The sequence below is a fragment of the Rhineura floridana genome, chromosome 3 (genome assembly GCF_030035675.1).
Source record: "Rhineura floridana isolate rRhiFlo1 chromosome 3, rRhiFlo1.hap2, whole genome shotgun sequence".
Lineage (NCBI taxonomy): Eukaryota > Metazoa > Chordata > Lepidosauria > Squamata > Rhineuridae > Rhineura > Rhineura floridana.
Window position 1 is genome coordinate 20,473,074 of NC_084482.1, and position 103,855 is coordinate 20,576,928.

General features: G+C 44.0%; 3 protein-coding genes across 14 annotated transcripts; 1 reads left to right on the forward strand and 2 right to left on the reverse strand.

Moving 5' to 3' along the window:
* The first annotated feature begins 355 nt into the window (after positions 1–355).
* Positions 356–13,603, forward strand: LOC133379489 (17-beta-hydroxysteroid dehydrogenase type 6-like). 2 transcript variants are annotated; one of them, XM_061614882.1, is made up of 5 exons: positions 356–639; positions 4,625–4,936; positions 6,853–7,111; positions 7,714–7,877; positions 10,632–13,603. In XM_061614882.1, the coding sequence occupies exons 2-5, from the start codon at positions 4,630–4,632 to the stop codon at positions 10,850–10,852; spliced, it is 951 nt and encodes a 316-aa protein (XP_061470866.1). In that variant the 5' UTR covers positions 356–639; positions 4,625–4,629; the 3' UTR covers positions 10,853–13,603. The 2 variants fall into 2 exon arrangements, with proteins under 2 accessions (XP_061470866.1, XP_061470867.1); XM_061614883.1 differs by lacking the exon at positions 356–639 and adding an exon at positions 1,747–1,827.
* Positions 8,566–34,778, reverse strand: LOC133379488 (17-beta-hydroxysteroid dehydrogenase type 6-like). Of its 7 annotated transcripts, none has more exons than XM_061614880.1 (5): positions 33,293–33,793; positions 29,799–30,120; positions 29,274–29,532; positions 22,206–22,377; positions 8,566–10,456 (listed from the first exon to the last, which is right to left on the reverse strand). In XM_061614880.1, exons 1-5 carry the CDS (start codon positions 33,329–33,331, stop codon positions 10,400–10,402), a joined length of 849 nt encoding a protein of 282 aa, XP_061470864.1. In that variant the 5' UTR covers positions 33,332–33,793; the 3' UTR covers positions 8,566–10,399. The 7 variants fall into 7 exon arrangements, with proteins under 7 accessions (XP_061470864.1, XP_061470865.1, XP_061470862.1 ...); XM_061614881.1 differs by having other exon boundaries at positions 10,370–10,456; positions 22,220–22,377; XM_061614878.1 differs by lacking the exons at positions 8,566–10,456; positions 33,293–33,793 and adding exons at positions 20,477–21,945; positions 34,760–34,778 and having other exon boundaries at positions 22,220–22,377.
* Positions 34,779–39,246: 4,468 nt separating this feature from the next.
* On the reverse strand, positions 39,247–58,835 carry LOC133379490 (retinol dehydrogenase 7-like). 5 transcript variants are annotated; one of them, XM_061614884.1, is made up of 6 exons: positions 58,660–58,835; positions 54,428–54,749; positions 53,783–54,041; positions 51,854–52,011; positions 42,232–42,339; positions 39,247–41,286 (listed from the first exon to the last, which is right to left on the reverse strand). In XM_061614884.1, the coding sequence occupies exons 2-6, from the start codon at positions 54,738–54,740 to the stop codon at positions 41,069–41,071; spliced, it is 1,056 nt and encodes a 351-aa protein (XP_061470868.1). In that variant the 5' UTR covers positions 54,741–54,749; positions 58,660–58,835; the 3' UTR covers positions 39,247–41,068. The 5 variants fall into 5 exon arrangements, with proteins under 5 accessions (XP_061470868.1, XP_061470871.1, XP_061470869.1 ...); XM_061614887.1 differs by having other exon boundaries at positions 42,232–42,306; positions 58,660–58,832; XM_061614885.1 differs by lacking the exon at positions 58,660–58,835 and adding an exon at positions 56,699–57,269.
* Positions 58,836–103,855: the final 45,020 nt, after the last annotated feature.

Sequence of the window (103,855 nt, forward strand, 5' to 3'; positions counted from 1 at the left end):
TGGTCGGAAGCCCCAGTAAATTTCTCTGGGAGAGTCACAGGGCACTTGGCTCTCCCTGTAGGGAGAGGGGGTGGGGCTGCTGCTAGCTGGTTTGCAAGCCTTGGACGGCCAACAACAGTTGGTCTACTTGTGAGCACAGGAGCAAGTTTTCCTGCTGGAGTTGCTCCATGGTCAGCACTTCCCCCACTCCCTCGTTTGCCTGCTTTGTTTGGGCTGACTGCAAACTGTCAGCTCTACACTGCGTCAGCAGTGCCAGGGGGGGGGGCTGGAAATTCCTGGGTCATTGGCAGGGAAGCAAAGTCCTTAGCCGGCAGTCTGGTCATAAATCTGCCAGGTCTAGGAGGAGGGGAGCTGATAAGGGCCAGGCTTGTCTGAAGCGTACTTGCCAAGTCAGGAGTCCAGATGTGAGGTCAGTAGAGGTCCGGGATCAAGTGCCAAGGGGTCAGTCCGAAAGAGGGTGCCAGGAAACTAGGAACACACAAGCCATGCCTGACGTTGCAGTCAGCAACAAGCTGCAGCCAAGCAGGTGTGCCTTATAAAGAGCAAGGTTGACAGCAGGTGTGAGTCCTCAGCGTTTGGGCCTTAAGGAGACAGGCCTGCCTCTCTTCTGCCTGACCTTCTGCTGTCTACGTTCTGCAGGTGAGGGGGGGAGTATCCTGTTCACTGTCTGTGTCTGGCTGCAGGGACTCTGCTGTATCTGGGGTGCTCTGCAGCTGAGGGGGAGAAGGAGCTGGATTCTCAGGAGGCTCCTCCATGTCTCCTTCTGAGTCTGCTGCTCCTGGGTCTGCTGCTGTTACTCCCGAGTTGTCCTCATCTGAGGAGTCCTCTGACGGGGCCATGACACCGAGCTAGACAGACTAACAATCTGATTCAGTCTAAGGCAGCTTCCTATGTTCTCTTATGAAATCTGCAAATGGAATGCACATTATAGAGTGTGCCATTTTGGGAACTTCCTCATTTTGGTTTTCCTAATATATGGGAAAAATGCATGATTGGGAAAAATGGGAATTATTTTTATGTTCCGTTGATCTATAGCACTTTCCGCAAAGTTATGTGATCTTTTTTGCTTACTTCCTCTCTAGACTATATTCTTCTCGTTATAAATGTTGGTATACACATACACATGTGTTTAAATGCCATTATGCTAAATGTGCCACCTGAAGTGCCATGGCTGAATTTTAATTTTTTTAAATAACTTTTGTGTGGTTAATCCCTCTGCCCTGCTAATGCGGTCTGATCAAAAAACAGTTAAAAACCCCTCTGGTGGCTATTAAAAATAAATAAAAACCCAGAACCTTTTTTTATTACCATCATGACTACTTCAGTTCTAAATATACGTAAAACCTTGCACAAAGTCAGGACAGTGATGTTCTGAAATATTAGAGGGCAAAACTGGAGGAAGAAAGCAGACCAAGTCTTTTCCTTGAAAGATTTGCCGATAACATTTACAGGGACATTTTGATCATCAGCTCCATCCCATGCACGGTGACACTGATATGGTGCCATTTAGCCTTGTGGAGTAAATGGGAATAATTGCCCCAGGGGAGCGGATATGCCTTGGAGGAGATGCCAGCCAGCCAACTACACGTCTCTGGTGTTTCCCTGGCAAGTGATTCCAGAGGACTGAAGTAGGGAGGGAAATTGTTAGACTAAGTCCCAGGTGGTTATCTATGAAACCCAATACTTTGGACTTTCAGTTTGGTAAAGAACTTGGTGGCAGCTTTCCAGAGCCTCTGTATACATTCTGGGGTGGGGTGAGGGAAGAGTTTTCTGTTCATTAATAGATCTACTCTTCTGGTTGCAGACTGACAAGAGTTGAGTTCTGAGGTAAGCAAAGCCTTGCTTTCTGCTTGGAAAATGGGAGTGCTTCTAGATGCAGGTTTAAGATTGCAAATGGGTTGCTCAGATTAACAGAGCTTGGAAAAGTTACTTTTTTGAACTACAACTCCCATCAGCCCAATCCAGTTGCCATGCTGGCTGGGGCTGATGGGAGTTGTAGTTCAAAAAAGTAACTTTGCCAAGCTCTGCTCAGATATTGCTAATGGGTCATTGGTAACAGGTTTATTTTAATATAGGATTTTTCATGGAAAGGGTACATCTGGATTAAATGGGGGGGGGAATACAGAATGGTATTATGATGCCAGCAATGATCTGTGGATGCTACAAAAAAACTTGCATGCGTGAGCAAGACCAATCCCACAATAAACACCCGTCCTGCAGTATCCAGGGTATCTTTAAAAGAAGGTAGTGGCTTGAATTCTAGCTAACCCTTTTCAAGGGAAGTGTTAAGTTTTATGTGTGCGCATGTATTGCAGTGAAGTGCAGAAATAACTGGTCTGTTCAGACTGGTGGTTGAAAGAATAAATAAAGTTTATTGCTACAAAGAGGTAAAGTCATACATGCTGAAGCATGTAGTTGTCCAGGGTTTCAGATCAGGAATCTTTCCCAGCCCTACCTGGAGACGCCAGGGATTGAACCTGGGACCTTCTCTATGCCAAGTAGATGCTGGACCAATGAGCTACGACCCTTCCCATAGGGCCTTGTACTGCCTGGAAAAGCTCTGCTGGATGGCAGAGTGAGAATGCAGTGGAAGCAGGAAAGTATTTTGTTGTCTTCACTGCCACTGAGTAAGTCTGATAATAAGTCCTTGTGACGATCCCACCTTTGGCTCCACCGGTCAGGTTCCCACCTGCTTATGGCTACCGCCTTTCGCTAGGCACCACCTCAGGACACCACCAGTCAGGATCGTCGTTTTAATTTTTTTCTCACTCTGCTCTAGCACAGATCTCTCAAGATTCCACTGCTAGGCAGCACCACCAGCCACTCACTGTAAACAATATTGCTAGAGACTTCACCTTAGTCTCCCTATGGCTTGTTACTTTGTGTCTGGGTGCCCTTGCTGTCCACAACCCTTGTGTATATTTGTCTATAAAGCATACAGTCCTGGGTTGCTCTGGATACTTGATGATGCTACAATTTCTTCCTTCACCGCTGCCACCGTTAGATACAGTTTCCCTTCAGCCTTGGTAATTACCCTGCCCTCCCTTCTGGTCTGTATATCCCCAGGCAAGGATCAGGCTTTTGGTAAACCAATAAAAGTATTTATTTGATAACACCAGGAAATAACAAGATTACTTTAGGAATGTTTAACAAGCGTATGGTTTCATATAGTGTCACTCTTATGTTTCCAGTTATATATATTCTGTCCAAATATCAGCCTAATAGAATCCAAACCTCCCTCAGAACTCTGTCAACTCAATCCCAACTGCCTCCCACTTCAACTCCTTTCCAATCACTCTCCTCTCAACTCCCCCAACCAACCTCCTCACCTCAACTGTCATCCTCTCATTTATACCTTCAGCCATTCAAACCCTCAGCCAATAATCATCCAACATTCTCCCGCATTCTAGCCCATGTACTCCCCCCTCTTACTCAATTAACTTACCATATATCCCTGTATAAACCTGCACTTACCATATTTACAGTTTTTAACATATAAGGACATCACAGCCCTCACTCGTGTTTGGTTGCATTCATCTGGAGTTTTTCTCCACTTGTGTTCAAGCTGTCTCCCTGCTTGTTCCATTGCCCTAAGCTCCAGTGTACAAATCAGAATGAATGCTCTGCCAATCAACTGCCAACGTTGTGTAACCTCCCTGCAAACTTTGTGCAGACAAATTGGGATGAATGCTCAGTAAACAAATTGCCTAAAGGTAACCCAGGAGAAAGTGTTTCAAAGTTCTTTTATCATTAAACATTGACTTCTAGATGTCACCATGAAAAATTCATTAGCTCTGCCAAAGAAAGGAAGAGAATGGAAGAAGGGGAAGAGCAACGCCTGCAAGAAGCAACAAACTTTAGAGGAGGAATCAGCAGAGGGAAGAATAGCTTGCCTTTCTGTCTGTCCCCCCTCCACCTGTTCAGGCCACTTGTAACATGTGTTGGTGCTTTCCTCTCAATACTATTTTCATTGCAGGCGCGCGTGGGGGGGGGGACTCCACTGGAGTGGATGGGAGTTTTTCCCCCTGTACAAATTGGAGTAGGGAACTTGCGTGTGAAAGAGGATGAATGGCTGATGGATACATGGATTGGATTGCACTTGTATGTAAGTGTGAATGGGTGGCTGGGATGGTGGGTGTATGTGCAAGAGAGTGGAGTAGTCACACCCACTATGCCTTTAGCCCTATCCACACTGGTATGCGACCTTCTGCCTTTGAACAGATGTAGATCTAGATGGGGGATGGTCCCCCCACGCCTGATCTATTGTATGTCCTTTCTGAAACCTACCTTATCTTTTATAATGTTGCAATACTAAGCTTAATAAAGTACCTTTGTTAATTTCAACAGAGCAGTGCTGGTTTATTCTAGTCCATATTACAAGCAGAGAGGTAAACTCAGGAAAAATTGCAATGAACTGCAGGGCAGGCATGATAAGCATGGCTTCATGAGCCATTGCCCTTACATTGTTTCTTAACCCTTTGGGTGCTGCAAACCACTTTCCCAAGAGTACATTGCTGCCTGATAATGTCAGACTGAGAATAAGTGAAGGAAATTAAACCTGGAATGCAGAAAAACAAAACAAAATTCCTGCATTTTGCTTTGTCTTTTTTTTTTTAATACACAGCAAGCATGTGTCTCTATCTGGTAGTCCTGCTGTACTTTGTGATCCGATGGTACCGGGAGAGACAGATGGTGGAGAATGTCAGAGAGAAGTACGTCTTCATCACTGGCTGTGACTCTGGCTTTGGGAACCAGCTTGCCAGGCAGTTGGATGCCCGGGGCCTGAGGGTGCTGGCGGCTTGCCTCACGCAGAAGGGGGCAGAGCAGCTGGAGAAGGCCACATCGGAGCGGTTGCAAACCACTATTTTGGATGTCACCAGCGTGGAGAGCGTTGTAGCAGCAACCACGTGGGTGAAAGGGTGTGTGAGAGATAAAGGTAAAGTGCCCAGCTTTCTCCAGTTTTTTCAAGGGCTTGCAACTCTGGGCTTGAAGATGGGGCATGTTGCAAAGGGCAGTATTTCTTCAGCTATATAAAAAGAGTCATCCTTCTAAATGTACTAGGCCCTCTGAAATCCCCACTCCACACCCCTGCAATACAAGAACACTCTTTCTTTCCCTCTGGCCTGGTTCCTAGGGTTGCCATCTGGCTGGAAAATCCAGCTTGATCCACTCGTGTGTTTAAACACATTTTGGTATGCTGGAAGGGGCAGGTGAAGTTTTTCGCAGCATGGGAATTATTGTCAGCAAATACCGCATGTCAAGGTGCTATTAAAGATACAGGAAAGAAACTGTGTGTATTTTTTTTAAAAGCAACCCTACTTGCTCCTATACTTTCCCTCTACCATTTCATTGCCAGCTTTAGTAGAATTATCATGTTTGCCTAACTAAGGCTCTGTGTCTTTCGTAGAATGACATGCAGAAATGAAAAAGGTGCAGCTTTCCCACCATGAACAAGCATTCATGGGGGAAGATGCCTGAATTTCTGCTTGCCATGCTGTTGATAAAGGACAGGGCGGGGAGGTGGGGGCTCGTAACCATAAACCTGAGGAAGCTGAGTCCATAGCAGTCAGGGATTTTTGTACCTACTTTTTCCCTTCAGGAATTTCAAGATGGTCATGATGACTAGGGTGACCAGAAGCCAAAGAGGACAAGACGCCAATTCTTTACTTTCAATTAGGTGTCATCCCAAAATCTGTCCTGAAATTTCTTGAAAGTTTTCTTCCCCTGTGAAAGAGGTTTCCTTTTTTTTATCCCCTCGTCAGTCTCTGGACCCTTTAGAGTTTCTGTGGGTTTTGAGCCTGTCTTATCATTGCGTGGTGGCCAAGGTGTTGGTGTCGTGTTTTTCTTTCCAGTAAACCCTGGGTGGGGAACCTCTTTCAGGCTAAGGGCCGCTTTCCCTTCTAGGCAACCTTCCAAGGGCCACATGTCAGTGGTGTGTGGGGCAAAAGTGGGCAGTGCAATTAACGTAAATGTTACCATTTTATAATAGGCTTGTTTCTACACACGCTCACAAACCCCTCTGTATCCTCCATCCAGACAAGGAGGAGGTATTATCAGAGTTCAGATCCATATTCCAGCCAGGCAGAAATGGGGTACAAAGCAGGGCCAGCGAGGATTGTAGCCTTGTGGGGGAGTGGCCTGTGGAGAGTTCTGAGAGCCAGATAGAAAGGTTTGGAGGGCCGCATTTGGCCTCCAGGCCTGAGATTCCCCACCCTGCAGTAAACATTTCTCTAGCACTCTGCACCTTCCCTGGCTGTCCCCACTTCCTGATATGAAGAAGACCAAAAGGAGAAGGCTGCAGAGTGCAGGTCACTGGGGAGATGATTTGCAGAACAAAAGAAAGGACATTCACAAACACCTCTCAGCCACTTCAAAAAAGGAAGGTAAGTTCAGCGAAAACCCTGCACCCCACCCATGAGAATTTCACCAAGCTTTCCCCTCCCCTTTGATAATGTCCTCTTTTCTAGAGTTATTAATGGCACAGGAATCACCAGGCAAGCCGTGGCCTAGGCCTAATCTTCTGGAAAAGCCCTGAAGGCTTATTACCAATAAGCCAGGGTTGGGGAACTTCCAGAGGTTGTTATACTCCCATCACCCTTGACCACTGGACATGATGGCTGGAGTTGATGGGAGTTGATATGCAACCTCCTCCTTCATCCCTGACCTGCAAAGTCTTGCTAATGCAAACTTTTCGGAACTCCCAGCTCAACACACTATTTTGTTGTAAGAATAAAATTATTCCTTCTCGTACTTTACTAGTTTTTCCCATATCTGCTCAGTCTGGGCTGGTGTTCAGTATCACTCAGTTTTATATACTTACTCATATGCTTACTTGCTGCCTCTTCTCCACAGGGCTCTGGGGCTTGGTAAACAACGCAGGTGTTGTGGAATCTGTAGTCCCCAATGAGTGGCTGACCAAAGATGACTTCATAAAAGTGCTAAATGTCAACCTGATTGGACTGATTGATGTGACGCTGCACATGTTGCCCCTGGTAAAAAAGGCCAGGGGAAGGATAGTTAACGTGGCCAGCATCCTGGGTCGATTGTCTTTTTTAGGTGGAGGCTACTGTCCATCTAAGTATGGGGTGGAGGCTTTTTCTGACTCTCTCAGGTAAATTATCACTTCCAACATCAGAGTCATCAAAATGCAAAGAATTACTAAATGTCTCAGGTCCAGATCAAGGGGGGAAAGTAGTAATCAGTTTTGAGCTTTGCTGGCTATGATCCCCCCTCCCTCCGCACACACATATAGTTAGGACAGGAAAGTTGAACATTTTTTCTTTTCTTTAAAATTAGTAAAAAAAATAGGTTTTTTTTTGCTAAGCAGTGTAATTTCTTTTGCAGTATATTTGGATGGAAATTATGTGTACCTCTCTTCATTGAGTTAACCTCATCACTGGAATGTGAGAGAGTTTTCTATGGACCTTGCCACAGGTCCTTGACTATCCAAGTAGGCTGCAGTTCTGAAGCCAAAGGGCTGCCCAGTGCTCACTAGTATCTGGGTTGTGATGTCCCATGCTGTTCATAATCACCCACCCTCACTACCAAATTCATCCTTATCCACTATTCTCTTTAATTGCCAGATCCAGATTCAAACTAAATTAAATATCCTATCTAATATAACTGTAGTCTACTAGTGGACAGGCACCTCTTTTGCAATAGCAACTTGTGTGAACTTCTTACACTGACCAGTCATCCATTGCTTCTTTCTAGGCGTGAGCTCCGCCCCTTTGGGGTGAAAATAGCCATAGTGGAGCCGGGCTATTTCCGAACGAATATGACTTGTATCCAGACCAGCCTGGAAAGCCTGGAGAGGCAATGGGTCAACACTCCACAGAAAGTCAAAGATAGCTATGGCCAGACCTATTTTGACAGCTGTGAGTCCTTTATATAGTCTGATAGGGGGAGAATGAAGATAGTGGGGGGATTTACTGATTGGCAGGAGCTAGGAGGATCTGCCCATTTGTTTTGCCTTTGAGATAAGACACTGATGGGGAACCCAGCCCTCCTGATGTTGGTGGACTCCACTGTATGTGGATTGAAATCTCCGCCCTGCTTGCAAAAGAGGGTGCAAATTTGCATACACTTTGTGTCATCTGCAAATCTGCATCCATTTTGGTAGGTGGGGTAGAGGGCCGCAAAATAAATCAGGGGCCACATGCGAGCAATAAGACAGAATGTCAACACATGAAGCTTCTCCCATAATTGTATTTCCATACTAGAAAAGGCTTAATGTGTTGAATTTCTGGCAGCCACACAGTTGTTAAAGGCACAAGAGCCTTGCTTTCCCTCAGTGCCAGCCATGGAAAAGTTCAAGTTTCATGAGTTCAGTCAGAGGTTTCTTGAGGTGCAAACCAGTTATGTTACTGTTGCTTATGTTACTATTAGTCTTTCATCAGTATATTTCAAGTTGGTTATACTACATTCAGTGCAAGGCATGGTAGTTTTGAGGGTCAAGGTGTGTTGGGTCAACAGCAAACAAGGTTCAGATGCCATGCTTGGATAAATTAAGAATTAAATTGTTAAAAAGCAAGCAGTTTGTTCCAAGAACATTTGTTGTAGTTATTTATTATACATACCTCATAATAACTATAGCAACGTTATCAGAACAGGTTAAACAGCCACGCTTTTCACTTTGTTTTTGAGCAAAAAAGGATTTGAGCCTTCTACATGAATATACCCATATTACCAGCAGCAACAACTCATCCCCAGGAGACCTTCTATTTCACCCCCTGGGAAGCATTAATCCCCCCACCCTTCATGTTGCTGCCACAATCCAATTAACAGCCCCTCTTACTACATTTTCCAAAAAAACCACAAAACCGCCCCCCCCCAAGCTAGCGGACAACAACACTAGACTCTACTGTAGCGTTGTCACACACTACCCCAGTGGTGAGGAACCTTTGGCCCAAGGGTCTAATTCGGCCTCTGCATTTGGCCCATGAGGCCCATTGTTGGCAAACCATGCCCACCTGTTTATGCCAGGCACCATATTATTTCATGTGCAGAGATCTATTATCTCCAGTGTATGCACCCTTATGTTCAATCTCTGCACTAAGCACCATAGTGTTAAGATCAGAGATAAGCCTCTGATGGCTCTTTTACAATAAACTATCAAAAATCAGGCAGATTTCTCTTATCTCTGACCACCACAGCACTAAGATCGGAGATAAGCCACTGGTTCATTCAGAAGGTAGAGAGGCCTCTGTGTGCTCTTTGATGGTTAAAGGCATCAGCAGGACCACAGCCAAGATCAGAGATAAGCCTCGGCCTGCTCCTGTGGCTTAAACTTTGAGTCACCTGATGTCATATGATGTCATGTGAAGGACAGTTAGGTGGTGTCACCCACCTTCAAAAATTCCCGGAAGGGTGAGCCAGTTCTCATTCTGGCCTTCTGGCTGAGAAATGTTCCCCATCCCTACACTACTGCCTTGCAGTCCCCCCAACTCTTAGTGTAGCAACACTGAGATACTTTATAGGGCTAATGTAACCCACTCTCTCTCAGCCAAAATATCTACTCCCCTGCAATATAAATACATTAATGATGGATTTTATTTTCATTTGCAGGGCAATTTTTAAAAAAAATCATTTACATATCCAGAAATTTTTGCATAAAATTAAACCAAGTTAGAAAAAACATGAATTTCTGTCTTTGCTGCTTACTTTTGTGGGAATGTGTTATTTCACAATCACAGCTACACTAAAATCTTGCATTTCTCAGTTATTTTCTGTGAGCAACAATCACTTTTCTAAGACAATAAAAGCTTCAAAATAAAGTTGGACTCTCCTCCAAAGTGAATCTGATTGTCCTTCGCCATTGTCTGAATCTTAAGAGAATGCTCTAGTGTGACTCATGCACCAAGAACCCCAAAATTACTTCTTGGGTCATCTTGAAGCCATTTATTGGGTCTTCTGTTGGGCTTGCACTACTCTAAAATTTTTCGCTAGTAGTCATCAATCACAGCTCTGACTTCACTCATTGGCTAAAATTTCTGAAAGGTGGGGGGAGGCTAATACCTCGCAAAGCAATAGTGTTGAATAATACTTGCACATTTTACTTCAAAGCATTAGTTCTAAAGGGGGTAGATATTTTTCAAAAATGAAAATGCAGAGTCTGGGTTCCCTGCTGGCTCTGGGCCCAGTAAAGTCGTACCCCTCTCCCCTCGTTGGCCCTGATCACTTGTAAGAATTGCCTCTAAGCATAGGAGAGGTAGACAGGCCTTATTCTGCCACAGCCAGGTGTACTGGCCCTTGACAAATTCCTGTTGCCTGTCTCTACGACTTATGGCAAAGGTTGGCCACTCACCGTTTCCATCTTCCAGTTTCAAAAACTACTTATCACTTTAAAAAAAAAAAAGTGTTCTGCTTTCTCCCTTGGATTTGGAAAAGTCCCAGCTGCTTATTCATTCTTTGGTTTCTTGAATAAAATGGACTTTTCCGAATTCAGAATGTTCTCCTGAAAAAAAAAAGACATTTGAGTGATAAGCACCAGTTGTTACTGTTGATGCAAAAACTGTTAATACACTACCCTTGGTTATACCATGATCTGTTTTATTTCCTGTTATTTATTTGTGTTTGGACAACAAATCTCCTCTTAGAACTCTCCCTTTTTTCCCTTTTCTTTTTTTCAGTTTACAAAATGATGAAAGAGAACCTCACCACTCGGTGCAGCACTAACCTCTACCTGGTCACAGACTGCATGGAGCACGCCTTGACATCCCAGCACCCCCGTACACGTTATTCTGGTGGCTGGGATGCCCAGTTCTTCTACATTCCTCTCTCTTACTTGCCCACGGCATTAGCGGATTTGGTGCTGACCTGGTCTTGGCCCAAACCTGCTCAGGCTGTGTAAAGAAGGTGAAATGGAAAAGGTCATGTTTGGGGGAAGGAGGTTGTGTATAGGGGGGAAGAGAGAAAGAAGGGACAGGGTGGCGAGGTGAAAAACACGACAGATGAGGCTCCTGCACTTCTAATAGTTGTGTAGAAGAGGGGACTTTAGCTGGTGTGGTGCGCATGATAAGCTGCACATGCTACAATGCCCTCTCCTACATAACTATTAGAGGCGAAGGAGCCCTGTCCTCTTTTGCTTCTGGCCACAGGGATACAGTTGCCACATCTCACACCAGACACAGCAAGCTTTTACCTTTTCAAGATGCTGATGCAGGGGTACCTGCTCAGTGTGAGAGTTTCCTGTTGGTTACCCCAAGCAGGGATATCATGTCAGGCTTTAGTGGATGGGAAAGATTCACAGCAAGGTTCAAAGGCTTGCTCTTAAAGTTTAAAGTTACAATCCTGTACCCACTTATCTGGGAGTAAAGCCTCATTGGGACTTAACGTTTGAGTAGACATACACAGACTTGCAGTGTAACTTTGCAAAAGGACCACCACAGCATATTTTAAAAGACTACTTTTCCATTTTATGTTCTGTTGTAAGCAGGGGCACAGATTCTCTTGCAGAATGATCACATGAGATTTAAAATGCAGGTGTGAGGGATAGGTAACTGTTCCCCACCTTCCTCTTTAAATAGGGCTCCAAAAAATTCTGAGGAAATATGAGTGAACAAAAGCTCCACTTTTCTCAGTTTTAACTCCAGTACTTGAACGATAGGCTCCATGGAGAAATGAAGTTTGGTTCACATTTAAACTCCCTAATCTGCATTTGCTAAAACAATATGCAAACTGAAATACAGCTATTCTTTGAGATTTTCTCATTTCTGAATGTTGCGATGCAGTTCTCCAGCCACTTAAATTTCAAAAAAATGTGTACGTTAGAGGAAAGTATGCATCAAAATGCATGTTAGTGAAAATAACATACACAAATTCATTATATTAGAGACATTTGTTTGTAAAAATGTTTATCTGGAGAAATTCACACTAATTGATGAATTTTGATGAGATTTTTTATTTAAAAGATCAAAAACAAATTGTTGCAGAATTGTGAAGGACTGAACTTAAAGATTAGATAAATGAGAAACTGAGAGCAACATCAATTGATATTTGTCCATCCCTATCTCTAGGCATGACATTTCCCCCCTTCTGAAACACACTCTACCTTACTAGCTAAATTTCAGGTAGAAATTCAACAGGTGTGACTCTCCCCTAGCCTGGAAATGCACTGAACATGGCACCTATTAATGTTCCATCTGCTGTGTTAAAGACACATGGCCTCTTTTCTTCTATAAGCAGTGCTTGAAAGTGTGTTTTGGGGAGGGGGGGAGCCTCAGGTGTATCCTTCAACTTCTCAGTTGTGTCTTTTGAGTTCTGTGAGACAAGGCTATCTGTCATCGTTGAGCTCAGTGGCGTCAGTTACGAAAGAGATGCTGCTTTCTAGTTCAGTTGTTTATAATAGGCAAATAAAATTAGGTCTTAGTCTGCACATTTTTCTATCCTTCGAATTTCTAATAATAAATAATTATTGTTTTCTGGTCAGCTGGCAACTCTGTCTTCTCCTGGCAATGTTTGCTGGCTACACCCACAGCATACATACAGTGCTGTGATGTGGCACCTGTGGCCCTTCAGAGATTGCTGGGCTTCAGCTCCCATCATCCCTGACCATTGGCCATGCTGGCTAGGGCTGATGGAAGATGGGAATCCAACAACATCTGGAGGGCCGCAGGTACCCCATCGCTGTTAACATAATCAGCTAAGCGAGTTGGTCACCTTTGTTCCCATGCTTTCTTTCATCTACTTGATCGTTGCCACAACACTGTCCATGCTGGTGATATCTAGGAGGGTCATTTTCAACTGCTCCAGTGTGTTTTTCTCTAGCTGCTCTGCCCCCATCTGAATGAGACAGGTTGCCAACACCAGCCCTGGGTATCCAGCTGCCTGGCAAGCTGGTTCCTAAAGCCAAAGTCTCAGCTAGTGATGAAGACATATTTCTCCATCAGGTTCTCCTCCATCTGTCTCTTCCGGTACCATTGGTGAAGGAGGTAAAGCCTCAACATGGCAGCCAAATAGAGCCATATGGCTAAAAGCTACAAGAAAATAGCCTGTTGCCTTCCTTCTCTGATAATGGGTCTTAAGTAGGGATGGAATCCTCTCCTTTTTTATTTTCCATTTTTAAGTGTGACTTTTCAAGTGCATTGCAGAGCAGATTAAGGTAGATGATCAAGTCAGTGTCTTCCCACCTGCTGCTGAAAATCAACACCCCATTCCCCCCCTTCTGCTTTCTGTCAGTTACAATCTATACTTCACTGACATCAGTGAAAGGGAATACACATTTGAAGAGCTGACCTACAAAGTTGATCAATAAAAGTATCACACTGTTGATGATTTCAAAACAAATTAATACTGATATGTAATAACACTGTTCCCTTTGGTTCAGTCCTTTTTATATTTATTAGGATACACCTCTAAAACATCAATATTAAGAATGATAATTTTATCAATATTTCATTGTAATTTTCAATATTTCCTTTGACATTTCCTTTCAAAATATTGATATTAATATTTTTGGGAGGAAAAAATGTATTGGTATAAGCAGCGGATAGTGGACAAAGAATGAACTTGAAACGATACCGGCCTCGTAGAACATTGCTATTTTGCATGTAGGATTCAACTGCATACTTGGCAAATTCAGGTTGTGTAATTAAAACAGATTTTGTGCTCTTGTGCAACAAACCTTATCCTCTCCTTTCCATTAGAATTTTTGTTAAGGAAACTGAGTTATGGCTGGGTCCATACATATATATTTTTCTGTGTTCTGTTACTGTGACTAGAGGTAGGTTAAGGGAACTGTGGAACTGGGCGAGGGACAGGGACATCAAAGATCTTGCCCCCTTTGCTATTTATTTATTTATTTATTTATTTTTAAAACTTATATACCGCCCGACTAGCAATAGCTCTCTGGGCGGTGAACATAAATACAATAAAATACAGGAAAATACAAAAGCATCACAATCTAAAATCAAATTTCACAATCTAAAAACTGCATAACTAAGATCAAATTACAAACATTACCATCATTAAACAAAAAAATAAAATGCCTCGGAGAAGAGAAAGGTTTTAACTTGGCACCGAAAGGATGATAGGGTCGGCGCCAAGCGCACCTCCTCAGGGAGACTATCCCATAGTTCGGGAGCCACCACTGAGAAGGCCCTTGATCTTGTCACCACCCTCCGGGCCTCCCTAAGGGTCGGGACCCGGAGGAGGGCCTTCGTAGCAGACCGTAGTGTACGAGCCGGTTCATAACGGGAGAGGCGTTCTGACAGATATCGTGGTCCCGCGCCGTATAAGGCTTTGTAGGTTAATACCAACACTTTGAATCTGGCCTGGAAGCGTACTGGAAGCCAGTGCAAGCGGGCCAGAACAGGTGTTATATGGTTCGATCGCTTCGTTGTTGTTAGCAGTCTGGCCGCCGCATTTTGCACCAGCTGTAGCTTCCGAACCGTCTTCAGAGGTAGCCCTACGTAGAGCGCATTACAGTAATCCAAATGTGAGGTTACCAGAGCATGTACTACTGATGTAAGATCCTCCTTAGTCAGGTAGGGACGTAGCTGGGCTACCAACCGAAGTTGGTAGAACGCATTCCGTGCCACTGAGGCTACATGAGCCTCAAGTGATAGGGAAGAGTCTAGAACGACTCCCAGACTACGAACCTGTTCCTTTAGGGGGAGTGTAACCCTGTCCAGGACAGGATATGTATCCACCATCTGATTGGAGAAACCATCCACCAACAGCATCTCAGTCTTATCAGGATTGAGTCTCAGTTTGTTAGTTCTCATCCAGTCCATTGTCGCGTCCAGGCAACGGTTCAGCACATTGACTGCCTCACCTGAAGAGGATGAAAAGGAGAAGTAGAGCTGCGTGTCATCAGTGTACTGGTGACAACGCACTCCAAAGCTCCTGATGACCGCACCCAACGGCTTCATATAGATGTTAAAAAGCATGGGAGACAAAACCGAACCCTGCGGGACCCCACATTGGAGTGCCCATGGTGTCGAGCAATGTTCCCCAAGCACTATCTTCTGGAGACGGCCCGCCAAGTAGGAGCGGAACCACTGCCACGCAGTGCCTCCAACTCCCAACTCCACAAGCCTCTCCAGAAGGATACCATGGTCGATGGTATCAAAAGCCGCTGAGAGATCAAGGAGAATCAACAGAGTTACACTCCCTCTGTCTCTTTCCCGGCATAGGTCATCAAACAGGGCGACCAAGGCCGTCTCAGTGCCAAAACCAGGCCTGAAACCCGATTGAAATGGATCTAGATAATCGGTTTCATCCAATAGTGCCTGGAGCTGGTCAGCAACCACTCGTTCCAAGATCTTGCCCAGGAATGGAACGTTCGCCACTGGTCTGTAGCTGCTGAAATCCTCTGGGTCCAGGGAAGGCTTTTTCAGGAGTGGTCTCACTGCTGCCTCTTTCAGACAACCGGGGACCACTCCCTCTCGCAAGGAGGCATTTATCACTTCCTTGGCCCAGCCAACTGTTCCCTCCTTGCTAGTTTTTATTAGCCAAGAGGGGCAAGGATTTAGTACCGAAGTGGTTGCACGTACCTGTCCAAGCACTTTGTCCACGTCCTCGAACTGAACCGACTGAAACTCATCCAACAAAACATGATAAGACTGTGCTCCAGACACCTCACTAGGGTTAACTGCTATAAAATGAGAGTCTAGGTCCCGACGGATGCGTAAGATCTTATGCTATATTTCTGAGGATATCGGTAGCTGACTGCCTGGTCTGGTGTTGTTAAATGCCAGGTTTGTCCAGAACACGAAGCATCTATCATCCACAATTTGATATTGGATGAGGGGACTGTCCTAGCATGCATACCTGAGACTTGAGTGGATGAGCTTACTGGCACTATGCAACCTGACTGTCTCTGCCTGGGAACTCGATGCACCATTCCAGGACAGAGGGGCAGGGAGTGGGGGTCATGACTGTCCATAAAAATTCCATATCGTTCACCAGGAAAATGATCCACACTATGTCTGGGTTTGAGGGATTGTTTGTGGCGTTGGGCCAGATAGACAGAACAGGGATGTTGTTGAGTACTCTCCACCCCAATGCACTTCAGCCTCCCTAAATGAGCTGGTGGATGTAGTCTCAGATATGGTGTTGGAGAACCCCTTCATTGTAACATTGGGATAATTCAGTATCTATGCCAAGACTGCCTCCAATGGGCTGGCTGTGAACGTCATCACCTCTAGGACAACCATTAGGCTGTCTCAGTATACCTCTCGTCCAATACATGTGGCCAGATATATCCTGGACTTTGACTTTGCCACAGAGTGGATTAGTAATATTCCATTGTGAATTAATTGTCATGGATAGATCATTCTGTGGTGAGGCTTGGACTGAATGTGGCTACTCCACTCTGTAGAGGTGGGGGACCCATTGAGATGGTCCGCCCTCAGAGACTTGTGGAATCCTCTGGGGGGATTTTCCAACTGACATGGCTGGTGCTCCTAATGAGGCTCTTGTCACACTGTGGAATGGTGGCATGTATAGAACCATCGACACGATTGCTCCTGAGTGCCCTCGCCATTGTTGTGGAGCATGTAGGTTGCTTTGGTACTTTAGTGACCTGCGTGCAATGAAATAGAGTCAGCAGCTCGAGTTCAGATGGCGTAAATCTTGGTCAGAACCTAACTGAACATGGGTGAGATTGTGTTGCCATATCTTCACCTGCATTGCATCTACGAGTAGTCATCTAGTACAGCTTTCTTGAGAGATAAATGGACTTTGTCATCTGGCCAAGAGAGCATTGCCCTAACACCTTTGGCAACCTGCTGTGACAATGTTGCAAGTCGCTTTAAGGACAAAATCCCTCGGATTCAGACAGAGCTGGACACCACAGTTAGAGTAAGCCTGTCGTATCCCACTGCAATCTCTCTGCCTTAAGCAAGAAGAGATACATTCCTCCTCACACACTACAGCTACGAAATACCTCTGCTTATCATGTTCAGGCAACGGGTATCCACAACCCCTCTGGTTCTTTTTGCCCTGAAAGACCCCAGCTATCGATTGCTTCCCTAAAACCTGTTGCTGCTTCTCTCCCTTGGGTACGTTCTGCTGCCACCATAAATTACTGTTTCAACCTTTGTTTATCTTTTGCCAACATATCAGTTCTTTGTAATGGCTAGCGAAGAACCAGGCATGTGTTTAAACCAAACATCTATTCAACAGAAGTAATAAATGTGAACAAGAACACTTAAAACTCAGATTTTCTAAGTGTGTGGTTACAGATTAAAATTCCTTACCTTCCTATAAATTAACACTCACTGAAATTTTCCTCCAATACTGTATAGGTAAACCGTGCCTCTCTGCCCTCTACTATCCTCCCAAATCAACCCACCTGAGAGTAGGCCAAGGCCCACTGGTTGGTCCTGGTCTACAGTTTGAGAAATGCTGTGTGATGTTCCACACTTTTATGTTAAAAAATTGTATGCATTTGTATTATGTTATTTATGGTAAGTGGGTTTTATTAGAATGTTTAAGGTAAGTGGTGAGTGTTGGGAGGGGAGACTGACTGAGATGAACTGTTGGTGCAGGGCAGGCTGGTTTTTGATTGGCTGAGTGAATGGGGCTTGAGAGTTTTGTGTTTGAGTGTTTGGCAGTTGAATGACAGGGTTTTGACTTGGAAGGAAGAGGATGCTGGGAAGAGTGGTTGTAGTGTGGGTAGTTAGGCAGGGCGTTATTATTGGTGTTAATAGAGCAATTTAATGAGTGTACTTCATCCAGAAGTAAAGAACGATTATTTGTAACCACATGCTTAAAAACCTGAGCACAAAATAATCTTATTCATATTCAAAATTGTTAATTAATTAAATCCCTTGGTTCAAAACACGCCTGGTTGTTTGGCCAGCTGCTCTAATACATATATTGATATAAACATAAACAAGGGTTGTGAAACAGTATCAAATAGTGGCAGTGAAAATAACCTCAGAGAACAATAGCAGGTTAAGGAACCAAACCCATAGCTGTGATCTTAAGAAAGGATACAAAGAGGCACGGGGTGGGTGGGGGTGACGCCTGCCTATAAATTTGGTGGATGTAGCCAGGGCTGAGGAAATAAAGCAGTATTGGTATATAAAAGTATATTTGGGGAGAAATAAATAACGTGCCCCCTCATCTGCTACTACAGAAAAGGAGGAGGTTGTGGTGGGTGAAGAGAAAGGTGAAGGCATGGCACGCTGCTCTAAAGAACGAGAAGCACCTGATAACCTAGATTAGCACTGCAGTCATGAGAGAGCCCATGATTTCTCTTTTCTAATGTCTAAAACTGCTCAGCGTCTGTAGGCACCAACTGACCCAAATTTACCATTGGGGCCACTTGAAGTTTGCAAAGTTACATCCTCTAGAACCTGGCAGGAATGGGAGGGAAGAATTCCTCCAGGATCCAATAACGAACACTTTGCTTCCCCCCCCCCATGTACTCCCTCACGTCAGAATTCAAAAGCCAGAATTTGACTGGGGGTTTAGCAGCTGTGTAAAGTCATCATTTTCATTTCAAAATCAACACCACCATCCCACCCCAAGTGAACCCCATTCTTGTAAAGGCCTTTGCCCAGAACACGGCCTGAATGCATAGACATTTGTAGTATTGAGCCGGCTGGAGGTTACTATTACTAGCCTAACGTTGACATAAAGGAAGATCTCCTAGTTTCAGTTGGTGCAAGACAGAGCAAAGGCTTCCTCTCCTTTTTCCAATTGTTCCCTTCTCTGCCGCTGCAGTTTGTGAAGGAGAAGCTGCTGAACTTCATAACACTTGCAGTGGTAGCGGTTTCAGCGAGTCTCCGCCTCTATTTTCTGAAACTGAGGGCGCAGAGGTGAGTCATACTCCATCCCTTTTTACTCCCAAACCTGGGAAATTGAAGATCTAGTGCATTTTACCATGAAGTCAGCTTCACACAGACTTTGAAACCGATTGGCCATCAACCCTGTTGCAGCTCCAGGTGTGTCCAATGGAAATGATTTGCTGTAGGCTCAGGAAGAGACAGTGATTGGCCCAATGCTTTGCTGTGGGCGGTCCTAAAAGATCTGACAACAGCAGTGGGAAAGGGAGATGTGTCCAGCCATAGGCAAGTACGTTTCAGATCACAGCCAGACAAAACGGTCTCGCTGCTTTTAAAACCATTAGTGTGTATGTAGCCTTAATCATATATCTGGCCGCAGGCACCTCCTTCCATCTGGCCAGGGTTGACCCACCCCAATAAGCAAGAGTGGTGGCTCAAAAGGCAGAGAAATGAGCACTGCACAGTGCCACCAACCCATTCAGGACTCATACCGGCAAATTCAGCCTGTGCAATTTAAATTGATTTGCTCTTGTTTAAGAAACTCATTTTCCTCAAAGATCAGACTTTTTGCAAAACGGAAAGTGAAGAGAAATGCAACTGGAAAGGTGGGCTTATATTTCTTTTGATGAAATGTTGTCTAGCCTCCCTGCAAACAAATCAGAGTGGATGTTCATGTGAAGAGCTCCAAAAGGACCTCTTCAAACTGAGTGAATGGGCAGTAAAATGGAAATACAATTCAGTGTAAACAAATGTAAAGTGATGCATGTCAGGACAAAAAAAATCTTAATTTCACATATACTCTCACGGGGTCTGGACTGGCGGAGGTGACCGAGGACAAAACCTTGGTGTCATAGTGGATAGCTCAATGAAGATGCTGACTCAGTGTGTGGCAGCTGTGAATAAGGCAAATTCCATGCTAGTGATCATTAAGAAAGGAATTGAAAATAAAACTGCCGATATTGTAATGCCAGTATACATATCTATGGTGCGGCTGCATTTGGAATACGGTGTACAGTTCTGATTGTCTTACCTCTACAAAAGATACTGTAGAGTTCCAAATGGTTCTGAAAAGGCCAACCAAAATGATCAAGGGGTTGGAGCGACTCCCCTATGAGGAAAGGTTTCAGCATTTGCGGCTTTTTAGTTTAGAGAAAATGTTGATATTATAGAAGTGTATAAAATTATGCATGCCATGGAGAAAGTGGGTGAAGAAAAGTTTTTCTCCCTCTCTCATAACACTAGAACTCATGGACATCCAATGAACGTGAATGTTGGAAGATTCAGGACAGACAAAAGAAAGTGATTCTTCATGCAGCACATAGTTAAACTATGGAATTTGCTCCCATGGGAGGCAGTGATGGCCACCAACTTGGATGGATTGAAAAGAGGATTAGACAAATACATGGAGGATCAGGCTATCAATGGCTACTAGCCATGATGGCTATGTTCTGCCTCCATAGATGGAGGCAGAATGCTTCCAAATACCAGTTACTAGAAACCACAAGAGAGTGCTCTTGTGTTCAGGCCCTGCTTGCAGACTTCTCATGGGCATCTGGTTGGCCACTGTGAGAATAGGATGCTGGACTAGATGGGCTATTGACCTGATGCAGCAGGGTTCATCTTATCTTCTAATTATTTGAACCCCAATTAACATTAAACTATTTATGTATTGACTGGATTGATTTTCCCTATAAAAATGATCAAGACGTATGCCATAGGTAGTTTAAATGCTTTCGTTTTATTGCGTTTTAAAAGAATTTATATGTAACTGACAATTGTATTATCCCAAAGTATGAATTAAGAAAAGAAAAAAGCCACCTGCAGCAATATAATTAAACAGTTAACGTTTCATCGGCAAATGTCAAACCTGTGGAAAGAAGGTTTTCTTGGCAAATGACCTGTTGCCAACATAACATGACCAACATAACATGTGACAATTCATTGACAGACACATACAAATAAATCCCTCTAGAGCAAGACACTGTGCATACGACACTTTACTATTCATTTATAAGTTAGAGGACAGTGCCAGGTCCATATTGCAAGTTGTAATGTCCAAAGAAATTCTGGCAATACCCTAAAGACTTGTTTTTTTCCAACCTAACATTTAACAGCATTTACAGGGAAGACAAATGTCAAAAAAGGGAAAAAATTTTTTTTTACAAAGAGGGTTTCATATTCATGATTATCATATTGCTTTGCCTGGCCAACAACTTTTCAGTTTCTCTGTACTGAACAATAACGAAGTTGCCAACTGATACCTGTAAATCAGTGGCAGTTTCTGCTTCTGCACTTTCTTTCAGGATAATCACATTTCCCACAAGGAAATCCAGAAGACACCCCTGCCATCTATCATAGTCACCCCCTTCACTGCAAAAGCTGAGAAATCAACAAAGCAAAAGGACTCATAGCTGATCAATTTACACTTATTAATAAACACAATGTTGCAAAAGGCTGCTTACATGGAAAAAGACTCTGTAAACACTGTCCTGAACTTCTCATCACTCTGGGAAGGGAAAGCATAAAGCAAGAAAGTACCTCAAGAGGAAGGAGTATCAACATCACTGAGTCTTTCCAAAAAAATTCTGGTTTGATTTTCAGATTTACCACTGATCATAAAATGTGATTAATTATATTTATTATGATCTCACCTTTCCTCAAAGAAGCTATGTCAGTGTGTATGATTATTCCCTTTCCATTTTATCCTAACAACAACCCTGTGAGGCAGGATAGGCTTGAGGGATAGTGACTGGATGAAGGTGACACTGTCTGATTCATGGCTAAGCAGAGGATTTGAACCCAGGTCTCCCCACTCACAGTCTAGCATGCTGACAACTATACCTCAATTTCTTGAAGGGTAGATGCATTGATCACTTATAGCAAAAACAACATCTTGTGGTACCTTACAGTTATATGATTACTGAGAGTGCATCACATTAGGATATTAAAGTTGTGTCCCTTCTACAAGCTGTTTTCAGGTATTAATCTTCCATGGCCTGTGCTGGCTTTGGCCAAGAGCGGATCAATATGTGGTCTGCTATGGAGGTTGGGAAATAAGAGAGAGGAATAAAGAAGAGCTTCGCAAACCAGCCTGCAGAGTAGCGAGTGCAAGGGTAGCAGGATGTCAGGGCATGTTCTACGCAGTCAGTGACCAGGTGGAGATTTCTGTTGCCAGTTTTAATGATATCTTGGAATAATTTGCAAACTGCATACAATAAATATAAAAGTTAGTCCTGCAACTACATTGCAAAGCAACCTGAAATTTTTGGTAGTTAAAGGGACAGAATAGCTCTCTAAATGGCTTCAACCGAAAGGAGAGACATCTGGAAATATCCAGGATGCTTCAAAAGTGAAATTCCCATAGGCAGGTTGGAAATTGTTTTCCCTTGTGGCTTTGGCCTTTTTTGTTTCTGGATGAACTTCATGCATACACAGTTGCCAGTGCAATTTCCAGAAGTAGCTTACCCCTTGATACTCACAGGCCTCAAAGTATTTTTGTCCGTAGGATTCTTTGATGTTTGAAGGCACCCGGCTCCACACATTCTGGAAGGACTCTTCCATGCAACTGACAATGGGTGTGATGAAACCACCAGGTTCAATAAGGCTGACTAGTACCCCAAAAGGCTGGAGCTCTCGCCTGAATTGGAACAAAAAGATCACCTTCTAATACCAATCTATAAGAATGTTGTTCCCTTCAGTTCAATCCTTTTTATATTTACTAGGATACACCTCTAATATATCAAGAATGATAATTTTAGCAATGTTTCATTGTATTTATCAATATTTCCTTTTAAAATATTGACATTTCCTTTCAAAATACTGATATTTCCTTTCATACTATCGATATTGATATATTTATTTATTTATTTATTTAATTTAATTTATATACCGCCCTAAGCCCAAGGGCTCTCTGGGCGGTGTACATAAAATAAAGCAATCAGGAATATATAAATACAATAAAACAATAGAATCAAACCAACAAAGGTAAACAAAAATAATCAAACAGTAGCAAAATACAACAATACATATAATAATACGCATTAAAATGCCTGGGAATATAAAAAGGTTTTCACCTGGCGCCAAAAAGATAGCAGTGTCGGCGCCAGGCGCACCTCATCGATAAGACCATTCCATAGTTCGGGAGCCACAACCGAAAAGGCCCTATTTCTAGTCACCACCCTCCGAGCTTCTCGATGGGATGGTACTCGGAGGAGGGCCTTAGATGTTGAGCGCAGTGTACGGGTAGTTTCATATTGGGAGAGGCGCTCCACCAGGTATTGCGGTCCCATGCCGTGTAAGGCTTTATAGGTCAAAACCAGCACTTTGAATTTAGCCCAGAAACAAATAGGAAGCCAGTGCAGATGAGCCAGAACGGGTGTAATATGAGCGGACCTTCTTGTCCGCGTCAACAATCTGGCCGCTGCATTCTGGACTAACTGTAGTTTCCGAACTGTCTTCAAGGGCAGCCCAACGTAGAGCACATTGCAGTAGTCCAATCTAGAAGTTACCAGAGCATGAACGACTGAGGCGAGGTCGTCACTGTCCAGATAGGGACGTAGCTGGGCTACCAATCGGAGATGGTAGAAAGCATTCCCTGCCACTGAGGCTACCTGAGCCTCAAGAGAAAAGGAAGAGTCGATAAGAACTCCCAAGCTACGAACCTGTTCTTTCAAGGGGAGTGTAACCCCGTCCAGAACAGGGTGAACATCCACCATCTGGGCAGAGAAGGCACTCACTAACAGCGTCTCGGTCTTGTCTGGATTAAGCTTCAGTCTGTTAGCTCCCATCCAATCCATTATCGCGGCCAGGCAACGGTTTAGTACGTTAACAGCCTCACCTGAGGAAGATGAAAAGGAGAAATAGAGTTGCGTGTCATCAGCGTACTGGTGACAACGCACTCCAAAACTCCTGATGACTGCACCCAGCGGCTTCATATAGATGTTGAAAAGCATGGGGGACAGTACCGATCCCTGTGGGACTCCACAATGGAGAGTCCAGGGTATCAAACAGTGTTCCCCAAGCACTACCTTCTGTTGACGACCCACCAAGTAGGAGCGGAGCCACTGCCAAGCATTACCCCCAACTCCCAACTCCGTGAGCCTTCCCAGAAGGATACCATGGTCGATGGTATCAAAAGCAGCTGAGAGATCAAGGAGAATCAACAGGGTCACACTCCCCCTGTCCCTCTCCCGACAAAGGTCATCATACAGGGCGACCAAGGCTGTTTCGGTACCAAACCCAGGCCTAAAACCGGATTGAAACGGATCAAGATAATCAGCGTCATCCAAGAGCCCCTGGAGCTGGTCGGCCACCGCCCGCTCCAGAACCTTGCCCAGGAACGGAACATTCGCCACAGGTCTATAGTTGTTCAAGTTATCTGGGTCCAAGGAGGGTTTCTTCAGGAGTGGTCTCACTACCGCCGCTTTTAGGCAGTCAGGGACCACTCCCTCTTGCAAAGAGGCATTGATTACCTCCTTGGCCCAGTCGGCGGTTCCGGTCCTACCAGCTTTCACCAGCCAAGAGGGGCAAGGATCCAGCACCGACGTGGTCGCCCACACCAGTCCAAGGATCTTGTCAACATCCTCAAGCTGCACAGACTGAAACTCATCCAATAAATAAGGACAAGACCGTGTTCTGGATGCTTCATTGAATCCAACTGCTATAATATTGGAGTCTAAGTCCCGACGAATGCTAGCGATCTTGTCCTGGAAGTGTCCAGCGAACTCATCACAGCGGGCTACAGATGACTCTATAGTATCCCGAGGGCCAAGATGTAAAAGCCCTCGTACTGGGCTCCTCTCACATGAAGTTGGAAAGACGCACAGGGTTGTTGGAAAGACTCCACACACACACACACACACACACACACACACACACACACACACACACACTTGTAAAAATACACCCCACATAATAGTTTATTGTCAAACCAGTTGGTCATTGCAGAACTGCCTAATTGTTTTAAAAATAGGATTGGAGAAGAAGGGAAAGATTTACAACACAAACACAATTCTTTGTTATGTTTACTCAGAAGTCCCATTAATTTACAGCACAATCCTAACCATGTCTACTCAAAAGTAAGTCCTAATGAATTCAATGGGGTTTACTCCAGGTACATGGGATCAGCATTCCTTTACTCCCAGAAAAGCAAGTATTGGATTAAAGTTTTCATATTGGAAAGGTTTTCAAAGCACCGCCCTCTCCAACAGCCCAGGGTCTGACTGCTACACACAAGAGGAAAAAAACTTTAACCCATATTATTACTTACTTACCCAATTTCGAACCTACCATTTTTGGGCAAGGTCATTGAGCGAGTGGTGGCCAACCAGTTGTCAGCACACTTGGATGAAACGGATTACTTGGATCCATACCAATCGGGTTTCAGGACTGGTCACGGAACTGAAACAGCCTTGGTCGCTCTGGTAGATGATTTGAGGAGGGCATTAGATAGGGGAGAATTCACCTTTCTTGTCCTCCTCGATCTCTCAGCGGCTTTTGATACTGTCGACCACAGTATCCTCTTACGTCGCCTGGAGGGATTGGGAATTGGAGGCACTGTATTACAGTGGTTCCATTCCTTTCTCTCCGATAGGTACCAACAGGTAGCACTGGGGGAGGAGGTTTCAGACCCTTGGCCTCTCAATTGTGGTGTGCCACAGGGTTCTATCCTCTCTCCCATGCTATTTAACATTTATATGAAGCCGCTGGGGACAATCATTAGGAGATTTGGGCTGCAGTGTCACCAATATGCAGATGACACTCAGCTCTATCTCTCATTTAAATCTTCGCCAGAGTTGGCTGTGGAGACCTTGTCCAAGTGCCTGGAATCCGTGAGTGGATGGATGGGAAGGAACAGGCTGAAGCTGAACCCCAACAAGACCGAGGTGCTGCTCGTGGGGGACAAAGGAAGGTTGGGAGATGTTGACTTGAAGTTCAATGGGGTAACTCTACCCCTGAAGGACCAGGTCCGCAGCCTTGGGGTTGTACTTGATTCCAGGCTGTCCATGGAGGCTAAGATTTCGGCAGTGAGCCGGGCAGCCTGGTATCAACTACACCTCATACGAAGGCTGCAACCCTACCTTCCTGCTTATCAGCTCCCACTGGTAGTACACGCCCTGGTCACCTCTCGTTTGGATTACTATAATGCGCTCTACGTGGGGTTACCCTTGAAAACGGTCCGGAAATTACAACTTATACAAAATGCAGCGGCTCGACTACTTACGAACAGTCGCCGCCGAGATCACATCATACCAGTGTTGTTCGATCTACACTGGCTTCCAGTTGTTTTCCGAGCCCAATTCAAGGTGTTGGTATTAACCTTTAAATCCCTATACGGTTTCGGCCCAGTTTATCTTACGGAGCGCCTTCAACGCCACCAATTATGCCGCCCGACAAGATCAGCCACACAGGGCCTTAACTCAATCCCGCCGACAAAAACAGGTAGATTGGTGGGTACTAGAGAGAGGGCATTCTCAGTGGCGGCCCCCACCCTCTGGAACTCCCTCCCACAAGATCTCCGGCACGTCTCTTCCCTAAATGTATTTCGGAAAGCCTTAAAGACCTGGCTCTTTCAACAGGCCGTTGGGATCTCCGGGGAGGGTTAATTGTCATGACTGAAATGCCTCCTGCCCTGTTTTAATATTGTTGTCGCAGCTGTATTGCTTTTATACTGTTTTTATATTGTATTATTGTATTTTATTATATTGTGTTTTAATGATTTTGTACGTCGCCTAGAGTGGTCATTGGCCAGATAGGCAACACAGAAATTAAATTTATTATTATTATTATTACTCAAAGTGAAGACCTCAAAACCACCATTTTGATGTTGTAATGAAGCCTAAGCACTGCCTGGGTCAACAGATCACAAGCCTGGCTCCCCTTATTGGCTACAATCCTGAAAGGGCGGGATTAGAGGCCAGAGCTTGGAAAAGTTATTTTTTGGAACTATAACTCCCATCAGCCCAATCCAGTGGCCATGCTGGCTGGGGCTGATGGGAGCTGTAGTTTAAAAAAGTAACTTTTCCAAGCTCTGGCTAAAAGCTGTTATACAGATCGGTTAAAAAACAGATTAAACAGTCGCAGGGGGGCTGACGTTTTGGTGTATATGTCGGGAACCAGACGACCTAGAAACTTAGTTGTTGTTTTTAATTGAAGCTCAGCTCAGTTAGGGAATTTGTTGGGCAGCAGGGCGGGCGGTACACCAACAGAATTCCCAGCCTGTCTCTCTGGCCCAGCGCAAGGTGGAGACACTCCAATCCAGTCATCACCTGTACAGGGTGCTCGGTGAGTGAGAAAGAACTCCTATAGACTACGGCGACCCCGCCTCCCCGACCTTCGGCTGTACCATGATGCTGAACTGTATACCCAGGTGGGCAAAGCTGGGAAAGAGCAACTCCTCCTGTATCACCCACCCAGGTCTCGGTTATGCATGCCAGGTCAGCCGCCTCATCCACAATTAAATCATGAACAAGGGAGATCTTATGCTGTACCGACCTGGCGTTTAACAACAGCATATGGAGATCCGAAGGCTGACTGATAGGACAACCAGCAGTCCTGGGGATATGAGGAGAACCGGAACGGGTCACAGACACTACTTGTCTGGGACGGGTTCCCCTTACCTGGCATGTTCTCCTCACAACACCATACCTCCCATTACCCGTCACTACGCTAATTGGGGCCCCCGAAGGTCTCCCTGGTTGGTGTATAATACATTCTCCCAGGCACATATTAAAACAGATAAAAGCACCAGTACACACACACCGAATCACATTCACACAAATAATAAAACACACACACACACACACACACACACACACACACGATCAATAATATAATACAATAAACATACACAAAATACACTCAAATAATATTAAATCATTCCAACACATTCCAACTAAAGACGCATAAACACTAACAGCTCAATCATTCACAAAAAAACATAATACACATTCAGCATATTTATTACATCCAGGTGGCAGCAATGAGTTAAAATGTTGCAATCTCAGAGTCGCAACTAGGTTCCTCTTTGGGAGGAAAAATGTATTGGTACAAGCAGCGGACAGTGGACAAAGAATAAACGTGATTCAACACTGGCCTCTTAGGTTGACGGAATGGTTTTGAAGTGGCACCAGCTAAGGGATCCTATCCCTATGTTATGAGGTATCAAATATTGGGAATTTTTAATCTTTGAATTCATCTCAGTGAACCAGAGTTTGAAAAGGCCTGCAACAGCAAAGATTCCTGGGAGACAGCCCCTCTGTGACCTCTGAGTACATATCTTGCAATGCCTGAAGGTATAGACTTCCTGACTCATGGAAATTTGGGATTTGTCACCCAGTAAGAATAGGTGCTCCTTTCAAACAAAGGAAATGTTTATGATAATCTAGGCCATCACGAGGAAACAGAATAGCTCCTTTCAAACTACGAGGTATTGTGCATTTCTAAGCCTCTGGAGAAGACAGGATAAACTCCTGTCAAACAAAGAAACTGTTTTAAAGATTATGATAATCTTAACCTTGAGGAATCATCAGGAATCTACAGCAGGAGATCACACCTATTATCTGGGAACTTATCAGGAAATGAGTGGGTCCACATTCTCCTGGAGACATTTACTTTGGGTTTACTTTGGGGTCAGTTTAGTTAGGAAAAGATATAAAACATGAGGAGTGAGAAGGGGAAGTCAGTTCATCTTCTAGGGGGCTGTAACAACTGCTTTTCTTATCAACGCACGCTAGCATCTTTGGGACAATTTCAGAGCTATGGATTTGGGTGAGAACTTTCAGATCTGGCGCTGGTTACAAAGGGTGGAGCTTTTGCTCATTGGGCTAGATACGAAAGTCTCTCTCAGCTTTAGGCTTGCAGCAACTCTCCAGGAAAGATATATGCAACTATCTGGGCCTTTTTCTTTCCTTTTTTCTTTCTTTCTGTGTGGGTGAGCTTAATGTGAAAGTGTTTATAGGGCTAGTCTCTTTGCTTTAGTCTATCCAGTGTTGCTGAATGAATGAATGAATGAATAATAGTTAGAAAACTACTCATTGTTAACTGCAATGGTAAACTGCAATATTTTTCCTTGTTCCTTCTCTTAATAAAACCACTCTTTATTTTACTTGCAGTGCATGTGTTATTGAGTTAAGGGTAAAATTATACATGTTCTGGGGGTGACGTGCGGGTAACTCCAGCAAAAGATCCTGCTGCTCTCTTTTGGGGAATTTGGATTTCTAGTGAGCTATGCTCATGAGGAAGTTCAAGGTCCCTTCGTAACACCTAATCCAGACTACAGTAGTTTAACTTAATTCCCATTGAACTGAATTGAATAAGTTAGTTCTCCTGAATAAATTCCCACTGATTTCAAATTCAATGTAAACTAAATAGCTTATTTTGGATCCAACTCACAGATAATGAGCAGCAGTGGATAAAACCTCAATGTAATGCCTACTAAGTGGTGCTAAAAGAATGTATGGTTTCTTCAGATTTAGCTGGGGAAATACCCTTGCCACTTAACTAAATAAAACAGCTACAGAACTTGTACATTACCTAAGGCTGTCGGAGAAGGCTTCTATGCCATACTTGGATGGGGAGTAACCCCCTCCACATAATGCCAGCCTTCCCATCAAACTGGACATGTTGACCACCCTCCCTCTGGCTCTTCTCACCAGGGGCAGCATGTGCAGTGTCACGTCAATCATCCCAAGAAGGTTGACATTTATCACCTTGGCAAAGTCATCTTTGGTCAGCCATTCATTGGGAGCTGTTGGAATAGCTATGCCCGCATTGTTTACCAAACCCCACAGTCCTGTGGGAATAAAGAATGTATGTGACAGTAGTGATTGGAACTAAACATTTTCCAGTTGCTGGAGCTCCCTCTTTATGCTGATTACATATAACATTCAAGAGTTTCAGATATGAAACATAATATGACTGAAGAGAGATTAGCTTGTATCTACTGTTTTCTAGCTTTACATTAAGCTCTATTACAGCAGTGATTGAAGAGCCATCATATTATGGCTTCACTCATGCTGCTCATGGCTTAGTTGCAGATTGATGAAAGTAGACAGCTACCTTTGCTTCTCACGCATCCTTTCACCCACTTGGTCACTGCTGCAATGCTCTCTGTGCTGGTGACATCCAGAATGGTGGTTTTCAACCCCTCTGATGTGGCCTTCTCCAGCTGCTCTGCCCCCTTCTGCGTGAGGCAGGCCGCCAGCACCCTCAGGCCCTGGGCATCCAACTGCCTGGTGAGCTGGTTCCCAAAGCCAGAGTCGCAGCCAGTGATGAAGACATGCTTCTCTGTGAGGTTCTCCACTGTCTGTCTCTCCCGATACCATCGGCGAAGGAAGTAAAGCCCCACCAGGGCAGCCAGGTACAGCCACATAGCTGAAACCTGCAGGGAAGAAGAGAGTATGAGCTGGGCTGCTGTGAATCCATCAGGCAGTGACATTATTAGAGGGTGGCTCAGGGGACTCATGCTTTGGGGACTTTGCTGTGGGCCTTAGATCCCTTACCCCTGTGTGTTCCATGAATCATAGAATAGAATCATAGAACAGTAGAGTTGGAAGGGGCCTATAAGGCCATCAGGTCCAGCCCCCTGTTCAATGCAGGAATCCAAATCAAAGCATTCCTGACAGATGGCGGTCCAGCTGCCTCTTGAATGCCTCCAGTGTCGGAGAGCCCACAACTTCTCTAGGTAATGTTTCTATTGTCATATGGCTCTAAAAGTTAGGAAGTTTTTCCTTTTTTTTTTTTTTTTTTTTTTTCAATAATTTTTATTCAGATTTTCATAAAACATACAAGACAAAATCATAAAACATTCAAAGACAAAAAACAAAATCAAAAATAGTTAAACAAAAAGAAAAAAAGAAAAAAAAACAAAAATAAAAAATAAAGAGTAAAATATTGACTTCCCATTTGTCAAAGATCAAATCAGTTATAAGTCTATAATATATAACAATCCTGTCTCTTAAGTCATATTATAAAATCACTTTCCTCCAGTAGTTATCTTACTTAATCATCAAATCTCATAAACATTACTTTATTCTTTCCACAAAAAGTCAAAGAGAGGTTTCAATTCTTTAGGAAATATATCTATCAATTTTTTTTTCCAGATAAGCATATCGATTAATCCATCTCATTACTAATTATGATAATCTTATTGTCATAACCATAGTCAAAATAAACATTTCAATTAATCCATCACATCAGAATCTGTTAGGTTCAATAATTTCAGTAGCCATTGTTCTATTATCTCTATTAGTTCCATTTTCCATCTTCCATCTTCAGTAGTCTTGTTAAGTCCAGTAATTTCAATATCCAATCTTCCATTATCAGTATTCCATAATAATCTTGCTGTCAAAGCCATAGTCATATAGTAAGAGTCTGATGGGGATTACCTCTATCCCAAATATTTTCTTGCCATCCATTCTGAATAGGTTGCTGAAATACTGCTGTAAAATCATATCTCTGTTCTTTTTTTCAAAATACACTGGGTCATCTCTTAAAAGTTTTTCCATTGTCACATGGCTGCAGTTAATTCCATAGATTTTCTCTATATTGGGCTCCATCACATCATTCCAGTCCAGAAGATTATCCATGCCATTGATAACTTTATCTCTAGAATCTTCATTCATTTCTTCAGAGATAACATTGAGTTCCAAACAATAGATTTTATTTCTAAAGTCCATAGACTCCAAATCTTGTTCCTGTTCCACGTTGGTTCCAATCTCCGGGATCTCCTCTCTCACAGGGACCCCTATTCCAGTCTCCAGGGTCACCTCTCTCACAGGGACCCCTGTTCCAATCTCCGGGGTCTCCTCTCTCACAGGGACCCCTTCCAGGGTCACCTCTCTCACAGGGACCCTTATATCTTTAATCTCCTGCTTCATTTTACTCAATTCAATTTTCATTATCTCAATCTCATCCATTATTTTCTGAAACATAGTTATTTCCAGATTTTCAGCCACTTTCTTAATTGCCATTTTAAAAGAAAAATATAGGAAAACCACTTCTTATTTCAGCAACAATTGGGTTAATACTCCAAACTTGGTGACATCACAGTATAAACAGAGCAGACAGCCTTATCTCTCCAATAGTTAAGTAAACAAAATGCAGTTCCCAGGATCGAAACAATTAATGGCAATCGTCAAGAAACAGATTCGTCAAAATAAAATAGACCAAAAAGAGAGTAGTCTCAAAACAGTATAATATTTTTCAAAATAAAAATCTGGAATAGAAATCCCTCTTCTGTGTATATCTTTAGAATGCAAATCCAGGACAGCTTTTTGCAACAAAAACAGAGATAAGCTATTAATTAGTGCGTAGCAGAGAGAAGTTATGGCTCCCCAGTGAGATGTCAAAAACTGATCAATCTGGCAAATCTCTTTTAAACAGCAACAATTTAAGTCAAGTAAAAGAAAAATATAGAAAGAAGGGTGCTTGCCTGTTAGTGCGTTCTCTCTTAGAAGATAAGGTGAACGTTCGCTTTATCAGATAGAGCTTGCTGTTAAAAATCCGTCCCACCTTCGTCGGCTGGACCTCGTCCCATAAATTAATGAGATCTGGTCGTCCCAACAAAAATAGGCTTTGAGGTTAATCTCTTCGTTTCTCCCTACCCGGGAGAAGTTTAATCAGTCAAAAAAAAAGAAAAAACTGACTGATATATCTGAATAAGCTTCTTTTGAGGCAGGAGCCCGTCTCAAAAGCAGGCACAGGCTAAGTCACCCTTCCCGGAAGTCTAAAAGTTAGGAAGTTTTTCCTGATGTCCAGTCGAAATCTGGCTTCCTGCAACTTGAGCCCATTATTCTGTGTCCTGCACACTGGGACAACTGAGAAGAGATCCCGGCCCTCCTCTGTGTGACAACCTTTCATGTACTTGAAGAATGCTATCATATCTCCCCTCAGTCTTCTCTTCTCCAGGCTAAACATCCCCAGTTCTTTCAGTCTCTCCTCACAGGGCTTTGTTTCCAGTCCCCTGATCATCCTTGTTGCTCTCCTCTAAACCTGTTCCAGTTTGTCTGACTCCTTCTTGAAGTGCGGAGACCAGAACTGGACGCAGTACTCAAGATGAGGCCTAACCAGTGCTGAATAGAGGGGAACTAATACTTTACGCGATTTGGAAACTATACTTCTGTTAATGCAGCCTAATATAGCATTTGCCTTTTTTGCAGCCACATCACACTGTTGGCTCATATTCAGCTTGTGATCAACGACAATTCCAAGATCCTTCTCACATGTCGTATTGCTGAGCCAAGTATCCCCCATCTTATAACTGTTCATTTGGTTTCTTTTTCCTAAGTGTAGAACTTTGCATTTATCCCTGTTCTCCATTCTGTTTTGTTCAGCCCAATGCTCCAGCCTATCAAGGTCCCTTTGAATTTTGTTTCTGTCTTCCACGGTATTAGCTGTGCCCCCCAATTTTGTATTATCTGCAAATTTGATAAGCATGCTCTGTACCTCCTCATCCAAGTCATTGAAATATGAAATAGTAGAGACAGCAGCTCGAGTTCAGGTGGTGTAAATCGTGGTCAGAACCTAACTGAACATGGGTGAGATTGTGTTACCATATCTTCTCCAACTCCACTGCATCCACAAGTAGTCATCTGGCACAGCTTTCTTGAGTGGTGAATGGACTTTTGTCATCTGGCCAAGAGCGTACTGTATTGCCCTAACACCCTTGGCAGCCTGCCGTGACAATGTTGCAAGGCGCTTTAAGGACAAAATCACGTGGATTCAGACAGAGCCTGTCACATTGCACTGCAGTCTCTCTGCCTTAACAGGAAGAGATAAATTTCCCCTCACACACTACAGCTAATAAACACCTCTGCTTATCATGTTAGGCAATGGGGTAGCCACAACTCCTCTGGTTCTTTTTGCATGAAAAAGAAAAAGCTATCATTTGCTTCCCTGAAACCTGTTGCTGCTTCTCTCCCTTGGGTAAATTCTGCTGCCACCATAAGTTACTGTTTCAGCCTTTGTTTACCTTGGCAAGAACCAGGCATGTGTTTAAACCAAACAGATTTATTCAACAGAAGTCATAAATGTGAACAAGAACACTTAGAACTCAGCTTCTCAAAGCATGTGTTATAGATTAAAGTTCCTTAGTTTCCTATAAGTTACACTCACTGAAGTTTTCCTCAAATACTGTAAACTTTGCCTCTCTGACCTTCCTAATCTCCCTTCCAAACCAACTCTTTCTTCCCAAGATCAAGTCCTACAACAGTCAGCTGTCCTAAACACAGATATCCCCCATTCTCTCAGCCAATCAACACATAGCATTCATAAACATTTCAAATCACACACTCCCCCTCCCTTTACTCTCTACTTACCATATTTACGCTAATACAAACCTATACCAGCATATATGATCATATACAACACTGAAACATCACAGAGTCCAATGGAAGCATCTAGAGTACTGTCTGTTCCATCTGTGCTGAATCACTTCCAACTGCTTCTCCCTTCTGGCCAAGTACTGCCATTCCCACCCTTCCTAAGCTTACGAACAATAACTACTCCCAGGCAGTAGCCAAGGAGCAACAGAGCTGCCCGGCTCTTTAGAAAGCGGAGTCTGAAACTGGCAAGGCTCCTCCTCTCCGGGAAGGACATAACGGTTTTTCTGGGATTGGTCTTGCCTTTTTCCTTTGCTCCCTAGTCGACTACTGTGCTGACTGAGAACAGCAAACATTATATAATTTCCTCAGAAGCCTTTTGAAAACAGATCAAGATAAATAAACAAGTTGTCTGGAAACACCCTAGCTCTAAAGCAGGGGTTCTCAAACTTTCTACTTGCAGGAGATGGCAGAGCAGAGACTGGCATAATCAGTTGGTAATTACTGACATCACTTTCTATGGATATCTTACCCATCTTTGAAAACTGCTAATTTTTTTGCCACAGCATTTTCCTTGACTCAGCCTCACCACTTTGGACAGAATTTGCTGATCCAGAGGCTCCAGAAATGGAGAAGGCTTTTTCTTAAAAATATTTCCCCCTTCCCAGCCCCCAGCCCTCAAAGTATTTTTTTACCCACCTCCTATAATTTCTTATGCCATTCTCCTTTCACACTCAACTTGAACCTTATCCGCTGTCCCCCTCCCAAAAAACATCCTGCCAGTTTTTTCCATCCCTCCTCTCTGGTCCTTTGACAATCACTTCTTCCTGAAACAGCTTTTCTCTCTTAGCTAGCCCCTTCCTTTGTATTTCCACTTTATTTATTGATAATAAATAGGGATGGGTGAGAAATTCAGTTCCTTTCACATTTAAAGCCGAATCTGTCAAATTCACACTTTCCAAAGGGGATTGGAAGGGGATGGGATTGGGGATGGAGGGGCAAAGGAAGGAGGAGGGAAGGGGCAAAAGGGAGGGGATAGGAGGGAGGAGGAGGACAGGTTTGATCACTTGCATGCTTTTTGAATTCAGTGGGATTTACTCCTGTACAATGATGCTTAGGATCAGTGAAACTGACCTGGGGGGGGGAAGGAGGGTAGAGGTAGGGAGGAAGGAGGAGGGGAGGAATGGAGATTGGGTGGGTAGGCACTGGACAGAGGGAAAGCCCTTTTCCTTTCCTTTCCAAAAGGAAAGCATTGTTTTTCAGGGTTTCGCCACCGTTTTATTCTACAGCAGGCTGTCCTGCTCAGGGTGAGAGCCACGAGTCGGAGACGAAGGTGAATGCAATTCTTGTTTTATTAAAGTAATGGATACATCAAGGGCAGTTCGCTTCATAGAAGTTCCTATGCTAACTCACTACAATCCCCTAACTAAACTCTACACATGCTCTGCAGTGTATGGAGTAAGTTGATTCAGCACCCAAACCTGAGAGCTGCAGTCTTAAGTAGGAAAAGTCTGCCCGGTCCGTTTCTCACGGCGTCGAGAGCGAGGTGAAGGGGGGGCGTGCTTCCAATGGCTCATCCGAAAGAACCGGCTCCTTAGCAACAGGCTCAAGGTCAGGGAGCAGAGATGCGTTTGAAGCATCCCGAGAGCCACTTGGTAAAGGGGGAGTCAATGCATGCTCCGAAACGTCACCTAACTGATCTTCTGGCATGTCTGGGGGCTGCGCACTGTCCTCTTCGGAGGCAGTGCCGTCCATGGGAATTGGCACAAAGTCAAACTCACTTCCTTCCCCAAGGTCTTGAGGAGACTCAACAACTACTGGATCCTCTGCGCCTTCTGACTGCTGGGGAACCTGAAACTCATGCCTTCCCCCTTGCGGGGCCTCGTGAGACAGCTGGGGCTCAACACAGGCGAATGTATTTTCACACCCAAATTTAAACCAAAGCTCTCCCTGGCCACATCCACACCAGACCTTTATGTCACTTTGGACAGTCATGGTTTGCCCCAAAGAATCCTGAGAAGTGTAGTTTGTGAAGAGCGCTGAGAGTTGCTAGGAGACACCCTATTCCCCTCACAGAGCTACAATCCCCAGAAGAGGGGCTGACTGGCAAACCCGTCTGGCCACTGGTGCTCTGTCACGGGAATGGGAGTCTCCTCTCAGTACTCTTCACAAACTACACTTCCCAGGATCCTTTGGGGGAAGCCATGACTGTCTAAAGTGAAATAAATGTCTGGAGTGGGTGTGGCCACCTGATTAGCCAAGCCTGGTTCATGCTTCTCACATTCCATGTTCCTATTGTGTATGTTAAGAACATAAGAACATAAGAAGAGCCTACTGGATGAGGCCAGTGGCCCATCTAGTCCAGCATCCTGTTCTCACAGTGGCCTACCAGGTGCCTGGGGGAAGCCCGCAAGCAGGACCCGAGTGCAAGAACACTCTCCCCTCCTGAGGCTTCCGGCAACTGGTTTTCAGAAGCATGCTGCCTCTGATTAGGGTGGCAGAGCACAGCCATCATGGCTAGTAGCCATTGATAGCCCTGTCCTCCATGAATTTGTCTAATCTTCTTTTAAAGCCATCCAAGCTGGTGGCCATTACTGCATTTTGTGGGAGCAAATTCCATAGTTTAACTATGCGCTGAGTAAAGAAGTACTTCCTTTTGTCTGTCCTGAATCTTCCAACATTCAGCTTCTTTGAATGTCCACGAGTTCTAGTATTATGAGAGAGGGAGAAGAACTTTTCTCTATCCACTTTCTCAATGCCATGCATAATTTTATACACTTCTATCATGTCTCCTCTGACCCGCCTTTTCTCTAAACTAAAAAGCCCCAAATGCTGCAACCTTTCCTCGTAAGGGAGTCGCTCCATCCCCTTGATCATTCTGGTTGCCCTCTTCTGAACCTTTTCCAACTCTATAATATCCTTTCTGAGATGAGGCGACCAGAACTGTACACAGTATTCCAAATGCGGCCGCACTTGCAGCCAAACAGCTGTGAGTCTGGCTTTTAGAACACTGATGTTCTTACTCTTACTGAGCATGCCCGATGCTATAAGACTTCAATGTTAAATTTTTAAAATGAATTAAAAATCAGCCATGTCTTTTTTAAACTTTTAAACTGCAGAAGATGAAGGTCAGAGTATGGGGCAAGGTCGGTAACAGGATTACAGGTACTGTGTGAGCTTTGAGGATGGAATGCTCAGAGGGGCTTCATTTGCAGAAGCTAAGTGATGTTTGTATTGTCCCCCAGGTTCAGGCCATGTGGTGTCAATGTGTCCAGAGAGTATATCCAAAAGTTCTCCCTTTTAGTCAGTGCTGCTGGATCTGTTGGCAACTCTATATCTATTACAGAAAAGTCTAACAGGCTGTGACCCTCAATGTTGAAATGTTTTGCAACTGGTTGCTCCACTTTTTTTGTTAAGATTGCCGATTTGTGGTTTCTGAAGCATGTGTGTAGGTCGGTTGTGGTTTTTCCTACGTATTGGATATGACATCCTAGTCTTTTGCATTCGATGACATAAATCATATTGCAGGACTTGCAGGTGATGTTCTGTTTGGTGTAATATGTCCTGCCTGTCCTAGTGCTAGTGAAAGTAGCTGTCTCCCTGAGGAAGATACATGTCAGAACACTGTATCACCTGTGTGTGTTGCTTTAAATGTAGAGTGTGGATGTCAATTAATGAACAATGGAACTGGTGCCTTCCTATCTAAGCCTTGAAAAGCATACAGAACTGGAAGGACTGGGAAACAGCATTGTCCTTTTAGCTTACATCAGGTGAATGTACTTTTAAAGAGGGGGAAGGCTAACCATTCTCACCACTTCATGATGAAGGGAGCAGCGAAGGGGGGCTGCTGAAAATGGGTACCAGGTAGGGTTGCCAGGTTCAGGGCCTGAGACTGATCCTGTATCTTTAGGAGAAGAGAAAGTCAGCCAAGTGCAGGTGTTCTTGCAATGCTGTAATGGGAAAAACCACAAGGTGGAATTCTCCCTTCCCCCTGCACAACTTTTAAAGATACAGAAGACCTCTTGGTTGCCCGGCCCGGCCTCCTGGTGGAAGCAGCTCCAGTGTGGTTTTTTTAAAAAAAAATAGCTTCAAAGAGATTTCACAGCTGATCAGCAGTTCAACCTTTTCCCCATCCAGGAGTGGACAATGGAAATGCTTTGTTGTAGGCAACTAATCTGTACTGCAGACACGATTAGCCAAATAGTGCACCAGTGGAATGTTTGGACTGGTTGACTACAAAGTTTTGCAAGGGAGAATTATTACCTGTTTTTCTTTAGACTACAGGGGACTATTATTCTTGTACTAAAGAGAACATTAGAGCTCCTCCAGATGACCTATTTATTATTCATCCAGCTGTGCTTGCACAAAGCTTTCCTGGATATTAGATTATGGGTAGAAACACACTCACTGTTCTGCCGGTTCCAGTGTGTCTCCACCTCTCTTTTCTTAAAATGAAGGCACACAATGCTAGTCAAACCCTGCCCCTTTTTACTGTAAAACCTGGTAGGAGCAGCTTGAGTGCAATTTTTAAAACATTCACTTCAAAGTGATTTCACAACTAACCAGCAGATCAACCGGTTCCCCATCCAGGTGTGGCCATTGGAAAAGCTTTGCTGTAGGCAACAAGTGTAGGAATGGAATTCTCTCCTTTTTTATGTTCTGTTTTTAAGTGTAGCCCCCTAGTGGTTATTAATGATCCAATTTCTCTTTCCTCCACTCTCTTTTCATTTTTCCAATCTCCTTCGATCATTTTTTGTTTTGCTTTGCAGAGAATTATAGATATTAAATGTAAATGTACTGCCTTCAAGTCGATTCTGACTTATGGCGACCCTATGAATGGGGTTTACATGAGGCTGAGAGGCAGTGACTGGCCCAAGGTCACCCAGTGAGCGTCATGGTTGTGTGGGGATTCGAACCCTGGTCTCCCAGGTCATAGTCCAACACTTTAACCACTACACTATGCTGGCTCTTATAATTGCTACTTATTCACAAGTCCCCACTAGTGTCTGTCTTTATTCTGAACTCTGTAATTATTGCCTGTTTACATTCCTTTTCAAGTGCATTGCAGAGCAGATTAAAGCAAAGATTAAAGATGATCAGGGGACTGGAAACAAAGCCCTATGAGGACAGACTGAAAGAACTGGGCATGTTTAGGCTGGAGAAGAGAAGACTGAGGGGAGATATGATTTAGTTATTTAGTTATTATATTTATATCCGGCTTTTCAGCCTAGATGGGCTCCCAAAGCAGTTTACAATACATATGCATACAAAAATTACAAGTATTACAGAGATTAAAGGTACGTTTGGCATAAACATCCAGTCCCCTGGCAGTTGATTATACTGTCCAGATTCCAAGTAGTTCCCTCCAAATGGAACAGGCAAAAGGAGCTGCCAATAGACTCAGAGTCTGGCTGATAGTGAAGATGCCAGGCTGCATAAACAGGCCTTCCATCGATCTTCAGAGACCTCTGGTCCTTGGCAGTTGTTGATTACATCGCCCAGGTTCCAGGCTTTTCCTTGTGTTGATTGCATGCTCTCTGTCTAGCAAGGTCACACACATAAAAATACTAAACAAAGCAAAGCAAAGCACTCTTCAAGTACATGAAAAGTTGTCACACAGAGGAGAGCCGGGATCTCTTCTTGATCGTCCCAGAGTACAGGACACGGAATAATGGGCTCAAGTTGCAGGAAGCCAGATTTCGACTGAACATCAGGAAAAACTTCCTAACTGTTAGAGCTATATGACAATGGAACCAATTACCTAGAGAGGTAGTGGGCTCTCTGACACTGGAGGCATTCAAGAGGCAGCTGGACGGCCACCTGTCAGGAATGCTTTGATTTGGATTCCTGCATTGAGCAGGGGGATAGACTTGATGACCTTATAGGCCCCTTCCAACTCTACTGTTCTATGATTCTAAGCAGATAATCAAGTCAGTGTCTTCCCCCCTGCTGCTTACAATCAACACCTCATTCCCCTCTCCTGCTTTCTGTCTGTCAGTTACAATCAACACTTCATTTACATCAGTGCAAGGGATTACACATTTGAAGAGCTCACATAGAAAGTAGGGTGATAAGAGTATCACTCACACTATTAATGATTTCAAAGCGAATTTTTAAAAAATCAGAAAAGAATGAATTGGAAATCAGGTGCGGAGAGATGCTATTTCAAAATTCTGTCTGCAAAGATAGGGAATATCAGAAATAATAATCTAATAACAAATCCGGTTATTGTAGAAATGGAGCCCATCGCTAGTTCACAGCCAATATCTGGTCTTTATTAAGCATTCATTCTGATTTGTTAGCAGGGAGGTTATACAACAAGAAGCATTCAGTCTGATTTGCTTATGTAATGGTTATACGTCTTCCTGTTAATCATTAATGCATCCCACCCTTTTCAGTGCATTTCCCTGTCATTTTTCTAACTACAAAAAAAGCATATGTTTTTTAAAAGTGGATTTGTTGCATAAGAGTGACAGAGCACTTTAATTTGCTTTAACTGCATGAATTTGCATTTCTTAGAATGCACTTGAATCCCTCCCACAAAATCTTGAGGGTCCTAGAGGTACTCTGTGTCTAAGTGGGTATTTCTTGTATTGTCCTGTGTGGTTCTAACACAATAATTTTTTCTCAGTTCATACCTTTGCAAATCCGATTCCAGATAAGCCTCGTTAGACCCAGATAAGCTGTAGTTATAAAGGGACATATGTTGTCTTGTTACATCACTTATGACCTCTTCTAGACCACATAACTGTAAAGCAGAGCAAAAGCATGACTGACAGTGCTTGTCCGCTCAGAGGTTTCCCAGATAAATGGGTAGAACAGAATTACAGCTTCAGCTGTATCAGTCAAAGCTGTTATCAGCCAATAGTTCAAAATTAAAAAACAACGAAACCACTTTTCTTTACAGCTATTGATTACTAAGTCTGCATCTCATTAGGACACTAAAAGATGCAATTAGGGCTGTGTTCCATCACTAGCACAACTGTAATGTTGTTTCTTCAAAATAATCTACGCTGCATGTGCTGGTTTGGCCCCGGAGCGTGTCAACACGTAGTCTCCAATGAAGGTTGGCAAGTAAGAGAGAGGAAGATAGAAGAGCTTTGCATCCCAGCCTGAAGAGTAGCGGGTGCGAGGATAGCATGATGTCAGGGCATGTTCTATACAGTCAGTGACAAGGTGAAGGTTGTTGCTGCCACTATTAATCAGATTCTGGAGTAAATTGCAATCTGCATGTGAGAAATATAAAACAAAGGAAAAGTTAGTCCTGCAACAAGATAGGAGGCAACCTGAATCTTTTGAGAGCTGAAGGGATAGATTAGATTCTGGATACCTCTGCCTAGAAGACTAAATCAAAGGAGGGGGATCTGCAGTGGTGCTGGGGGGGGGGAACTGGGCAACTGCCTGGGGCCCTACACTTTAGAGGGGCTCAAAATCTTGTACAAAATCCTGCCTGCCTGCCTCTAGTCTCAGTCTGCCTTCTCACTCAGCAGCATTGCAGGCAATCAAGTTCCTCCCCACAAAAACTTAGACTGAGGGCCTTTTCCCCCTTAAGCCAGTCCATCCACATCAATACTGCACTAGTTTCTTGGCCAGGAGGTGACTAATGCTTTTTTTTCTGCACATGCCCAATTGCCTAATTCACTTAGGACCATCAGATGGAGGCAGCACATACCAGAAAGCTGACTCTTATATAGGATTAATAACTATACCGTTATTTAACAATGAACTGGCTATCACCCATTCACTATATGTCCCTCTTACCATATAATACAATATGTGTGGGTTTTCCTTTGACTGTTTCTGTCTATGTAAGAGCATAACATATGGAGCAAACAGCTTGTTTCTTTTTGTTTATTCTTTGCATTCATATATTTACAGAGCTGATATAATGTATTAAGTAACATTCTCCACCCCAACGGCAATAAAAATTGACCACAAGGAATGTCCTACAAGGATACATTTATTCATCCTTTCACTGCAGCTTCATGTATACAATTAAGTGAAATTATATCCCTGACTTGCTTTCATACCTTTAAGGGGCCCCAAATGACTCTTGCCCACCCCCCAAAAAACTAGGGCCACGACTTGTGTTTCAAGCTATCCCTGATGCTTCAAAACAGAACTTGGGGTATTTCCAGGCTGTTAATTTTGGGAAGGATACAGTGACATACCTCCATATTCAGGTTGTGTAATTAAAGTTGATTTGGAGGACTTGGATAACAAACCCACTTCTCCAAAGATCAGACCTTTTGCGATAATGGAAGTGACAGGAAAATGCACTAGAAAGTGTAGGATAACACTTGCTTGACACCTCTAACTTCCCCGCAAACAAATCAGAGAATGAATGCTCAATAACTGGTTTACGTCACCTATCCTTTCGCAAATAAATTAGGATCAATGCTCAATGAACACAGCATCTGGAAGTGATCTTCTATAACATATTTTTATGCATAAAGTATCATTATGGAGTTAGTTGATCGGTGGCACTAGACAGTTACATCTGGGTCAAGTTAGGAGTTTTGTGTTACCATTTTGTTCTTGTTTAAAAGAGGCAGATAACAAGGTTGTTGTCTAGCCTCCTGACTGACGTGTCCTTTACGCTTTCTATGGCATGTGGGCTAGCAGGTTTTGGCCTTAATGCCTCCTGGCCATTTAGTCCATGGACCAGATCAAAAATCGGTATCTTGTAAGGTGGCAAAACTTCATTATGATTTTTTGAAAGGTGTATGTCTCTGGATAGTATTTTCATGTGATAGCCTGTTCCAACTGGTTGCTTAAGCTTTTTATGATGTCATCAAGATGGCCAAAGCCATCTTCTTCTAACTTATTATTTATTTGATTTATATCCCCCTCTTCCTCCACTAGGCGCCCAGGGCGGCAAACAAAAGCACTAAAATCACTCTAAAACATCATAAAAACAGACTTTAAAATAGATTACAACAAAACATCCTTAAAAACATATTAAAGCACAATAAGGTCTCTACTTAAAAGGCTTTTTGAAAGAGGAAGGTCTTCAGGAGACACCAAAAAGATAAGAGAGATGGCACTTGTCTAATATTTAAGGGGAGGGAATTCCAAAGTCTCGGTGCCACCGCACTAAAGGTAAGTTTCCTATGTTGTGCAGAATGGACCTCCTGATAACATGGTATCTGCAGGAGGCCTCTGCTTCAGAGCATAGTGATTGACTGGGTATATAAGGGATAAGACTTTTATAATTTAAGCACTGATGTGGGAACTGATGTATGAACAAAGTGTCCGATTTAAACATTTGAAACTGCACTGGAGAGCTAATGAATTCTCTTACGAATAAGTAATTGTAATCATGACCATATCCATTGCTGCTTTCATAGTATAAGCCATATATCACACAAAAAAGTTACATGTTCCTCATTTTAATACAGTTTACTGCATATGACACTTTACCTGATCCAGATATATACCTAACGTACATTAGACAATTGCAGGGTATTCTTTTACCTTTCCAACAAGCAATAGCATTAATAAATTAATTTTGATATGCTACAGTGTGACACATTTGAGCATATCTATGTTTTATGCAATTTTATCCAATGCATCTGAGTCCTCAAGTTCAAAGTCTACATCTGTTGTTTGTTTTTATTTCTGAGTGTAGTTTGCACATAACACTGCAAGGAAGTCCATTGGATAGGCATGAACAGTTGGGCAGTTGACAGGAATGCATACACTTGCATGACAACATCTCCAGAACTGCAATTGGTGCTGGTGGTTCAAGGATCCAGTCAATGACAAGAATGTCATCTCTGTCTGCCATCCATCCATAATCTTTTGGGCTAGGCACATGTGGCTGGTTTTGTAAACTGCATCTGCAAATTTGTGTCTGGAAATTGGCCCTGAGAGTGTACATGAATGAGTCATTGTGTGGTGGAAGCTGACTGGACTCCACCTCTCCTCACATGGCACAAAAAAGTTCATAGGGTAGGTCATTTACAGAAGTAGCACAGGTAGTTGCAGTAACTTCTCAAACATCTCTGCAGAGATTTCCCATGACTTCCCTAGTTGACTGAATATCTCTTGGCAGTTCTTGTCCTTTCACAGTAGTTTCAAAGGAGTTACTTTACCCTGACCTGCAAAAGCACCCACAGTGTTGCAGCTGTGTAGTCCCATCAGGGCATCAGGCAAATTCCTGTACACAATGCTCACTGGAACACAGAAGACAGGCAATTCACCTACAGACATCTGCAGGCTTGTCTCCTCTTTTGGTCAGGACCTGGGGTGTGCTGTGTTACGCACGGAAGGACAAAGTCCCCTATGCACATACTCCTTCCATTTGCAGTAAAGACACTAACAGGAAATGTAGACCTGATCCTCAACCAACTTGTTCACAGCATTTCATACTCCCAGCTTCAAGAGTTTAATACAGCTCTCTGCATACAAAAGCTTGCAATGTCAAAAGTTGTTGCACTTCCATCTAATATTTACCTTGGAATCCCAACCACCTTGGGTTGGGCAATATAGACTGGTTAGAGCAGCCTTTCCCAACCAGTGTGCCTCCAGATATTGTTGGACCACAACTCCCATCAGCCTCAGCCAGCATTGCCAATGGTCAGGAAGATGGGAGTTGTGGTCCAACAACATCTGGAGGCACACCGGTTGGGAAAGGCTGGGTTAGAGGATACACTCAGCGGCAAGGGACATCATACAGAGTCAGTGTGAAGATCAATGGGCCTCATTTACCTAAATCAATACCCCAGGTGGTAAAAACAAAGAGAAACATTCCAAGCCAGACATTTATGTTACCAGTAAAGCAATGCTGGGAAGAGGGAAGGGCCACCAATAACTTATAGCGTAGAGGTGAACATAAACATATTGTTTCACTTTGCTTTGCAGAAAAATCTCCTATGGTTTCCGGCACGTACACCAAACCATGAAGACCAAGCCACAAGCAGATGGACAGTTTCAACGTACTGGTCCATTATTATGTCACCATAGCACAAGACAATATTGGCTATCTGCCCACAATACATGCTCCTGCCCCTGAAATGTCAACTGTATATGAGGTGCTAAACCAGTCTATCAACATCATGCAGTCTCTGCAATTGTCCAAAAGTGTGTGTGTTTTTGATCAGGCAGTTTACGCCAAACTTGTAGAAATCATATAGAAACAACTAGAGAAATTCAAATATACCATTGTAATTAGAATGGGTGTATTTCACACCAAATACACTTTTTTGGCCATCATTGGTAAGTGGTTTGAAGATGCAGGATTGGGCGATTTGTGAGTCAGGCACAATTGCAGAAGGTTCAGTAGCAGGGATAATGGTTGCAAGTATAGCCGTGCAGTCAAAAGTCACAAGCTGGTTTATGAAATGCTCAGGCGTGTAGCACAGCATGGTTTCCAGTCATGGTTGAAGACATGCATTGGGTAACAGCATAAGTAACCGCCAAGATGTATACACAGTTTCACTGAAGAAAATCCTTGGTAAGCAATCATGTTCAAGGATTATGGAGTTCTTTGGATGTTGGATCGGGTACAGGATGCAGAACAGAATAGTGACAGGCTAGATCCCAGTTGAATCATTCAGCCAGACAAGACATAGGTTTTAAGAGTCACTTTACTGACATTAGAGGTTTTTAGAATACAGTACAAGCTCTCTCTCTATACAAGCGCTTTTCTCCTTTCTCTTGCCCCCACACCAACTGGCCAGATCTGCCAAGTCTTATAGATAAGGCCAGCTGGTTGCCTTGGATACTTGTCCTTGAGATCTGCACGGACTCTGAGCGTCTTGGCCTTGTAACTGTGCCATGGAAAAAATACTCTCAGGAACCCTTTACTTGCCAACATTCCCCCACCTATTTTTTCCATAGCCTTCTTTCTTAGCATTTCACACATTATATCACATTTCAACAATACATTTCAGATTATGTTACAGATTCACATTTTCACTTCTTTTCATGTCATTTACATTTACATTTCTTGCATTTACTTATATCATTTTCTCCACATGATACATTTCTTTTTCTTCAGTTTACATCAGCATCATTTGTAATACAGTTACTACATTGCATTAGAATCTCAGCATCACTTTTATTACATACATTTCAGCATTTACTTATATCATTTTCTTCCACATGATACATCCTCTTTTTTTTTTCAGTTTACATGTTCAGTTCAGTGTACTTCTACATTTCTTTGTTCCTTTATTTTTCAGAGGTTTTACAAACATCATCAGTTTATCTCTTTGGGTTTTACACACTCCAAGTATAATGTGTCAGCATCCATTACCCTGTGTGTTTGTGCTTCAATCCCCTTTATTGTGGCAATCCTAAATCTGTCAGGTAGCACACTCACATTTGCCCTTCCAGAACGTCTCAACATTCGCTTGTCACTTTTACCAAGGTATTCAGTGTCTTTTTCTTTTACCCCTGTTTCTCTGTCATGTACTGTGGGTGCATTTGTACTATACTTGGCTTCTGTGTTTTTTTTTTTTTTTTGCTGCCACAACTGCCTTGGTTTGTTTACACACATTACAGGCTACATATTTACCACAATTTCTCAATGTCACATCTTTACTATTTTCTGTTGTTTTCACCACATTTTGATATCCTATATGTCCCAATTTTCTGTGCCATAAATGTACACAATTATTGTGGGGTTTCTCATTGGCACACATGAGCACATGATTTGTTTGTTTCAAGTGTAGGTAGAACAATGAGTTCTTTACTATCCCTTTCATGAATATTTTGTTCCCTTTCATGACTTGACATGAGCCCCTTTGAAACAACACATTGAACCCCATTCCATTAAGTTTAGAAACTGACATTATGTTATTTTCAATGTCTGGAATAAACAGCACGTCTGTCATAATCGTATTAAAACCTGCTAATTTCACTGTACCCCTACTTTTGATCAGTTTCTTAGATCCATCAGCCATTATCACATAATCCTCTACATCACAATATGTATGAAACATTGATTTATCTTTGATTATGCTATTTGTAGCCCCACTGTCAAGAGCCCATACATCATCACATTTATTGTTATTAGCTTTACTTTGCATGTTTCGGCTAGCACATATCACCTGTACAAGTGGTTTTCTTCCTCTTCCTCTTCTTCTTGCTTCACAATTCCTTTGAAGATGTTGCCTGGAACCACAAAAATAACATGCCTTTTGTCCGTACAGTCTCTTCTCCACTGCTTTGTTATTCTGCTTTTCCACATTGTGTTTAGACTCAGTCCTTTCCTGCTTTGCCATTTCTTGCCTTCTTTGAAATTCTTGCAAAAGTTTTCCTTCTATGTAATCCATGGTCAGATTTGCGTCATTCATCGCTTCCATCGAGCTCACCAGACTATCATAACTTGAATCTAGTGAAGATAATGTGATATACACTTTTTGCGTTTGAGAATGTTCAACGTCACGTTCTGTCAACTCAGCAAATAGTCTGTTCATCTCCCATAAGTGCTCTGACATGGTTGTATCTCCAGATAAGCGCATCTGATATAATCTTCTGGCAAGATATATTTTAGAACTAGCAGTCTTTTTCACATGAATATTTTTCAAAGTTTCCCAGGTTTCCTTTGCTGTTACTGCGTCACGCACGTGCAGTAATTGAGAATCATCAATAGCAAGAACAATTAACGCCTTTGCCCTCTCATCCAGCCTTCTCCAATCTGCTGGAATTGGCACTACGGCGGGTGGGTCTTCTGCGATTACATTCCAAACTCCTTCTTTCACTAGAAAAGCCTGCATTCTCTGTTTCCAACTGCCATAATTTTTCCCTGTCAGCCTTTCCAAGGGAATCCCGGCCGATAACGTAACAGACATACTTTCACTTTTCACAGTTCACCGCCTTTGTAATTAGAGCTTCTCACCTCCGTCCTTCAGTCAGTTTTCCCACGGCTCTCTCACAGCTTTCAGCTCAGCTTTCGGTTTCGCAGTCTATTGCTCTTCACACGCCTGTCCTCTTTACTTTTCTTTTGTCTTTTCTTCGGACATCCGTCTGTGCATCGAAACCATCCTCTGCTACCACTTGTTGGATGTTGGATCGGGCACAAGCAGATGCCCAGGATGCAGAACAGAATAGTGACAGGCTAGATCCCAGTTGAATCACTCAGCCAGACAAGACATAGGTTTTAAGAGTCACTTTACTGACATTAGAGGTTTTTAGAATACAGTACAAGCTCTCTTTCTATACAAGCGCTTTTCTCCTTTCTCTTGCCCCCACACCAACTGGCCAGATCTGCCAAGTCTTATAGATAAGGCCAGCTGGTTGCCTTGGATACTTGTCCTTGAGATCTGCACGGACTCTGAGCTTCTTGGCCTTGTAACTGTGCCATGGAAAAAATACTCTCAGGAACCCTTTACTTGCCAACAGTAATTACCTCAGATGTGAAAATGGATGTCTCTCAGCATTTGGGGCATTCTATCTGGGTATGGTAGAAATTCTGCTGGGCTTAATTAAAGCATCACAAGAAGGTGATTGGATGCTTCACCTGACATGCATCCATGCAATGATCCCATAGTGCTTGCCTATGATATACTGAATTATGCACTCTACCTTCCTTACTATTGTGCCCTCTGAACATGTTCCAATTTGTCTGCATCCTTCTTAAAATGAGGTGTTCAGAACTGGATGCAGTACTCAAGATGAGGCCTAACCATGGCCGAATAGAGGAGAACTAATACATCACACAATTTGGAAACTATACTTCTGTTAATGCAGCCTAACATAGCACTTGCCTTTTTTGCAGCCACATCGTACTGTTGGCTCACATTCAGCTTGTGATCAACAATTTTTATTTATTTATAAAAATATTTGTATACCGTATGTGGTGTAGTGGTTAAGGTGCTGGACTACTACGATATGGGAGACCAGGGTTCAAATCCCCACACAGCCATGAAGCTCCCTGGGTGACCTTGGGCCAGTCACTGCCTCTCAGCCTCAGAGGACGGCAATGGTAAACCCCTCTGAATACTGCTTACCATGAAAATCCTATTCAAAGGGTTGCCCATAAGTCAGAATCGACTTGAAGGCGGTCCATTTCCATTTTTCATTAAGAGCATCAAAGCAGTTTACAACATGTTAAATACAACCACCACCACCACCTTAGAATAAACATTAAAAATACAATAAAAACAAAGGTCAACTGTTGCTAAAGAGATCCTTCTCACATGGAGAATTGCTGAGCCAAGTATCCCCCTTCTTATAACTGTATTTAGTTTCTTTTTCCTTGGTGTAGAACTTTGCACATATCCCTGTTAAATTTCATTCTGTTGTTTTCAGCCCAGTGCTCCAGTCTATCACAATCACTTTGAATTTTGTTTGCCTTCAGGGTATTAGCTATCCCTCCCAATTTTGTATCATCTGCAAATCTGAAAAGTGTTCCCTGCAACCTCCTCATCCAAGTCATTAATAAAAATGTTGAAGAGCACTAGGCTCAGGACCAAGAGCTGTGGTACCCCACTTGTTACTTCTCCCACGTTTGAGCAGGAACCATTGATAAGCACTCTTTGGGTATGATTCTGTAGCCAACTGTGGATACACCTGATAGATGTTCCATCCAGCCCACATTTGGCTAGCTTGCTAATTAGAATATCATTGGGCACTTTGTCAAAAGCATTGCTGAAGTTGAGATATATTATGACCACAGCATTCCCACAGTCCACCAGGGAGGTTACCCGATTAAAAAAAATGAGATAAGATTAGTCGGGCAGGATTTGTTCATGATTGATCTGTGTTGGCTTCTAGTAATCACTGCATTGTTTTCAAGATGCTTGCAGACTGTCCGCATTATAATCTGCTCCAGAATTTTCCCAGGGATTGATGTCAGGCTGACTGGTCTGTAGTTCCCAGGTTCCTCCTTTTTGCCCTTTTTGAAGGTAGGGACAACATTAGTCCTTCTCCAGTCATCTGGCACTTCACCCAACCTCCACGATTTTGCAAGGATAATGAACAGTGGTTGCAAGAGTTCTTCAGCCAGTTCCTTCAATACTTTAGGATAGTTCATCAGACCCTGCAGATTTGAACTTGTTGAAAGTGATAAGATATTCCTTGACCATTTCTCTATCAGTCTCAAACTGTAATCCTGCCCCTTCAACTTCATGTTTGCCAGGAGGGCCACAGACCCTCTTTTGGGAAAAGATTGAGCTATGAATTCTTTTTGTGCCAAGTGGAGAGGTGGAGTCCAGTCAGCTTCCACCACACAATGACTCATTCATGTACACTCTCAGGGCCGATTTCCAGACACAAATTTGGAGATGCAGTTTACAAAACGAACCACATGTGCCTAGCCCAAAAGATGATGGATGGATGGCAGACAGAGATGACATTCTTGTCATTGACTGGATCCTCGAACCACCAGCACCAATTGCAGTTCTGGAGATGTTGTCATGCAAGTGTGTGTATTCCTGTCAACTGCCCAACTGTTCATGCCTATCCAATAAACTTCCTTGCAGTGTTATGTGCAAACTACACTCAGAAATAAAAAACAACAACAGATGTAGACTTTGAACTTGAGTACTCAGATGACTGCAGTGGTGACAAACATTAAAATTAAATTTAATAAAAGATTAAATGTTAGCAGTTGTGAAATGATCGCATTGGAACATTTGTAAATAAAAACATATGCATATTGAACAGTTGCTGTACTCTCAAAACTGCTAGACATTTTTTTGCTATAACACTAAGTTACCTGTTATCCATGCATTGGATAAAATTGCATAAAACGTAGATATGCTCAAATGTGTCAAACTGTAGCATATCAATATTAATTAATTAATGCTATTGCTTGTTGGAAGGTGAAAGAGTACCTGCAATTGTCTAACATTAGGTACATATCTGGATCAGGTAAAGTGTCATATGCAGTAAACTGTATTAAAAAGAGGAAAAATAACTTTTTTTCTTCATATATGGCTGGCACTATGAAAGTAATGGATATGGTCATGATTACAATTACTTATTTGTAGGAGAATTAAACGTTTAAATCAGACACTTTGTTCACACATCAGTGGTAGAGACCTTATTGTGCTTTAATATGTTTTTAAGGATGTTTTGTTGTAATATATTTTAAAGTCTGTTTTTATGATGTTTTAGAGTGATTTTAGTGCTTTTGTTTGCCGCCCTGGGCGCCTAGTGGAGGAAGAGGGGGATATAAATCAAATAAATAATAAGTTAGAAGAAGATGGCTTTGGCCATCTTGATGACATCATAAAAAGCTTAAGCAACCAGTTGGAACAGGCTATCATATGAAATGCTATCCAAGACATACACCATTAAAAAAATCATAATGAAGTTTTGCCACCTTACAAGATACTGATTTTTGATCTGGCCCATGGATTAAATGGGCAGGAGGCATTAAGGCCAAAACCTGCTAGCCCACACGCCATAGAAAGCGTAAAGGACACGTCAGTCAGGAGGCTAGACAACAACCTTGTTATCTGCCTCTTTTAAACAAGAACAAAATGGTAACACAAAACTCCTAACTTGACCCAGATGTAACTGTCTAGTGCCACCGATCGGCTAACTCCATAATTATACTTTATGCATAACAACACACTTTGTTCACACAGCTCAAATGAGAAAAATAAAAAAAGTTAGAAAAAGATGGCTTTGGCCATCTTGATAACATCATAAAAAGCTTAAGCCACCAGTCAGAATGGGCTATCACATGAAAATACTATCCAGAGACATACGTCTTTCAAAAAATCTTAATGAATTTTTGCCACCTTACATGATACTGATATGTCAATTTCCATGGACTAATTTAATTTCTGACACGTATACAATCTGCAACACAATTTGAGAAATTTAACTCACTGTGCTCAAAGTAGTGTTGTCCATAGGATTCTTTGACGTCAGAAGGTGCTCTGCTCCATACAGTCTTGAGGCCCTCTTTTACACTTTGGGCCATGGGTGTAATGAAAGCACCAGGTTCAACAATGCTGACTTGGACCCCAAAAGGATGGAGCTCTCGCCTGAATTGGAGTGGGGGCGGGAGGTGAGAAATCAAGAAATATCACTTCCTACTGAACTATAATAACTATGCAGATTGTTAATATTGATATAGTACTCCTGCAAATTTTAGTTCAGGGGATGCTCTGCCCTCTATTGAATAGAAGGATTCTTCTGATCTCAATTTCCAATAGAAGAAAAGGGCTTCTCTTGTGAGCACATGTGAAATCAAAAGGACAGTATGAGTTCATTCCATAGAGACAACGTCCCCCCATGTATTCTTTATAAATGCTAGCATTCGTACTCCATTCATCACTAGCCAATGAGCCTCTCTCTATAGCTTTAACAACACTAAACACACCCAAATAAAAGCATGCATTCATAAGCCAGCCTAAAATGCAATCCTATGGTCTCTGGGAGGGCATTCCATGGGATGTAGGATTCTGTGGATTACCCTCTCTGCTGACAGGGCATGAGGTCCACCCACAGAGGTTTCCTTCTGTGGCTGTGAAGTCTCCACAGTTGTCCCTCTTTTGATGGAGCACTGATGGCAGAGAATGCATGTAGGAAGCATTTCAGGGGTGTGTTGGGGGAGATTTTAGAACTGTTGGTTTGAAAGCATTCCTGTTCTCCTGACACTCCCTCAGAAGAGGGGAGAGGAGGTATGTCTGCCCTGGATCTGGTGTACTGATTTTCTTTCCCATCAGGGTCTGTGGGAAGGAATATATTTCTTTACCAAAAACAAAAAATACAAAAAGAGAGGGTGGGAATAAAGCCCCTCCCACCATCTTCTGCCCTCTTTATGAGCCTGACATTATTCTGCCCAGCGGCTGAACACTGCAACCTGGGATTATATATGACACAGCACCAGTTGCATTGTCATGAGTAGGCTATGGCTTAAAACGTTTGGTAGTTCATTAAATGTCTTCCCGAAGAGGAAATCTCAGCCAGGTGGGGAGTACGTTTTGCTGGGGAGAGGAGGGAATCTCACTTGGCAGAACGCTACCTGTAGCTTCTATCAGCTGTGTCCATTCTGCTTGTTAAGAGGGACAAGGAAGGGAACAGCACCTTTTTCTTTGGGCTCTGGCCCCTTTACTATAAAAAGAGCAGCCAAGGGATTGGCCGAGGCTCTCTTGGGGGAACAAGGATGAAAAAAGGCTACACAGAATTTCAATCTTACTGTGTTTAACATTGCAATCAACATTTCTATGAAGTTTGTTGGGCTATTCTAAGTTGTATATTATTTTAAAGGTCTTAACCATTCTCATAAGTGACACACTGACTGATGCAGAGCAACAGGTCTTCTTGGGCAAGGATGTCCCTAGGGTGGGCACCATTACTGAGAAGGCCCTGGACTGATAGCCACAGGGTTGCCATTTGGAAAACTTTAATTCTCCCCAGTCCTCTGACTAGGAGACGACCAAAATTAATGCAGGTCAGATGGGTCTGCAGCCTGGGCCTTGTATCTCAAGCCGTGTAAACATCTGTTTATTGCTGTGTGAGTCTTTAGTGCAGCCCCTGACAGCAGCCATATTTCCCAGCATCTGCTTTCGATTCCCAGCCCACTTGCTTCAGACTCAGCTTGGGAAACACCCATGACACTAAATCAGGGGTAACTAATGCGGTGTTCTCCAGATGCCATTGGACTCCAACTCCCATCTGCTTCTGCCAGCATGGCCAATGGACAGGAACAATGGAAGCTGTAGTAGTCCAACAAACGTATGGAGAGCAACATGTTGGCTCCCCATGCACTAAACCAAGCAAAAGAAGAAGTTACAGAGCTGCTATTTTTACCTCAGGGTGTCGGAGAAGGCTTCCACACCATACTTGGCTGGGCAGTAACCACCTCCAAAGCATGCCAGTCGTCCCATTGTACTGCCCACGTTGACCACCCTCCCTCTGGCTCTTCTCACCAGGGGCAACATGTGCAGCGTTACGTCAATCAGCCCAAGCAGGTTGACATTTATCACCTTGGCAAAGTCATCTTTGGTCAGCCATTCATTAGCAGCTGTTGGTGTGCCTATTCCGGCATTGTTCACCAAGCCCCAGAGTCCTGTGGGAAGAAAGATGTTTTTCTTTTTCCTGGTCAGTTTGCAGTGCTTGCAGTTCTTGTTAAAGTCTGAAATAAGCTGATGGCGTACATATTTTAATTTACTTATTGAAATTAAGGCTATTTCTAATATTACAATTATTTTGAATATCATCATCATCCTTTATTTGTATGCTGCCTTTCCACAGCTGAGCTATGCTGAAGGCAGCTTACAGCGTTGGAAAATTACAACATGTTTTTTGAACTGCTATGCTGCTGCTTCATTTCATATACTGGGAACCTCTTTGGGCTAATTTTGTGGAGAAGTGGCCTACAATTAAACATACTACAGTAATGATGATCCCTGGCTCCACCCATAGCACAAATGTATGATGAAGGTAAACGGCTACCTTTGTCCCCCAAGCAACCTTTCACCCACTCGGTCGCTGCTACAACGCTCTCTGTACTGGTGACATCCAGAATGGTGGTTTTCAAACGCTCCGACGTGGCCTTCTGCAACTGCTCTGCCCCCTTCTGCGTGAGGCAGGCCGCCAGCACCCTCAGGCCCTGGGCATCCAGCTGTCTGGCAAGCTGGTTCCCAAAGCCAGAGTCGCAGCCAGTGATGAAGACATATTTCTCTGTCAGATTTTTCACTATCTGTCTCTCCCGGTACCATCGGCGAAGAAAATAAAGCCCCACCAAGACAGCTAGGTAGAACCACATGGCTAAAACCTGCAGGGAAGACGCTTACAAGAGTTAGGGCACATGCTGTCTCTCACACACACACACCTTGGAGGAACAGAGTTCAAAACCAAATTAACTGCATTTGCAATGGTGCTCAAATCATCTGTAAAGAGAGCAGATGTTACTGATTAAGTAGCACATATCAACAACAGCTGATTTCCTATTCCAGCGTTGGCAGCATTTCTCTTTCACTTCATAGGATGTTGTTGTTTGCCTTCCTGAACTTCAGAATACAGAAGGTGGAATATTTCAGAGTATGTTAGGAATAAACAGAGGAGGGCCTCCTTTCTCTACTTGGTGACTTATTTACTGAGCAAATAAATAAAAATGAACAGTACAATCCTATACATATCTACTCAGGAAAAAGCAACACTGAGTTCAATGGGACTTTCTCCTGGGCAAATTTGCATATGATTACAGTAAAAATAACCTCTGCAGAGGGCGGTAACGCAGCCGAAAGCTCTGCTCAAGGACGGAGTTTGATTCCAACGGAAGGAGGAAGTCGAATCTCCGGTAAAAGGGGTTGAGGTCCACTCAGCCTTCCATCCATCCGTGGTCGGTAAAATGAGTACCCGGCATATGCTGGGGGGGTAAAGAAAGGCCAGGGAAGGAACTGGCAATCCCACCCCATATATACGGTCTGCCTAGTAAATGTCGCAAGACATCACCCTAAGAGTCGGAAATGACTCGCACTACAAGTGCAGGGACACCTTTACCTTTACCTTTTTATTACATAAAGAAGTTTGCGTGCTTCCTCAAACTCAGGGTTGCCAGGTCCATGTCCTGAGACTGATCCTGTACCTTTAGGAGAAGAGAAAGTCAGCCAAGTGCAGGTGTTCTTGCAACTCTGTAATGGGAAAAACCACATGGTGGAATTCTCCCTTCCCCCTGCACAACTTTTAAAGATACAGAAGACATCTTGGAGGCCGGGCCTGGCAACCAAAAAGTCTTCTGTATTTTTAAAGTTGTGCAGGAGGAAGGGAGAATTCCACCTTGTGGTTTTTCCCATTACAGAGTTGCAAGAACACCTGCACTTGGCTGACTTTCTCTTCTCCTAAAGATACAGGATCAGTCTCAGGCCAAGAACCTGGCAACCCTACCATGGCCCAATATTACCCCTATGCATCACTATTAAGTCTTGCAGCACACACCTGTCAGGATTTCAACATCTATTTCCATGCCACAAAGAAGTTTTGCTTCTTGATTTCTGCAAACAAGCTGATGTTTAAAGGCACAAGAGCAGACCTGGGCAGTTTCTCTAGTCAGCCAATTTCACTTTCTTCCTAACTCCATTTATGTATTGTATGTATTTGTTGCCCTAGTCTTTCAAGTGATGTTGGCCCATTTATTATTGTTGTTGTTGTTTACCTCCAATTTGTATTAGCAAATATAATAGAAAAAACAAATTAAAATAGTAATAATAATTACACAACAAACTGTTGCCTGATGACATTAACAATAAGAATAACCCATCAATCCTGATTTAAATATATAAATTAATATAGGCAGTCTAAATAGGTATCTAAATGAAACTGATGATAATAAGCCATGCCTTCAGATATAGACAGGACAGTGATATCTTCGAACCGAAGGACTCCCCCTGCCATTATGCTAGTACATTTTTGGATCCAAAAGGGGCTCAAATATAATGCAAGTTCAGCATTAGCATCTGGTAAGTCACACTGATTTCCTCTCCTTTTAAAAGGTGGCAACTTTTTTCTAGCAAAGCTACTGTGCCTTTAAGAGGTACAAAAGAAGCAGAAATTCAGGGCTCATCCATACTTCCACTTGATCTGTAATGTAAGCCCTTTCTCTCTCTGTTTTTTCACCTTCGTCCATATGACCTCCTCCAATCACTACCTTCTCACACCCCTTCCTTAATCTGGATTTTCTCATATCAGGTATATTTAAAAAATGAGAGAAAGAGCAATTACAACCTGTTGCTAAGAAGGAAGCCAGGTTGCTCTAGCCCACTGTTTCTCATGTGGGTGGTTCTAGCTTCACCTCCTTCCATGCCTTCTGCTTCTGTTGGGCTCCCATGAGCTTCCCTCCCCCTTCTCTGTCACTTCAGTCAACACACAATGAGGTGGGACAAAGCACTATTCTCTTCCCCCTCCCATTTTTGCTGATGTGTGTGTGATGGTCAGCTCTGTGCTGCGAGGGGATGAGAGGAGGAGTTTATAAACAAGCCAGACACACTTTGTGCATGTGGGCTCATGGAAGGGGGAGGCAGAGGCACCTTCATGCTGCAAAAGAGCAAAGTAAACAAAGAAGGACACGCCTACAAGTATGGATGGGTAAAAAGTTTAATCAGAGTATGAAGGATCAAGTATGGAGGAGTGTAGTTGTGTGGGGTCTTGGGGGTCTTAGACCCTTTATGTTTTGGGGTGCAAGGCCCCATCAGGGTCTCTATGTCTCTAGCATCGCACAAGTCAATCAGCATGAAAGAGAGTGTTAGCCACTGAGAAGAGTCTTCTAACACACTTCTTTCCTGCTGATTGGAACCAATCCGAGTGAAAGCAGGCAAGTCAGCCTGAGAAGACTCTTCTCAGTGCTAGCACTCTCATATTTCGTGCCTGTTGATTCCTAGGCATTAACAAGGATCTTATTTTCAACTCCACAGCAAAAAAAGTGGGGAGGGGGCATGGCTGGGATCAACATGAAGGGACCCTGCACTTCTGAATTTGCTACTTCACTACTGCCAGGGGATAATACAGAAAGAGGAAAAAGTGGATTTTTAGCAGTTTCACATGACAGTATGGGTGAACCTTCAGTAAGTAAAGCCTTCCCCCAGCATGAAGATGCCATGCTGAGAAAAGTGTCACTTGGTGGCTACTGAATTTTGGTTTTTCATAAAGTTGTTAAAAGCACAGAAGATTCACCAGGAACCAAAAATTGTAGACTTTTGCTTACACAGCACTGCCCATGTTTCTTCCAAGTCAGAATTAATGGATCCAAATACACACACACACACACACACACACACACACACACACACACACACACACACACAGAGAGAGAGAGAGAGAGAGAGAGAGAGAGAGAGAACACACCCCCAACCTGGAAACTTTCCATGTGGTTATTTCCAGCCTGTTGTCGCAGTATTTTTGCACTGGCAGTTTCCTTTCTCTGTGCATGAGACGGCTTTTGTGTATATCACGTTGCCCTCATGTTTGATTTCTGCTTAGAAAACAACAATAACTGGGGAAACATTTGAAGGTATTCCAAGCCGTCTCAAGAAAGAATGAGTGTTACATTGCCAATGAAAATGATATCATGCTGTTGTTGTTCTATGCCTTCAAGTTGACACGACTTATGGCGACCCTATGGATCTTTTTTGGATGGATTCATAGGGTTTTCATGGTAAGAGGTATTCAGAGGTGGTTTACCATTGCCTTCCTCTAAGCCTACAGCACCTGGTGTTCCCAGGTGGTCTCCCATCCAAGTACTAACCAGGCTTAGCTTCTAAGATCAGACGAGATCAGGCGTGTTCAGGGTAGTATGGGCGTAGGCCCTATCATGCTACAAAGGGAATCTTTCCCAGATTTCATTCAGCATTAATTATTTCATATTTGATTAAAAGTTTTAGGTAAAGTGGTTGTTGTAATTTCCTTTAGATTTACCCATAAAAGAGCTTAACAATTCCCTTCATATTGCATGTAATGAAAACATCTCCATCCTCAAAGTTAACTAAAACTTTAAAATTAAGTTTCATCAAATCTACATTGGTGTTCACTGTGCACATATTATATTGTATTCCAGTTCTAATAGTCAATTTCCTCTTTCCATTCATATTTAGTAGTAACCTTCCCTCTGACTCCAAACTTTGTTTTTCTACAATCCACACTTGACTGGAGATTACTAACTAACCTGCAATTGAATATAAGAACTGACTAACCTGCAGCTGACTAAAAGTGCAGCTCCAGCTTCAGTTGCCTTCCTCTCCTTTTTCCAGTTCCCCCTTCTCTGCCTGCTGCAGTTTGTTTGTTCTGCTGCTGAACTTTGAGTCATATGGCTGGCTGCAGGCAGCTCCTCCCTTCTGGCCAGGGTTGTCTCAAACACATAGACAATGTTGCAGGGTTGCTTGGGGTGCAGCCCTGGAGCCAGCCTTCCTTGTTAGGTGGAGCATTTGTGGATGGGGAGAGGTTCATAGAGCCAGCCAATTCCCACAGATGCACTGATGGAGAGGACATGAGGGCCGGGCCAGGGGAAGGGAAAGGCAGTGTCTTTTTCCCTCACTCCTCCTCCATCCAGAGAGTGTGTTAACTTACATGAATGAAGTTTAATCTGTTGAGTTGTCTCTAGCCCCTCTTTTTTAGAGATCCTCAGGAATACCAGACTCAAAAGCTTGACTGCCTATAGCTACAGTTCTGTTTCACCTGTGGTCTGTCCCTTTGTTCTGATTCTTCATGAACTGAAGTACTTTGGTAATGACATCAAACTCCTGAACTTGGCTTTGATGCTGCATTAGATATCTCAGTTTTAGATACGTGAAGAACAAACTTGTCCGTACTACAAGTTTAGGAAAGTGCAGAGATAAAAGAAATACTTTAGGGTGTGTTTGTTAACTCCTCCTTGAGAATCCTTCCTTCTGTCTTGTTCCTGACCTTTAGATTTACCTTCCTGTTGGACAATCAAGGGGAAACTTTTAAAGTGGCTGCTATATAAAGGACTAACTAAATAATTGGAAACTAAATGTGGAAAGAAGTTGGAAGTTTTTGACTGGTTGCTGGGTTGATTTTTCAGTCCAGAAACCCTGAAAATGCCTCATGCTGAGCTGCACATATTAGGAGAATCAGAAAACAGGCCTGAGTTACAGTCTAGGTGGCCAGCTATTGAGGAAGGCTGGCCTTGTCCTTCCTCAGGAATAAAGAGTGTGGTCTGCATTCCATATAACCAATATGCTTATCTCATATTAAGTGCTTAAAGTTGCTTGTAGCTTGCATTGATAGAAAGGGGAAGTGTGCAGCACAGAGAAACAGTGTCTTCAAAGAAAGCAGAAGTTGTTAGAGAAAGATATGTAATAGCAGGGGAAAGTGTAGTCCGAAGCAGAGTCATCAGGATATGTGGGAAAATGTTTGACTTGTGACTTGTACCCCACCCAATATATGAAGACCCCACCTCATGTATAACCTTGCTTCCTTATATGGTAATCTTGACTCTTGTATGACATGCCTATATAACCATGTGCATCTATGCCATAGGGACTTCCTATAGTGGTCAGGCAGGGCTACAGGGCTGCTGGGGTGTTAGAATGTAATGGCATTTTCTAAGATATGTGGGAAATCTGCTGGTGAAGGGCACACATAATCCCTCCCTCTGAAGTCTTTTGTGCCCCAAATTCAGCCCCTTCCCCTCTTTTCCATCCATATAGGGATAGAGGAAATGTATCCATTCACTTGTATGGAGCAGGGGGAAAGGGGCTGTGGCTGGAAAAATCCTTGTCGCAGAAATACATTCCCACTGAATATACAAAGATAGGCATTCTCTCTCTCTCCCTGCCTCTCTCTTAAATTGATTTTATTGTAAATTTATTAAAGAAAAAAAAGGGGGGAACCCTCTCATATTAGCAATACAATAGCCACCAATACATCCATCTTAATTTACACACATAAAGCTTGGTATATGTCATCCGAATGTCTGAATATGTATCCAATAAAAGTTTTATAAAAAAAATAAGTTCAAATGTAGTAAGGGCATTAAGGTCTTCAGAACATTGTATAATAGATGGTGGATATTTATCCTTCCAAGCTCGAAGTATGAGAGGAGAAACACACTCACTGTTCTGCCAGTTCCAGTGTGTCTCCACCTCTCTTTTTTGAAAAAAGGGGCACCCAATGGTAGTCAAACCGCACCCCTAGAAAACTAGTGAGATCAGCTTATATGCGTTTTTTAAAATTTTCACTTCAAAGGGATTTTGCAACTGTTTGGCAGATCAACCTGTTCCCCCACCAGGTGTGGCTAATGGAAACTCTCTGTTCTGGTGACTGGTGTGTTCACAGCCTATGTCTCTTAGCGATCATAAGGGCTCACAAAATCCATTTTTGTTGTCCTGCCATTAATCCCCACACCACAGGATATTAGATATATTCTCAGATTGTCCCAGCACACCTCTTGAAATCCAGAAGATACCCCAGCCATTGCCATAGTCACCCCCTCTCCTTCAGAAGCTGAAGAATTAACAAAGCAAAAGGATGGTAGTCATAGCTGATCAATTTACACTTGTTAATAAACACAGTATTACAAAGGCAGCATATGTGGAAAAAGACCCTGTGAACCTATCCTGAATTTCCCATCACTCTGGGAAGGGAAAGCATAAAGCAAGGAATTTCCTCAAGAGGAAGGAGTCAAGAATACCTCTCCCTGTCCTATTTGTTACATTGCTCGCTAATCCTGCCTTGGTGTGGAGACCAACAAAGGTATTAACATTAATAGCCTAGCAAAAATTCTGGTTTTATTTTCAGAATTACCACAGAATGTGATTAAGGATTAATTAATTAATTAATTAATTAATTAATAAAATTACCCACCCTTCAACCAGAGGTCCCAGGGCGGGTTGCAACAATTTTAAAATACATAATTTAAAAACAACCAAAACAACATGCTAGAAAATAGGGTGGATTCCACCTTTCCTCAAAGAAGCTATGGCAGTGTGCATATGATTCTTCCCTGCCCATTTTATCCTCAAAACAACACTATGGGCAGGATATGTTTGAGGGACAGTGACTGGATAAAGGTCACCCTATCAGATTAATGGCTGAGCAGAGGATGTGAACCCAGGTCTTCCCACTCACAGTCTGGCAAGCTAACAACTTTACCACAAGTTCCAGAAGGGCAATCATGCTAAATCTCCTGTAGCAAAAACACCTTTTGGCACCTTAAAAACTAGCAAATTTATTATGGCACTAGCTTTTGTAGACTACAGCGCACTTTATCAGAACTATATCACACTGGCTCTAATATAGGGTTGCCAGGTTCAAGGCCTGAGACTGATCCTGTATGTTTAGGAGAAGAGAAAGTCAGCCAAGTGCAGGTGTTCTTGCAACATTGTAATGGGAAAAACCACAAGGTGGAATTCTCCCTTCCCCCTGCACAACTGTTAAAGATACAAAAGACCTCTTGGTTGCCAGGCCCAGCCTCCAAGAGGTCTTTTATATTGTTGAAATATTGCCGTCCGTTCCCCGTGGTAGGCTTTCTCTGATATAACACCAAGAACGAGAACCCAAGTTTATTCTGCAGAATAGAGACACACTCACACACTAATGCATAAAGTAAGCGCCTACATGTTACTGAGCAGGCCTGCTTTTTATACCTTATCGCAGTAATGCTATGTGGCAATAAAAAGTTACAAAGCCCAAGCAGTTTAACACAGGAAACACAAGACAAGATGTGCCATCGTTTGGCTATCTGCCCATTACATCTGCATACACAAGATAAACCAGAACTTCCAGCTAGTTTCTTTATCCTTATCTCAGTACATTGTAATCAGTTCCCTGAGACCTTCGATGTGGCTGTACTTTATTTCTGTTATACACATTCTAACACACTCTGGATTTTCTCAACACTCCCCCTGTATACCCTGTGTCAGCAAAATATATAAAGTATAGCTTTAAGCCAATATAGCCAGTAAATTTGTTGTTAGCCTAAAGGTTTGTATCCCCTTTAAAGCCCCAGCATTCTTAAGCATCTTAGAGAATTAGCTCAGAGCCACCTGGAGTCTAATCTGGGGTTCCTAATGAGCGTTTGGTGTGATATCCTGCCAAGAGTGATGCTGGGAAGGTACCTTGTTAACCAAGATGATATAGATGTAGGAGTAGTTAATGCCCCGTTAGGCAATTTATTTATTTATTTATTTATTAGATTTTTATACCGCCCCATAGCCGAAGCTCTCTGGGCGGTTCACAACATGTAAACATCCAAACAATTAAAACATTTTAAAAAAACTAAAAATGCAGAAAAATTATACCAAAAACCCAAACATAATTAAACACATAGATGAGTACAAAACTCAATACTAAAATATTAACTGTTAAAAAAGTATTAAACTGGTTAAGATGTTAAGATGTTAAATATTAAAATAATTATATATTAAATGTTAAAATGTTAAATGTTAAAATGCTTAAAATGCTTAAAATGCCTGGGAGAAGAGGAAGGTTTTTACCTGACGCCGAAAAGATAGTAACGTTGGCACCAGGCGTACCTCATCAGGGAGAGAATTCCATAGTTCGGGGGCCACCACTGAAAAGGCCCTTTTTCTCGTTGTCACCTTCCGGGCTTCTCTCTGGGTCGGCAACCGGAGGAGTGCCTTTGATGTTGATTGCAGCGTACGGGTAGGTTCGTATCGGGAGAGGCGTTCCAACAGGTATTGTGGTCCCAGGCTGTGTAAGCCTTTATAGGTTAAAACCAGCACCTTGAATCAAGCCCGGAAGCATATAGGCAGCCAGTGCAAGCGGGCCAGAATCGGTGTTATATGATCGGACCTCCGAGTCCCTGTTAACATTCTGGCCGCTGCATTTTGCACTAGCTGTAGCTTCCGGACTGTCTTCAAAGGCAGCCCCACGTAGAGTGCATTGCAGTAGTCTAATCTAGAGGTTACCAGTGCATGGACAACTGAAGCAAGGTTGTCCCTGTCCAGATAGGGGCATAGTTGGGCCACCAACCGAAGTTGATAGAAAGCACTCCGTGCCACCGAGGCTACCTGTGCCTCTAATGACAGGGATGGTTCTATTTTTTTTTTTCAATAATTTTTATTCAGATTTTCATAAAACATACAAGACAAAATCATAAAACATTCAAAGACAAAAAACAAAATCAAAAATAGTTAAACAAAAAGAAAAAAAGAGAAAAAAAAAACAAAAATAAAAAATAAAGAGTAAAATATTGACTTCCCATTTGTCAAAGATCAAATCAGTTATAAGTCTATAATATATAACAATCCTGTCTCTTAAGTCATATTATAAAATCACTTTCCTCCAGTAGTTATCTTACTTAATCATCAAATCTCATAAACATTACTTTATTCTTTCCACAAAAAGTCAAAGAGAGGTTTCAATTCTTTAAGAAATATATCTATCAGTTTTTTTTCCAGATAAGCATATCGATTAATCCATCTCATTACTAATTATGATAATCTTGTTGTCATAACCATAGTCAAAATAAACATTTCAATTAATCCATCACATCAGAATCTGTTAGGTTCAGTAATTTCAGTAGCCATTGTTCTATTATCCCTATTAGTTCCATTTTCCATCTTCCATCTTCAGTAGTCTTGTTAAGTCCAGTAATTTCAGTATCCAATCTTCCATTATCAGTATTCCATAATAATCTTGCTGTCAAAGCCATAGTCATATAGTAAGAGTCTGATGGGAATTACCTCTATCCCAAATATTTTCTTGCCATCCATTCTGAATAGGTTGCTGAAATACTGCTGTAAAATCATATCTCTGTTCTTTTTTTCAAAATACACTGGGTCATCTCTTGAAAGTTTTTCCATTGTCACATGGCTGCAGTTAATTCCATAGATTTTCTCTATATTGGGCTCCATCACATCATTCCAGTCCAGAAGATTATCCATGCCATTGATAACTTTATCTCTAGAATCTTCATTAATTTCTTCAGAGATAACATTGAGTTCCAAACAATAGATTTTATTTCTAAAGTCCATAGACTCCAAATCTTGTTCCTGTTCCACGTTTGTTCCAATCTCCGGGATCTCCTCTCTCACAGGGACCCCTGTTCCAGTCTCCAGGGTCTCCTCTCTCACAGGGACCCCTGTTCCAGTCTCCAGGGTCTCCTCTCTCACAAGGACCCCTATGTCTTTAATCTCCTGTGTCTCCAAACAATAAATTTTGTTTCTAAAGTCCATAGACTCCAAATCTTTTTCCTGTTCCACGTTTGTTCCAATCTCCGGGGTCTCCTCTCTCACAGGGACCCCTTCCAGGGTCACCTCTCTCACAGGGACCTAATGACAGGGATGGTTCTAAAAGAACTCCCAGACTACGAACCTGCTCCTTCAGAGGGAGTGCAACCCCATCCAGGACAGGTTGAACATCCACCATCTGGTCAGGAGAACCACCTACTAACAGCATCTCAGTCTTGTCTGGATTAAGCCTCAATTTGTTCGCTCTCATCCAGTCCATTATCGCAGCCAGGCATCGGTTCAGCACCTTGATGGCCTCACCTGAAAAAGATGAACAGGAGAAGTAGAGCTGCGTGTCATCAGGATACTGGTGGCAACGCACTCCAAAACTCCTGATGACGGCACCCAGTGGCTTCATGTAGATGTTAAAAAGCATGGGGGATAGTACTGACCCCTGTGGAACTCCATATTGGAGGGCCCAGGGTGCCGAGCAAAACTCCCGAAGCACTACCTTCTGGAGACGACCCGCCAAGTAGGAGCAGAACCACTGCCAAGCAGTACCTCCAACTCCCAGATCAGCGAGTCTCCCCAGAAGGATACCATGGTTGATGGTATCAAAAGCCGCTGAGAGATTGAGGAGAATCAACAGAGTTACACTCCCCCTGTCTTTCTCCCGACAAAGGTCATCATACAGGACGACCAAGGCCGTCTCCGTGCCAAAACCAGGCCTGAAACCCGATTGAAATGGATCTAGATAATCGGTCTCATCCAAGAGCGTCTGGAGCTGGTCCGCAACCACTCTTTCTAGGACCTTGCCCAAGAATGGAACATTTGCCACCAGCCTATAGTTATTAAGATTTTCTGGGTCCAGCGAAGATTTTTTCAAAAGTGGTCTCACCATCGCCGCCTTCAGGCAGCCAGGGACCACTCCCTCGCACAATGAGGCATTAATCACTTCCTTGCCCAGCCGGCAGTTCCAGCTCTGCTGGCTTTTATCAGCCAAGAGGGGCAAGGATCCAATGTAGAAGTGGTAGCACGCACCTGTCCAAGCACCTTGTCCACGTCCTCAAGCTGCACCAATTGAAACTCATCCAACAAATCATGACCAGACTGTGCTCTGGATACCTCACTTACTTCCACTGCTATAACAGTGGAGTCCAAGTCCTGACGGATGCATGCGGTTTTTTCCTGGAAGTGCCTAGCAAAGTCATTACAACAGGCTTCAGATGGATCTATCATGTCCATAGGGCCAGAATGTAACAGCCCTCGGACAATATTAAAAAATTAGAGGTTGTGCCTATCAGTTGTTGTTATGTTGTATGATGTAACTTTGCTTAGGGATATGTCATATTCCTCAGCAAAGTGGATGGGTCAAGGGACGGTCAATGGTGAGATAGTATCAGTTGCTTGTTAGCAAAGATAGAGATAAAGATAAGGCAGGCACATAGTTTGCCAAGGAAGGATGACAGAATATTTTAGCTATCTATCTTAAGATAATATAGCTTTCTAGCAATTAGTCTGCTTTTGAAGGTGTCCTGTTAAAGGTCAGAATAGCCAATTATATGTAGCAGGTGCCATGATGTAATGTTTTGACGCCTTAAAGTCATCACTCATGTATGTAATCATATCAGTTTGTATGCCAACTTTTATGCTATAAAAGTGTCTCTTGTGCCCAGTATGAGTGTTCAGTCTGACACCAGCTACTGCAGATCTGTGTGGCTGATCCACTTTTATTGGGGATACTTGGCTGTATGCTTTGTAAGTGAACTCAATAAATTTTAACTCTTTGTAAGCAAACCTCACGTGTGCATCTCATCTCTGGTAATCCAAACAAGAACCTGAAGGGTATACAATTGGCGTAGTCGGCCAGATTGCTAGATTTGAGCATGTTTAGATTTCGAGGGAAAGAGGAGGTGACGGAGGTCGAGGTGCAAAATCATCTTCCGGGCTGGCCGCAACATGAGATGTGGGGGCCAGTGGCCAAGAAGTTATCGGTACTGACAGGACTGGTTGATTGGCCAGAAATAGAGAAGGACTGTACACCAGCTGGTCTGGTGACAGCCGTTGAGTCTCTGAAGCTGGAAAAGTGGTCAGCTAGGGAGAAACAGCGTGCAGGAGCTCTAGCTTGGCTTTTGCTGACAGCTGTGCGAGCTGCCGGGCAAAAGGAGGTGGAATGGAAGTTAAAGGCAGGAAAGTTCAAGGATGAGCTAGGAAAAGAAAGAGACATCAGAGTCCTGACTAGGGAAACATTGCAGGACAGTCTTGCCACCAATGAAGCATGGGAGCGCAAAGCCGAAGAATTGGCAGTGAGGCTCATTCGCTGAACTCAGAAAAGGTGCCCCAAGCGCGCTAGAGTGCGTAGCATCATCACATCGCCTGATTGGGACACGGAGAAGTGGGATCCATGGGATGTTGAAGCCTCAGAAGATGAAGACCCAGGAGAAGACTGGAGTGAAGAAGAGGAGGTAGTAGAGCCTGTGGAGCAGGTGAGACCCCTGGTCAAAAGGAAAGTTCGCCAAAGAACTCTCCCAAATCGACAAGTACCTGTGACAGACACCATGCGAGTTGTGAAAGACTACACCAGTCAAGAATTGATTGCCTTGCAGCAACAATATCAACAGAAAAGGGGTGAGACTATCTTGGCTTGGTTGGTCCGGCTGTGGGACACAGGAAGCGACTCTGTCCAGTTGACTGGGGACGAAATGATGAAGCTCAGCAGAGTCACCATCCAGCCAGTACTGAGACAGCTTCTACAAATGGCCCCTTCAGTGCAAGGCATACACAGTCTCATTGACTGGGTCATCAATGCTATGCGTCAGGCATGGCCAGACTCTACAGAAGTTGAGTCAGCTACACATCCCTGGAGAACATTAGGAGAAGCACAATCACAGCTGAGGGAGCTGGGGATTCTGGCAGCCTGCTATGGCAATGCCTTTCATGGACCAGATCAGGAGCCCTTCACTGCAGGCATGCGAATGAAGCTGCTTCACAATGCCCCACCTCTATATAAGGGGGTTCTGTTAGGCATGTTGGGGGCTGCAATTGGGCAAACAGTGTGGGATGTGGGAGTCATGCTCAGTCAATTAGACCACTTGGATGATTCGCTGGACCAAAGAGATCATCGAGATCATGGGAGACGGGTCCGTGCAGTTGGGGGGCAGAAAGATGCCCCAGACAAAACACTGGGACCCCTGAAGGTGACGCGAAGACAAATGTGGAAAGACCTTTTGAAGGCAGGGATACCCAGAGATGAAATAGATAAACAGCCAAACGCTGTGCTTTTGGAAAAATGGAAGAAACTGCCGAAAAGTAAGCAGTTCACACAGGATCCCGAGCCGTGTACTCCTACTGCTCCTCCGCAGGAGGAAGATGAACCAGAGGTAAGCTGAGGCAAAGAGAAAGAAGCCCAGCGGAAAGGAAAGAAGGCAGGGCTTTATCCCGACTTATCAGACTTACCAAAATGGACTCCACCAAGTCCTCAATGACGGGAAGGCCGGTTCCCCGCCACAGCACAAGTGCGAAGGGTGGTTGGGGTGGGGGACCGACAGCCCCATGTGCCTTTGCGAATCCATTGGAATCAGAAGAATACTCAGCATGTGATGGCATTGTTAGACACAGGGGCAGAAGTGACTTTAATTCATGGAGATCCAAAGCGACATCTTGGAGAGATGATCTGCATTGATGGGTACGGAGGCAAAACGATCCAAGGAGAGTGGCCACGTGTCAAGATGGGAATTGGCAACAATCCACCTTGTGATGTGTGGGTAGTCATTACCCCTGAACCAGAGTACATCATAGGCATAGATCTATTGCAGGGGCGTACTGTGGAGACTGAAGCAGGAGTCCTTCAATTTGGCCGTTCACCGCACATTTGTAGCGTGACGCAGGTAATCAGAGGCCATGCAAAGTGGCAACCAGTGGTATTGCCACCGCCGAAAGAGCCTGTTCATGTGAAGCAGTACTGAGTCCCAGGAGGAGCAGAAGAAATCAGCCAGACTGTACAAGAGCTACTGCGAGTGGGGATCATCAAACCTGCCGCTTCCCCATTCAATAGCCCCATTTGGCCCGTCCAGAAGCCAACAGGGGAATGGAGACTTACGACCGATTTCCTTGAGTTGAATAAACACACTGCTTCCCTTCATGCAGCAGTTCCAGATATGGTGACATTAGTGGAAGACTTGGCCAAGAATGCAGGAACCATCCATGCTGTGATTGACCTAGCAAATGCCTTCTTTTCAATCCCAATAGCCCCAGAAAGCCAAGATCAATTTGTGTTCACATGGGGACAGTATAAGTTTTGTGTCCTGCCACAAGGGTATCTCCACAGTCTCACAGTGTGTCACGGGATGGTGGCACCTGGTTGGCCACTGTGAGAACAGGATGCTGGACTAGATGGGCCACTGGCCTGATCCAGCAGGCTCCTCTTATGTTCTTATGAGATCTGGCTCAGGTGCAGTTGTCACCAGCAGTGCGTATGTATCATTACATAGATGACGTCATGATTACGGGAACGGATCGAGAAGAAGTGGGAATCGCCCTGAAGGCAGTGATGGAACATCTTCAGAACAGAGGGTGGGCCGTCAACCCCAGCAAGGTCCAAGGCCCAGCCGAAAGTGTGAAATTCCTAGGCATCTATTGGGATGGACAGCAAAGAGTCATCCCAGAAAAAGCACTCAATAAAATTGAGAAGGCTGCGCCACCTACTGGCAAAAAGCAGCTACAGTCATTTTTAGGACTGCTAGGGTTTTGGCGTCCTTTTGTGCCCATGCTGGCTCAAACCATCCGTCCCCTGCACAATCTGTGTAAGAAGAAGGTGATTTGGGAGTAGGGGGAGAAGCAAGATGCTGCGTTCAGAGCCGCTAAGCAGCTGGTGCAAGAGCATGCCATTCTAGACCCCGTGGATCTGAACAAGCCCTTTGAATTAGACGTCATAGCCACTGATGATAGAATGGCATGGGGCCTATGGCAAAGGAATGCCCAGCAAAAACGAAGACCCATAGGATTTTGGTCCATCGGGTGGAAGGGAGCTCAGGAAAATTATAGCCCCATAGAAAAGCAGATCTGTGCAGTGTACCAAGCGCTGATAGAAACAGAGCGAATCACGGGGCCTCAGCAGATCCAAGTGAGAACGCAATAGCCAGTTGGGTGACAAAATAGCCAGTTGGGTGACAGATACGCGGCTGGAGCGAACAAGAGCAGCACAGCACCCAACTCTGGCCAAGTGGAGAATTTATCTGCAGCAGCGGAGCCGTATGGTGGCCTCTCCTATTAGTGACCAAATGACAACTTATTTGGGCACTGTCACTTGGGAGGCCAAAGAAAATAGAGTGATTACAGAGGACTTGAACCCTCCGAATTCTCCTATACAAGAGGCTGCTTCACTAGCCCAGCTTTCGCCAGATGAACAACAGCATGCGTGGTTCACTGACGGGTCAGCCACTGGCTCAGCGGGAGTACGTTGATGGGCAGCAGTTGCATATCAGCCAGAGGATCAAATGTTGTACTGGGACGAAGGCTTGGGCCAGTCAAGTCAATGGGCTGAGCTACGAGCCGTGTGGATGGTAATAACAGGAGAAGCTAGAAGACCCCTGTACATCTACACAGATTCCTGGGCAGTATTCAAAGGAGCAACTCTGTGAATCGCTAACTGGCAAGCTAGAGACTGGGCCCCCCATGGGCAGCCAGTTTGGGGGGCAAACATGTGGCAAGAAATATACACCATAGCTTGCCAGGGTGGGGTATATGTAGGACATGTAGATTCTCACACTGTTACAACCCCACCCGGAAACATGGAAGCAGATAGCCTACCCAGAGTCTGAGGAATAGAAATAGCTTTAGCAGACTGGGCACATACACGGTGTGGGCACCGAGGGGTGGACTCCACATGGGAATGGTCTAAGCAGCGAGGCTTGCCTCTCTCCAAAAAGGACATAGAGGACTTCATCCAGAACTGCCCTGTCTGCAGTAAAGTCAAGCAACACAAGATCTTGGGACAGAAGAACTGGGGATACATAGCCCGTGGAGCCAAACCAGGGCAAATATGGCAACTTGACTACATCGGACCTATGCCAAAGGATCAAGGGCCCCGCTATGCCCTGGTATGTGTAGACACTTTCAGTGGAGTAACCCAGGCTTTCCCATATGCCCGAGCAACGCAGCAAACCACAATCAGAGGATTGGACAGCTTGGAGAGAATGTATGGAATGCCGCAGCAGATTCAGAGTGATAATGGCATCCACTTTAAAGGAAAGGAGATTATGAAGTGGGCCGAAGATAAAGGAGTGGCCTGGATCTACCACATTCCATACCATCCCCCAGCCGCTGGCTTAATTGAAAGGGTTAACGGTCTTTTAAAACAGCAGGTGAAGCTATTGACAGGAAGATCTGACCTGAAGAGGTGGCGAAGAAATCTGGAAGAGGCAGTCCAATTGCTCAATCAGAGAGGACTCCCAGGAGAAGGTTCACCCATGGAGCGGTTGGTAAATCCACCTCCGCTGCCACAAGCAGGCGGGCTCAGAGTCTGGAAATTGGTGCCTGAAGCCTGCAGGGGACTCCTGGGGCAGTGGGGTTGGATATATGCACTCCCAAGGAGTTCAGGTTGGGGGAAGGTGAGACTGCCACAATACCTGTGGGTATAGGGCTCCAAACCCCTCCAGGGGTTTATGGACGCCTAGCCGCCAGGTCCAGTCTGGCTGCTAAAGGCATAACAGTGCTGGGTGGAGTAATTGACCCAGACTTCCGGGGGGAATTGAAAGTGATTCTGCATAACTTGTCTCAAAGTTCTTGCCTTTTTGAACAGGGAGAAAGGCTAGCACAACTGGTGCTAGAAAAAGCTCTCCTAGTCCCGCAAGTTACCGAGATTGCCCAGCCTATGGACCAGACAGAGAGAGGAGCTGGAGGCTTCGGGTCGACAGGAGGGCGTGTGTGGGTACAGCTACCAGGGGTCGCAAGCCCAACAGAAGGAGAGGTATTATATGCTGGTTCTGGAAATACCTATGCCGTGCTGTTGAAAGGGGAAGATTCATCACGTATGCTGCCTGCAAACTGTCTGTATGCTAGATAATGGCCTGGGAAGAGCGGGAAAAAGAAGATGCCCTGGCCATTGCGGGCATGATACCCGTATTGGTCTTGTTCTGTATTGGTATTTAGACCATTAAATGGCTGAACCCATAGAATATGATGAAAGAGATGATATCCCGGGGTTGCGGGGGGTAATGTTGTTCCTGGTACCATTGCATATGTGCCGTTATGTCTATGTGGAGCATCAGGAAGTGCTAGGAGATTTTTGTCCGCATTGGACGTTCAGTTATACTAGAGATTTTCCCCCCAATGCTCTAGTTGAGTTTCTTTGTTGTCGGACTACTTTAGATAATGAGCAAGAAGCCCTGAGAGAGATCTTCCATATTCAAAGAGCAGTACCCAGTGATGTAAATGGTGTATGGGTACTGAGTGCACAGTATGGATTCCGTTCTGTGCTGAGGGGATTGTTAGTAAGGGGCAGGAATTTGTATAGTGAAATAGTGCATCTAATTTGCCCTGAGTGTTTCCCCTCCAGTTGCCCTTAAGGAGAATGGAAGGGCAGCAGCTTCCCTTAATCGCCCCCACGTGGGCATGGGTAGCTCATATGGAAATATTTACACGTTGGCGGAAATGGGCACAGGCCCGCCAAAGATATTGTCCCCATATGGTAGTAAAGCAGGCATGGTATAAATGCTCCTTGGGGACAGTAATGATTACTTTGGACGCAGCAGAGGATTATTCACCCCCTTGTGTGGTGTATATCCAACTGCGCACTTGGTCCCAATTTGGAGGAGTGTGGGTAGGCCCTGCCTGCCCAATGGCAGGAGAAGGAGAGGAAGAACACATCGATTTGGCAGATCCCCGAGTTGTAGAGTTGTGGGATTATGTGGCAAATGAATTTCAGCAGATAGAGGGTTTTTTGTCACAATATATCTGCCCGCGGTGTTAAGCTTCTCTGCTTTCCTTTTACAGTCATGGCAAAGTCCTGTGATTTCAGTGTGTGCTTATGGATATTGTGCTGCATTTCATCGGTTTGGACAGCATCTGAGGCCAATGCCTATGTGGGACTCAGCTACAGCCTGGTGAAGCTGGAAAATCAATATGACTGTTGGATTTGTTCCGTGATGCCTCATCATGCTGCTGGTTTTCCTTTAATGGTGTTAGATTTTAATAAAAACTTGCTGTGTGCTTTTTATGATTTTTTAAATGATACCAAGCAATCGCAGATGTCCTACCAGTCAGTGTTAACCCCAATGGATACTATGCAGGGACCAAAGTGGTTTGATGTGAGGGCCACCCAAGCCAGAGCAGTTAGGATAGGTACCCAGAAGTCCAATTCCACTGTTTGGATCAGGGGAGGTTTTGAGCAGTTATATGATGGGTTAGGATGGGTCACCCCTTTGGGAGTAAATTCCCCACCACAGCCTGAAGTCTGTTGGGAACAAATAAAGCATAATAGAACAGGAGCTAAGTTCCAGAGGCGAGTGGGCTTCAGTAGGGGGTGTCAGACAGTGCATACATGTCCCAGTCCCAGTGATAGTGAGCAGGGCTGGATATGTACTAGTTGGACCCTGCGCCCTGGCATTAACTGGGGAGCCCCTAATGGTAGCTATTGGATTTGTGGAGAAAAGGCCTGGCCGTGGTTGCCCCCAGGGTGGATTGGAAGATGTTCTCTGGGATTGTTATGGGGCCCACATAGATTTGTGAAGACGTTAGAAAGCCCTTTAGTGGGGAATTACAGAGCCTGGAAAGTCAGATGGCAAAGGGATATCTTTAGTTCAGGTGATTATGCCTGGGCACTGTTGCCTGGAGGAGGTGTGGCTAATATCATGTACAAAGTAAATATCTTTGGAAGAGCCATGGAAGTTGCCCTAAACGCCACAGCCTTGGCCCTAGAAGCAATTGGGATAGAAATGACGAGCATGAGAGCAGCTGTTTTACAAAACAGACTCGCTCTGGACATGCTGACATCATCCATGGGTGGGACACGCGCAATGTTACAGCAAGAATGTTGTGTGTACATCCCAGATAAACAGAGTGTAGTGAATCATAGTGTGGCTGCTTTATATCAGCAAAGCAGTAGAATAAAGCATTTGGAGGGAGAATCATTCCTAGACCCCATCTTAGATTGGTTTTGGGGAATAGGAGGGTGGTGGAAGCAACTTTTCTCAATTGGACTCACTGTCATCTGTGGTTTTGTGCTTGTATGTATATGTTTATCGTGCTGGCGCAGCTTTAATGCTTAAGAAGTTAAAATACCCTGAGTGGTCAAATGGCAGGGCAATGAAGAACCGGCCCTCCGGGGTAAGAAGCGACATGTAACGCAAAGTGCATTGACAAGTCCTTTGACCATCCAGGGGTGGAATGTATACCCTGTGTCAGCAAAATATATAAAGTATAGCTTTAAGCCAATATAGCCAGTAAATTTGTTGTTAGCCTAAAGGTTTGTATCCCCTTTAAAGCCCCAGCATTCTTAAGCATCTTAGAGAATTAGCTCAGAGCTACCTGGAGTCTAATCTGGGGTTCCTAATGAGCGTTTGGTGTGATATCCTGCCAAGAGTGATGCTGGGAAGGTACCTTGTTAACCAAGATGATATAAATGTAGGAGTACTTAATGCCCCTTTAGGCAATTAGAGGTTGTGCCTATCAGTTGTTGTTATGTTGTATGATGTAACTTTGCTTAGGAATATGTCATATTCCTAAGCAAAGTGGATGGGTCAAGGGACGGTCAATGGTGAGATAGTATCAGTTGCTTGTTAGCAAAGATAGAGATAAAGATAAGGCAGGCACATAGTTTGCCAAGGAAGGATGACAGAATATTTTAGCTATCTATCTTAAGATAATATAGCTTTCTAGCAATTAGTCTGTTATTGAAGGTGTCCTGTTAATTGTCAGAATAGCCAATTATATGTAGCAGGTGCCATGATGTAATGTTTTGATGCCTTAAAGTCATCACTCATGTATGTAATCATATCAGTTTGTATGCCAACTTTTATGCTATAAAAGTGTCTCTTGTGCCCAGTATGAGTGTTCAGTCTGACACCAGCTACTGCAGATCTGTGTGGCTGATCCACTTTTATTGGGGATACTTGGTTGTATGCTTTGTAAGTGAACTCAATAAATTTTAACTCTTTGTAAGCAAACCTCACGTGTGCATCTCATCTCTGGTAATCCAAACAAGAACCTGAAGGGTATACACCCCCCTCAAAAGGCTTTTCTCTATAACCCTTAATTTGTCTTGGCCCAGCAGGAAATTAAGCATTTAAACATACAAGTAATAAGCACAATTATGAGAATTATGAGTCCCAGGATGAGTTGTCTGAGCCACCCCCACCCAGGTAACCAAGAGAAAGCCAGGACAGGTCCCATCCATCACTCTGTCTCAAATGTGTCTGCAACTCTTTGAGACTTGCTACCTTGGACTCATAGTCTTGAATGATCTGAAAGGTTAAAACAACAGAGCCCTTTAAACTCTTCACACCCATGGTTATGTCTCAACAATGTGGCAGCCCTATTTTGGAGAGTTGCCTCCCTTAGGCTTATCACATCCATATTCAGGGCTGTTATTGCTTGTGATGTGAAGTTTATACTTTTAGCCAAGGCACACGCTACCTTTGTAAGTTGACCATGATTCACTACTGTTAGGGCTGGTACCCCGACCTGGGATACAGCCAATGCTACTATTTCACCTTTACTTAATAATTTCACATTATCATCACAGGTGGCGTCCAAGGTATTCAGGTCCCTTCTCCTCCTGGGCTTTATCAGGTGTGGGTAAGGGGGAAGCCAAATTGTTAACCTTCCCATCGCACAGGGACCGCCTGTTATGTTCGCTGGAACATAGGAATATGCAATTTTTCCACATAAAACAAACCATCTTGGACACAACACTAAATGGGCATACATATAAGAGGCATTGACCGTATTATTACAGTCAAAAGCATTTGTAGGACTTATATCCACACATTATTGACAGCAATTAATGAAATGCACACATTGGGTGTTATTTGGAGAGGCTAGCATCTGAACCTTGAGGGCAAAGCATTTTTGGTCCTTACGGGTGACAATTTGACCCCAAGCATGATAATTATTATAATCAGCAGTGACATTCTCAAAATTCCCCAGAAAGGATGCATTTGTAAGGATTTCCGGTGGGGTGGTGATCCCAATCAAACATGACGTAAACACTTGATTCACTGACACTGCCCCTGCAAAGCAAAAGGAACTTGTATTTACAATTTGGCTAGCTATATAAATCCAAACATTTGTCTGGCCATCAAACTTTTGTGTGAGTATCCCATGTGTTATACCAGCCAAGGAGCTAAGGATAATGACTGACCATAGGAGCCCAAGTTGAGCCATCTTCAAAGGACTCGTTATTTGGTACTCCAAAATCTAAAGGCCCGTCGTTCTCCTACTCCCAGGTATTTCCTGGTGAAAGATAAACTGGTCCTTTGGAAGTGTATGCTATTCGGGGTTTTCTTTTGTTTGCCCACCGATGGTACGAGTAACTATCGAGATTATCTTGTCTTGGGCCTACCCTTGCTCCCAGGACCAGGGGTTTTTGACAAATGCAAACAGTCCGGCAAAAGGCAATTCCCACTATTACTGGCTGAGGGTGTGGAGCTCGCTCATGCGGAGAGAGACCTAACCTGACTCTTTCTTTTTGTTCCCTTATGGAGGGGAACAAGTGATAACTTGTGCTTAATACTGGTTTGGTTCCCCCCCCCCGTGTAAAACCTCTGGTTTGTATACAACTCTCAGTCCTTAATTTTCCTCAGCTTCAACTTCAGGTCTAGAGCTGGTACAGTCTCCGATGACCACTTTTCTTAGGGTGTTTGCTTTTTCTCCCCTCCAGTTGCTAAGACTTTAGCTGTCTCGTTGTCCTCCAGCTCTGGCACCTTTTTTAGTCTGGAATGATGTACTCACTTTTCTGTCCCCTCGAGCTTTGCTGCTGCGTGGGTAGTCAATAGCACTTGCTTCGGTCCGGTCCACTTTTCTTTCAGTGGGTCATCTCTCCACATCTTTAGGAGTACCCAGTCACCTGGTTTCAGCAAATGCAATGGCCCGTCTAGTGGTAGCCTCTGAACTGGGGTTGCAAACCTGTGGAGAGAAAACAAGACAGACTGCAAGGCAGTAACATATTCTTTCAACTGAACATCTCCTACTTCTAAATTTACATTCCCTTTTCTAGCCAATGGTGAGAACCTGGGGGGTCGGCCATATAATAACTCAAATGGTGTCAATTTCAGACTTCCCCTTGGATGACATCTTAGTCTCGTTAGAGCAATAGGGAGAGCCTCTGGCCACTTAAGCTTTACTTCTATGCACAATTTAGTTAAGGCTCCCTTCAAAGTTGATTCATTCTCTCAACTTGCCCCGATGATTGCGGCCTCCATGGGGTATGCAATGTCCATTTTATACCCAATGCTTCTGAGACTTTCTGGACCACTTGCGTCACAAAGTGGGGTCCTTGATCTGATTCCAATGACTCTGGCAACAGAAACCTTGGAACTATTTCTTTTAACAATATCTTGGCCGTGGTCTTAGCCGTGGCATTCCAAGTAGGGTATGCTTCTACCCATCCAGTCAGCTGGTCTACTATAACTAAAAGATGTCAATATCCACTTGCAGTTGGCATGTCGGAAAAGTCAATCTGTAGTCTTTGGAATGGATAGAAGGCCCATGGTCTTCCTCTCATTAGTGCAGGTGCTTTCGTTGGGGCTGCATTCACCTTTAAACAGATTGGACAACTCTGTGATACTCAGCGGCGTCACTAGGGGGGTGCGGACTGCACCGGGTGACACCATCAGAGGGGGTGACACCCAGAGCCGCCCCTAGGCACCGGCCCTGCAGCGGCCATCTCACCAGCCACTTCCCTCTTGGGGAATCTCCCACTCTTTGGCTGCAGAGCGGTTTCCCCCCCCCATCCTGCCTGGCCTGCCTGCTCATCAGCTGTGAATTTTAGGTGGGAGGTTTGAATCCCCTGCCTGCTCTTGGGCTGTGTGCCTGAGTGGCTTCCCAGGAGTAGGGTTACCAGGTGTCTGATTTTCGGCTGGAGTTTCTGGTTTTGGGGGGTCCCCTCCGGGTCCCCAGCTAACTTACCTTAATCTCCGGACTCTCAGCTTCAATTAAAAACAACAACTAAGTTTCTAGGTCGTCTGGTTCCCGACATATACACCAAAACGTCAGCCCCCCTACGACTGTTTAATCTGTTTTTTAACCGATCTGTATAGCAGATTTTAGCCAGAGCTTGGAAAAGTTACTTTTTTAAACTACAGCTCCCATCAGCCCCAGCCAGCATGGCCACTGGATTGGGCTGATGGGAGTTATAGTTCCAAAAAATAACTTTTCCAAGCTCTGGCCTCTAATCCCGCCCTTTCAGGATTGTAGCCAATAAGGGGAGCCAGGCTTGTGATCTGTTGACCCAGGCAGTGCTTAGGCTTCATTACAACATCAAAATGGTGGTTTTGAGGTCTTCACTTTGAGTAATAATAATAATAATAATAATAATAATAATAATAAATTTAATTTCTGTGTCGCCTATCTGGCCAATGGCCACTCTAGGCGACGTACAAAATCATTAAAACACAATATAATAAAATACAATAATACAATATAAAAACAGTATAAAAGCAATACAGCTGCGACAACAATATTAAAACAGGGCAGGAGGCATTTCAATCATGACAATTAACCCTCCCCGGAGATCCCAAAGGCCTGTTGAAAGAGCCAGGTCTTTAAGGCTTTCCAAAATACATTTAGGGAAGAGGTGTGCCGGAGATCTTGTGGGAGGGAGTTCCAGAGGGTGGGGGCCGCCACTGAGAATGCCCTCTCTGTAGTACCCGCCAATCTGGCTGTTTTTGTCGGCGGGATTGAGGTAAGGCCCTGTGTGGCTGATCTTGTCGGGCGGCATAATTGGTGGCGTTGAAGGCGCTCTGTAAGATAAACTGGGCCGAAACCGTATAGGGATTTAAAGGTTAATACCAACACCTTGAATTGGGCTCGGAAAACAACTGGAAGCCAGTGTAGATCGAACAACACTGGTATGATGTGATCTCGGCGGCGACTGTTCGTAAGTAGTCGAGCCGCCGCATTTTGTATAAGTTGTAATTTCCGGACCATTTTCAAGGGTAACCCCACGTAGAGCGCATTACAGTAATCCAAACGAGAGGTGACCAGGGCGTGTACTACCAGTGGGAGCTGATAAGCAGGAAGGTAGGGTTGCAGCCTTCGTATGAGGTGTAGTTGATACCAGGCTGCCCGGCTCACTGCCGAAATCTTAGCCTCCATGGACAGCCTGGAATCAAGTACAACCCCAAGGCTGCGGACCTGGTCCTTCAGGGGTAGAGTTACCCCATTGAACTTCAAGTCAACATCTCCCAACCTTCCTTTGTCCCCCACGAGCAGCACCTCGGTCTTGTTGGGGTTCAGCTTCAGCCTGTTCCTTCCCATCCATCCACTCACGGATTCCAGGCACTTGGACAAGGTCTCCACAGCCAACTCTGGCGAAGATTTAAACGAGAGATAGAGCTGAGTGTCATCTGCATATTGGTGACACTGCAGCCCAAATCTAATGATTGTCCCCAGCGGCTTCATATAAATGTTAAATAGCATGGGAGAGAGGATAGAACCCTGTGGCACACCACAATTGAGAGGCCAAGGGTCTGAAACCTCCTCCCCCAGTGCTACCTGTTGGTACCTATCGGAGAGAAAGGAATGGAACCACTGTAATACAGTGCCTCCAATTCCCAATCCCTCCAGGCGACGTAAGAGGATACTGTGGTCGACAGTATCAAAAGCCACTGAGAGATCGAGGAGGACAAGAAAGGTGAATTCTCCCCTATCTAATGCCCTCCTCAAATCATCTACCAGAGCGACCAAGGCTGTTTCAGTTCCGTGACCAGTCCTGAAACCCGATTGGTATGGATCCAAGTAATCCGTTTCATCCAAGTGTGCTGACAACTGGTTGGCCACCACTCGCTCAATGACCTTGCCCAAAAATGGTAGATTCGAAATTGGGTAAGTAAGTAATAATATGGGTTAAAGTTTTTTTCCTCTTGTGTGTAGCAGTCAGACCCTGGGCTGTTGGAGAGGGCGGTGCTTTGAAAACCTTTCCAATATGAAAACTTTAATCCAATACTTGCTTTTCTGGGAGTAAAGGAATGCTGATCCCATGTACCTGGAGTAAACCCCATTGAATTCATTAGGACTTACTTTTGAGTAGACATGGTTAGGATTGTGCTGTAAATTAATGGGACTTCTGAGTAAACATAACAAAGAATTGTGTTTGTGTTGTAAATCTTTCCCTTCTTCTCCAATCCTATTTTTAAAACAATTAGGCAGTTCTGCAATGACCAACTGGTTTGACAATAAACTATTATGTGGGGTGTATTTTTACAAGAGTGTGTGTGTGTGTGTGTGGAGTCTTTCCAACAACCCTGTGCGTCTTTCCAACTTCATGTGAGAGGAGCCCAGTACGAGGGCTTTTACATCTTGGCCCTCGGGATACTATAGAATCATCTGTAGCCCGCTGTGATGAGTTCGCTGGACACTTCCAGGACAAGATCGCTAGCATTCGTCGGGACTTAGACTCCAATATTATAGCAGTTGGATTCAATGAAGCATCCAGAACACGGTCTTGTCCTTATTTATTGGATGAGTTTCAGTCTGTGCAGCTTGAGGATGTTGACAAGATCCTTGGACTGGTGCGGGCGACCACGTCGGTGCTGGATCCTTGCCCCTCTTGGCTGGTGAAAGCTGGTAGGACCGGAACCGCCGACTGGGCCAAGGAGGTAATCAATGCCTCTTTGCGAGAGGGAGTGGTCCCTGACTGCCTAAAAGCGGCGGTAGTGAGACCACTCCTGAAGAAACCCTCCTTGGACCCAGATAACTTGAACAACTATAGACCTGTGGCAAATGTTCCGTTCCTGGGCAAGGTTCTGGAGTGGGTGGTGGCTGACCAGCTCCAGGGGCTCTTGGATGACGCTGATTATCTTGATCCATTTCAATCCGGTTTTAGGCCTGGGTTTGGTACCGAAACAGCCTTGGTCGCCCTGTATGATGACCTTTGTCGGGAGAGGGACAGGGGGAGTGTGACCCTGTTGATTCTCCTTGATCTCTCAGCTGCTTTTGATACCATCGACCATGGTATCCTTCTGGGAAGGCTCACGGAGTTGGGAGTTGGGGGTAATGCTTGGCAGTGGCTCCGCTCCTACTTGGTGGGTCGTCAACAGAAGGTAGTGCTTGGGGAACACTGCTCGATACCCTGGACTCTCCATTGTGGAGTCCCACAGGGATCAGTACTGTCCCCCATGCTTTTCAACATCTATATGAAGCCGCTGGGTGCAGTCATCAGGAGTTTTGGAGTGCGTTGTCACCAGTACGCTGATGTCACGCAACTCTATTTCTCCTTTTCATCTTCCTCAGGTGAGGCTGTTAACGTACTAAACCGTTGCCTGGCCGCGATAATGGATTGGATGGGAGCTAACAGACTGAAGCTTAATCCAGACAAGACCGAGACGCTGTTAGTGAGTGCCTTCTCTGCCCAGATGGTGGATGTTCACCCTGTTCTGGACGGGGTTACACTCCCCTTGAAAGAACAGGTTCGTAGCTTGGGAGTTCTTATCGACTCTTCCTTGTCTCTTGAGGCTCAGGTAGCCTCAGTGGCAGGGAATGCTTTCTACCATCTCCAATTGGTAGCCCAGCTACGTCCCTATCTGGACAGTGACGACCTCGCCTCAGTCGTTCATGCTCTGGTAACTTCTAGATTGGACTACTGCAATGCGCTCTACGTTGGGCTGCCCTTGAAGACAGTTCGGAAACTACAGTTAGTCCAGAATGCAGCGGCCAGATTGTTGATGCGGACAAGAAGGTCCGCTCATATTACACCCGTTCTGGCTCGTCTGCACTGGCTTCCTATTTGTTTCTGGGCTAAATTCAAAGTGCTGGTTTTGACCTATAAAGCCTTACACGGCATGGGACCGCAATACCTGGTGGAGCGCCTCTCCCAATATGAAACTACCCGTACACTGCGCTCAACATCTAAGGCCCTCCTCCGAGTACCATCCCATCGAGAAGCTCGGTGAGTGGTGACTAGAAATAGGGCCTTTTCGGTTGTGGCTCCCGAACTATGGAATGGTCCCACCGATGAGGTGCACCTGGTGCCGACGCTGCTATCTTTTTGGCGTCAGGTGAAAACCTTTTTATATTCCCAGGCATTTTAATGCGTATTATTATATGTATTGTTGTATTTTGCTACTGTTTGATTGTTTTTGTTTACCTTTGTTGGTTTGATTCTATTGTTTTATTGTATTTATATATTCCTGATTGCTTTATTTTATGTACACCGCCCAGAGAGCCCTTGGGCTTAGGGCGGTATATAAATTAAATTAAATAAATAAATAAATAAAGAACTTATAAACAACTATTTGCGATCTACCATGGGACAGTCAAGGCTTTCCAATCTTGCGATATTATCAATTTTGATGTAATTCTTAAACATTTTTACTTCGAATTCTATTGTTTTCTTACCGAATTTTCACTTTAACCACATGAAACTATGTAAATGTAAATACATTTAGGCTGTGCGTATGATACTGTAATTTAAAGGTGTAATTTTAATTTTGCTAGTTGTTTATGTCACTACTATTGCCATTACATTCAGCGATATACGGGAATTACGATTTACGAGTAACATTAGTACAAAGAACATTACTAAGGATTCTGTATGGTCTGGTACGGGAGGAGGTCCATGGGGGTGACACCATGAGTTACTGCACTAGTGACGCCACTGGTGATACTCTGTGTGTTTCCACATACAATCCTGGGGATACAACTTGTCGGACTAACAAGTCTCCCAGTGCGTTTCCACCTAAATGTGTTGCTTGGTGTGTTTCTTGAACAATGTGCCGAAGCAAAGGCCTAGGGACTATAACTTGTCCCCCTGTCAGGATCCACCATCCAGTCGCATCTTTAGTAGCCTTTGCTTCCTTGGCCCTCTCGTCTTCCGCAGGGGAATAGACTGGCGTAATTCCTCTCCATTCTTCTGTTGGCATCAAGGCAGCTTGAGTGGCTCTAGTTTCCATCTGGGCTGCTTCTTTTGAAGCTTTGTCAGCCTGCCGATTTCCTTCTTTCTCTTTTGTGTTTTGGCACTTCCCATGGGCTCGTACATGCAGGTGCTTACTTGACTGGACCCATCAACAAAATATTCTACATCCGGCGTTTCCAGGGGAACATCTGACAGGTCTGGTCGTATTAGGGTTACTTGATCAAGAATCTCAAATCAGTTATGGCCCCCTTTGTCTGGTCCTGGAATGAGTGCTGCGGGGTTCAAAGTGTTACTCCTTTGGAATTTCAATCCTGGTTTCCCTAGAGGAGAGATCTCATATTTCGATTGCCTGGCCGGGTTGAGAAATTTGTCTCCTGCTGTTCCCAATAACTGAGGTACTCCATGTGGAGTTTGGATTTCCATATTTCCTCCCATCACTATCTTCTGCACATCATCTACAAGAAGCTATGTTGCTGCAACCGCCCTTAAACATGCCGGCCATCCTCGAGCTACTGGGTCGAGCACCTTTGAGTAATAACCAACAGGTCTCCAAGTAGGCCCCCACTTTTGAGTCAATACCCCTGATGCCACTCCTCGGTTTTCATGTACATAAAGGCGGTAAGGTTTCCTACCGTCCGGGATAGCCAAGGCTGGAGCTGAAATCAGTGCTTGCTTTAGACTGAGAAAAGCCTTTTCCATTTCTTTGGTCCATTTCCACTTTGGGATATTTTCTTTCATTAGAGCCTCATACAAGGGTTTGGCTTTTCCTCCATAGTCTGAAATCCACAGCCGGCAAAACCCCACGAGTCCCAAGAAGGCCCTTAGTTCTTTTGGCATTTGGGGATGCCTGGTTTGCTGGATTGCTTGAACCCTTTCAGCACCCAAAGTACGGACTCCTTTAGCCACATTGTACCCCAGGAAGGTGACTTCTGGGCGACAAAGTTATGCCTTTTTCCTCGAAACCTTGTAGCCCTTTTCCCCCAGTGTCTGCAACAAGGATACTGTCGCATCCAGGCAGTCTGTTTGGTTGGTTCCACAGATCAAGAGGTCATCCATATATTGAAGGAGACCCACTCTCGGGTTCTCTTTCTTCCACATTTCCAAATCTTTCTGTAAGGCTCCTGCGAAAATACTTGGACTTCCCAAAAATCCTTGTGGCAGGACTGTCCATTTCAGTTGCTTCTTGTCATGAGTATCAGGATCTTCCCACTCAAAAGCAAAATATTTCTGGCTCTCTTCTGCCAACGGAATGGAGAAGAAGGCGTCTTTTAGGTCTAAAACAGTGAAGTAACCCGAATCTCTTGGTATTTTCGTGATGATGGTGTGGGGGTTGGGCACTACTGGGTGGTCTGCTTCAATTATTTTATTAATTTCTCGCAAATCTTGCACCGTGTGAAATTGGGGTTTCTCTCCTTCCTTGGTGGGCTTTTGTACTCCAATTATGGGGGTATTGTATGCTGAAGTCCCCTCTACAAGCCATCCATCTGCCAAAAACTTTTCGATGAGATGCTTTAATCCTTCTCTCGTCTGTCTTGACAATGGATACTGTCAGACAGCAACTGGGTGTGCCCCCTTCTTCAGATGCACCTTTACTGGTTCCACCTCCTTGGCCCTACCAGGCCTTTTCCCAGCCCAAACATCTTCGGTGACTCTTTGCTCTATTTCGTCTTCAACCCCAGATCCCTGTGGGGCGTTGGCCTTCTTATGAGTCTTATTGAATAGTGCCATGTGATAATTGGAGCCTTGCTGTTTGGGTAGCTGCACAATCATCTTGTCATCCCGAAAGAAGATTTCCGCTTGTAACTTTGTAAGCAAATCCCTTCCTAGCAAAGCTACCGGGCACGCTTCAGACACCAGAAACTCGTGTTCCAATGTCTTCTCCCCAACCTTAGTCAGGAGAGGGATAGTGTAAGGCACTCTTATCTTGTTGCCCTCGATGCCTTCAATATTCACTGTTTTCGCCTTATTTACTTTCTCCTCTTTAGTGGATGGGAGCATAGAAAAGGTTCCGTCCACCTTTATCTCCACCATGGGGTCCCTTGTTGCTTCGCAAACATGCTGGGTGGACAGTCTGGGCCCCAGTCCCCATCAATCCAGTTCTTCACCTTGCAGCATGACCAAACCCCCTCTTCTCCTTCTTTAGCTTTGGGCAGTCTCGGTGCCAGTGGCCTTTTTCTCTGCAATACGCTCACTTATCTTTCTCTAGCCTTTGGCGACCTTCTTTTCTTTCTTTCGTCTGTTTCTCCTGGTCTCGACTAGTAATGGCTGCTGCCAACAAAGCTGCTCCCTGTTTAGCTCTCTTCTCCTTTTCCTTCTTTTCCACCTGGTCCCTATTCACATACACCTTGAAGGCAATTTCCACTAATTGCAACAACAGCATTCCTGCAGCTCCGTCTGTATTCTGAAGATTCCTCCGAATATCGGGGGCAGATTGAGCAATAAACATGGTGTTCACCAGTTTAGCATTATCTTGTGCACTTGGGTCCATATCACTGAACCGTCAAAAAGTGGTGGTCAATCTCTCTAAGAACACACTTGGGTCCTCAGTGGGACCTTGTCTAACCTCGTATATCCTGGACAGGCTAGTTACCTTTGGGATGGCAGTATGAATGCCTTCAAGGATAAGCCTTCTGTATCTCAATAGGGCCTTCCTTTCCCCATCATCCCCTGCATCCCATTCCGGGTCCCTAAGTGGCAGCGCATCCGCAATTGTTCCACATCAGCCCTCCGTCTCACCTGGGCCTCCACTAATTCTCTTTCTTCCGGACTCAACAACTCATTTAATATAGTCTGGACATCTCCCCATGTGGGATTATGGCTTTGGAAAATAGATGTAAACAACCTGTGCATTTTCTCCGAATCGTCTCTTAAAGAGGGGTTTTGGTTTCTCCAATTAAACAGGTCAGAGGTTCTAAAGGGCACATACACAAAGACTCTGTCCCCTCGGGGTCCGACCACCTCTCTTAAGGGAAAGTGTCCTTGGGGCAATCCACTTGGACATTCAAAGGAGCCTTTATTTGTCTTTGACTGAGTATGGGGGGGCAAATAAATATTCTCCCATCCATCCAAAGTTCCCGAAGGGCAATCATGCTAAGTCTCCTGTAGCAAAAACACCTTTTGGCACCTTAAAAACTAGCAAATTTATTATGGCACTAGCTTTTGTAGACTACAGCGCACTTTATCAGAACTATATAATAATAATAATAATAATAATATATCACACTGGCTCTAATATAGGGTTGCCAGGTTCAAGGCCTGAGACTGATCCTGTATGTTAGGAGAAGAGAAAGTCAGCCAAGTGCAGGTGTTCTTGCAACATTGTAATGAGAAAAACCACAAGGTGGAATTCTGCCTTCCCCCTGCACAACTGTTAAAGATACAAAAGACCTCTTGGTTGCCAGGCCCAGCCTCCAAGAGGTCTTTTATATTGTTGAAATATTGCCGTCCGTTCCCCTTGGTAGGCTTTCTCTGATATACCACCAAGAACGAGAAGTCAGTCAGTTGAAGGTTCAACCCAAGTTTATTCTGCAGAATAGAGACACACTCACACACTAATGCATAAAGTAAGCGCCTACATGTTACTGAACAGGCCTGCTTTTTATACCTTATCTCAGTAATGCTATGTGGCAATAAAAAGTTACAAAGCCCAAGCAGTTTAACACAGGAAACACAAGACAAGATGTGCCATCGTTTGGCTATCTGCCCATTACATCTGCATACACAAGATAAACCAGAACTTCCAGCTAGTTTCTTTATCCTTATCTCAGTACATTGTAATCAGTTCCCTGAGACCTTCGATGTAGCTGTACTTTATTTCTGTTATACACATTCTAACACACTCTGGATTTTGTCAACAGTATCTTTAAAAGTTGTGCAGAGGGAAGGGAGAATTCCACCTTGAGGTTTTTCTCATTACAGTGTTGCAAGAACACCTGCACTTGGTTCACTTCCTCTTCTCTTAAAGATACAGGATCAGTCTCAGGCCTTGAACCTGGCAACCCTACTCTAATATGAGACAGTTTGGAAATGGAAGGATTTCCTTTAGATTACTGAGACTGAGTTTGCTTTCACACATGGGGCTGATTGTGTTAGTTTAACTGATTACAAAGGAAGCGCTTCTGTCCCAATTTCTAAGGCTGCTTTCACACATGGGGCTAATAGCGCTAGTTTACCGGATTAAAAAGGTAGCGCTTAGTTCCATATTTCAAAAATCCCTTTCACACTGCAGTACCTGTTATACTGGCATTTTGTGCAACAGTCTTTCACACACAGAGCACAGTTTCCCCCCCCCTTCATTCGGCCTCACGCTACACCGGATGAACTGGTTTGAGGCCTGTTATTTCGGTGCGTGGGGGGTTGAAAGAGGTGCAATAGTGATCGTGATCAGCTGAGAGGCGTGACAGCGCAGCAGCAGAGGCTCAGGAGCAGCTGGGATTGGCTGGGAGGCGTGGTGGTGGCAGCGCAACAGCGTGCGAAGGCTGCATGCTGGGAGGGCTGTTGGTAAGGGCGGGAATGCACTGCATGCTGGGATGGTTGTCACGTGAGCAGCAGCAGCTAGCGCAAAACTCCTGCAATCTTCCGGTTTCCCAGTCTGCTATCGGAATTTTTCAGGCACCATTTATTACGGAAATTAGCGCTAAACTTACATTCCACCAGAATTCCGGAGCTATCTGTTATGTCGTGTGAAAGCTCAGATTTTATGTGCAAATTAACAGGAAATAAATCGTCAGAATAACGGAATAAAGTGCAGTGTGAAAGGGGCCATAATCGCCTTTCACACTTCAGTACCTGTTATACCGGCATGCAACGGTCTTTCTCACACACAGAGCTACAATGAACAGAGCAGCATTTTTCTCCCCCCCTTTGTTTTAGGGGGTTTGGTGTATTTCCTCCACAACTTGGTTTTCGAGGCTCGTGGAGGTGGCCCTAGGGGTTGGGGGCAACAGTGCCTGCTATTGTGGCCGACGGGAGCTCATGGAGGTGGGTCTCCTTATTCTTAATTTTTATTTAGCTCTCCATCTTGGCTGGACCATACCGGAGCTCCTGGCTGCAGCTCCGGTTGACCTCCCTTCACCCTTCTGCTGCTGCTCATTTTCTCCCTCTGTTTAAGGTGGTTCCTGCTCATTTCCCCCCTCTGTTCCACACTGCATGCTGAGATGTCTGTCACGTGAGTGGCTGTAACTAGTGGGAAACTCCCACGATGTTCCATATTCCCAGCCTTCCTAACGGATTATTTGTGGTATTCAATTCAATTCAATTCAATTCAATTCAATTCAATTATGACCGTAATAAACAAATTGAATTGAATTGAATTGAATTGTGGTATTATTTGTCACTGAAATTAGCACTAAACGTCCACTACATTCCACCAGAATTCCGGAGCTATCTTGTGCGTTGTGTGAAAGGTCAAATATAATGCGGAAATTAACAGGTAAGAAACTGTCAAAATAACGGAATAAACTGCAGTGTGAAAGCACCCTGTATCACGTTAGGATTTTGGAGTTCTGCCCCTCCTACATGCTGTTTCCAGATACTAATCTTACATGGCCTGTGCTAGCTTTGGCTGAGACCCGGTCAATATATAAGAGGAAGGCAATGGTAAACCACCTCTGAATACCACTCACCACGAAAACCCTGTTCATAGGTCGCCATAAGTTGGAATTGACTTGAAGGCAGACAATTCAATTTGACTCTACCTTTTGGCTCTGTCATTCCTTGTCAATCACAACCCTGATTTCTTATTGGCTAAAATCCTGAAAGGGCAGGGATTAGAGCAGAATTTAGAGTGGAGAGCTTCAGCTATGGGGCTATATATAAATATAATAAATAAATAAATAAATAAATAAATAAACTAAGAAGTTGGGGGCAGCTGACATTTTGGTGTATATCTCTGGAACCAGACCACCTAAAAACTTTTTTTTTTTAAATGAAAGCTGAAAGTCCGGAGATTAAGGTGAGTCACCTGGAGACCCAGAGGGAACTCCCCAAAACCAGACTTTGTGGCTGAAAAATGGAGGTCTGTAACCAGGGCTGGCATTTGCAAACGCGGGGCCCAATTGGGAACCTGCAGGGCCCCTGCACTCCCCTTCCACAATCCGCTGCAAGATTGCTGCCACGGATAGCAGGGAAGGAGCTTTGAGCCGCCCGCCATTCCCCCGCTTCACCTACCTTTCTCTCTGCTGTTTTTTGTGGCTGCGTGCACTGCGCGTGCAAGTTTGCCATCAATCAAGATGGAGGCTGAGGTTTCTCTAAGGGGCTGAAGCCTCTGCTGCCATCTTGGTTGATGGCAGCAATGCGCGCGTGTAGCATGCATGCTTGTTTGGAGTCTCCCACCCTGCGATTTGCGGTACCAATCCTGCCGCGAATCGCAGAAGGGGAGTGTTGGGGCCTGGGGCAGGCTAGGGTCCAAGGGCCCTGGCATGCCTGGAGCCGGCCCTGGCCCCTGCTAAGCCTTTAAGGCACAATTCCTCCACAAGCACGCCCCCCCACTAAGCAGCCCCCCCGATTGGGCCCAATTGGTCCAATCGGTATTTTGCTGGCCCTGTCTGTAACCCTAGTTGCTGTCCATGAGGCAGTAGAACTCTATGGCCTTCTTCAAGAGGCCCAAGCTGCTTCTTCTCCCAGCTCTTCATCTGTCCACAGACAAATCAACCCTCATTCCTTGCCTTATCTACTTAAGGGGAGGGACTAATGGACTGATTGCCCTTGGCCCTCCACTGCTTGCCTGCTAGGCCTCTGGGGTCATAGGCTCCCGCTGCCCAGCCTCTCTTCTTCCCATTTCCCCCCCTGCATCCTCTTTGGGCTTCCTTTTGTCCATCCCCAATTTCCTTTGGGCACCAGAGTGATGCTTCACCAGACTCTAGCAGTCCTACCTCTCATCAGCCTCAGCTGCAGCTCCTCCTGCTGATTGCACCAACTTGCGGATGGCCGGCATATCCCAATGATGTCATTTTTTGCATGCCACTGCCATCCCAAAGGAGGACTTTTCAAGAATGGAGGGGAAGCAGCTGCCAAAGGAGATTCCTTACAGCTTTCCCCTCTCTCCAGCAGGTCAGATGAATGGGCAGAGGTCAGAGGTAGGGCCACTGACAGAAATCCACCACCCCCTATGGGTTTCTAATTGGACCTATGTTAAAAGAATACATAAGGATTAATAAGCAATTAAGAAATTTAATAGACGATGAAAAATTAATAATAAAGATAAACAACGACCTGCTATCCAAAATTCATAAATTGCTTTTAAGATATTGAACCAAGTAAAGGATTAAATAGTAGAATGGGGACAAGATATAGGTAAAACATTTACAGTGCACATTTGGGAGAACATACTGGGTTGTCTCCAGTGCTGTGTGAGCGGCATTCCATTTGCACAACAGGACTTCCCCATCCACTCCTCTCCCCTTGTGCCTCCCCCAAGTCTGTCCCAGAGGGTCCCTCAACCCTCTGGAGCAAATGTTGAACATTTTCAGGGGGATGAAGAGGGAAAGTTCCATTGCGCAAGCGGAAGTTTGTTGGACTAGTGGAACAGCAGCACTGGATACAACCCATTCTTTTTAAATATGGCTGTAAGAGAAAATTGTTAAAAAGTAATGGCAAGATGGTATGTTTTATAAAAAATTATCCACCCAACTCTGAAGAATCAAAAAGGAGGACAGGATTGCTACCACATGTGGCGGGACTCAGTGATGACATCTGTGATGGGGCAAAACCTGACACTGGGATGGGACAGGATGGCAAGGCTGGGGCCACGTGACAGCACCAGGTGGGACCTCTGCTGCCAGTTCAGCGATGCTGGGGGCAGAAGGGTGGCTCTTCCCCACTGCACACGCTGCCACTGGTGGGATTGTAAACTTGCAAAAAATTATTGGAGGCTAATTATTTCTCAAATGGAAAAAATACGAGGCCATGAAATCTCACAAGACCGTGTTTTCTTCTTGTTAAATTGTATAAATGGCACAGTTAAAGAGATACATGCATGGTCACTGCTGCATAAGTCTTGTATGCAAGCAAATTAATATTGCTGACAATACCATTTATGGGACAATGAGTGAGAAAAATATGAGAGGTTGCCTTAATAGCTGAACACACTGATTTTATTACAATATTGCAACAAGAGAAAAGAGCTAATGACAAGACAAATTCATGAGAAACTTGTTTACTTGTATTGACTATTAAGCACTTGTTATTTTCCAAAACACAATGTAGTTTTACAATGCTATGAAATGAAGCTATGAGTTTTCCTATTTATAAATGAATGGTTGGACACTAGTAGCAAGATTCTTCATTAGTATACATACACAAGTGTAGGAGGATTCTTCTTCTCCTTGGGATCTTTGCTGGGGGTCCCTTAAATAATAATCTCTGAGACAGGGATGAAGCAAAAAGGTAGGCCTTTATTTAAAAAATAAAACAAAAACAAGCATATGCAAGGTCAGTCCCCCCAGAACGCATCCAGGAAGTATCCAAGAGGGACTGCAATGAGGCACTGTGTGCAAACTTCTTTTATAGAGTACAGGTACAACATGTGACAATGATTTGACCAGCCTTATGAGTTCTTGCCCACATAACATCATTCCAAACCAATCAGAAAGTATTAGCTAACTCCAGTGGTGATTTCCAAAATTCTGTCCATATCATAAATGTTACCATTGTCCTACTGTTCTTTCAAGACAAATGAATTTTAGGACTAGCTGGAACAGTTCTTTCCGTGAACATGTTCTCAAGCATACTTTTGTACATCCATTGTTGCATTGTTTCTGATCGGTCAGGCTGACTCTGGCACACCTAGAAATATTTTGGACAAGTTTCCTTGAGTTACGTTTGGGAACTTAACTCAGGGTGTTTGTGAATGTATGAGCACCCCCAGTTCTATTTCCTTTCCCATAGGGGGTTCCTATGTCCTTATCTCATTTCCTTAACTTATAGCTCATGAAGGAGGATTTTATTTACACAAACAAAGGAAAGCTGGGTGACTCTAGCCTCTTTGGATATATAAATAGACAAGCAAGCCACCCCAGATGTACCTTTTTCTTAATGGAAAGACATCAATAAAGTTATAAATTTAATACACTGTTACTAAAATCTATTCATTAAAACATTTGATTACTTGTCCCCTAGATGGCATTCAAGAATCAAACATTGGAAATCTTTACTCATTTCATCAACCCCAACCTTCTTTTACAGTCTTTACGCTTCTTAATTCCAAACAATAAAATCATTAATTTCAGCCTTGTCAAGTACTAGTCGGTTTGCCAAGAAAACAGGCGGTCAGTATGACCTGTTGCCATCACAACAGATTTTTGCTGTTAGCCTGAATAAAATGCTAAGATTCAGGACTCCTCAGGGCCCCACTAGACCTGCAATTCAATATTTAACTCCTTTATAATTATAAAAGAAATGTGCCTTCTTACTAGTCATGATCATACATGTGTGGATATATAGAATTCCTATAGCAGTGGGATCTAATGAGATCTGTGCTAGAATGGAATGGAGAAAACATAAAAACGACAATCCTGACTGGCGGTGTCCCTGGTGGTGCCTAGGGAAAGGCAGTAGCCGCAAGCAGGTAGGAACCTAACAGGGAGAGCCAGGGAAGGACGCCACAAGGCTCTACTACAGAGTTTCAATCACAAAAGGGGTCTTCCTAGCCCATTCTCCATTGCTAGGCAACTGATCGGCCCATTATCTTACCTGGTCAATCTATTTGGTTAACAAAAGAGATTCATCTGACTAGCAGAGCCAGCCCCCAAGGCATAGGATTCCAAATCAGAGGCTGGAAAGGTGACCCATAGAAATCATCCATTCCAACCCCCCCATGCTCATAACAGTATGTATGTGTGGGGGTGAGATCGAGGCACCAATTCCAGATCATAGCTCAGGAAACCTATTTTAGTATAAGTGCTGCCAAAGCGAGTAGCAGGAAACCAACAAACACAGCACATTAGCTGATGTAATTTTTTAAAATATGCAAATATTCCTCTTAGTGCTGGAAAAAGTAATGCGTGGTCTGTACTGTAAAGCAGGTCTATACTGAAGGATAGTGAACCTCTTTATCAAAGACAATATAGTATACCTTAAAAATGTAAGAGCTATTATGAAAAGGAGTAAAGGGGAATAAGTCTGCTGATGCCTTTTCAAGATTCCTAGATATTCCTGTTTAAATTCTGCAGATCAGAAATCCGCTTTAGGATTAATCCTAGCTCAGCTATGCTGGGGAAGGGAGTCACAACCTCTAGAGTATAGATTGCCATATCTCTACACACCATACATTTAAAACACATTCAAAGCACATGGCTTCCTCCAAAGAATCCTGGGAACTGGGGTGTAGTTGTCCAGGGTCTCAGGGGGTCTTATTGGGGAGCCAGATCTCAGCAGGGTCCTTATATCTCCAGCATCCTATGTACCAATCAGCATGAAATGGGAATGTGTTAGCCACTGAGAAGAGACTTCTACCATGCTTTCTTGTTGTTTCCTGCTGATTGGAGCCAGTCAAAGGACTTCCTATTAGTTCCTACTTCAAAAAGTTAAGTTGTGGAGAGTGAGAATTCTGTAATTGCAGAAGAAGAGACAGTGAATCCTGATGATAGCATCCCATCTACATCATCAAGTAGTTTGGTACAGCAGGAGATAAACATGTAGATACCGAATTCCGTAATTTAAGCAATATCTCTGACAGTGCAAAAGGAGAGTCAAATGGTGACAGTGACAGAGAAGCAGAAAGAAGTATTCAAGCCTATTCAGTTCGTTCTAGAACCTTAGAAGGTTGTATGATCTTAGAAGGGGGGCAGTGCTGTGACTATTTTGTAGGGCCTCTGCACTTCTGAATTTGCCTCTACACTACTGCTGGGAACAGTAGTATACCTCTCACAGAGATACCATTCCTAGCACCCTTAATAAGCTATAGTTCCCAGGATACTTGGGGGAAAGTCATATGATTCACATGTGTTTTAAAAATGTTTTAAGCAGACACCAAAAAAAGGACTGTGAAGGCTCCTGCTTGATGTCAATAGGCAGGCTATTTATGAGCCTGGCTAGATATGGAAAGCTGCATTGATCAACCCAGATGGTCTGAGCTGTGATGTCATGGTATGTCTGTGCCTGAGGGTTGGGTTCTATGCTTTATAATCCCCCCCTTCATTGATGAATATCCCTGTGAATGAACATAAAACGCAGCCTGTTGATCTAAGTATGCAGCAGAGGTGAGTGGGAAGGAGATGAGAGCTACAGTTGCTGCCCGTCTCACAGATGGTTACGATCAGAATGAAGATGTCTGGCAGTCATAGTCAACATTCCTCACAGCTTGTATGATTTGGCTCTCATAAAAATCCCTGCGAGAAATCTCAATGATTAACAGACAGCTTTGGCTGGTCTGGGCCTACTGTAAGTCACAATATAGTCTGCAAGGGAGGCTGACAAGCAAAAGAGGGGAATGTATTCCACCAAAGTGGAATTTGTTTCTGGACCTGCAGTGTAATGGCTGTGGGGGTAGCAGGAGGTCAGTGCGTGTTCCATACAGTCTGTGGCCAGGTGGAAGTCTTTATTTACCCATTGATTGCAGAAGGATGTCTTGAAAACTGGGGGTAGAAAAGAAAAAGAAATTGGCCACAACTGTAATTGAATAGGGGTGCGGCCCTGATATCCTCTACAACAGATCTGAGGCCTCAGCTTCAAAGTCTTTCTGATAGGATTTAAGATATTTTTGGGAGTTATGGCTGCCAGTTTTCTGAAGTTGACTTCTAAGGGTGGGACTAATTGTTATGAGAAACCAGAGCTTGGAAGACTACTTTTAAAAAGTAATAAATTACAGTTACAATTACTTGGCCCAAAAAAGTAGTAATTACTGTTACAATTACAATTGCTCTGAAAGTAACTGATTACTTTACTTTTTCTCAAAAGTAATCACTACAATTACATTTCAGTTACTTTTTAAAAAAAAACTCCTACAAGGTGCTGGCCTTGGCTGCTGCACATCTAAGAAGCCTAAAACAATATTAAAAATAAACACACACACACAGGGGGTAGTAGAATAAAAAAAATTATCTGTAAGATTAACATAATGGCATAACAGAATCTCACATCCCCCCAAGCAAGGAAGATACCCCAACACTTGAAGATTAACATAACGGCATAACAGAATCTCACATCCCCCCAAGCAATGATGATACCCCAACTCTTGAAATCAAATTTTACACTTGAAATGCTTTTATAATATGTTTCTGTTATGTCTCAAAAGAACAAGATGCTCAAAGAGCATGTCAGACAAGGGATGTCTTTTTACAGTCATTACGTTGCCACCAGTACTGAACAGGCGTTCTACTGTGGCGCTTGAAGGCATGCCTGTGTTGTGCTGCAAAAAACACTGCAGCACACGTGGAAAGCCATGGAGTGATGACACTTCCCTGCTGGGAGACCTCAGGTACCTCACCAGTTCCTCCTCAGCAGTGTCCACTGCTGACTTCTTGCCCTGGGGCAGAAAGTTAAAGAAGTCATCTTCTAAGTCATCTCCTTCCTGGTCTTTATCTGAAGACTGATCACTGTCCTCATTAAGTACACCCATCCTTATTTCAGCTTTCAACAAGGCTTCCATTGTGTATCTAAGAAAGAGAGAGGATATGTTAACACATATATGTTAGGAAACCATCATCTGCTCTTCATTTCCTGATGCTTGTCATGTCCCCTGGTTCAGGGTCCAGCCTGAGCCTGTGGATGATGACATGGAAGGTAGGAAGGTGACCAAGTCACCACACTCATGGGGCAGCACAGCAGACCCTTAAGGATTACCTGCAGCAACCCAAGGTTGTGATGAGGAGCCTCAGGAAGAAAAGGACCAGCCCCTGCCTACCACCTTAAGCCCTCTGATGCCTCCCTTGAGACAACATTTCCCTTGGAGTAATCCACCCAAAGGGCTTCCCTAATGTTGTTACTTGTTGGTATGGGTGGGGGCCTGACACGATTCCAGCCAATCTAGTTTGAAGCGAGGGTGTAGGCAGGCTGCCAGAAGAAGCCTCTTGTCCTCCCAGATAGCTGCAAACTGCTTTCTTAGGGCTTCGCGCAAACCTCTCAGCAGCTGAAAACAGTATGTGTACCTCTCAGGTTTGTTTTCCAGTCCTTCTAACTTGCGGTCCAGATTGCAGAGCGTTGGTAGCAAATACCCCATGAACATGCCGTTCTCCCGTTGCAGGATATCTAGGGACTGGGCTAGTGGCTCCATAATCTCTGTGTATTCCTGTACCACTTCAATCTCAGCAGCTGTGATCCTGGACAAGGAGCAGCGGTCCATTAAGGCATGCATTTTTAGTGGCACAGTTGACAGGAGCTCATGTAGTTGCTTCAACGCATCAAAGGTGGAATTCCACCTGGTCTTATTTGGTACCTTCAGATACACACCATATTGCGCATGGATATACTCAGCAATCTGTGCTGACTGGTTCTGCTTGGACCACAACTTGCTGCACTTTCCCATCAAGGAACGAAACTGTTTCTTGAAAGGACCAGGAAGACTACTTTTGGAGGAGTCAGAAAGCATGGCCTCTATGTCTTGTGTTGCCACAAGGTTGAGGGTGTGGCTAGCACATCTCTGGTGTGGTGGTAAAACAAAATCCTCTCCTGAGTCTGCAGCTTCTTCCTCTGCCTCAGGTCCTGTGTCCAGGATCTCACAGATAGGCACAAACTCCACCTCAGCCTCCTCCTCCTCCTGGTTATCACCATCATCGTCACTGGTGCCTGCAGCTTCCACTGGTTCTTTGGCCATGAAAACTCTGAACGCTTTCACAAAGTTGGAGCCATTGTCTGTAGTAGTGCACATAACTTTGTTGTGGATCCTGTACTGCACATGTACATCATGCAGTGCTTTTGAAAGGACATCGTATGTATGGCGCCCCTTCAGACGCTTACAAGCCAAGGCCCCGACCTCACGTTTCAGGGTAGTTGGGTTGATCCAGTGGGCTGTTACCCTAAAGTAACTCTTCTTGCCATTGGTCCAACAATCTGCAGTGGTTGCTATATATGCCACAGCACCCATTCGGTTTGCAAGAGTTTCTTTCATGTGGCATGCTCTCTTCTCAATTCTGTCTTTCAGAGTCTTGGCACATATGATGATGAGATCTTTGGGGAGTCCAATGCGAACCAGATTAATGAATGATGGTTTGTCCACAGTCTGAAGTGGTAATGTCTCCTCTACAATGAAATCAATGATTCTCCTGTCGAGATTGCTCTGGATGACAGGCTCCCTGCCAGATCCCCACCTCTCAAGGGTTGTCTGCTGCTGCTTCAGCATTTTGGGAGGAGGGGTGTCATGCATTGGTTCAGGAAGGCCACGTCTCCTTGCCTTTATTGCTTCTTCAATTGCTCTCAGCTTCTCAGGGTGTGCCCTCTGAGGAAGAAGAACAAAGCATGAATCCAAGAAAAAATGGAAGAGGAACTTCACAATTTAAACATAAATAGACAATGGACACTCTTTGAGGACCAGCATGACAAAGGCTTACCTCAAAATGTTTCTTCACATTGGATGAGGAGGAAACAGCTGATCTCAGATTTTTGATCCTTGGAAGGCAGTAATTGCATCATACAACAACATTTTCCCCACTCTGGCTCACAAACGTACAAGCTTTCTCAAAGCCAAACCATGGTACTTGCTGTTCTGCAGATGTGGCTGTGGGCAACTGGCACTGCTTCATGCCCTCCTCCTCCTCATGCACAGGGCCTCCTTTCTGAACCTCACTTTCTAGTTTTGCCTCCTCAGGATCAACAAGCTGTGACTCAAGTGGCCGCACTAACTGACTGCTGCTCTCAGCAGCAGAACCTGCAACAGGCGTCTCTGTAATAAACAAGAGATAATGCTCCTATATGGGTGAACTTCAGCTGTGATGTGCCCCCATCTCTTCCCCGTGCTGCAAGATGCCCCAGTCAGAGTGGAAGTAAGCAGGTCGCTAGCACAATTAAAAGAGATCCTATTTGCATCATTTTTGCTCACTGAATAACCCTGCCTGGGCCAGTCTAACCTACTATCTCACAGGGTTGTTGTGAGAACAAAATGAGACTAGGGTTCAAATCCCCACATAGCCATGAAGCTCACTGGGTGACCTTGGGCCAGTCACTGCCTCTCAGCCTCATGAAAACCCTATTCATAGGGTCACCATAAGTTGGAATCAACTTGAAGGCGGTACATATATTTTTTATTTTGAATATGATGATTATGATAATAAATATGCAGCATTTCAAATTAATTCTGTATGAGAAGCATTCCATGCCAAGCTTGGAAAACCAAGGATGAGGTATAAAATGTAGACAAAAATACTTTTGACAAAATGCCGTTTATCTTTTATATCTATATCTATAATTAGCAATACAGCTGAATGATGCATGTAAAGTATTTTTTCTTTCCCTTTTCTTTTTTATTAATATTTTAGTACTACTGCTAAAGTTCTGATGAAAGAATAAAGCATTCATTAGCCAAATTCAAATGATTAGAACACGTCACATAAATTCCACTGAAGTTGGAGTTTTTGCCATAGAAAATGAAAAAACATATAACCTATGATAGCCCAATAGACAATCAGAACTAATATAAAACCCTATTGCTTCTCATTTGCAAATCTTGCAAGATCTAAGGTAACTCTAGATCATGTGAGTTCAGGTGATGCATGTTATGTACATTTGTATAGATATTAGCAGAGATTGTCAACAGTCTATCTCTCTCTGGGACTGGGAATCTCTCTCTTTCTCACAGAACATGAGTTTGAGAGCTGGGGGACTGAGAGGAGGAGCTGCAAGGACCCTACTTCTCACCTCATCTCTGCCAAGAACAAAAAAAATCAGCCTTAAGTCATTTATTATACGCCTAATGATTTATTATTATTATTATTATTATTACTGAGACAGTTTTTGTCCCACATACAATTCAGTCTTGTGATTAAACAGGACAAAAATACAAATAAAAAGAAAGATGGAGTTCAAATAAATATACAATAAAAAGCTAGCCAGCATTTTAAAAGGCAGGAGTGCTCTGTCTGGATAAATACAGCACACAGCTATGCATGGGAACAAGGGGGAGAGTTCAAAAAGGGAGGGAAGGCAGAGAAGTAGGCCAGAGCTTGGAAAAGTTATTTTTTTGAACTACACCTCCCATCAGCCTAATCCAGTGGCCATGTTGCCTAGGGCTGATGATAGTTCAAAAAAGTAACTTTTCCAAGCTCTGATAGGCCGAAATTTCGGAAGTGCCTTGTGATTGATGGAGGGGGTGGCAGAGGCAAGGAGAGGCAGTGGGGGGAGGCAGAACGGTGCCATGGAGGGGTGGGGGGGCAGAACGGTGCCATGGAGGGGTGGGGGGGCAGAATGGTGCCACGGGGGGCACACACACACACACACACACAAATCATCGTCACTCACCTCCACAGCTCTTCGCCATTCTGCTGCTGCCTTCTCCTCCGTTGTCCTTGCCCTGGCTTTTTCCTCCGGCATCCATTTTGTCCTCTCAGACGCTAGCAGGCCCTGCCTATTCACCTCTTCCCTCGTGCCTCCTAACACAGATCACGAGGGAAGAGACAGTCTGCGCAGAGGTCCAATCAGTGTGAGGCACATGTCTTGTGTTAACCAATCACAGCCAGGAGCTGTCTTCCCCTTGTTCCCGCCCCCAAGTAATGTGCAACCTAACGTGGAAACGTTAAAGTTGCAGCTGAAAAGTAGGGAAATTACTAGTCATTCCGTTACTTGCCAAATGTAATGGAATTACCCACTCGTTATTTAAAATTGTAACGAATTACAAGTAACTCGTTAAAAATAACGAGTTACTTCCAAGCTCTGTGAGAAACACGAGGCTGCTGCTGAAAATGGCAGCCCACGCTCCATCCCCACTGCAAGCTAATGTGTAGCATAGCTTGCCTCAGACCCCAACATTATTACACTGTGCATTTTCCTACCCCACAGCATTGGCTACCACTCTAAGTAAGGGATGAGTTTGTTATTGGTGGGGGAAGAACCTGTGACGAGGCTCCTGGGTCTGGTGGCAATTTAAGTTTCCTATTATATACAGATGGGAGTGCGTGTACGTATACCTGAAGTAAAACAAACTGGTTCCATCATGTTAAACTGCAATTATCCCCCCCAATGCCATTCTGGTGCTTTGCATAAGCACAACAGACAATGGAAACATTCAAACCTTATAGTGTTGGACTCAGAAACATTTCCCTAACAAGCCTGCCAGTTTAGTCTTTCACAGTCCAGTCCACTTCCTGCGTCACATGTCTTGTTTCTGTTATTTGGGCTGAATGCAGGTGCTGTCAGCACTTACCATATGCTCAAAGGCACGTTACCAAATTCTTCCAAGCTACACAGGAAGTGGATTGGACTGTGAAAGACCAACCCAAATTGTGTTTCCATTTTTATACATTTGTAGGGCAGTACATTATCTCAAGAGAGGAGGTCTGGTCTTCTGCTCCCCTGGTGCATTCACTATAGATGGCCAGTTTCCCTGCTTATTAGAGGTGGTAGAAATATATGCAGCTATAGGTATGGTCTTAAACCATAGGTTTTTTGATCATAGAATAATACATAGTTTCCTAGAAAGCAGGAACTAAAAGTGCATGTAAGCAGATAGTTTCAGGTGACATAAGCACTAAGGCAAGGGGCATACCCCACAGCAAGTGATGGCCTTTGGCTTAGCCATAAAGCTTTGGATTTGCACTCTACATGTGGAAAAGTACTTCTGATCATATGCAGAATGAAATTCCTTCACCACTAAATGAATTTCAAAACTCCTGCCTCCCTGCATACTTAAAACTGGGGGATATGTTACTTAGGCGTGTTATTAGAGTCGAATCCACAATAATTTACCTCCACAAAAAAGATCCACTCCAGGCTTCTTTTCCTCCTTCCATCTCATTCTAGCATCCAAAAAGGATGTACTATTTTTCAAAATCTTACCAGCACTATGGCGCTTTTTCTTGTCTTAAAATCTTCATCTTGATGTTTGTCACATCAAGATGTGTGGGTGTGTTGGTATGTTGGTATGTATAATTCTGAGGGAACACTTTCCTCTGTTAAGCTCTGCCTCCTCTTAATCACCATCTCCTTCAAACTTTCATTGATTCCTGCCTTTCTGCTTCTTGTCACTCTTTGCATTTCAGTGATCCAGATTTATTATGCTTTTTCTTTTCCATGCTGGTAGGGGTAATATTCCTGAAATTAAAACTTAATTAAAAATACTCCACGTTGGGAAAAATGAACATCTACAATTAAATGTTGAATCCAACATTTGCCATAAGTTGGCTATTTGTACATTTGCATTTGATAATAATAAGTTATTATTATTGTGTTGCTGTATTCTGCATTTTGTTTGTAAACTGTTGTAGCATATTGTAGAAAATTTCTACAGTACGGTAGCAAGGTCCATTATCTATTTCAACTAGAAATAGCAATACAACGTAAATTTTAGTTGCATACAGTAATAATATTGGAACTTCTATTATATTTTCAAGCTACTAAAAGGTCATTAACATTTTTAACATATTGTCTAATGTTTAAGGGGGCCCACTTCATCAGGGGCCCATAGGGCCCACTTGCCATTGGGCAAGCTGACACCCTGGCCAGTCTGCCTCTGGGCTTGAGGCCAGGGTGAGAAAAAAGCTAAAGAAGAAAAGACCTGTTGTACATACACTCCTCTAATCTGTTCCTCATTACTGGAGAACGTTACAAAGGGCATGCAGCAACTTAGCATTGTATAAAGACAGCATGGCATTAAAAAAGTTAAGGCAAACCAAATCGTTCTTTGAATGAGTTTATTATCTTTCTTGTAATTGTTTCAGCTCCTGATAGCTGTTTTGATGCAGCCTGAGGTTCAAGAGTTGTTGATGGGTTATAGTCCTGAACTTCAGATCCTTAAAGCTCCATTTGAAGCAGGCCTTTTCTCATTGGCTTGTGGCCTTGGCCAGGTTCTGAGTATCTTCTCTACTGCTTCACGGCCCTGCATGCACTGCCCATTGCATGTTTTATGTTATCTCGTTTTCAGGACTGTTTGCACCTGCAAAGGTTTCAGGGCAAGCATACAGCTTCATTTCTAATCAGTGAAAGTCCCATAACCTGTTGGAAGTGTGTTTGGGAGAAGTTGTTGAAGATTCCTTCTTTGCTTGGCCCAACCGCCTCCCCCCACCCCCCAACTGCTGGCTAGTCACCTTCCTTCTCTCAGATGTGTAAAGTGCGACACTAAGTGTGTACCTGGAGTGGTATGCAACTAAAAAGTTGTGCTAGTGCAAAGTCTAGCACTAATACAACAGGATTTCTGCCCTCTTCTCCCCCATGTGTGCCCTGCGCTGTCCCCAGATCTGCTCTGGAGAGTTGGGGGAACCCCCAGAACAGATTCAGGAGGCAAGCGGGAAGAGGAGAGGGGGAGATAATTCCACTGAGCTAGGAGAAATCCTTGCGCTGATGGAACAATCTGCTGAGCGCTATGTTGAATACAGCCCTTGGCGTTGCACTTGGCATCATGCAGAAGACCATAGCCAGTTTGCAAGGAAACAGAACAACAAGAAGTTGGAGAAAGAGGCAATCCAGCAGGAAGCATCTCAGGTCCTAACCTTGTTTGGCTGACAGTGCTTGTTAATTTGTCATTTAATGCTGATTGTTTTTATTTTGGTTGAGGGCTTAAGCTACTGTTAAACCAGGCTGTTTCACTTTAATTATCTTTTAGACTAGTGGACCTATAGGAAGGGAAGGTTCCTTTTGACTGTGAGAAATTAGAAGAGGTCACACAATAGGGGCAGGCCTTTGAAATGTTAATACTTTAAAAAGGGAAGGTTAGATTTGTCCCCTGCCCCCCTCCCCATTAAACCCACAGAGGCCCCTTTGCTATTTTATCTTCAGATTCTGATTGTAACATCCTTTCTCCTAACGACATGATTACCATACCTGTTGAGGGGGAGCATCTTGAACAAACTTAGATGAAGAAAAATATTGCCTGGATGGGGTAACCCAGTGGTTTTGGTTGAACAGTGTTGCTTTTTAATTTCCAAAACTATAAAATCTTTACACAAGGACATTCATGAGTTAAAAGAAATAGTATCTAAACTGCATCTCCTTTGGGGGCCAACTGAGCCTGCTAAACAGTCAAATGTAGAGGACCACAAGATGGTCAGTGGAAAGCTAACAGCAGGAGACAGGGCACTGAGACTATTTCCTCTGCAAGTCTCAACTTCATCAGGTTCTGACCTTGTTTACAAGGTTTCATGAGTTCACTGCTTAAAATCCTTGGTACTCATTTACATTTGCCTGCCTCTAAAATTGTTTTGATTAAACCTACTTTCCTTTATGCTCAGGCTCTAAAAGGATTCTTATTAGTTGTGGCTGTGATTTTTCCGGAACGAGTGTTTAGAACTGAAGTTCTTTTTCCTTTGCTTTATAACCATATCACCTCTTCCTTAAGGAAATAAAAATGTGACGTTTATTTTCATCATGGTTTTGCTTTAGAGGACAGCCCTTCATAGAAGTCCTGTAAGGCTGGTAGGCTGCCATCACAATCAGAGCTTGGAAAAGTTACTTTTTTAAACTACAGCTCCCATCAGCCCCAGCCAGCATGGCCACTGGATTGGGCTGATGGGAGTTGTCGTTCAAAAAAACAACTTTTCCAAGCTCTGAATCAGATAGAGGGATAAGCAGCTCTGGTGGTTCCTTGCTGTACAGGAGGGAATTTCTGGGGTATCAAGAGCCCATCTAGGAGGCTCTCTCGAGCTGCTTTGTAAATGTCTCTAACAAAAGGGTGGAGACTATTCTGGTTAGGCTTGAAATGCTACAGAGTAAATTACTCTCTGCACAGGAATTAAATCCTAAAAGTAATCCTCAGGTAGAGTCACCTTTAATAACATTTTCTCCAGCTGGAAATACCCAACAAGTCGTCTATTATGCCAATCTTTCCTTATGTCTTTCACCAGCTGGAGGACCATCATCATCTGCCCCTACAGCCCATCACCCTAATCAGATCGCCCCCTTGACTAAACTTCCATTGAATTCTCAACCAACTGGGATAGATTGGGTTAGGGAACCTTTGAATTCACCAACTACTAGAAAATGGGTGGCTCTGTCATGGCCCCGTCAGAGGACTCCTCAGATGAGGATGACTCGGGAGTAACAGCAGCAGACCCAGGAGCAGCAGGAGACACGGAGGAGTCTCCTGAGAAT

Coding starts and splice junctions, on each gene's coding strand:
- LOC133379490 (XM_061614884.1), bottom strand. CDS start 54,740: ATGTGGTTCTACCTAGCTGTCTTGGTGGGGCTTTATTTTCTTCGCCGA. Junction 42,340..51,853: donor ACAACACTACTTTGAGCACA/GTGAGTTAAATT, acceptor TACACTTTCTAG/TGCATTTTCCTGTCACTTCC. Junction 41,287..42,231: donor TACACAACCTGAATATGGAG/GTATGTCACTGT, acceptor TCTCACATGCAG/ATTGCAATTTACTCCAGAAT.
- LOC133379488 (XM_061614874.1), bottom strand. CDS start 33,331: ATGACTACTTGTGGATGCAGTGGAGTTGGAGAAGATATG. Junction 29,533..29,798: donor AGGATGCGTGAGAAGCAAAG/GTAGCTGTCTAC, acceptor TTATTCCCACAG/GACTGTGGGGTTTGGTAAAC. Junction 21,946..22,219: donor ACAAAAATACTTTGAGGCCT/GTGAGTATCAAG, acceptor TATTGTATGCAG/TTTGCAAATTATTCCAAGAT.
- LOC133379489 (XM_061614882.1), top strand. CDS start 4,630: ATGTGTCTCTATCTGGTAGTCCTGCTGTACTTTGTGATCCGATGGTAC. Junction 4,937..6,852: donor AGGGTGTGTGAGAGATAAAG/GTAAAGTGCCCA, acceptor TCTTCTCCACAG/GGCTCTGGGGCTTGGTAAAC. Junction 7,878..10,631: donor CCAGACCTATTTTGACAGCT/GTGAGTCCTTTA, acceptor TCTTTTTTTCAG/TTTACAAAATGATGAAAGAG.